Source organism: Odocoileus virginianus, unplaced genomic scaffold (genome assembly GCF_023699985.2).
Source record: "Odocoileus virginianus isolate 20LAN1187 ecotype Illinois unplaced genomic scaffold, Ovbor_1.2 Unplaced_Contig_54, whole genome shotgun sequence".
Taxonomy (NCBI): Eukaryota; Metazoa; Chordata; class Mammalia; order Artiodactyla; family Cervidae; genus Odocoileus; species Odocoileus virginianus.
Window position 1 is genome coordinate 50023 of NW_027224371.1, and position 144179 is coordinate 194201.

Sequence of the window (144179 nt, forward strand, 5' to 3'; positions counted from 1 at the left end):
TTTATACCTTTCTCTAACTTACATGTATGCATTTCCTTCTCTCTAAAAACATGATAAGCTTCATGAAGAAAGTGATAGAGCTCTCAAAAACCTTCATATCAATGTTCTATATGTTGATTGCAGTGGTTATATATGTGAATGCACATATCTAAATTTATTGAATTATATACCTAAAGTGGATGCATTTGGGAATTCCCTAGTGGCCAAGTGGTTAGGACTTGGTGATCTCACTGCCAGGAGCCTGTGTTTAATCCCTGGTTAGGGAGCTAAGATCCTGTTAGCCATGCAGCACAACAAAAAACAAATGGATGTATTATGCTAAACATAAATTATAGCTCAGTGAAGTTGATTTTTTAAATTTATTTCTTTTTAATTGGAGGATAATTGCTTTACAATATTGTGTTGGTTTCTGCCATATAGCAACATGAATCAGCCATGGTGATGTTGGTTTTTAATGTCTTTGTACCCCTTCCTGAATCTAGAGTTGTGTCATGCTCATATATGGAATCGATATATGTTTTCTGATTGAATTAGACTGTGAAGCTGTGCAGTTGGGTTTTGTGTGTGCTTGTTTATTTTGTTTTTTGCCATTGCCAAGAATATTCTCAGGGGCTTCCCAGATGGCTCAGTGGTAAAGAATCCACCTGCCAATGCAGGAGACACAGGAGATGCAGGTTCGATCCCTGGGTTGGGAAGGCCCAGTGAAGAAGGAAATGGCAAGCCACTCCAGTATTCTTACCTGGGAGATCCCATGGACAGAGGAGCCTGGTGGGCTCCAGGCCATGAAGTCACAAAGAGTCGGACATAACTGAGTGATGGAGTACGCACACATGCAAGAATATTCTCAGGATCTCCTGACTTATACATCCAACCACAAGCCACCCCCACCAGATTTTTCAGAGGCTTCACAAATAACATGTAATTCTAAGATATATCTCATTTCAAACCCCTTCTCATCCCTTCCATTGCTAAGACTCTGGTCTACAAGACTGTAACCTCTCACTCTGTCTGCAGTAGTCTCCTAAACTTGTCTCCTTGATCATACAGTTGCTCTATTTCAGTCTTTTCTCCAAAGAACATTTAGAGTAAGCTTTAATAAAGTAGGTTTTAATAATATTATCCCTTCCTTCTAAAAAGCAGCCGGTGACTCCATCATAATAAGAATAAACCCAAAGTCCTTACCATGGCCCACAAGACCTTCTGTTATTGAGCCCCTTCTATCATTCTAACCTCATTTTCTGACACTGTCATCCCAATACACACTGGCACACAAGCTGTTTCCTAGAAGTGCCAAGCTTGCCTACATCTAAGGACCTTTCTTCTTGCTGTTCCCTCTGCCTCAAGTGCTCAGCTCCTGTATATTCCCACTGCTGACTACATCTTGCTATTTGATTAGACCAAAGTCACATCTTCAGAAAATCCTTCCTTGCCTTCCCAACCTTAGTCATTCTCTGTCACATTTCCTCATATTATTTTCTTAATAACTCTTAATTCTTGAGTGTATCAACCCCTCTAGAACACAAACTCCATGGGAACCATGACCATGTCTCTCAAGCTCTCTGATGTATCTCCAGTACCTTTCACAGAGCCTCTCATATCATTGGTAACCAAAACATATTTATTGAATGAATGAATGAGTGAATGCATGACATAGATTAAACATGCTAAATTGTGATGACTCAGGCATAGTCTGGGGTATGGGATTTGGGAAGATGGGAGAGTAAGCTCAGGTGTCTTTGAAGCAGCACTTTTGCTTGAACCCATGAAAACTGGTTGGAAAATTGAGTAGAAAGGACATGATAATTAAGGCAGTGCTTCTACCTGATTTGGGCATAAAAGTGGTAGCATATAATCTATATCAATTCTCCTTTCTTAATAAAAGAATCCCTAATTTATTTTGTACAATAATGTTTCTAGCAAAAGACCACATTTATAGCTCCCTTGCAGCCAAATATGGCCATATGACCAACTTCAATCTAATAATATGATTGCAGAAGTGTGCAATAGTTCCAGGAAGGTAGCTAAAAGGGAGATGAATTTATCAGACCAAGGTATGTCTCATACCATCTGTTTTGGACTGAACTATGTCCTACCCAAATTCATATACTGAAGCTTTAAACTTTGGTACACAATCTGTGACTGTGTTTGAAGATAGGGCCTTTAAAGAGGTGATTAAGTTAAAATGAGGATGTCAGGGTGGACCCTAACCAAATATGATTTCTTTAAAAAAGAAGTTTAGGACACACAGAGAAATACCAGGGTGTGTATGTACAGTGGGACAACCATGTGAAGAAGGAGTAAGAAGACAGCCATTTGCAAGCCAAGGATTGAGGCCTCAGAAGAAACCAAACCTGTGGGCACATGGATCTTGGACTTCCAACCTTTAAAATTAAATTTCTGTTGTTTAAGCTACTCAGTCTGTGGTATCTTGTTGTGGCAGCCATAGCAAACTAATACATCATCTGTATTAGGTTTTCAGTTTTGACAACTCAATAAAATCAACTGAGGAAAACCTTAAAGCTACTGATGACTGGACTTACCCCTAGAGATTCTAATTCAGTTGGTTGATTCTGAACATTAGAAGGAATTCTAGTGGATATCCAGAGTTGAAAACCACAGGTCTAGGAAAATGGTTTTTGCATTCCATTGAGCAGGAATCATATAGAAGGCATCCCCCTGTATTTCCCTCCTTCCACTATTTTCCCCTTCCCCACATCTCCGTTCATTTTTTGCCCTATTCAGATCTCCATGGATGGACCCAGAGATTGCCCCACCTCTCAATCCTGTTCCATATCCAATTTCACTTCTAATTTGAGGCACATTTAACAGTTTCAGCCCCATTTCTGCTCTCCCTCTCAAGAAAAGTGAGTCTCAAGGGGCCTCACATTCTCTTATTTTGTCTGTTAGCCTGAGCCAGGGCAGCTCTCTAGAGGTAACTTCATGCCTCTTAATCCAACTGTAAAATGGATAAAAAGCATGAACAGAGGACAAATAGGCACAGGAAAAGATATTCAACATCTTTAGCAATCATGGAAATGCAAATTAAAATTTAAAAGCACAATGAAATATTAACTCCACCTATTAGAATGGCTGAAGGAAACAGTGACTAGACCATATGCAGCTACTTCCCATGTGGTCCGGTGGTTAAAAATCTGCCTTGCATTGGAGAGGATATGAGTTTGATCCCTGGTATGGGAACTAAGATCTCACATATCACAGAGCAACTAAGTCCATGCACTGCAACTACTAAGCCCACGTGCTCTGGAGCCTGCGTGCCACAAGTAGAAAGCCCACGTGTCACAACTGCTGAGTCCAAGTGCACAACTAGATAGTCCATGGGCTTCAACAAAAGAACCCACATGATGGAGTGAAGATTCCGTATGTCACAACTAAGACCCAGTGCAGCCAAATAAATGAAAAACCATGTACATTACCATATATAGAATAGATGGTCAGTGCAAGTTTGATGCATGGAGCAGGGCACCCAAAGCCAGTGCTCTGGGACCACCCAGAGGGATAGAAGAGGGAGGTGGCAGGGGTGGGGAGGGGACACATGTATGCCTATGGCCAATTCATATTGATGTGTGGCAAAAACCATCACAATATTGTAATTATCTTCCAACTAAAATAAATAAACTAATTAAAAAAACAAATTCAGGCAAGACTAGATAAACTGAGTCACTCATACCTTACCAATGGGAATGCAAAATTGTACAGGCAGTCTGGAAAACAATTTGGCAGTTTTTCAAAACTAAACATGCAATTAGGTAATACAGCAATTACACTCTGGGCAATTTACCCAGAGAAATGAAAATTTATGTTCACGCCAAAAGATTTACAGGAATGTTCATAACAGTTTTACTCATAACAGTTAAAAAGTGGAAATAAACCAGATATCCTTCAACAGGAAAACAGCTAAACAAACTGGTACTCCTTTCCCAGTTTTGAACCAGTCTGTTGTTCCATGTCCATTCTAACTGTTGCTTCTTGACCTGCATAACAGGTTTCTCAGGAGACAGGTAAGGTAGTCTGGTATTCCCATCTTTAAGAATTTTCTACAGTTTGTTGTAATCCACAGTCAAAGGCTTTAGCATAGTCAATGAAGCAGAAGTAGATGTTTTTCTGGAAGTCCCTTGCTTTCTCCATGATCCAATGAATGTTGGCAATTTGATCTCTGATTCCTCTGCCTTTTGAAATCCAGCTTGTACATCTGAAAGTTCTCAGTTCCCGTACTGCTGAAGTTTAGCTTGAAGGATTTTGAACATGAGCTTGCTAGCGTGTGAAATGAGTGCAATTGTGCAGTAGTTTTAGCATTTCTTGCCATTGCCTTTCTTTGGGACTGGAATCAAAACTGACCTTTTCCTGTCCTGTGGACACTGCTGAGTTTTCTAAATTTGCTAACATATTCAGTATAGCACTTTAAGAGCATCATCTTTTAGGACTTCAAATAGCTCAACTGGAATTCCATCACCTCCACTAGCTTTGTTTGTAGTAAATATTTCCTAAAGCCCACTTGATTTCACACTCCAGGATGTCTGGCTCTAGGTGAGTGGCTACACTATCGTGGTCATGCAGGCCATTAAGAACTTTTTTTTGTATAGTTCTTCTGTGTATTCTTGCCACCTCTTCTTAATCTCTTCTGCTTCTGTTAAGTCCTTACCATTTCTGTCCTTTATCATGCCCATCCTTGCATGAAATATTCCCTTGATATCTCCAATTTTCTTGAAGAGATCTCTAGTCTTCCCCATTCTATTGTTTTCCTCTATTTCTTTGCACTGTTCATTTAAGAAGGCTTTCTTATCTCTCCTTGCTCTTCTCTCAAACTCTGTATTCAGTTGGGTATATCTTTCCCTTTCTCCCTTGCCTTTCATTTCTCTTCTTTCCTCAGCTATTTGTAAACCTCCTTAGACAACCACTTTGTCTTCTTGCATTTTTTTTCCCTGTGGGATGGTTTTGGCCACCACCTCATGTACACTGTTATGAACTTCCATCCATAGTTCTTTAGGCACTCCGTCTACCAGATCTAATACTTTTAATTTATTCTTGAACTCTACTGCATAGTCATCAGGTATTTGACTTAGGTCATACCTGAATGGCCTAGTGTTTTTCCCTATTTTCTTCAATTTAAGCCTGAATTTTGCAATAAGGAGCTCATGATCTGAGCCACAGTCAGCTCCAGGTCTTATTTTTGCTGACTGTATAGAGCTTTTCCATCTTTGGCTGCAAAGAATATAATCAGTCTGATTTCAGTATTGACCATGTGGTGATGTCAATGTGTAGAGTCATCAAACTCTAGACAGTGTATTAAAAAGCAGAGACATCACTTGCCAACAAAGGTCCATATAGTCAAAGCTGATTTTTCCTGTAGTCAGGTATGAATGTAGTGAAAGCTGAGCACCAAAGAACTGATGCATTCACACTCTGGTGCTAGAGAAGACTTTTGAGAGTCCCTTGGACAGCAAGGAGATCAAACCACTCAACCCTAAAGGAAATCAACCTGAATATTCATTGGAAGGACTGATGCTGAAGCTCCAATACTTTGGCCACCTGATGTGAAGAGCTGACTCATTGGAAAAGACCCTGATGCTGGGAAAGATTGAAGGCAAAAGGAGAAGGGGATGGCAGAGGATGAGATGGTTAGATAGCATCACCAACTCAATGGACATAAATTTGAGCAAACTCTGGGAGATAGTGGAGGACAGAGGAGCCTGGCATGCTGCAGTCCATGGAGTCACAAAGAGTTGGACATGACTTAGCAGCTGAAAAACAACAACAGCAGTTGATACTTTTACCTTTGAATGTTATATTATTTTACTAGAACTTTCATAGCAAAATACCACAGAATGGGTGACTTATATAACAGGAATTAATTTTTTCACAGTTCTGGAAGCTAGAAGTCCAAAATCAAGGTGTCAGCATTGCTGACTGGAAATATTGGTTTCTTCTGAGGCCTGTCTTCTCGGCCTGCGGATAGTTCTCTCCTTACTCTGTCCTCACATAGCCTTTACTCTGTGTGCACATATCCTTGGTGTCTCTTTGTGTGTCCAAATATCATCTTTTTTTTTCATTTATTTTTATTAGTTGGAGGCTAATTACTTTACAATATTGTAGTGGGTTTTGTCATACATTGACATGAATCAGCCATAGATTTACATGTATTCCCCATCCCGATCCCCCCTCCCACCTCCCTCTCTACCCAATCCCTCTGAGTCTTCCCAGTGCACCAGGCCTGAGCACTTGTCTCATGCATCCAACCTGGGCTGGTGATCTGTTTCACTATAGATAATATACATGTTTCGATGCTGTTCTCTCGAAACATCCCACCCTCGCCTTCTCCCACAGAGTCCAAAAGTCTGTTCTGTACATCTGTGTCTCTTTTTCTGTTTTGCATATAGGGTTATCATTACTATCTTTCTAGATTTCATATATATGTGTTAGTATGCTGTAACGTTCTTTATCTTTCTGGCTTACTTCACTCTGTATAATGGGCTCCAGTTTCATCCATCTCATTAGAACTGATTCAAATGAATTCTTTTTAATGGCTGAGTAATATTCCATGGTGTATATGTACCACAGCTTCCTTATCCATTCATCTGCTGATGGACATCTAGGTTGCTTCCATGTCCTGGCTATTATAAACAGTGCTGCAATGAACATTGGGTGCACATGTCTCTTTCAGATCTGGTTTCCTCGGTGTGTATGCCCAGAAGTGGGATTGCTGGGTCATGTGGAAGTTCTATTTCCAGCTTTTTAAGAAATCTCCACACTGTTCTCCATAGTGGCTGTACCAGTTTGCATTCCCACCAACAGTGTAGGAGGGTTCCCTTTTCTCCACACCCTCTCCAGCATTTATTGCTTGTAGACTTTTGGATAGCAGTCATCCTGACTGGCATGTAATGGTACCTCATTGTGGTTTTGATTTGCATTTCTCTGATGATGAGTGATGTTGAGCATCTTTTCATGTGTTTTTTAGCCATCTGTATGTCTTCTTTGGAGAAATGTCTGTTTAGTTCTTTGGCCCATTTTTTGATTGGGTCATTTATTTTTCTGGAATTGAGCTGCAGGTGTTGCTTATATATTTTTGAGATTAGTCCTTTGTCTGTTGCTTCGTTTGCTATTATTTTCTCCCAATCTGAGGGCTGTCTTTACACCTTGCTTATAGTTTCCTTTGTTGTGCAAAAGCTTTTAAGTTTCATTAGGTCCCATTTGTTTATTTTTGCTTTTATTTCCAATATTCTGGGAGGTGGGTCACAGAGGATCCTGCTGTGATTTATGTCGGAGAGTGTTTTGCCTATGTTCTCCTCTAGGAGTTTTATAGTTTCTGGTCTTACATTTAGATCTTTAATCCATTTTGAGTTTATTTTTGTGTATGGTGTTAGAAGGTGTTCTAGTTTCATTCTTTTCCAAGTGGTTGACCAGTTTTCCCAGCACCACTTGTTAAAGAGGTTGTCTTTTTTCCATTGTATATCCTTGCCTCCTTTGTCAAAGATAAGGTGTCCATAGGTTCGTGGATTCATCTCTGGGCTTTCTATTCTGTTCCATTGGTCTATATTTCTGTCTTTGTGCCAGTACCATACTGTCTTGATGACTGTGGCTTTGTAGTAGAGTCTGAAGTCAGGCAGGTTGATTCCTCTGGTTCCATTCTTCTTTCTCAAGATTACTTTGGCTATTCGAGGTTTTTTGTATTTCCATACAAATTGAGAAATTATTTGTTCTAGTTCTGTGAAAAATACCGTTGGTAGCTTGATAGGGATTGCATTGAATCTATAGATTGCTTTGGGTAGTATAGCCATTTTGACAATATTGATTCTTCCAATCCATGAACACGGTATGTTTCTCCATCTGTTTGTGTCCTCTTTGATTTCTTTCATCAGTGTTTTATAGTTTTCTATGTATAGGTCTTTTGTTTCTTTAGGTAGATATACTCCTAAGTATTTCATTCTTTTTGTTACAATGGTGAATGGTATTGTTTCCTTAATTTCTCTTTCTGTTTTCTCGTTGTTAGTGTATAAGAATGCAAGGGATTTCTGTGTGTTAATTTTATATCCTGCAACTTTACTATATTCGTTGATTAGCTCTAGTAATTTTCTGGTAGAGTCTTTAGGGTTTTCTATGTAGAGGATCATGTCATCTGCAAACAGCGAGAGTTTCACTTCTTCTTTTCCTATCTGGATTCCTTTTACTTCTTTTTCTGCTCTGATTGCTGTGGCCAAAACTTCCAAAACTATGTTGAATAGTAGTGGTGAGAGTGGACACCCTTGTCTTGTTCCTGATTTCAGGGGAAATGCTTTCAATTTTTCACCATTGAGGGTAATGCTTGCTGTGGATTTGTCATATATAGCTTTTATTATGTTGAGGTATGTTCCTTCTATGCCTGCTTTCTGGAGAGTTTTTATCATAAATGGGTGTTGAATTTTGTCAAAGGCTTTCTCTGCATCTATTGAGATAATCATATGGTTTTTATCTTTCAATTTGTTAATGTGGTGTATCACATTGGATTGATTTGCGGATATTAAAGAATCCTTGCATTCCTGGGATAAAGCCCACTTGGTCATGGTGTGTGATTTTTTTTAATGTGTTGTTGGATTCTGTTTGCTAGAATTTTGTTAATGATTTTTGCATCTATGTTCATCAGTGATATTGGCCTGTAGTTTTCTTTTTTTGTGGCATTTTTTGTCTGGTTTTGGAATTAGGGTGATGGTGGCCTCATAGAATGAGTTTGGAAGTTTACCTTCTGCAATCTTCTGGAAGTGTTTGAGTAAGACAGGTGTTAGCTTCTTCTAAATTTTTGGTAGAATTCAGCTGTGAAGCCGTCTGGTCCTGGGCTTTTGTTTGCTGGAAGATTTCTGATTGCAGTTTCGATTTCCTTGCTTGTGATGGGTTTGTTAAGATCTTCTATTTCTTCCTGGTTCAGTTTTGGAAAGTTATACTTTTCTAAGAATTTGTCCATTTCTTCCAAGTTGTCCATTTTATTGGCATAGAGCTGCTGATAGTAGTCTCTTATGATCCTTTGTATTTCAGAGTTGTCTGTTGTGATCTCTCCATTTTCATTTCTAGTTTCGTTGGTTTGGTTCTTCTCCCTTTGTTTCTTAATGAGTTTTGCTGATGGTTTGTCAATTTTGTTTATTTTTTGAAAAAAACAGCTTTTAGCTTTGTTGATTTTTGCTATGGTCTCTTTTGTTTCTTTTGCATTTATTTCTGCCCTAATTTTTAAGATTTTTTTCCTTCTGCTAACCCTGGGGTTCTTCATTTCTTCCTTCTCTAGTTCCTTTAGGTGTAGAGTTAGGTTATTTATTTGACTTTTTTCTTGTTTCTTGAGGTAAGCCTGTAATGCTATCAACCTTCCCCTTAGCACTGCTTTTACAGTGTCCCATAGGTTTTGGGTGGCTGTGTTTTCATTTTCAATCATTTCTATGCATTTTTTTATTTCTTCTATGATTTGTTGGTTATTCAGAAGCGTGTTATTTAGCCTCCATATGTTGGAATTTGTAACACTTTTTTTCCTGTAATTGAGATCTAATTTTACTGCACTGTGGTCAGAAAAGATGACTGGAATGATTTCACAAATATCGTCTTATAATGATCCCAGTCAGATGGGTTTAGGACCCATCCTAAGTAACACATTTTAACTTAATCACCCCTTTAAAGACCATATATCCATGTACAGTCACATTCCGAAGCAGGGGATGTTAGGACTTCCACATCTGAATTTTGAGGTGCTGCAACTTGGTTCATAACACTCCACCCTTGAGATACCCAAATTTCATGTCCATCTCACATGCATATTACATTTACCTCTATCTCAACAGCCCAAAGTCTTAACCCACCACAGCTCAACTCTAAGTCCCATGTCTTATCTAAAGTCTAAAGAATATCTAAATCAAGTATAGGGGAGACTCAAGAGATGCTTGATCTTGAGGCAAAATTCCTTTCCAGTGGTGAAACTGTGAAACCATATAAGTTATCTGCTTACCAAATATAATAGTAAGACAGGCATAGCATAGACAGTCTTATTTCAGAAGGAAGAAATTGGAAAGAGGAAAGGTGCCAAGGGTCATTGTTGTTCAGTTGGTCAGTCATGTCCAACTCTTTGTGACCCTATGGACTGTAGCCTACAGGCTCCTCTGTCCATGGGATTCTCCAGGCAAAAATACTAGAGTGGGTTGCCATTTCCTACTCCAGAGGATCTTCCCAACCCAGGGATCGAACTGGTGTCTCCTGTGCATCTCCTGCATTGGCAGACAGATTCTTTACCACTGAGCTGTCAAGGGTCATAAGCAAGTCTAAAACCTAGACAAAAAATTCCATTAGATTTCAAGGATTAAGAATAATCCTGTTTGCTTCAATGCTCTGTCCTCCAGGCTCACAGGGATGGAAGCTCTACCTTCTGGATCCACTGGGGTAGCAGCCCCACTCCTGAGGTCCCAGGCCTGACTCATTGAAGCCAAGGAGGAGATAGCCCCAGCTTTGGGGTTATTGCTACCTTTTCTTGAAGGATAAAACATGTTCACAGTTGGATATGTCTATTGTCTTGTCCTGTAGAATCCCAGATGTCTGACAGTCTTCCTTCACTTTGTCTCATCCCTCTTCTCTTCAGTCGAAGCTGGCAATGTTTCTGATGATATAACCCCATCTCAATTCCTGGCTTCTGCTGAGATGGCTGATTAGACCATGAATCATATCCATAGTCTAATGGAGCAACTGTCTAATCATATACTTGGTGTTTTCTCCAGGGCTTGAACCCAGGTCTCCTGCATTGCAGGCAGATTGTTTACTGTCTGAGCCACCAGGGAATTCACTGCTCTCTCCAGAATATGTTTTCTCATTTTTTTGCAATATGGATAGACTGAGAATTCCTCAAATCTTAAAGTATGGTGCCTTTCTACTTAACAATTTCTTCTTCAGTTTTTCTCTCTCTCTTTCACCTTTTACTATAAGCAGCAAGGAGAAGCTGGGCAATACCATCAACATTTTGCTTAAAATCTCCTCTGCTAAATATCCAAATTTGTCACTTACAATGTCTACTTTCCACAAAACATTAGGACACAATTCAGCCAAGTTATCTGCCACTTTGTAACAAAAATCCTCTTTCCTTCAGGTTCCTACCACATGATCCTTTTTTCTTTCTGAGTTCTCATCAGAATCTCCTTTAGATTCATGTTTCTACCAACAGCCTCTTCCTGGCACACTACACTTTTTCTAACATGCACTTCAAAACTCTTTTAGCTTCTATCCATTCTCAGATACAAAGCTACTTCTATATTTTCAGACATTTGTTAAAGCAGTGCCCCATTTCTCAGTGCCAAAATCCATATTAGTCAGGATTCTTCAGAGAAGCAGAATGTTTATTTATACACATATATAAACATATATATATACACATATATAAACATCCAACAGGATGTTTATTTATTTTAAGAAATTGAGTCACATAATGGTTGAGGTTTGGTAAGTAAAAAATCTGGAAGGAATTCCCTGGAGGTCCTGGGAGCTTCCACTGCAGGGAGCATAGTTTTGGCCCCTGGTTGGGGAACTAAGATCCTACAAGCTTCACAGCATGGCCAAAAAATAAAAAGTAAGAGGTCAGTCAGTTCTTCAACTGATTGGATGAGGCCTATATTATGGAAGGTAATCTGCTTTACTCAAAGTTCACTGATTTAAATGTTAAATTCATATAAATGATGGAAGAAATGTTCACATCTTGAGGTATGGGAAGTCATTCTAGGTTATTCATGGTTTAACTTAAACTTTATGCTAACCAGAACATCCTGTTTTGTGGCCTATTAAACATACATTGTACATCTGCTTTAATCATTAAAGAAAAGCATGTGTTGTCCGGAAGTGTATCATTTGGAATATAGAGATAAATGCTTCCCTTTTTGAGACATCAATGCTACTATTCCTTCAATGATAAGGCTCCATTCCCAGGCACCAAGGTCATACTGACTCATTGTGTATGTGCTGATCTGTATTTTTTGTAATCTTAAACAAATGTACCTCTGTCATATTTGATGTTCTTTGTTCTGATAAGACATAAAACTGTGTTGAAAACTATGCTTTGCTGGAGCAGTTCCTCAGAACTTTCTGAAAGGTTGTCACCTGGGCAATAGTCCTAAGTTTGGCTCAAATAAAATTCTCCTCTATTCTTACTATAGATAGGTTTATTGATTATTTCTATCACACAAAAAACACCTTCATATAAACATCTAGAATAATGTTTGATCAAATGTCTTGGAACCATGGTCCAGTCAAGTTCATAAAATTAACCATCACAAATGCTGCCAGAGAAGTCTCTCCAGCCCTGGGAACTCTCCAAGTCAAAAAAAACAAAGGGAAGTCCCTGAGATGGTCTTTCAGAGAGCTGTCATACTAGTCAAAGCATACAACCGCTATCTTTGAGAATAAGATTTGTATTGTTTCCCGTGGCACTTAGCAACCTTCACTAGGAATCTTCATGGTTGCTGCTGGTCTGGGAAATGGGGATGGTAAGAGAGTTATTTTAAGTGCCATAGCCCTCTCTTACTAAAATGCCACAGCTTCTTTCTTCATTAAACTTTTTTTCTGGTTGTTGTGTGATTTTGAATAGATTCCAGAGTTCTGTGAAAGTTGAGTCTGAGTTTTTGCCAGTTTAGTTGCTTTTGTATCAATACATGAACAGGAGTTTGTTACACTACCATTTTGAATGACACCACTTCTCTAAATTAAACCACTTTCATGGACCCCCCGAAAGTACCATGGGACCTAGACATTGTGACTAGTGTGCTTAATTGATAAGATATCCCTATTCCTGCCAAGAATCTTGGTACCTAGAAGCCATCTTGAACCAGCCCTTCCCTAGGGATCGTGAACTTCCTGTCAGCTTAAGTAGTCACAAAAATGGGAAGTCAATTCCCAGCTCTGCCTTTAACTCTATGATCTTGACTAATGGACTTAACTACTTTGAGATTCCCTTTTCCTCTTTTTTCCATTCGGGTCTCAGAATGAATGCAATAAATTAAAAAGATAACAAATGTGTGCTAAGTCACTCTGTTGTGTCCAACTCTTTGTGACCCTATGGACTGTAGCTCTCCAGGCTCCTCTGTCCATGGGATTTCCCAGCAAAAATACTGGAGTGGGTAGCTGTTTCCTTCTCCAGGGAATCTTCCAGACCCAGGGATCAAACACACGTCTCTTCCATCTCCTGCATTGGCAGGATTCTTTACCCATTAGCGCCTCCTGGGAAGCCTGCCTAGCCCAATACTGATACTCAAATCTAGTTCCAGTTCCCTCTTCTCACATTCAAATCTTCCACGAGCTGTCTCTTTTCTCTCTTGCCACGTTTCCACAGGTGAAATTAGTGGCTGGTAATGGCTGGATAAGGTACTCTTTGAAGAGTATTTGCATTCTCATAAAGGACACTGTTTAGCCCACAGCATTTAAACTTTTCTGATGGAATTAAAAGTCAATTCTTTGGGGAGAAGCACAATTTAGGAAGAGAGACTAGTCCCCTTTACAGATACTTTGGGTGTTTGCATGTGTTTCTAATTAGGGAAGATCTTTGGTAGATAATGATGTTCTACTCTTGCAGAGGATATGAAGCTTGATAAATTAGACACACTATGATGGATATGCAGATATTATGTAATAACTGCCTGCAGATAGGGAGATGTGTGGTTTGGGGCACATCACAGGAAAACTTACTTTGCTCATCTATGAACTGAAGATAATGAAAGTGACATGAAAATGTTTTACAAACTCAAACTTAACCAATGTGAGGCAGTGTAATTATTCATTTATATAGTCACTGTTATAAAATCGTAGCTAATAGTAAATGTCTACCCATCCATGCACCACAACTAGAGAACCCATGCACTGCAACTAGAGAAGCCTGCATGCTACAACAAAGACCCAGAGTAGCCAAAAAAAAAGTTTAAAATGTGCCTACCCACAGAGCAACAGTCTGAAAACAGTGTCAATGTAAAGAGTTTGTGACTTATACTCATTTTTTTAGCCTTCTTAAAGGCAGATTTTTCCTATCAAATCTCTCCTAGTACAAAAAATGAAACCACAGAATTTTAAATTCCCAGATCTAATTCCACATACAATTTTTGTGAAATTTATTTGTTTTTATCAGGCTTCATTTCCAAAAAATGTCAAGGCAGCTTACAAACACAGGGGCTTGATGGTAAAAATTTTTTAAAGTGATGAAATGGTAGATAAAGGAAAGTAGAAAAAGTAAGAGTGAAGTTACTGAAATATAAGGAGAAGGTTGGTATTGAACCCCATATTTAATGCTTCAGAGAACCCTGTAAACCTAGCATAATAATCATCCTGCTGTTGAACACTGTCAGTATTCAGTACTTCTTGATATAACTCAGTTTCCTGTTGAACAACTATGACCACTAGAAAGGGCATTTTCTTAGCATCACCACCATGTAATTTAGCACTTAGTCATGGTCTCCCTAATACTCTCTACCTGATATTCTAATGTAATTAACATTCACTGAGAGTTCAATATGCATCAGAAACTATGTTGATACATTGTCTCATTTAATCTTTAAATAACCCTGTTTTTTAAATCTTCATTTTACAGATGAGGAAAAGTAAGGTTTCAGAGGTTGAATGACCTGCCCCTAGTTACATTAAAACAGTCAGCTTAAAATGTTCTTCCAAACATAGGTCTTCTGAATCTGAATCCAATGCCTGCACCACTCCATGTCATCTCCCCATGATGTATGTTTTTTTTTCTCCCCCTGTTGCATTATAAGCTACCTGGGCACTTGATAACAGTGCTGCTACCAATCATTGAATAACAAATATTACACTGAAGTGAATTCAGGGAAAGCCTCGGGAATCACCTCCTGAATTCACTGGCTATAAGATGCAGTGAGATAGGAATGAGCCCTGTTCCACTAGGGCTCTGTCAGCTTTGGAAAAGAAAAACATGATGTGGAGTATATATATATATGCCAAATTAATGATTACTTTCTTCGTTATATTATTCTTTATCTCCTTCCTTGTATACCTATTAGGTGAGGTAAGATTGAAATACAGCTAATCTTTTGAAAAGAAATACAACACAGATTTTTCTGACCCATTGTTCCACCCTCAGTGAGCCAATTAAAGAGTTTATGAACTCTTCCTCTGAAATCTTGCCACAATATACCTAAAAATTATACAAAAACAAAAGGAAGAAAACATAAATGGAGCCAACCTCTGAGACAGTAACAGGCAGGAAGGCCAGGGATCTCCAAAGGGAGGAAATAGGGTAGAAGTGTCAGACATTTTTTTATCTCTCTCTTAAGCAGCAGGAATTTCCTGGTGGCTCAGATGATAGAGTGTCTGCCTACAATGTGGGTAGACCTGGGTTCGATCCCTGGGACAGGAAGATCCCCTGGAGAAGGAAATGGCAACCCACTCCAGTATTCTTGCCTGGAAAATCCCATGGATGGAGGAGCCTGGTAGGCTACAATCCACGGGGTCACAAAGAGTTGGACACGACTGAACGACTTCGATTTCACTTGAAGCAGCAGGAGGAAAAACAAGTGTTAGATTTTTTTCCCCTTCTCTATACAAATTTAAAAAGAGGTTTCTCTTAAAATTCTGTGTTGCCATGATGACACCTGGCTCCACCTGAACTTAACTTTTCTCAAACCTTGAGCTAACCAATGTGTTTTTCTTATGGAAATGTTTGTCTTAAGCTATGTTAATGAACTATGTATTTACCCTAGACTCTGTCTTCAAGTTGGTTCTGCCTAAGACTCAGAACAGACTTGACAAACCAGTATGTTTTACTCATGCAAATGTTCTCTTAAGCTATGTTAATGAGACTGTATTTGCTTGGAAACCTGCCTTTCTTCAAGATTCATGTCAATCATTTTATGGCCCAGGACAACTCACCTTGTGCCAATGTTATCTCAAAATGCATGTTGTGGGTGAGGGGCCTGGTGCCAGTCTCTGAGTTTTGAGACATTTCCTTTCTCTAATTAGCAGACTGCTAGTAGCTATATAACATCTGGCTAAAGACTAGCAGGGGGGCACTCTTTCTGCCCCCTTCTGATGTCTATGTCAGAAGCTTTCTCTATCTCTTTTATACTTTAATAAAACTTTATTACACAAAAGCTCTGAGCAATCAAGCCGCATCTCTGGCCCGGATTGAATTCTTCTCCAGAGGCCAAGAATCCCGGCATCTTTCGTGGTTCAGCAACAACCTTTCAGCTCTAGTGAGGTTATGCTAATAATTTAACTTTGTTTATAGAATAGTAGATCTGTGGGGAATCGTCTTCTATCTTTCCAGAATATGATTTATCATTGCTACTCCCAAACATCTGTTTTCCAAGTGACTATCTTAAACTGAGGTGCAGAGTGAAACTTTGCTGACCTCAAGTCTCATGAGTCAATTGTTATGTTAGTACTTAAAGCTTTTTTAATATTTTAATTTTTTTTAAGCTATGGTGGGTCTCTGTTGTTGCACGTGGGCTTTCTCTAGTTGCAGAAAGTGGGGGCTACTCTTCATTGTAGTGTGCTGGCTTCTCCTTGCAGTGACTTTTCTTGTTGTGGAGCACAGGATCTAGGTGCATGGGCTTCAGTAGTTGCAGCTCATGGGCTCTAGAGCGTGGGCTCAGTAGTTTGGTTCACACTGGCTTAGTTGCTCCATGGCACGTGGGATCTTCCTGGATCAGGGATCAAACTCATGTCCCCTACATTGCAAGGCAGATTCTTAAACACTGGACCACCAGGGAAGTCCTAATACTTAGTTTTTAATTCTCTTTGGACTTGATTAAAAGGTCCCAAGAAACTTCAGTCTGTTATTAAATTAGTTAAGTTTTTTTTCAATCTTAAGGTTACCTCTTTCCTCTAATGACATCATGATGCTTCTTTCACTTTCTTGATATCACTGTGAAATTCGCCTGTCTGAAGCTGAGCTTTGCTTTCCCACTTTCTTGCCTCTGAGCTCATATATTTCTCAGAAATCTATGACCCAGCTCTGGCATTTCAGAGTCTTGCCAAGAGAACCTCACAGACTCTCTTCATCTGTCTCTTGCTCCCAGTTTCCTCTGATAGCACCCTAGTTTCTGATGTCACACATCCTGTGTCTGGTCTCTCCTGTTTACCTTTCCAGCTTCACACTAATTTTTTAATGAGAACATTATATTTTATATTCACTTAAGACCATCCAGTCCAACTCCCTCTCATTTCCTTTTTCTGCCTAGAAACTCTCAATGACCCCTTTTACCTAAACAGTTAATGACTATAACCCTCTCTGTCAGTCTTCCAGGTTTAACCCTACTCTTTCCTCAATCTTTCTCAGCATCAGGGTCTTTTCTAATGAGTCAGCTCTTCACATCAGGTGGCCAAAGTATTGGAGCTTCAGCTTCAGCATCAGTCCTTCCAATGAATATTCAGAACTGATTTCCTTTAGGATTGACTGGTTGGATCTCCTTGCAGTCCAAGGGACTCTCAAGAGTCTTCTCCAACACCACAGTTCAAAAGCATCAATTCTTCAGCACTCTAAGCCTTCTTTATGGTCCAACTCTCACATCCATACATGACTATGGGAAAAACCATAGCTTTGACTAGACAGACCTTTGTTGGCAAAGCTATGTCTCTGCTTTTTAATATGCTGTCTAGGTTTGTCAAAGCTTTTCTTCCAAGGAGCAAGGGTCTTTTAATTTGTGGCTGCAGTCACCATCTGCAGTGATTTTGGAGCCCAAGAAAATAAAGTCTCTTACTGTTTCCATTGTTTCCCCATCTATTTGCCATGAAGTGATGAGACCAGATGCCATGATCTTTGTTTTTTGAACGTTGAATTTTAAGCCACCTTTTTCACTGTCCTTTTTCACTACCAATGACAGAATCTCATAGCCTGCTCCAAAAGAGTCTGTTCCTTAACACTACTCCCAGTACCTCTTGTCTGGGGTAGATTTCTGGGGGAAATTGGTGAGAGAGATTAGTTTGTAGGTAATTTACAGGGGGCATGCTCAGAAGAACACTTCTGAGGGAAGCAGGATTAGCAGAGAAATTGAACTGTAATATAGTCTTAACAAAGGACTCAGTGGATCCAATAGCCTTTCAGAGGTGCCCAAAATTGAAACAGGAGGCCTGACATTTATATACCTACATTATCCCATCAATGTGGGCTATGCCCAGGAGAGGGCATGACCTAAGGAGAGGCAGTTCCCTTCAGACAAGGCCAATTCCCCAGAAGAGGAGATGAGTGTCTCCATCTTGAAAAGTGTGGCAATTCTGGGGAGCACAACACTGCACTTATTACAACAAATTTATTTGTATATCCATTGCTGTTATCTATTCTGTCAATCTATATAATTTGAAACTTTTATCTTTATTTTCTATTATTTCCTTTACTATCTTTACCACAGTCTCTTCTCTCTTGTATTCCTTCCAATTTAAGTTTATTTTGCTGTCATACTTCCTGGGATCTGCTTTCTCTAGACTCCTCCCCTTCTACTACTCTCTGAACTTTTCCTTTATCCATTGTATTTCTGCCTGTTATATTTGATTTCTGAAACTAGTTTTCATTTTACATGTGTGTTGATTTTTCTGGAGAAAACTATATGCTGGATAGTTCTGAAGTCCTCGGGGCTTAGTTCACCAGAGCAATCTATGATCTCTTGCTGATTCTGTATAATTTTTTTCCACTCACTTGCAATTCAGGGCCTGTAATGACTTCTTTCAATGTTTTAGTTACTCTCAAACCTATTTTCTCAGTTTGATAAAAAAAATAACCATGTCTTAGATGACAGTGGTAACTGAAGATGAAGATAATTGGACATTTGGAGAGATATCTTGGTGATATTATCAAGAGGAATTGCTTATGGTCTAATGTAAGAGTGAAGAGGTGCTCCAAAATGGTTTTTGGCTTGAGCAAATGGATGAAGGTTTTATAGCAATAGGGGACACTGGGAGATGAATGACTGATAATGGAACAAGCAGGCACTCTATTTAGCTATGTGAAATTTTAAGTACCTGTTAGATAGCCAAGTGGATATATCAAAGAAGTAGGTCTGAACTGAGAGGAAAAGGTTTGCTTAGATGTAACTTCCTTTGGGAAGCCTTTCTTGAATACCCACTTTCCATCCCATGAAGCATTACCCTTGCTACCCACAGCATCTTTCATCACTCCTATTGTAGCCTTTACCAAATTTATACTACAGTTTCTTCTTTATTAGTCCATTTTCTCTGTTAGAATGTGAGCTCTTTGTGGAGCAGAACTTATGTTCTCCCCTTTTTTCTCAAATTTCTTTCCTGGCTATGTGCTATGAGTCAGTTCTTATCATTTGTCCAATGAGTGCATATAACCAGGCAGCCAATTACATTTTTCTCCATAGCTACAATCATTGAAAATTATTTTCTAAATTCAGTCAAAATTTGCCTCCTTGGACTGCAAGGAGATCCAACCAGTCCATCCTAAAGGAGACCAGTCCTGGGTTTCATTGGAAGGACTGATGCTGAAGCTGAAACTCCAATACTTTGGCCACCTCATGAGAAGAGTTGACTCACTGGAAAAGACCCTGATGCTGGGAGGGATTGGGGGCAGGAGGAGAAGGGGACAACAGAGGATGAGATGGCTGGATGGCATCACTGACTCGATGGACATGAGTTTGAGTAAACTCCGGGAGTTGGTGATGGACAGAGAGGCCTGGCATGCTGCGATTCATGGGGTCGCAAAGAGTCGGACACAACTGAGTGACTGAACTGACTGACTTTCTATTCAGTTGAGGATATACCTATGAAGCTAAGTGTTATTAATTTACTTGTCTGAATACTGAGTTCAATAAGTTGCCTTAAATCATATATGATTATATATGTGTGTGTGTGTGTATGCATATTAGCCTTTCAAGCCAAGCATGTAATAAACATCCAAACATTGTTTTCACATGTAATATCTCCCCCCCACATGTAATATCTTAAAAACAATGTCTCCTTAAACATGTTTTTGCATTGTCTTCAATAGCCAAATGCAGATTTAATATTTATACCAATAACTTTTATCTTGCTATATTCAGCACTCAACTCCAGAAGTCGAGATCATTTTTGATCCTTGAATATATATTTAAATATCTCAAAATACTGTTACCTCCAAGTGTTCAGCTACAGAAGCTGGAAGCAAAGCAAATGTGCCAAAGTAGGTAACATAAAATTTATTTTATGGTGGGGTTAAGACAAAGTTCATATTCGACCAAAAAAGCTTTTTTTTTGTTTTTTGGCCAAAAAACACCCACCTAAAAAATTTCAAAACCATTTACTAAGGCAAGTCACTGATAACTTCTCCAAGAATGCAGTCAACATCACATCCTTGTCTCTCATCAAACAACAATTTAAATGATTTATCCAGTATTGACTAAAATTTTAATTTTTAATGTGTGCAGCTAATTTTAATGAATAATTACCTATTTTGGAAATATCAGAGTAATTTTGTACCTTTGTGAATATTCTTATGATATATAGTTTGAATTCCAACCCTGCAGCTTTAAACACAAAATGGACTTCTGAAAAAGAATTTACCAACTCTAAAATTGCTTACAATTCAGTTGAACTGATTTTGTACTTTCTGTGGAAAAATAATGCTACTTTTTTTGTCTGGAAAAGAGTATTTGCTGTTTTGTGACTAATTGACATTCTATTTGCACTACTGTGGTTGTTCTTTCCCCTCTCCTTTCACCCGTATATCAGATGTGTTTTTCAAAAAGAGAGGAAGTGATATTGTAACACCAATAATCTTTACCCACAGTCTTGTGGAAGAAGAGTTAGTTTGGGGACCATCTAACTCCCTTTTGGACTATTCATTCAATCAGGTATTAGCCCAACCAATCACATTATGCTTCAGTTAATATTTACCATTTTATCCAAATTTCAAGAAAAAAAAAAACCTATTAAATGCCTTGCCTATAAGGGCTTCCCTAGTGGCTCAGCAATAAAGAATCTGCCTGCAATGCAGGAGATGTGGGTTTGATCCTTGAGTCAGGAAGATCCCCATTCCAGTATTCTTGCCTAGAGAATCCAATGGACAGAAGATCCTGGCAAGCTATAGTCCATATGGTCACAAAGAGTCAGATGTAAATGAAGCGACTGAGCACACAGCACAAGTGCAGATAAATCACCATCTAAATTTAATTGTTTTTTTTTTGCTAGAATTAACATATCAAGGGAATACTATAGCCTATTTTTCCCATTCTTGATGACTCCATGTTGGATTTTGATGGTATTTCTACAAGGCCACATAGCAACTTGATGGTACTACTGAGACCAGAATCCTGGTATTTAGTTTCCCAAGCTATTACTCTTTCTACTATACCATGGTGATTTCAAATACTTACAGGTGGTGTTTATCATAAAACATAAATAAGGAACACCAGAGTAAAAAAAATCAAGATGAAAAAATTTAAAGTTTCATCATAATCCTCTCCCAATTATAAATTCTTCCTTCTTCAGTTTCAAGTATTTACTTGGTCATGGTTTTTTGACTTAAGACTGAGTTCAAGTTTGAATATCAGCTTCTTCTAAGCAAGATGTAGGCGAAATGAAATTATTAAAACTTTTACAGAGATTGGTTCAAGATGGTGGAGTAAGACATGAGCTCGTCTTCTCCTGCCAGAGCATGAAAATAACAACTAGCTGTTGAACAATCATTGACAGAAAGACACTGGAACCCACCAAAAAAAGATATTCCACATCCAAGTACAACGGAGAAGCCACAATGAAATAGAAGGAGGGGCACAATTACAATAAAATAAAATCCTATACCCATGAGGTGGGCAACTCACAAAGTGAATAATAATATCAAAGACATACTCACACTGTTGTGAAGGTTCTAGGTAACACATCAGGCTCCCCAGCCTGGGGATTTAGTCAAGGAACTGGAAATCCCCAGAGAATCTGACTTTGAAGGCCAGCGGGATTTGATTATAGAGCTTCCATATGGCTAGGGGAAACAGAGACCCTTGGAGGGCACAAAATCTTGTGTGCACCAGGACCCAGGGGAAAGTGCAGTGACCCTACAGGAGAGTGAGCCAGACCTACCTGTGACTGTTTGAGGGTCTCTTGGAAAGGTGTGGGTCAGCAGTGGCCTGCCACGGAGATGGGGGCATTGGCAGCAGCAGTCCTGGGAGATGCATCTCAGCATAAGTCCTCTTGGAGGTCATCAATAGCCCTACATGCTATTCATGTATGAATGTGAGAGCTGGACCATAAAGAAGGCTGAGCACCAAAGAATTGATGCTTTTGAACTGTGATGTTGGAGAAGACTCTTGAGAGTTCCTTGGACTGCAAGGAGATCCAACCAGTCCATCCTAAAGGAGATCAGTCCTGAATATTCATTGGAAGGACTGATGCTGAAGCTGAAGCTCCAATACTTCAGCCACCTGATATGAAGAGCTGACTCATTAGAAAAGACCCTGATGCTGGGAAAGATTGAAGGCAGGAGAAGGGGATGACAGAGGACAAGATGGTTGGATGGCATCACCGACTCAATGGACATGAGTTTGAGCAAGCTCTGGGAGATGGTGAAGGACAGGGAAGCCTGGCATGCTGCAGTCCATGGGGTCGCAAAGAGTCAGACATGACTGAGCGACTGAACAGTAACAACAGAAGCCTATAGACTCCAGCTGAACAACTAACAGGGAGGGAGCACAGCCCCACCCATCAGCAGACAATTGGATTAAAGTTTTACTGAGCCCTGCCCACCAGAGCAAGACCCAGTTTCCCCCACAGCCAGTCCCTCCCATCAGGAAGCTTGCACAAGCCTCTTATCCTCATTCACCAGAGGGCAGACAGAAGAAATAAGAACTACAATCCCACAGCCTCCAGAACTAATACCACAATCACAGAAAGATACAAAAAGAAATAAAATTATGTCCCAGATGGAGGAACAAGATAAATCCCAGAAAAACAACTAAATGAAGTGGAGATAGGCAACCTTCCAGAAAAAGAATTCAGAATAATGATAGTGAAGATGATTCAGGATCTTGGAAAAAGAATGGAGGCAAAGATTGAGAAGATGCAAGAAATGTTTACCAAAGACCTAGAAGAACTAAAGAACAAACAAACAGAGATGAACAATACACTAGAAGGAATCAATAGCAGAATAACTGAGGCAGAAGAATGGATAAGTGACCTGGAAGACAGAATGGTGGAAATCACTGCTGCAAAACAGAATATAGAAAAAAGAATGAAAAGAAATGAAGACAGCCTAAGAGACCTCTGGGACAACATTAAATGCACCAACATTCACATTATAGGGGTCCCAGAAGGAGAAGAGAGAAAGGACCCAAGAAAATATTTGAATAGATAATAGCTGAAAACTTCCCCAACATGGGAAAGGAAATAGTCAACCATGTCCAGGAAGCAAAGAGAGTCCCAGGCAAGATAAACCCAAGGAGGAACACACCAAGATACATAGTAATCAAATTGACAAAAATTAAAGACAAAGATAAATTATTAAAAGCAACAAGGGAAAAAGACAACATATAAGGGAAAACCCATAAGATTGTCAACCGATTTTTCAACAGAAACTCAACAAGTCAGAAGGGAATGGAACAATATATTCCAAGTTATGAAAGGGAAGAACCTACAACCAAAAATACTCTACCCAGCAAGACTGTCCTTCAGATTTGATGGAGAAATCAAAAGCTTTCCAGACAAGCAAAAGTTAAGAGAATTCAGCACCACCAAACCAGTTTTACAACAAATGCTAAAGGAACTTCTCTAGGCAAGAAACACAAGAGAAGGAAAAGATCTACAAAAAATAAACCCAAAACAATTAAGAAAATGGTAATAGGATCATACATGTCAATAATTACACATTGTTTTCAAGTGCACATGGGACATTCTCTAGGGCTGACCACACGCTGGGCCACAAGGCAAGCCTTGGTAAATTTGAGAAAGTCAAAATCTTATCAAGCAGCTTTTCTGATCACAGTACTATGAGATTAGAAATAAACTTCAAAGAAAACTCTAAGAAACACAAGGTGGTTAAACAATATGCTACTAAACAACCATTTGATTACTGAAGAAATCAAAGAAGAAATAAAAAAAAAATACCTAGACACAAATTAAATGAAAGTACAATGGTCCAAAACTTACTGGATGCAGCAAAAGCAGTTCTAAAAAAGAAGTTTATAGCTATACAATCTCACCTCCAAGAACAAGAAAAGTTTCAAATAAACAACATAACCTTATACCTAAAGCAACTAGAGAAAGAACAAACAAAACCTAAAGTTAGTAGAAGGAAGAAATCATAAAGATCAGAGCAGAAATAAATGAAATAGAGACAAAGAAAACAATGGCAAAGATCAATGAAACTAAAAGCTGGTTCTTTGAAAAGATAAACAAAATTGATAAACCTTTAGCCAGACTCATCAAGAAAAAAAGGGAGAGGACTCAAATCAGTAAAATTAGAAATGAAAAAGGAGTTACAACTGACTCCACAGAAATACCAAGGATCATAAGAGACTACTATGAACAACTATATGCCAATAAAATGGACAATCTGGAAGAAATGGAGTTTCTTAAAGGTACAGTCTCCCTAGACTGAACCAGGAAGAAACAGAAAATATGAACAGGGCTTATTTCTGGGTTTTCTATTCTGTTCCATTGATCTATATTTCCATTTTTGTGCCAGTACCATACTGTTTTGATGACTACAATGAGATATCACCTCACCAGTCAGAATGGCTATCATCAAAAAATCCACAAACAACAAATGCTGGAGAGGGTGTGGAGAGAAGGGAACCCTCCTGCACTGTTGGTGGGAATGTAAATTGGTACAGCCACTATGGAGAACAGTATGGAGGTTCCTTAAAAAACTAAAAATAGAGCTACCATATGAAAAACTAAAACAAAAAATAGAGCTACCATATGACCCTGCAATCCCACTCCTGGGCATATATCCAGAGAAAAACATGGCCTGAAAAGATACATGCACCCCAATGTTCATTGCAGCACTGTTTACAATAGCCAAGACATGGAAACAACCTAAATGTCCATCGACAGAGGAAAAAGGATAAAGAAGGATAAAGGATAAAGAAGATGTGGTACATATATACAATGGAATGTTACTCAGTCATTAAAAAGAATGAAATAAGGCCATTTGCAGCAGTATGGATGGACCTGCGGAGTGTCATATTGAATGAAGTATGTTAAAGAAGGAGAAATATCATATGACATCCCTTATATGTGGAATCTAAAAAGAAATGATACAAATGAACTTACAAAACAGAAAGAGACTCACAGACTTAGAAAATGAACTCATGGTTGCCAGGGGGAAGGGATAGTTAAGGACTTTGGGAAGGTCATGTACACACTGCTATATTTAAAATGGATAACCAACAAAAACCTATTGTATAGCACATGGAACTCTGCTCAATGTTATGTGCCAGCCTGGATGGGAGGGGGTTTGGGGGAGAATGGATACATGTATATGTACAGCTGAGTCCCTTCACTGTTCACCTGAAACTATCACAACATTGTTAATTGGCTATACCCCAATACAAAATGTTTTTGGTGTTAAAAAAATGAATCAAAAAATAAATAAAAAAATAGAAATACCAGTAAGGAAAACAAAACAAAAACAAAAAAACTTCACAGTGTGATCTCCTCAGAGGTGAAAACTGTTTATTTCCCCTCTCACTACCAAAGTAAAATAATATTCAGCTGGGAAATAATTATTTACATAAAACAATATATAGAAATTAAAACACTTTAATGTAATATAAACGTTTACAGAATATAGACTGATTTTTTTATCAGTACTCTTTGAGAACTCTTTAAAACTATATATCATCTACATTTATTATAGACTGTTTCATTTCCCACTTTCAGAACTAGAAAATACAAAAATACACTGCAAATTATATTTAACAAATGAACAAAAAATCAATCTAAATTGCTTCACATATTTTCCTTGAAGAAAACCAAGAAACAAACAAACATATAATAGCAATAAAAAATACCACCAACACTAACACAGCCCAAACAGAGGATGGATTCTATAATGCCTGATCTTCTAATTTAAAATTAATTTTCTCCCATAGGTAAATAATTCACTATCACAGCAACTGGATGAACAGGAGCAGAGACAGCCTCATTAAGAGAAATTACTTTATATGCAGGAAACATGTAATTTTTCTTTCACATTAACAAATGAGGAAAAATAACTTGAGGACAAGGCATATTGAATACTCTTACTTCACTTGGCTTTTGTTAATGGTTAAAGTAACTGTCCACTTAGGGAAATTCAAATAACATGAATTTCATGAAACCAAACTCTTCAACTTATTTCTTTAATTCAACCTTAAAGGAACACAACTGAAAAGTTCAAAATCCAAGAGAAGACTCGTCCTAAAGCACTGACACCTTTGTCTTTTAACTGGCTTCCTTTTCTCTTATGTTCTTACTGTGTTCTTTTGTTCTTTCTCAGAGGCGAGGTTTTGGCTTGTCTGTCTCTTCTTTCAAGTCAATTTCAATTTTTACACACAAAAAACCAAGCTTTCTTGAACTGACACTACACTCACCTCTCTTTTTCCTCATTAGATGTTTCTGTCTTTGTCTAAATTCCCCCATTCTATTTCTCCTAGGGTAAACAAAGCTAAAAGTTTAAAATCCAAGAATAGACTCATCCCAAAGCATTTCCTCTTCTGTCTTTTCTTCAACAGGTTTCTTTTTCTCTTTCTTGTGCTTACGTTTTTCCTTCTCAGAGGGCACGCCATGGCTTTTTTTCTTTCTTCGATGCTTAAGCTTTCCTGAACTGACACTAAGTTTATCTCTGTCTCTTTTCCCTTCCCCAATGCCCTTGTCCTTGTCTAGATCTGTATCCCCATAACTCTTTTTTCTTTTATGCTTGGACTGCTCCTTCTCTGGCCTTTCTTCACCTTCCTCCATGTGCCTTCTTCTCTTCTGATGTTTACGCTTATGACCTGCTTGATGCTCATTGGTATCGTTTTCTGAGGAGAGGTGCTTATAAACTTCAGATTCTACACTGTATGTGCCAGAGTTATTGTCCTGCTGACTAAGGCTCAGGGGTACTGGCTTTTCTGGGAAACAGTCTCTGGTGGGTTGACAGTAGGTCACAGAGTCTAATCTCTGTTTGCTGTCATGAGTTGGTAAAGGATGAGGTAACTGGTTTTCTTCTGCCTGTGAAATACTGTATGATCCTGGGTAAGTCTGGAAAGTCTCAAATGGGGGTATTTGCTCAAACATTCTAGATCTGGGTCTGGAATCAACCATTTTTCTGTGCTTATGGGTTTCCACAGAGCTATCACTTATCTTTCTGAAAGAAGTCTTTGGCTCTAGTCCTCTGGCTTTCTGCACTTGGATATAATCCTCAAGTTCATCTTGGAAAGAGTCATATGTCCTCTTTGAATGAGCTGGATATAATTGGCTTTCCACTGGTGAAGTAGTATATGGTCGTTGGTAGGTCTGAGAAGTCTCAAGTGAACATCTTCGTTCACACATTCTTGGTCTGGGTCCAGAATCAATTTCTCTGTACCCATGGGTTTCCACAGAGCTCTCTTTTACCTTTCTGAAACAAGTTTTTGGATGTAGTCCTCTGGCTTTCTGCACTTTGATATAATCTTCAAGTTCATCTTGAAAAGAGTCATAAGTCTTCTTTGATTGAGCTGGTAAGCAATGAGGTAATTGGTTTTCCACTACTTGTGAAATATTATATGGTCCTGGATATGTCCAAAAAGTCTCACATGGGGATCTTTGTTCAAACGTTCTATGTCTGGATCTGGAAGCAACTGCTTCTCTGTACCCATGGGCTTCCAAAGAACCTTTTTCCATCTTTCTAAAACAAGTCTTTGGTTCTGATCCTCTGGCTTTCTCTACTTTGATGTAATCTGTACATTCATCTTGGCAAGAGTCTGGTGGCTTCCATGACTTCTTCACTAGATTGATAGCAATGGATTCTCTGCAAATAAGACAGTAGAAAGTTCTTGTTACTAGATTATTTTATTTGGAATATTTGTTTTGCTTTCAAAAATACTAGTTTGAAAAAAACAAATACAACAGAGGCCCAAGCAAAATTTTAAAACCCACCTTAATTTAAAAGCTATAAATCATGACTTTGTATGCCAAAGAGAAGAAGCAGAGATAGTCACATATCTCCTAGGCACCTCACAATTTTTTTATACATAAAAAATTTTCAGACCTGGGATGAAAGGGAAGATAGGTACAAAGAAGCAGACATATCTGATATTGTTGTAGTACTTAAAAATGTAAGGCATGTTGGGATGTGTGGGAAAGGACCAATAATATTTAATGCCCTAAAGATGGTCTGATCTGCATGTCACATTGCTGTAAAAAGTTCTGATTTTCAGTTCCTTGTATAGATCTATAAATGTGACAGCTATTTATTCTGGAACTCTGAAATTTTACAAAGAGTCTAAATGAAGGTTAATTTGGTTAGTTATACAATTTAGCTACCTAGTATTCAGACTCAATAATACAAATATTTTCTACCAGAAAGTTATACTAAAAGCAACAAAATAAATATACAATACTTAAGTGCCCCTCTGTCCCACTACTTGACTTATCCAGTCCCCAACTGTCCAATCAATCTTCTCCTCCTTCAAATAACAGAAAAAATTGGAATAAATGTGAACTAAGCTCCCACAATGTGCCAGGCAAGGGACCTTGCCCATATTTTTATACTTCATTATAACCACTTTATGTCAGAGCTGTCCAAAGTTACTTGGTAGAAAGATCTGGTATTCCAGTTTGGTTCTGTTTAACAGCAAGACCTTTTTTCTTAACCACTATACCTCACTGGAAGGATGACAAATGGATAGCTGAATCTCTGGAACTAGCCAACCTTCCAAGAATTATAGGGATTATTTGCATTATCTGGCTAACCTGAGAATGATAGCATCTTTCCAAAGATGTCTGGTCAAGAGGGTTGCCCATGAGCCAGCTCTGTCAGCATACTATCATGGCTAGAGAACTTCCTGGGAGATGGAACTAGCATACAGTATGCTACAAATACTACAAACCATACCTAGGATCAACTCTTAGGGAAGTAAATGTCTCGGAAGTTTATAAAATACACGTAAAGATACTTGACAGAACCCCTGGTTTTTGGTATCATAGGAGCACTTTGGTAAGAAATTCTTACTTAAGTTGATGTTCACTTCTTTGCATATGAGACCGGAACATTTCTAAAGATGTAAAGGTGATATTACAAATACGACAATCGTAGGTTCTCATACTAAATGCTGGAAAAAACAGAGTTCAAGTTAAAAAGGTCAACAAGAATATACTTAGAATCACATAGCTGGACAGGAGTTTACTAGAAATCATTTACTTGAACTTTCCCAATTTAAAGATAAGGCCTAGAGAAGATAAATGATTTGGTTGAAGTCACAGAGTCAGTTAGTAACAGAGATAGCTTCTCAGATCCCACGTCTCTTAAAGTCCAAAATTCTTCACACTACACCACACTGCCACTCCAGCCTTGGTCTCTTTAAGAAACTGCTATCCACTTGTTTATTTTTGTTATGTGAAAGTACAACAGACACCTCAAATGTAGTATGCCTAATCTATCTTTGCCTCTTAATCCCTCAACCAACCTCTTTTTGTTTGCCCCAATTTTCTTTCTATCCAACTAAAACTTGAAACATCCCAAAATATTAAAGATGAATAAAGGCAAATGTTTACTCTCTTACCTGAAATCACTATAATGCATTAGTTTACCAAAAGTGATTTCCATAGACAGATTTTAGAGAGAGTTTCAGTCAGCCCCACTCTCAAGATAAATGCTGAAAGCAAAATTCTAAAATAAAACTATTAGTTACCACTTCATAAGAGTCAAGAACTACAGAATAGGTATACTAGTTACCTCTCTATTCTGACAGATAGAACTGGAAGCAGGTGATAGGTTAAGTTTTATTTTCTTAAACTTATCATCCCTCCACTTTCTCTTTGGTCATAAGATGCAAATTAATAAGTTTCATTAAGCTAAATATAAAAACAATCTCACTCTAAAGAAGAGGATAAATTGATGGCTTCAGAGATTTCAGGGTCCAGCAAGGCTATCTTCTTTTAAATCAAACAGCAAATTGATCATTTAAAGGACACTAAATTAATCATTACTAGGTGTATTGGCCATGTCCAAGCAAAGATTATTCATAGAAACAGGAAACTACTGTCAAAGGGAAAGAAAGAGTCTGACTTTGAAGCACATGAGGACTATGTTCACTATTGATGTATGCTCTGCGGTGGGCCCAGGAGAGCTCAGCCAGTTATGTCAAAGTCTGAATAAATGATTCTTCAAAACTATCATCTCCTTTGTTATTGTGGGAGGGGGATTCAGGATGGGGAACACATGTAAATCCATGGCTGATTCATGTCAATGTATGGCAAAAACCACTACAATATTGTAAAGTAATTAGCCTCTAACTAATAAAAATAAATGGAAAAAACAAAACAAAAAAACTATCGTCTCTTCCTGTGCTGATTTTTGCACTTGCCAAGTCACTTCTGATTATAATTTGGTTTCCTATATTGCTGATACCAAAAAGAGGATAATCTAAATGATATTTTTTTTTACAAACTTGGGAACTGAAATATCTATTTATGCTCTACCATAAATCAATAACAGAAGACAGTGAATTAGACTGCAATATTTCACAGACTTCTCTGATAAGAATCAATTGGAGTGTGAGTTTAAAAATATATTTTTTATTTTTTTTAATTTTTTTTCCATTTATTTTTATTAGTTGGAGGCTAATTACTTTACATCATTACAGTAGTTTTTGTCATACATTGAAATGAATTAGCCATGGATTTACATGTATTCCCCATCCCGGTCCCCCCTCCCACCTCCCTCTCCACCCGATCCCTCTGGGTCTTCCCAGTGCACCACCCAGACCCCTTCCTCTGGAGAATATGATACGTTGGGACAGGGAATTTGTATTTTAACAATATCCCAGCTAATTATTGTCAAAGAATGGGTGGAAAAAACCTTAAAGGAGTGTCTTTCCAGTTCCTTCGTTATTTATCACCATCTTGCAATTTTGTTTTTGGTTTGGGAAGTCCTTCATTTGAGGTTAATCACTTTTGAAGATTCTGGCCTTCTTGCAAAGCTGAGAACTGAATCCGGGACTCTGCATGCTTATAAAAACCCTTTTCAGAGATTATAGCTAATGTTATTTAACAGGTGGGAAAATTAAGGCTCAGATTCACTTGGACATGTATTCTAAGGGTGCCCAAGTTATACAAGATAAGCAGGACTCCTGGTTTCCCCTAGACTAGTGGTTCTTAATGTTAGTTACACATTAGAACCATGTGGAGAACTCTCAAAATATTCATGATACAGCTTAACATAAAACCAATTTAATCAGAATCTCTAGGGGTAGAACTAGGCTTTCTTACTTTTTGAAAGCATTCTAGTTGATTTTTCTGTGTAGGCACTGTTAAGCACCACTGCCTAAATGATCTCCAATGATTATAAACAGATTATTTTTCAGAGGTTTTACACATTTGTCTAGTGCTTATAGAGTATATATAATGTTCTTCTCAGTTCCTCCTTGGTTTCTTCACAAGTTATATCAGAAGATTATAATACAGGCAATATAGTAGTTTAGAGGAGCTGCAGGTCACATATGAAAGACCTAGAAGCAGTTCTGGAAAAGTATGGTCTGCTTCTATTACCTTAGCCCTTGTCTTTTTAACACATTGATATTCTTTTTCTAGGATACAGTCTTCTGAGAAAATAACATATGAAAATGGTGTAAACTCTTTCTGTGAAGACACAAAGCCTATGTATTTGTCTCAAGATCAAAATTCCTAGTCTAATCCTACTGAAACCTGCCTCTACAGTTTTTCATACTGTCCATTCTCCTATGTGAGTCTGTTCCTTGGGCCTGTCAAGTTTTGCTCCCCTCAGCCCTGCTAGGATCCCTTGTTTCTGACTTCACCCAGAAACTCAAGTTTCTTTGTATCTGGTAACTTTCAAAATCATCCATAACCTAACACATGTGGGGCGAACTTTTCTCTTAATCACAGTCCTATCTTATAACTCCCTGGACTAAGGTCTTTGATTTCAAAGGAGAGATTAGGGGAATGCATGTATTTACAATCTAACATTTTGGTTCTCATCACTTGGGGAGTTAAAAAAGAGAAAAAAAAACACTAATGTGAGTCCCAGGGATTCTAATTTAATTGATTTGAGAGATGGCCTGGGCATTGGGATTTCTAAAGGATACCTGCATGATTTTAGTATGTAGTCGAGAATGAGAACCACTGGTCTAATATCTTAAATGCTGAAAATCAATTGAAAGCTACATGTAAGCAAAAACACAACTTAACATAGGATTTAGCTTATGAAGAAAAATAGAAAATGTACAACTTTTATGTTTTAAAATTACGACAGGGAAACTATTTTAAAGAAAACTAACATTTGTTGAGGACCTATTCTGTCATGGGTATGGTATATACTGCTTCATTTCACCCTTTTTTCAATCATGTGAAGTAGCCTTATTTTCACTTTATACCTGAGGAATCTAAGGTGCAAGTGGGCAAGTGACTCAAACATCTCTCCAAATCTATGCTTATCCCACTACACAACTCTGCTTCTCAATAAACAATGATCAAATATTGAGGAAAATATATATATTCATTGGAGCATAAAGCACTGAGAAATAGATTTCAGAATAAAATAAAATCCCTATCTCAAGGGGCCAGTTAAGAGACTATAATGCAACTGTCAATGAATAGTAAAGCCTATGAGAAATCAGAGCGAGAGCAATGAGGGAAGTTGCAATGGACTTCAGAGGAAAAGGATTTGAATTATAAAGAAAGCAGGTAGGGCATTCCAGGGGATGAAAATAATATCAGGTATGGAAGAGACAGAAATGAGTATGGTGTGCTGAATTCAAATAATCTGTTCAACAAACACTAAACACCTCTGTGGCACCAAGTATCATGCTAGATGCTAAGAGTACAAGATGAACAAAATGTGCAGGTTGCTCACAAATTCAAATGAGAAACAGATACATGAACAGAGGATTTCAATCTCATTTCATAAAAGATAAGGCAAGTATGCTTAAGAGGTATGGGAATTCAAGGAAGCAGACACACTCAGTATAACATGGGAGTCTGAAGAGTGCTACTGAAGGAGATGAGGCCTTAGTTAAATTTGGAAAAATAGTTAATGGTGAAAGGAGTTGAAAAGAGCATAGAAGTATTTATAGGAACTTTTTGAAATTTGGAATTGTAGAATAAAATATAAGGGGACAGCATGGGAGAGACAAAAAGGTGTCAGATCAAAGAGACTTCTATATTATGCTAAGGAGTCTAGCAGGTGGTACAGTGGTAAAGAACCTGCTTGCCAATGCAGGAGATATAAGAGACATGGGTTTTGGTCCCTGGATTGGGAACATCCCCTGGAGTAGGAAATGGTAACCCATTCCAGTATTCTTGCCTGGAAAATTCCATGGACAGAGAAGCCTGGCGGGCTGTAGTTCATGGGGTCGCAAAGAGTTGGAAATGACTGAGCAAGAGCACACAGAGCACAAGGAGTCTAGACTTTTTATTCTGTGGGCTGGGAAACCATCAGGTGGTTTAAGCAGTATGTAACATGGTCAATTGTGTGTTTTAGAGAAATCTCTTCTCTAACTGCAATATGGAAGGTAATTTTGAGAGGAGCAAGCCTGGAAGTAAGGAGACCACAGTTACATAAATATACCAGACAGGGCAAGAGATAAGGAGGCATGGGCTAGAAAGGTCACAGTAGGGACTGACAGGAGCAGAGATATTGGTGAAATATTTATCATTAAATCTAACAAAATTTAATGACTGATTAAATATGGGAGATAAGGGAGGAGGAATCTAGAGAGTTCTAAAATAACTCAGCATAGTTTGATGACTGAGTGGGTGGTGATCCAAACTGAATTGGAATTTCATAAGGAATACTGTTTAAGGATATGAGAAAATAATCAATGGTGAGTTTGAATTTGGACACACAGAGTCTGCTATATCTCTGAGATTTCCATATAAAGGTGTCCAACAGGCAGTTAGATATGGGAATTTGAAAGGGAAAGGATAGCTTAGAGTAATTTTGGATACATTTGAGGATAAAGGGTAGTTAAGAGAGTGGATGAGATCTCTTGAGGACAATGTATGGGTGGGCACAGGAATAGCAACATAATGATAAAAACCCTGGATAGTGTCACTCTTTAAACTAGATGGTGGGGGGGGGGTCCATGAAAAGTCAAGAAGTAAAGGACAGAGTTGCAAGGATGAACAGGAGAAAGTGATGTCAAAGGAGCTAAGGAAATAGAGATTTTTAAAGAGGAATGTTTAGTGAATTAAGCAAAGATGTCTACTGAATTTAGACATTTAGAAGTCACAACATGCAAAGAACAGCTTTAGTGAAATAGTAGAGTGGTGGTGTGGAGGGCTGGGGGGATGTGTAACAAATGGCAGTGATTTGAGGAGTGAATATCAGTGAGGACAGTAAGAGCATATCTGAAAAATAAGAACACAACAACAAAAACCTTGGCTAAGAAAACAAGGGGAAAGTATCATAGTGAAAGGGAAACTCAAAGGATTATTTGGTTAGGGTAAGATGCTTGGTATCCACATGTGATGGTTACATTTTTCTTGATGGCATAAGGAATAAGCTTGTCTGAAGGATGTGAGGAGGGGGAGTGTTGAATAGTAGAAGAGAGTGTTGGAAGGTGGTGTAGGTTAAAAAATCACTGCTGAAAGGAAACTGAAGGAAAAGGAAAAGTACTAAATAAGACTAAAAGGTCATAGAGATTGGATACTAAGACTCTATAGAGGTACCCAATCTCTAGCCTTATATAATTTTCCATAGCATCATCATTAAGTATTCTGAATGTAAAAGTAGAACAGGTAGACTGTGGAATTGATCCTAGGTTGAAATCTTGCTACTAGGTAGTAAGAGAATAACAATGAGGTATAAGTAAAGCCTTCTAGAAGGTGGTTACAGCATTAAAGTGATGGTAGTGAAAATGCAATGAAAGGGTACAGGTAGGAGAAACAGTTCTAAGAAGACTTGATAAGACTGTGGATGGATAGGATATAGGGGAATTTAGTCAAAGATGCCTTCAAAGATTCAAGTGTAGGTGACTAAAAAATAGTGCTACTACTGGCAAAAACAAAAAACTTGATAAATTCAAGATGGTTTTAGGGAAGATTATTAATTCAATGTTAGGTACTTTGAGTTACAGGTGAAGGTGAGACAATAAGTACAATAATGGGGCTATAAATTAATAAAATAAAACAAATGCAATAAATAAAAAATACATACATACTTTAGCTCCATATCATTATGGTAGCCATTCCTGTGCTAATAAGATCTGGGCTGGATGAAGGACATGAAGAGAGCAGTAAGAATGATGAAGAAACAGAGAAAGATATTAGATAGAGTAGAAACATATATAAACAATAGCAGATAAAAAAGAAGGCAAAGACAGCAAGAAGGGAGAAAACAGGTGAAGAGTAAAAATAATTAAAGTGGCACATGTTAAATTGCTTTTGTCTTACTGCTTGCTCACTTATAATATATGGGTTTCTGCTGTTGCTGTTCTTTGAAATTCTCATCGGCTAATTTAAATTCTCCAGCTAGTTTTTTAAATTTTTTTAAAAAATTGGAATATAATTGCTCTACAGTATTGTGTTAGTTTCTGTTGTACAACAGCGCTCCAGCTATTTTTTTAATCTTCAATGTTTACTGTAATCAAAATTAAATAGTCAAGTCAGGGTTGAAAATCTTTTGAGCTTCCAGTTTCAGAGGCTAATGTAAAATGACTTCAATGACTGGATTAAATTATGCTGATGATCAGCAGCCCCCCTCCCTGGCCAGATGAAAATTTCACCAAAATCCTCTTTCTCTCATTCTAATAATCTTGCAACTTCAAAGTCTAAAATAACCCTCCTTTCAGAAGTGACCAGAGTACCACATATCTCTCAGAGCTGACATATATTTCAGTTCCAATTTACCCAATGCCACTTAACTAGAAGCCACTTATTTCAGAGAACCCTCTGCATAGCAACAGGAAAAATAACCTATCAAGTCTGTTGTATCTTCCATGACTTTCAGGAGCCCTACCACTTTTATTTCTACATTTGTCTAAATTGACATTCTTTAAAATTCTAGATAAAAACACAGACTTCTATGTAACTTTTGGTGAGATGTTGAATCACAATAAGCAGCAAACTTAATAATACAAACACATGGTTAGCATCCAATAAATAAAGGTTAATAGTTCATTGTTTCATATATTAAACTAATCTCTATTGAGGTAGGCCTACTCTGTGCCAGTGTCTATCTCTAGGAATGGAAATACAGATGAGTTACATGAAATCCCCTTCCTCAAAAATCTTACATTCTAGTGGGAGATAAAGACACAGGAAAAGATAATTAGATATGCAGGTTAAGGAAGCAGAGAAGACAAGCCTTGAAGGAAGTAAAAAGACTTACAAGGAAGTATCATGTTAAAGTATGAGTAAGAGTTGGTCAAGAGAAGAGGGACATGAAGATGTTCCAGGCAAAATGGCAGCATGAAGGGCACAGAGACAAGAAATAGGGTAATCGTTTCTGGAAACTAAAAGCATTTTGCAGGTTCTGACCCACATGGATCATAGCAGGAAGTAGCAGGGAATAAGCCTGGAGGAGGAAGAGAGGACAAGATGGTAAAGAACTATGAAGTTCTCTATTTTTATCCTTATATTTTTATCCTTAGAAAATAGAAAAATAAGGATTTTTAAGCAGGGAAGTGACATAGAAAGATATGCACTTTAGGTGAAACACTCCAGTGGTTAAATTGAGAGTGGATTTGGGGAGACAAAACTGATGGAAGGAGAATAGTTAGGAAGTTGTGTCAATATTCTTGAACAATGATTCTCAAACTTTATTGTGAGTACAAACCACCCAGGGATCTTGTTAAAATGCATAAAATGCAGATTCAGATTCAGTAGGTCTGCAGTGAAGCCTGAGATTCTTTTTTCTAAGAGGCTCTGAAGTGGTGCTGATGCTGCTGCCTACAAACCACACTTTGAATAGCAAAGCTCTAGAAAAGATATTGAGGGCTTAAACTAGTATCAGAAAAGCAGAGCAGAAGATAAAAATACTTTCTGTAAGTACCTATAATATAACATGAAACCATGCTAATTCCTATATTTGATCAATAAGAGTCATCTAAACCTTTCTGGGTCTCATTTTCCAGAAAACCACAGACAGACCTATATGGACTCAAAAGTCCTTACTTACTGAAAATTCTATGATCCCATGAGTATTATCAACCTCTTATTCAATAAGAGTAAAATGGTATATATATAAGCCAGTATGTTTTATAAATGATAAACTTCCTAAGAAAGAAATTTGGGATATTCTTACTGTTTACCATTTGCATCTGATTTTGCAGGAAGAGGTTTCTCTCTTATCTTGTCTACAAACTTCTTCCTAGCTTCATTTCTTTTGTGTTTTTTCCCAACATAATGTTGTTGGGCCATTAATGGACTATTAAAGGAAGCAGGACAGAGCTTGCAATACTTGTTTGGATTATTCAAATCCAAAGCACTGCTGGAAGAGGAAGGCATAATCTTGTCTTTAATTCCACCTGGAGGAGGCTTGAAAGCAAGGGGCTTCAGAAAAGTTGACTCTGCAGAAGTAGTAATAGGAACACGTGCTGAAACAGTCATTATGAAAAGTGATCTACATGTTTTCATTATAAGTATCAGAGAAAGTTAGAGTTCTTTAAAAACCTACTATCTCTGGACTTTTTCCACACAGCACTGTTGGATAAAGGTATTTAGGCTAAAAATAATTGAATATAATTGCTCTACGGTATTGTGTTAGTCATGGCTTGGTGCTTCATTAAATACAGAAAATGAAGTAGATGGTGTTGGGGGATTTAAAGTTAACTACAGGTTTCTACTTGGAATGACTGAGTGGATTTGAAATGGCTATGAGGTATCCAGGTGAAGAGGTAGCTGCTCTTTGGGTATATGAGTCTAAAGCTTTACAGAAAGGTCATAAGCATATAGATGAGATAAGAAATCAAGGGAATGGATTAGATTATTTTACAGATTAAGGTCAAGAATGGAATCACGGGAATGCCTACATTTAGGCAATAATTTTTTAAAATTAATTAATTTTAAAAATTTATTTATTTTAATTAGAGTCTAATTACTTTACAATATTGTACTGGTTTTTGCCATACATTGACATGTAGGCAATACATTTTAAAAAGAGCCCCCAAATAAAACAGAAAAGAAAGAGAGACACAAGAAAAGAACACAAGCATAGAGAGTTACATATAACAGAATAGAGCTTAAAAGAGGGAGTAATGAACATTTTCACATGAAGCAGAAAAGTCTAGTAAGGAAAGAACTGAAAAATAATAGTGAGCAGAGGAAAAGAAGTGGGTGGAAGAGAGAATATGAAAAGGGAATAAAATACACTAGTAGTGAGAAGGTGCCTGTGGGGGAAAAATGAAAAAAAAAAAATATGGTTAGATGAGCAAGTGGATCACTCCAGTCAGGATCAGAATCTTTATTGTGCTGAAATTCTTGCCACTCTTCCTAAGTTCCTTTGTTCATTCTCTCTCTTTCCCACTTCTAACAATGCAAATCATACATTTCCTTTAAAAAGATTTTTTGAGTCATTTTATTTCACTCCTCTGGTTATCAAAAATATGTACACAAAAATCCATGTCTGCAGCCTCTTGCAATGAAGTGCTATTAACCCAAGTAGTTTATACACTTGCCCTTATCAGGGAAAGTGGTATATCTTCATTTATATTCCCAGGAATGACTAGTCTAGCACCCGAGAGAAACTTAAGCCATACTTAGTGACTGAATGAAATAACTATATAATACTAATTTAAAATACTTTCTGTAAGTACCTATAATATAACATGAAACCATGCTAATTCCTATATTTGATCAATAAGAGTCATCTAAACCTTTCTGGGTCTCATTTTCCAGAAAACCACAGACAGACCTATATGGACTCAAAAGTCCTTACTTACTGAAAATTCTATGATCCCATGAGTATTATCAACCTCTTATTCAATAAGAGTAAAATGGTATATATATAAGCCAGTATGTTTTATAAATGATAAACTTCCTAAGAAAGAAATTTGGGATATTCTTACTGTTTACCATTTGCATCTGATTTTGCAGGAAGAGGTTTCTCTCTTATCTTGTCTACAAACTTCTTCCTAGCTTCATTTCTTTTGTGTTTTTTCCCAACATAATGTTGTTGGGCCATTAATGGACTATTAAAGGAAGCAGGACAGAGCTTGCAATACTTGTTTGGATTATTCAAATCCAAAGCACTGCTGGAAGAGGAAGGCATAATCTTGTCTTTAATTCCACCTGGAGGAGGCTTGAAAGCAAGGGGCTTCAGAAAAGTTGACTCTGCAGAAGTAGTAATAGGAACACGTGCTGAAACAGTCATAATGAAAAGTGATCTACATGTTTTCATTATAAGTATCAGAGAAAGTTAGAGTTCTTTAAAAACCTACTATCTCTGGACATTTTCCACACAGCACTGTTGGATAAAGGTATTTAGGCTAAAAATAATTGAATATAATTGCTCTACGGTATTGTGTTAGTCATGGCTTGGTGCTTCATTAAATACAGAAAATGAAGTAGATGGTGTTGGGGGATTTAAAGTTAACTACAGGTTTCTACTTGGAATGACTGAGTGGATTTGAAATGGCTATGAGGTATCCAGGTGAAGAGGTAGCTGCTCTTTGGGTATATGAGTCTAAAGCTTTACAGAAAGGTCATAAGCATATAGATGAGATAAGAAATCAAGGGAATGGATTAGATTATTTTACAGGTTAAGGTCAAGAATGGAATCACGGGAATGCCTACATTTAGGCAATAATTTTTTAAAATTAATTAATTTTAAAAATTTATTTATTTTAATTAGAGGCTAATTACTTTACAATATTGTACTGGTTTTTGCCATACATTGACATGTAGGCAATACATTTTAAAAAGAGCCCCCAAATAAAACAGAAAAGAAAGAGAGACACAAGAAAAGAACACAAGCATAAAGAGTTACATATAACAGAATAGAGCTTAAAAGAGGGAGTAATGAACATTTTCACATGAAGCAGAAAAGTCTAGTAAGGAAAGAACTGAAAAATAATAGTGAGCAGAGGAAAAGAAGTGGGTGGAAGAGAGAATATGAAAAGGGAATAAAATACACTAGTAGTGAGAAGGTGCCTGTGGGGGAAAAATGAAAAAAAAAAAATATGGTTAGATGAGCAAGTGGATCACTCCAGTCAGGATCAGAATCTTTATTGTGCTGAAATTCTTGCCACTCTTCCTAAGTTCCTTTGTTCATTCTCTCTCCTTCCCACTTCTAACAATGCAAATCACACATTTCCTTTAAAAAGATTTTTTGAGTCATTTTATTTCACTCCTCTGGTTATCAAAAATATGTACACAAAAATCCATGTCTGCAGCCTCTTGCAATGAAGTGCTATTAACCCAAGTAGTTTATACACTTGCCCTTATCAGGGAAAGTGGTATATCTTCATTTGTATTCCCAGGAATGACTAGTCTAGCACCCGAGAGAAACTTAAGCCATACTTAGTGACTGAATGAAATAACTATATAATACTAATTTAAAATACTTTCTGTAAGTACCTATAATATAACATGAAACCATGCTAATTCCTATATTTGATCAATAAGAGTCATCTAAACCTTTCTGGGTCTCATTTTCCAGAAAACCACAGACAGACTTATATGGACTCAAAAGTCCTTACTTACTGAAAATTCTATGATCCCATGAGTATTATCAACCTCTTATTCAATAAGAGTAAAATGGTATATATATAAGCCAGTATGTTTTATAAACGATAAACTTCCTAAGAAAGAAATTTGGGATATTCTTACTGTTTACCATTTGCATCTGATTTTGCAGGAAGAGGTTTCTCTCTTATCTTGTCTACAAACTTCTTCCTAGCTTCATTTCTTTTGTGTTTTTTCCCAACATAATGTTGTTGGGCCATTAATGGACTATTAAAGGAAGCAGGACAGAGCTTGCAATACTTGTTTGGATTATTCAAATCCAAAGCACTGCTGGAAGAGGAAGGCATAATCTTGTCTTTAATTCCACCTGGAGGAGGCTTGAAAGCAAGGGGCTTCAGAAAAGTTGACTCTGCAGAAGTAGTAATAGGAACACGTGCTGAAACAGTCATAATGAAAAGTGATCTACATGTTTTCATTATAAAGTATCAGAGAAAGTTAGAGTTCTTTAAAAACCTACTATCTCTGGACTTTTTCCACACAGCACTGTTGGAAAAAGGTATTTAGGCTAAAAATAATTGAATATAAGTCTGTCACCAAGTGTTTCCAACAAAGATACAGGAAGCAATATTCAGCAGTCAATGAAGGCATGAGAGCTGTATTAGGATGGCTGTTGAAATTAGTGAGGGTAAAAGAGACGGGTACCAACTTCTAAGTTGATGTCTTTCTTGAGTAGCATAGTAAGTAGATCATCTATTCAGTGGTGTCTGTATCAAAATACAGTTTATGCAGTTGTTCAAGGCTATAAAATGATATGTTCCCACAATTACAGTTATTTTAGAGCTCTTTCATGTAGTCTCCTTTCTGAGCCCAAATTTATGAATTTGGGGGACTAAAGATAAGGCTTTACAAGACACTTTCTTTTGTGTGGTACACTGATTCTGTCCCTCTTGACTGACAGGCAGAAAAACAAATATACAAAAATCAGAGAGACTAGGATAAATTTAAAAATAATTCATTTCATTTATAAGAAAACAATATGTTTTAATGCTGATGTGGCCTAGCTATGAGATGGAAATTAATGTAGGTAAAATTGTGATGCCAGGCATGCTTTATTCCTAAAATGTTGAAGCTAATGAGAATATAGTAAATTATTTACTCCAGGGGATTAATCATTATTTTTTGTTCTAGCACACAACATTTAAAAAATACAGGCTGGAGCATACTCTGCTACTTCAGGCTCAAAGTGAGACCTGTGGGTCAGTTCTCTCATGTGCTGGTGGCCCAAAATCACTGGAAGGAGGACAGAGCAATATGTTATATAGTTCTCTGGATCTCTGGATCTAACATAAAGTAAGTTTTCAATAACTGCTGATTGATATAGCTAATGGTACTTTTTCTTTATATTCATAGGAAGAAAGGAATGAGCTATCAGGGTAGAAGAAGATTCCATACCACTTTTTTTGTCTACAGTTAAAGTCAGAAAATGCTGCAACATAACTATATTATGGTGAAGACATTGGTCTGAACACACATTATGAGATAATGTTTTGTAAAGTACTAAAGCAAAAAAAAAAAAGAATGAGACAGATGTCAAGGGGAAGAAGTAAGAAGAAACTATGACTTAATAATTTGATTAGAAACTGGAGAGCTCAGGTTGCTTATTGTTGTTTCATTATAGCAAACATGTTTTTATTTGGATTTAATAAACTGAAAAGGAGAGGTCACAACATTTCTTAAAATTTAGCTAGCAATCATGATCTCTGTATTAAATGACAAGGGCACAGAAAGAGATTAACTGAGCACAAGAACCAAATTATTGTGGCAGAGTAAAATTCTCTCCAATAAAAAATGGATAGCAGAGATGGGAAAAAAATATAGAAAGACTCTGTACTGAAGCTAAAGAGGTGAATGTCATCTTACCCGTTGCTGGCTGAAAGCTTGATGGAGATACCTGATCACGCTCCTTCATTAATTGCTTCAGTTTTTTAGAATGGACTTTCCCCACATAGTGAGACTGAGCAACAACTGAGGAGCTAAAAACCATGTGGCAGAGACCACAAAATTTATTTCTGTCCACTACTTCACTTTTATGCTCCTGAAATAAGCACAATCTTGTTAGAAAGATTCAATAACTAAGTTTTGAATTACAATAACCAACATAGGCCACTCACCTGAAAATTCCTAACATCCATCTTCATTTTCTTACCAGGCACTTCACTTTGTTCCCCATGCATTTGAAAATAAAACCTAACATTTTGAGCATGTTTTTCACTCTGGAAAAAGATACAATATGACTTTGTTTATTCAACAACAGAGGCACCTCAAATTTACACCTCTTTGAATCTGAGGACAGCACTTGTGAGTTGGAATATATTTAGTGTGTACCCAGTTTATGAAAAGGTTCCGCATGCTTTCAAAGCTCTAAATCTCAGTTAAAATGAAAATAAAACTACAATAGTTTTATTTATAGTTAAGACCAATAACTTAGTTTTTGACAGAAACTCCTAGTTTTTGTTTAATATAAATTTTTTCTTCTTCCTTAGTTACACATCTTAGGCAATATACTCAGCTAAAAGATTGCATATTCCAGCCTCCATTTCAGCAAGATGTAAACACGTGACTATATTCTAGCCTATAAGATGTAATTTGAAATGTTGGGTAGAACTTCTGGAAGTCTCCTAACAGAATGGGGGATGAACTTGTCTCATCTTCTCTCCTGCTTATGGAATTAAGATGTAAAGTTAATCTGGGACAATGGGGGCTCTTGAGGACAAAGGCTAGTTCATCAGAGTAGAAAGACAGAAAATGCCTAGATCTCTGAAAGTGTTATGAAGCTGTTACATCAGCCCTGTATTGCTTACCTCTCAAATTCTTTTGTGTGAGGAAATTAACCTTTCTAGGTTAAGCATATTAAACAAAAGTCTCTGAATACATATATAACAAGATACATAATAACTAAAATGTTGATGTCAATAGAAGGGACAATAATATGACATAGCACATACTGTGAAGCAATTACTCTATCAACAGCATTTTAAATTGTGAAGTGTGTGCAGGAATATAGCTGAAGTATATATCCACTGCCCAGTTTTAATAGATTTTAACATTTTTCTCTATTTCTTTCAGATCTCCTTTTCAAAAGAGGTAAAATTTTACACAAGAAATCCTAGCTCCTCATTTCAACAATTGCTCCCTCCTTGGTCTCTCCCCAGTAGGTAACTACTATCTTAAAGTTGTTTTGTATCATTTCCTCTATTCTTTTACTAGATATGCATGTACCTATAAACAGTAATATGTACTATTGTCATTTAAATTTTTTATGAAAATGGAATCAGCCTGTTCCTATCCTTTAAACTTTTTATAACTCAATATTACATAAGATTTGCCCATATTGATACATATGGCTCTTGTTCATTCACATTACATGCTGCATAATATTCTATTCCCTATGCTACCCATCAAATCCCCTAATGAAGGCAGTTACGTTTCTGATTATTTTCTTATTACAAACATCTCACTGAACATATGTAAATGTATCTCCTAATATAATGGCCAAGAGTTTATTTTTTTTTTTAGTTTCTTTAAAGTAGATACATAGATATGGACTATCTGGCTTATATGAGGGTTTTCAGCTTTAATGGGTACTATAAAATTTATCTCCAAAGATGCTGAAGCAGTTTAAACTCCAAATGTAGCACGTATGAGTGTTTTTGAGTTCCTATATTTTCTTAAGTGTTAAGTGCAGATTTTAATTTTTGTGAGTATGATGGTTTTGATAAGATAGTTCATTATCATTTTAACCTGAATTTCCCATATGATCACCTCTGAAGTTAAGTATCTCTACTCTAGCCTGTTCATATCATTTTCCCATTTTTCTATTGGGTTGTTTCTTCTTCTGATATATAGTTCTTTATACAATCCAGATACTAATCCTTTGTTAGTTATTGGAATATAAATACCATTCAATCTATGGCTTGTCTTTTAACTTTATGATGAGTTTTCTGTCATATAAATTTCCCCTATCAAGTATCATGATATATTTTACAGCTACAGTAATAAGGTGAAATTATTTTAGACACAGGCAAACAAAGTAATAAAACATAATAAGAGAATGAAGTATATATGAAAAATAGCTTATGACAGAGATGCCACTACAAATCAGTGGGGCAAAAATGAACTGTTAAATAAATAGTGCTGGAACACCCACTATCTGTATGGAAAACAATGTTATCACCTTGCATATATGAAAATAAATACCAGATGAATCACACACATTAACCCAAGAAATAAAACTTTTAACAGTATTAGAAAAGAATAGAGGGAAATATTTATCTGGCAAAAGTACAGAGAATGGTTTCTTAAACATGTATAAACATAAATACAAAAGGAAATATTAGTAAGTGCAACCTCATTAAAATTCCAAATTTTTGCAGTAATGTCCTATATTACATGCATAATAAATAAAATGCTGAGATAGTCTGACAATATTAACCAAGCTGTCTATTAAAGAGAAAAAAATCACCTTTACAATTAAGATATTTGTAAGGGAGTGCTTTCAAATATAGTTTGAAAGTCATGTATAATTTGAGTTGGTTATTTAACAAGCTTAAGCACTAAACTTATACATGGCATTGGAATTTAAATAAAAAATATGCTACAACATTATAAAACATAATGCTTTATAGTCATTAAACTATTACAGAAAAGTAAAAAGATGTAATGATAGGACAAAGTGTTCAGAATATGTTCTTATATGAAAAAGCAAGGGCAAAACAACATATACAATTCTCTTTTGTAAAAATGTATGTGTGTTTAGAAAGCATACTGGACTCATATAAGCTAAAGAGAAGTTAATTAAATGATGCTTACCCACAAGTGACAGACTTATGATTGATTCACATTTTCTCATAATTTTGTACATTTTCTATACTGAATAGTAAGTACTTCATAAGTCTATAAAAGCAATTTTTCAAATTTAAATTCAAATGGTTCCAACCATGGTTATCATATAGCTCCTTGATTATGTGTTTCACTTTATTAACTCTTTGAGCTTTGGGGTGCCAGGATATGCTAGGCACACTCAAATGTTTGATTTCATTTAATTTTCACAAGAATAGTAAGAGAGATTTTAGCTTTCATTTTGCAGCCTGAAGAAACATGCTCAGAGAGGTAAAGTGACTTGGCCAGGGTTACACAACAATGGCTTGAACCTAGTTGAAGTGGTTTACTCACTAAGTCATGTCTGACTCTTGCGAACCCATGGACTGTAGCCCACCAGGCTCCTCTGTTCCATGGGATTCTCCAGGCAAGAATACTGGAGTGGGTTGCCATTTCTTTCTCCAGGGGGTTTTCCCAACCCAGGAATCGAACCCATGTCTCCTGAATTGCAGGCAGATTCTTTACCAACTGAGTGAACCTAGGTCCTCTCAATCCACAGCCAACACAATTTCATCATCTATAATTATAGTATTAATAGCTGAATCCAAATCAACATAAGGACCGAGATATAATTGCCAATAAGATTAGTAATGGGCAAAACAAAATCAGGTGTTTCTAGTTTTTAAAGTAGAACTGGCATAATATTTTAAGATATTATAAAAGTATCTAGTACTTTTTTAATAGATACCACATATGAAAAAAGTCCAATAGTTGATAACATGATGTAGAAATGGGAGACAACACTAAATGAAAGGACAACACATATCTAGTGTGTGAAATAGAAATGAAATCAGAGGTGATATGAAATGAATGAGGATGAAATCAGAGGAGATATGAAATCAGAGGAGATCATCTTTAAGCTTAGTAATGCCAAGATGGTTAATCACTATTCCTCTGGGTTTCAGCTTTCTAATCAATAAACTAAAGAACTAAGAAAATCAAATATTCCTTCTTTTAGCTCTAGAAGTCTACGGTACTGGGCTTAAAAATATGTAGTTAAATCAAGTGCAAGACTAGTTCATTTTGTTTTTATCCTTTATTTACTGTAAAGGAAAATTCTGGAGTTCAATGAGATCCCTTGATTCACACTAATAGTCTCCTATTCAAGTGTTATAAAACTTTCCTTATATTTACTACAAGGACATGAAGCATACAGCGACTTGATGGATAGAAAGGGAGGCAGAAAGATGTGAAGAAAAGAAAATATGCTTTGGAGTCAAAAGAGACTGAGGCTCCCAAATTTCCCAAACTTAAGCTGGTAAATTACTGTTCCTTACTAAGCCAGGCTCCTCATCTATCAGAGGGAAATAATACACAGGATTCTCATAAGTATCAAAACCAGATAACATATGAAGTTTATCCGCTATATTTAAAAATCTATTTTATACTCCATTTCCATTGTTTTTAACCTACCTCATAATGTGAAATCCTTTGTGATTCAAACTGAAGCACCACTCCACACACATTACAAAAATCATCTGCAAAAAGTTCAGTCTTTTCCTGTTCATTCCAAGTCATATCTATGAATAAAGGGAAGTGAGACATATATCACATCAATGAATAGTTAGAATACATATTGTTTCATACACCACTTCAAATCTGAGTGCTTGTGAGGTCACAGTAAAAGCATTTTGCTTATTGAGTATGCCTCTAATGTAGGATATAGCAAGAGCTATTTAATATAAGTCTTGTGTGATTTTTAGGTAACATTGGAGCCATAGCTCCAGATAAGTTTTATAACAAAGCCTTTTTAACGATTACATGGATGCTTGTGCATGCATGCTCAGTCAGTCAGTCATGTCTGACTCTTTGTGACCCCCATGGACTGTAGCCCCCACCAGGCTCCTCTGTCCATGGAATTTTCCAGGCAAGAATACTGGAGTGGGTTGCCATTTCCTACTTCAGGGGATCTTCCTGACCCAGAGATCGAACCCTGTCTTCTGCATCTCCTGCATTGGCAGGCAGATTTTTCTTTATCATTGTGCCACACGCAAAACACAAAATTCCAAGGGTTGGTTTCTTTTGGTGCCCCAAATCATTTTATGAAGCTCACGAAGTTACTGGTACCCCCATAACTTCCCTGGTGGCTCAGTGGTAAAGAATCCACTTGCCAATGCAGGAGACATGGGTTTGATCCCTGGGTTGGGAAGATCCCCTGGAAAGGAAATGGCAACCCACTCCAGTATTCTTGCCTGGAAAATTCCATGGACAGAGGAGCCTGGTGGGCTACAGTCCATGGGGTCGCAAAGACTTGAAAAAGTTGGACAAGACTGAGCAACTGAGCACTCACATACATAATCCTTAAAAAGGCATTGTTATAATACTGTCACTTATCTGGAGCTATGGCTCCAATATTATCATATTTCCCTGGTGGCTCAGACGGTAAAGAATCTGCCTGCAATGTAGGAGACCGGGTTTGATCCCTGGGTTGGGAAGATCCCCTGGAGAAGGGAACAGCAACCCATTCCAGTATTCTTGCCTGGAGAATTCCATGGACAGAGGAGCCTGGTGGGCTACAGTCCATGGGGTCGCAAAGAGTCAGACACAACTGAACAACTAACACAAAAATCACACGGAACCACAAAAAACTTTGTCTATAGTAGGCAAACATTTTCCACTGTTATACAAACACTGGCACACTCATCTGGCCATACAAGTCTCACACAAGCCCCCAAAGTATTATTAATAACATCCACAAATTATGCTACATTTTTCACTGTAACAACACAAGTCAAAAATTTCTGAATTTACACTTGAGGTCCGCATTTCAGTCTAAGCTGCCTAACAGCTGCAGTGTATTCTGCCAAAATTTATTAGTGTATCTACAAGGTATAAATCACAAAACATCAAAATTTTGCTTGCTATTTGGCTATTTAAGTGAATAAGCTAATACTACACATACTTTCATGGTGAAATGCCCATGACATATCAAATGAACAAAAAATTGAAGAACAATAAATATATCCATTTCCAACACTAACAAAAATTAAATATACATCACCTATAAATACGTGGAAAGATATAAATTAAATTTAAAAATGATTAGCTTTGGGAAGCAGGGCCAGAAAAGGATGAAAGGGAGAAAATTTAAAATTTTAATTTCTGTACAACTGTTTTAATTTTTGCAAGAAGTCTGTAGGACTTTCTATTTAAAAACCTTTAAAAGTATTTATTTTAAAAGTTATGTTGGATATCTTCAGCTGAGCTTTAGTTTTCAGTACCACTGTATGGACTAAAAAGGCTTTTTAAAATTGCATGTTCAAGATAATAATAATTGTAACAAGGAACATGTCAAAAACAGGTTGAACAGCTATAAATTTATGCCTATAATGTATAGCATCCCCTCTGAATTATTTTTAGGTTGTTCTAAAATATATCATTTCTCTAATTTTGACTGTAAAGTTAGCAAGGTAAACAGTTTAACTAAAATATATTTCAGGACTTCCCTTAACTACTATATGCAATGAGCACAGCATAAGATCTTGAACTTCCTATTAAAATTTGTAATAATAAGCAAATATTATCATTTGGTGGCAATATAACTTGCTACAGAGGGAAAGTTTCCATTATACTAACACATATATATGGAATTTAGAAAGATGGTAACAGAAAAAGAGACTCAGATCTATAGAACAGACTTGTGGATTCTGTGGGAGAAGGCGAGGGTGGGATGTTTCAAGAGAACAACATCGAAACATGTATATCTAGGGTGAAACAGATCACCAGCCCAGGTTGGATGCATGAGACAAGTGCTCGGGCCTGGTGCACTGGGAAGACCCAGAGGGATGGGGTGGAGAGGGAGGTGGGAGGGGGGACCGGGATGGGTAATACATGTAAATCCATGGCTAATTCATTTCAATGTATGACAAAAACCACTGCAATGTTGTAAAGTAATTAGCCTCCAACTAATAAAAATAAATGGAAAAAAACAAAAAACAAAACAAAACAAAACAAAAAACAAAACAAAGTTCTTATAAGTTTAAAAAAAAAAAAAAGAAGGCAAAAAGAAACTACTGATTTAGAGGTTCAAGAATTCCTAAGACTTAACATTCACTTTTTTCCTATATCAAACTTTAATTCCAGATTTCCCTACTTCTAATAGTCAAAGTTTGATACTGACAGTCAAGTTGGGAAATATGAAGGCTGAGTTTTTTAAACACAGTTTTTCATTATTGGTGACCCAGATCATTTCCACGAAGGCCATGAAATTATTGGTACCCCTACAACTTTTCCTTTAGAATGGTATTGCCTAAACTTACTGCCTTTGACTCATTTTCTCAAACAAGTTCTTGGTCCGTATTTCTTTATTAAATGGTATGATATTCCAGACTCAAAATCTCAGCCATTATTCACCACAGTAAACCACTGTTTCTTGTCCATTCTAGCTTATAATGTTATTTGATATCCATCTCTTCCTTTAAATTTCCCATAACACTACCCGAGTTCAGGCCCTCAATATCTTGCGCATCATTAAGATTTATTGTTATTTACTGAGGTTAGTTTCAAAATACTATGGTACACATTTTGGAAAGAGATAAGGAAAAAAAAAAAGAATAGTTATTGAAGGCTTTTGTGTCTGTGTAAACAAGATAATAGCTTACTCTTTTAGTCCTTAAAACAAATCTGCGAGGTAAGTGTCGTTTCCCAAATTCTGAAGGTTAGGAAATTAGGATTCACTGAAATCAAGAAAACTTATCACATGTGTTATTCCGTGAAGTTGGAACTTAAACTTTTTATCTTGACCTTTTCCATTATATATACATAACTGTTCTACATGTTGGAAATGATGCATCAAATGAGTATTAATTTCAAGAAATTTACAATTTATCAGGGAAGATGTGTATAGAAAGAACTATGATCCAAAGATCAAAATGTCATAAGTGATATAAGACATAAGGTACAATGTATTCCTGCTGAGAATTTTGGGGAAAGCTTTCTAGAGGAAAATAAGTTTTGAACTGAGCTTTAAACAATGTATAACATTCAGATAGAAGAGTGGAGGTATGGGGGGGGGGGTCAAGAATATGATTTCATATTTCAAGTATTTTGTTGTTCAGTTGCTCAGTCATGTCCAACTCTGTGACCCTGTGGACTTCAGCACACCAGGCTTCCCTGTCCTTCACTATCTCCCAGAGTTTGCTCAAAATCATGTCCATTGAGTCAGTGATGCCATCCAACAATCTTATCCTCTACTGCTCCCTTCTCCTGCCCTCAATCTTTCCCAACATCATCGCATCAGGTGGTCAAACTATTGGAGCTTCAGCATCAGTCCTGCCAATGAATATTCAGGGTTGATTTCCTTTAGGGTTGACTGGTTTGATCTCCTTGCTGTCCAAGGGACTCTCAAGTCTTCTCCAGCACCACAGTTCGAAAGCATCAATTCTTTGGCTTTCAGCCTTCTTTATGGTCCAACTCTCACATCCAAACATGACTATAGAGAAAACATAGCTTGGACTAGATGAACCTTTGTCGGCAGAGTGATGTCTCTGCCTTTTAATAAGCTGTCTAGGTTTGTCACAGCTTTTCTTCCAAGGAGAAGTCTTTTAATTTCATGGCTGCAGTTACCATCCACAGTGATTTTGAAGCTCAAGAAAATAAAATCTGTCACTGTTTCCATTTTTCCCCATCTATTTGCTATTAAGTGATAGGACTGGATGCCATGATCTTCATTTTGTTGAATGTTGAGTTTATGCCAGCTTTCTCAGTCTCCTCTTTGACCTTCATCAAGAGGCTCTTTAGTTCCTCTTAGCTTTCTGCCATTAAGGTGGTGTCATTAGCATATCTGAGGTTATCGATATTTCTTCTGCCAATCCTGATTCCACCTTGAGCTTCATCCAGCCCAGAGTTTCTCATGATGTACTCTGCATATAAGTTAAATAAGCAGGGTGACAAAATACAGCCTTGACATACTCCTTTCCCAATTTTGGAACCAGTCCTTGTTTCATGTCTGGTTCTAACTGTTGCTTCTTGACCTGCATACTGGTTTCTCAGGAGGCAGGTAAGGTGGTCTGGTATTCCCATCTCTTTAACAATTTTCCAGTTTGTTGTGATCCACACAGTCAAAGGCTTTCATGTAGTCAATAAAGCAGGTGTTTTTCTGGAATCCCTTTGCTATTTCTATTATCCAACAGATGTTAGCAATTTGATCTCTGGTCACTCTGCCTTTTCTAAATTCAGCTTGTATATCTGGAAGTTCCAGTTCATGTATTATTGAAGCCCACCTTGAAGGATTTTGAGCATTACCTTGCTAGCATGTGAAATGAGTGCAATTGAGTGGTAATTTGGACATTATTTGAAATATTTTAGATGTTTCAAATCCTAAAAGATGATGCTATTAAAGTGCAATACTCAATATGCCAGCAAATTTGGAAAACTCAGCAGTGGCCACAGGACTGGAAAAGGTCAGTTTTCATTCTAATCTCAAAGAAGGGCAATGCCAAAGAATGTTCAAACTACTGCACAATTGTGCTCATTTCACATGCTAGCAAGGTAATGCTCAAAATCCTTCAAGCTAGGCTTCAATAGTATGTGAATCAAGAAACTTGCAGATGTATAAGCTAGATTTAGAAAAAGGAGAGGAACCAGAGATCAAATTATAGCTCAAGCTGTAATCAAGATTGCCAGAAGAAATATCAATAACCTCAGATATGCAGATGATACCATCCTAATGGCAGAAAGCAAAGAGGAACTAAAGAGTCTTTTGATGAAAATGAAAGAGGAGACTGAAAAAGTGGCTTAAAACTCAATGCTCAAAAAACAAAGATCATGACATCCAGTCCCATGACTTCATGGCAGATAGATGGGAAAAAATGGAAACAATGACAGATTTTATTTTCTTTGAGCTCCAAAATCACTGTAGATGGTGACTGCAGCCATGAAATTAAAAGACACTTGCTCCTTGGAAGAAAAGCTATGACAAATCTAGACAGCATATTAAAAAGCAGAGACATCACTTTGCCGACAAAGGTCCATATAGTCAAAGCTATGGTTTTTCCAGTAGTCATGTATGGATGTGAGAGTTGGACCATAAAGAAACACTGAGTGCCAAAGAATCGATGCTTTTGAACTGTGTGCTGGAGAAGACACTTGAGAGTCCCTTGGACAGTAAGGAGATCAAACTACTCAATCCTAAAGGAAATCAACCCTGAATATTCATTGAAAGGACTGATGCTGAAGCTGAAGCTCCAATACTTTGGCCACCTGATGCGAACAGCTGATTCATTGGAAAAGACCCTGATTTTGGGAAAGATTGAAGGCAGGAGGAGAAGGGGGCAGCAGAGGATGAGATGGTTGGATGGCATCACCAACTCAATGGACATGAGTTTGAGCAAACTCTGGAGAGACAGTGAAGGACAGGAAAGCCTGGTGTGCTGCAGTCCATGGAGTCGCAAAGAGTCAAATACAACTGAGCAACTGAACAACAACAAGAATATGAAGGACAATAATTGAAAGCTTGGAATGAGGCTAACTCATAAATGGCTTCATTAAGGCATTTAGACTTAATTCTGCATTCAACAAGGGAAAAGAAGTGACTTAAAATAGGGCTATGAATTAGGAATCAGTCGCAGGCAAAAGGCCATGAAGTTAAACCAGAAGTGTGCAGTAGGCATAGAAAGGAAGAAGCAAATATAAGAGGTGCATGTAAGCTAAGTCACATATGACTCTTTGCGACCCCGTGGACTGTAGCCACAGCCTTGTCTAACTCAATGAAACCATGAGCCATGCCATGTAGGCCACCCAAGATGGACGGGTCATGGTGGAGAGTTCTGACAAAATGTGGTCCACTGGAGAAGGGAATGGCAAACCACTTCAGTATTCTTGACTTGAGAACCCCATGAAACAGTATGAAAAGGCAAAAAGATATGACACTGAAAGATAAACTCCCCAGGTCAGTAGGTGTCCAATATGTTACTGGAGAAGCGTGGAGAAATAACTCCAGAAATGATGAGTCAAAGCAAAAACAACACCCAGTTGTGGATGTGACTGGTGATGGAAGTAAAGTCTGATGCTGTAAAGAACAATATTGCATAGGAACCTGGAATGTTAGGTCCATGAATCAAGGCAAATTGGAAGTGGTCAAACAGGAGATGGCAAGAGTGAACATCGACATTTAGGAATCAGTGAACTAAAATGGACTGGAATGGGTGAATTTAACTCAGATGACCATTAAATCTACTACTGTGGGCAAGAATCCCTTAGAAGAAATGGAGTAGCCTCACAGTCAACAAAAGAGTCCAAAATGCAGTTCTTGGGTGCAGTCTCAAAAATGACAGAATGATCTCTGTTTGTTTCCAAGGCAAACCATTCAATATCACAGTAATCCAAGTCTATGCCCCAACTCAATAATGCTGAAGAAGCTGAAGTTGAACAGTTCTATGAAGACCTACAAGACCTTCTAGAACTAACACCCAAAAAAGATGTCCTTTTCATTATAGGGGACTGGAATGCAAAAGTAGGAAGTCAAGAGATACCTGGAGTAACAGGCAAATTTGGCCTTGGAGTACAAAATGAAGCAGGGCAAAGGCTAATAGAGTTTTGCCAAGAGAACACACTGGTCATAGCAAATGCCCTCTTCCAACAACACAAGAGAAGACTCTACACATGGACATCACCAGATGGTCAATACCAAAATCAGACTGATTATATTCTTTGCAGCCAAAGATGGAGAAGCTCTATACAGTCAGCAAAAACAAGACTGGGAATTGACTGTGGCTCAGATCATGAACTCTTTATTGCCAAATTCAGACTTAAATTGAAGAAAGTAGGGAAAACCACTAGACCATTCAAGTATGACCTAAATCAAATCCCTTACAATTATACAGTGGAAGTGACAGATTCAATGGGATTAGATCTGATAGAGTGCCTGAAGAACTATGGATGGAGGTTCATGACATTGTACAGGAGGCAGTGATCAAGACCATCCCCAAGAAAAAGAAATGCAAAAAGGCAAAATGGTTGTCTGAGGAGGCCTTACAAATAGCTGAGAAAAGAAGAGAAGCAAAAGGCAAAGGAGAAAAGGAAAGATACACCCATCTGAATGCAGAGTTCCAAAGAACAGCAAGGAGAGATAAGAAAGCCTTCCTCAGTGATCAATGCAAAGAAATAGAGGAAAACAATAGAATGGGAAAGACTAGAGATCTCTTCAAGAAAATTTGAGATACCAAGGGAAAATTTCATGCAAAGATGGGCACAATAAAGAACAGAAATGGTATGGACCTAACAGAAGCAGAAGATATTAAGAAGAGGTGGCAAGAATACACAGAAGAACTATACAAAAAAGATCTTCATGACCCAGATAACCATGATGGTGTGATCACTCACCTAGAGCCAGACATCCTGGAAATGTGAAGTCAAGTGGGCCTTAGGAAGCATCACTATGAACAAAGCTAGTGGAGGTGATGGAATTCCAGCTGATCTATTTCAAATCCTAAAAGATGATGCTGTGAAAGTGCTGCACTCAGTATGCCAGAAAATTTGGAAAACTCAGCAGTGGCCACAGGACCGGAAAAGGTCAGTTTTCATTCCAATCCCAAAGAAAGGCAATGCCAAAGAATGCTCAAACCACCACACAATTGCACTCATCTCACACGCTAGCAAAGTAATGCTCAAAATTCTCCAAGCCAGGCTTCAACAGTACATGAACTGTGAACTTCCAGATGTTCAAGCTGGATTTAGAAAAGGCAGAGGAACTAGAGATCAAATTGCCAACATCCATTGGATCATTGAAAAAGCAAGAGAGTTCCAGAAAAACATCTACTTCTGCTTTATTGACTTCGCCAAATCCTTTCACTGTGTGGATCACAACAAAATTGTGGAAAATTCTTCGAGATGGGAATCCCAGACCACCTAAGATGCCTCCTGAGAAATCTGTATGCAGGTCAAGAAGCAACAGTTGGAACCAGACATGGAACAACAGACTGGTTCCAAATTGGGAAAAGGAGTACATCAAGGCTGTATATTGTCACCCTGCTTATTTAACTTATATGCAGTGTACATCATGAGAAACGCTGGACTGGATGAAGAACAAGCTGGAATCAAGATTGCCAGGAGAAATATCAGTAACCTCAGATACTCAGATGACATCATCCTTATGGCAGAAAATGAAGAAGAACTAAAGAGCCTCTTGATGAAAGTGAAAGAGAGTGAAAAAGTTGGCTTAAAACTCAACATTCAGAAAACTAAGATCATGGCATCCAGTCTTGTCACTTCATGGCAAATAGATGGGGAAACAGCGGAAACAGTGACAGAATTTATTTTTGTGGGGCTCCAAAATCACTGCAGGTGGGGACTGCAGCCACGAAATTAAAAGACACTTGTTCCTTGGAAGAAAAGCTATGACTAAACTTGTACAGCATATTAAAAAACAGAGACATTACTTTGCCAGCAAAGGTCTGTCTAGTCAAAGCTATAGTTTTTCCAGCAGTCATGTATGGATGTGAGAGTTGGACTATAAAGAAAGTTGAGTGCTGAAGAATTGATGCTTTTGAAATGTGGTGTTGGAGAAGACTCTTGAGAGTCCCTTGGACTGCAAGAAGATCAAGCCAGTCAATCCTAAAGGAAATCAGCCCTGAATATTCATTGGAAGGACTGATGCTGAGGCTCCAATACTTTGGCCACCTGATGCAGACAACTGGCTCCTTGGAAAAGACCTTGATGCTGGGAAAGATTGAAGGCAGGAGTAGAAGGGGATGGCAGAGGATGAGATGGTTTGATGGCATCAACAACTCAATGGACATGAGTTTGAGCAAGCTCTGGGAGTTGGTGATGGAGAGGGAAGCCTGGTGTTCTGCAGTCCATGGGGTTGCAAAGAGGCAGACACAATTGAGCGACTGAACTGACCTGAATCTTATGTCTCCTGCATTGGCAGGCGTGTTCTTTACCACTAGCGCCACCCATATCTATGGAAGCTAAAGGGTATTATAGCCTGAGCTTAAAACTTGCCATGAATATGATAAGTCTTTAGATTTATTGCATGTAAGCTTAAGCAGTGCTGTTGCTGATGCAGGAGGTAGACCTCTGACCTTTTATCCAATTCACTCATCTACAATTACTTGTCAATAGCAAATTCTCATTGTGGGTATAATATAATGAATATGTTAACTTTAGTGAATCAAAAATTAAAACACACAAAAATCTAAAATTCAAAAAGAAGACATCAGAGTGATGTTGCATATTAGAGTGTACTTAAAAGGTCTACTTAAAAAAAAAAGGTCTACTTAAATAGCACACTTTACTAATTCAAAGATGATTAAATCTACATTCAAAATTTCAGAAACAAACCTTCAGGTAAGAATCATTCTGAATCAGGGTTTCACATCAAATTCATAGGCACAGCTTCAAAATCAAACATGCTGAATCAAAATAAAACTTTCTGTGGGTGGTCCCATCCACCCACAAGTCATTCTCATGATCAACCATGCTCGACAGGACAGGCTCAGATCCTTACACATAATGACTGTACAATATCTTTTTAGTAAATAAGATGATTGATACAAAGGTCTTGTCATCTAGAATGATACTTATCAAGCTAACAGAGTTTTAGTGTAACATGAAGAGATTGTTTTTAATGAAGGAATGAAGAAGGGATGGAGGAAATAAAAAGAAAATATTCTTTGGCACTACTTCAGATCTATTTAAATCTCCAGGATTGAGGACCAAGAATCTGTGTTTGTAAATAGGATCCCTAAGTAATATCTTTAAACAGCCAACCTAGTGATCCTTGTTGAGTCTTCCACCAAGGTAGTTCTCAATCCAGGCTGCACATTATAATCACCTTGGTTGTTTTCAGAACATACTAATGCCCAGGCTCCATCCCAGACCAATTAACTCAAATCTCTGGGAGTGGTTCCCAGCCATGCTTTATTGCTTGTTTTTTTTTTTCCCAAAGTTTTGTGTGGGACTCTGTTGCACAGTGAAGGTTGAGAATCACTGCTATCTTTTTTAGCAGCCAAATTTTTTGCTTCTTTTTGTTGAACTGAAATCTGTTTTCCTACAGTAGGGGTTCTCAAACTTTAGTATGCATCAGAATCACCTGGAAAGTTTGTTTAAAGAGATTGTTGGACCCCATTCCAGGATTTCTGATGCCGTAGTCCCAGGATAGGGGCCCCAAGAATGTACATTTTAAAAAAGTTCCCTAGTGATGCTGATGCTGCTGGTCTGGGGACCACACTTTGAGAATCACTATCTTAGAGCTGAGCTTCTACTAGTCTTAGTTCTATTCCTTTAAGTCATTGTAAGCATATGCTTTCTTCTTAAATATTTTTAGAGAACCATTACATCTTTATTCCTTCCCTTCCTCTTGAGCCTATCTGTGAACTGATCCCAGTTCTGTCATGCAGCATGATTTGTAGATCTTTAACTAGTTTGCCTAAATCCATGTCATTCACAAAGTGCAACACAAACACAATCACCCTAATGTGGGTCACAATCAGAACAAACTAATAAAATGAAATCACCTTAATCTTTTAAACTGTGGTAAAAAAAAAACCCATATAACATAAATTTTACCACCTTAACCATTATTCAGTGTACAGTTCACTAATATTAAGTATATTCTGCTCCTTATTTTGAATATTTCTTCTAGTAATTCAGCCTAAGATCGCTTTACCATCTTTGGGTGGTCACATCATACTGTTAACTCATGCTAATTTTTTACTAAAATACAAACTTCTTTTCCACCTGAAACTGAATAAACTCTGTATCTCCAGGACATAGTTATATAGATAGGAATTTTTCTGGACCCCCAAACAGATCCTGTATACATTCAGATTTATCTCAGGAGCATTGTGGAAGGTGGCTTTTTACTGTGGGCAATTACAAATGACGGGGTATTGTTTTCCAGAGGTCATGCCATACTACCAATTCTCAAGCTGCATTTCCCCTAAATTTAACATGAATGTAATGATATCTACTTTCTAAAGGTGCTATGTGAGGCTTGGAGAAGTCAAGCAATTATCACAAAGTCACACAGCTAGTTAAGTGTCAGAGTTAGGATTCAAACCTAAGCCTGCCCAAGATTTCCCTGAGAGCTGGCTCTTTTGTGTGTGTGTGTGTGTGTGTTTCTTGCCTTTGTTTTTAATATGATTTATAAAGTTGCGAACTTATATAATTTTTAATAATGGCTGTGTTTTTTTTTTCATTTATTTTTATTAGTTGGAGGCTAATTACTCTACAATATTGTAGTGGGTTTTGTCATACATTGACATGAATCAGCCATGAATTTACATGTATTCCCTATCCCGATCCCCACTCCCACCTCCCTCTCTACCCAATCCCTCTGGGTCTTCCCAGTGCACCAGGCCCGAGCACTTGTCTCATGGCATCCAACCTGGGCTGGTGATGTTTCACCCTTGATAGTATACTTGCTTCAATGCTGTTCTCTCTGAACATCCTACCCTCGTCTTCTCCTGAATCAGTTCTAATGAGATGGACGAAACTGGAGCCCATTATACAGAGTGAAGTAAGCCAGAAAGATAAAAAACATTACAGCATACTAACACATATATATGGAATTTAGAAAGATGGTAATGATAACCCTATATGCAAAACAGAAAAAGAGACACAGATGTACAGAGAGCTGACTCTTAAAAAGACCAAAGTCTTAAATGAGAAACTTCCTTTCTAGGTTTGGCAAATGTAAGAAACATATGTTTGATTCACACAGGATGCTAAATAAATATTCCTTTAGGCCCTACTTTACCCTGATCCCCACTCCTTGAGACATGATTTTGGGACATCCAGAAAAAAAATGGCCTATAGCCAGCTCTGAAAATAGATAAAACTGGTGATAGTACAGATATTTTTCATGGAGAAGGCCAACTTCAGGAAGCAGATGTTAAATTAGGGGTCAGATGAGTTAATGACAATGGCTGTGAGGAAGATGGCTGAGAGAGGCACTAATGTTTACTGAGCAATCACTACATGCCAGGAACTGAAGTGTTCTCTCAAAGAACTAGACTTCAAGAGCTGGTTCTGATAGGAAGCAGGACCAAGGTATAGCTGAAGAAACTTGGAGAGTTGTATTTTCCTCACTTTTCTTTTCTTCATTATACTCTCACCATGTCTTTTTTAAACTGGTTAGAATAGAAAACAAGTGTATTTTTATTGGTTGATTGCTAAAATATGGGCTTATATCAATTTTTAATTCCAAAAGCAGTAAGACTGTAAAAAGCACTAGAAAGAGGGAGACTGTATTAAGACTTTACCCTGCGACTAACTAGCCATATAACTAAGAACATACCACAGACATATCATGTATCAGGTTACCATTTCTGGAGTTTCTTTTGTACTTGACTATATCATGGGTTGATGGTCAAGGGAAAATATTGTATTTTAGAATACATACAGAAGCAAAATTTTGGTGGGGTACTTACAGAAGGACCCAAATATCTTAGCTCTTTCCAAATAGTAAGCCTACCAGGAAAGCACAAAAGATGATTTGAAGTATTAAGCAGCTATTCAGTTCATACACACTTTACGGGTCTAAAACTTCAAAAGTTCTCAGTATTTCTTCCCCTAATCCTCCATTATTAGCATCTCCTTGTCTATGTCCTAACTCCAAAACTGGTTCTTTCTCAAATATTTCTTGGCAATACACACATATTTCTGAATATAAGGTTCTAGTCATTATAGCTAGGGTCAGAAAGTAAACGTCTTCTTAGCAAACTGAAGTATTATTTTAGTTATAATTTAGGTATAAGCGGCTCAGTTTTCAATAACAAAGAATACACCAAATTCATGGCAGATGGCCCTGCATCTTTCAATCTAATTTGGTTGGAGACCAAGGGTTAAAACATATATAAATAGGTTACATATTAGAATATCAAATGAAAAATACTGAATGCTGTGAAATAGGATTTCATCTTTTGTATGCAGCAAATAAGCTGCTTTAAACATAGATGGTAAACATCTCCCAGTTAATCCTAGGTATACTGTTTTAATATTCCTAACGTAGCACTTCTGAGATGTTCTTCATTCCTTGACATATTTTGCCTGCTATCATAATTCTGGAAAAAATATGCATCAATTTAGTCGCTCAGTCACATCCGACTCTTTGTGACCCCATGGACTGCAGCACACCAGACTTCCCTGTCCATCACCAACTCCCGGAGCTTGCTCAAACTCATGTCCATCAAGTCGGTGATGCCATCCAACCATCTCATCCTCTATCGTCCCCTTCTCCTCCTGCCTTCAATCTTTCCTAGCATCAGGGTCTTTTCCAAGGAGTCAGCTTCTTCCCATCAGGTGGCCAAAGTATTGGAGTTTCAGCTTCAGCATCAGTCCTTCCAATGAATATTCAGGGTTGATTTCTTTTAGGATTGACCAATTTGCTCCCCTGGCTGTCCAAGAGACTCTCAAGAGTCTTCTCCAACACCACATTTCAAAAGCATCAATTCTTCGGCACTCAGCTTTCTTTATAGTCCAACTCTCACATCCATACATGACTACTGGAAAAATCATAGCTTTGCAAGATTTATACTCTGTATCAAAGCACACCTTAGGGCAGATTGGTAGTGAGATCTTAATGATACAGTGGTATATTCTCAAATATGGACTCGGATATAGTGTCTTTGAAGTATACAGGAATTTGATGCTGATACCATTTCTTTGTTTTAACATAAAACAAAAGCAATGGGGAATAAAGAAGTACTGTCAAAAACTTGGTTCAATATGGGAAGAGAACCTAAGTCTGATAATGGAGTGAGAGCTTAAACTCATAGGATATGGAAAAGATAACTTTTAAATATCTGTTATTTTCCAGAGTCAGCAAGTTCTATAGAGTGTAGAAATATAGTCACATAACAAAAGTTTCAGTTTGGGGCAATGAAAAAGTTCTGGACATGGATAGTGGTGCAGGTGGCATAACAACATGAATGTCACTGAATTGCACACCTGAAAACAATCAAAATGGAAACCTTTATATTATGCATATGACAATAAAAAATAAAATATTGAAAAAAATTCAAATCACCCTTCTTCTCCCTGAACTATGGCATGAAAGGCAGCTGACAACCTGCAGAGCCAACCTGTCACTCAAGAAACTGCATAAACAAGTAATAAACCTTTGTTTTGCTAGCAGTAGTGTGCCTGCATGCTAAGTCGCTTCAGTCATGTCCAACTCTTTGTGACCCTATGGCATGTAGCCTTCATGTAGCTCTGTCCATGGATTCTCCATGTAAGAAGAGTAGAGTGGATTGCCAGGCCCTCCTCCAGGGGAATCTTCCTGATCCAGGGATTGAACCCACATCTCTTATGTCTTCTGCATTGGCAGATGGGTTCTTTACCATTAATGCCACAAGTGTAGTGTAGTGTTAGTCACTCAGTTGTGTCAGACTCTTTGCGACCCATGGACTGAAGCCTGCCAGGTTCCTCTGTCCATGGGGCTCTCCAGGCAAGAATACTGGAGTGGGTTGCCATTCTCTTCTTCAGGGAATATTCCCAATCCAGGGACTAAACCCGGGTTTTCTGCATTGCAGGCAGATTCTTGACCTAAATGATCTTCTACTGAATAACATTTAAGAAGGCTATTTTAAATGAAAGAGTGATTTTATGACAAATTATAAATGGGATCTTATAAAAAAGAGTTCATGTATTTGATGCTCCTACAATTTGATTATATTTATGTATAGTTGTAGCCTTTGGTTACAGAATGAATCAACCAATTTTCTATTAATGAATGTGCTTAATCTCTTTACTTCCTTCCTACAAGGAATGTTTACATGACTTGAGAAAATAAAACTTTCATAATAACTTGGAATGGGAGAAAAAACTATGGCCTACAGTATTGCTGCTGCTGCTAAGTCGCTTCAGTCATGTCCGACTCTGTGAGACCCCATAGACGGCAGCCCACCAGGCTCCCCCATCCCTGGGATTCTCCTGGCAAGAACACTGGAGTGGGTTGCCATTTCCTTCTCCAATGCATGAAAGTGAAAAGTGAAAGTGAAGTTGCCCAGTCATATGACTCTGACTCTTCGTGACCCTGTGGACTGCAGCCTACCAGGCTCCTCTGTCCATGGGATTTTCCAGGCAAGAGTACTGGAGTGGGGTGCCACTGCCTTCTCCGATGACCAACCTAGATAGCATATTAAAAAGCAGAGACATTACTTTGCTGACCAAAGTCCATAGTAACAAAGGTCCTGACAAAGGTTTTTCCAGTAGTCATGTATGGATGTGAGAGCTGGACCATAAAGAAGGCTGAGCACTGAAGAATTGATGCTTTCAAACTGTGGTCGCTGGAGAAGACTCTTGAGAGTCCCTTGGACAGCAAGGAGATCAAATCAGTCAATCCTAAAGGAAATCAACCCTGAATATTCATTGGAAGGACTGATGCTGAAGCTGAAGCTCCAATACTTTGTCCACAAAATGTCAAGAGCTGACTCATTGGAAAAGAACCTAATTTGGGGAAAGATTGAGGGCAGGAGGAGAAGGGGGCAGCAGAGGATGAGATGGTTGGATGGCATCACTGACTCAATGGACATGAGTTTGAGCAAACTCTGGGAGACAGTGAAGGACAGGGAAGCCTGGTGTGCTGCAGTCCATGGGGTCACAGAGTCAGACATGACTTAGCAACTGAACACCACCATAATGTGATAATAAGTTTATGCTTATTCAAATTAGGTGACTCTAATTTATAATTGGCTATATTTACTTAAATGAATCTTACTTGCATTTGTTACATGACAATTAGATTTAGTTGTACAAAACATCAAATTTCCTCAAGATAATTCATCAAATGTTTATGGCAAGAACTAGCTACTAACTGTTTTAATGCTTTGCTGAAATAAGAATTTCATAGTCCAGTTTATCTTGATGCAAAAAAAAAAAAAAAAAACCAGCATTGTAAAGAATGCCTTGCATGTTCTATTTTAATAGGGACAAGAATGCAGCAAACCTCAAAAGGGTTGACTGCAATACTATGAACATATATCTCATTCTTAAGTCACAGATTTGAAATCAGGAGCCATCAAGAAAGCTAAGAAGTAAACATTTTAATTCTACTGGGAGTATATGCACTATATTCTCCATGACTGTACCTTTAGAAATAATCTATCTCAAACATTCTTGATTAAAACGTATTTTTAAGAAGTAGCTGACTTGATCTTTGCAATCTTTAAATACCATCATTATCTTAGGACAGAATGAGCAGAGCTCAACACTAAGCTGTAGGACTTGGTGCAACTGAAGTTAACCTTGCCGAGTTTTTTTTTTGGATTGCAGAGGAGTTTTAACTCTTTATTTCCCTAAAGGGCACATTCCATTTAAGGAGTTTTCAGATAGATTAATTGTGCCAGAAATGCAGATCTGTACCTGTCAGCATTATGAACAGTCATAGCTATATGCTATCTAGTACCTTTACTTTCTCAGATTATAAAATTAGTACCTGACCTATGAGTTTGGCAAGATTTATTTACACTGATTATCACAATAAAAAAATGAAGGCTTTCTCAGGGCATATTAACAATTATAAAATGTAATGGAATTTACAAATTGGGAGTACTTGGTATATGTTTAATATTTATTGAATATTAAAACTAAATTCTTGACCTTCAAAATCATAAGCACTCTGTGGCTAGCTAGCTCAGCAGTCATGCTTATGAAGTTAGAAACTGAATTCAAGTCCTGTCTAAATTCATTAACTTACTTGATCCATGAGAACTACTTTGCATCAGAAAGTCACCATGCCCCTCATTCCAAGAGGTTAGTAAATGTGAATGGATCTGCAAGACTGGTTTCAGGTAGAAAAGAATCAAAGTTAATATCGTAACAGATACATGTGATGAATATAACATTAATAGATGTTTATAAATCTAGATGCTTAGTCAATATTTTCACATATTGACACCTAATAAGGCAAAGGATTGGAAACTTAGAAATGGTCATTAACCTCTCTCCAGATATCCCCACTCTGCCAAAAGCAGAGAATTAAAAATTAATTCTAACAGTTGGCTAATTATTCTTCCTTAGTACCAACATTAGATGTATCATATGATTTGCTTTAGTGTGCCTATAATATTTGAGACAATGTGGGCAAAGTACAGATTTACAATGAATAATGGCACAGTCTTGACAGCTTTAGAAGTCTGACTAGTTGCACTTAAAACTGTCTTTCCCCCAATTATTTTATTTTTACTTTATAATTTTACGATCAAGCACTACTATTGAGTTCTATAATATAGCTACGTCTAGTTTGCCTGTATATTCTGGGCACTGAGCCAAACGTTCGGTGCAGGTGCACACACACATGCACAAACATGCACACACACGGCATACAATAAATTATTCCTGAATAAATGAAAGAAAGGCTATTAACTAGGTTTTCTCATGCTGGACTTGAAACTTTACTTAAGAACAATAAGACAAAGGAAAGCCTTGTTAGGTAATTGCTATGCAAACAGATCATTAAGTAAAATGCCAGGATGTCCTACTAACACATATATATGGAATTTTAAAAGATGGTAACGATAACCCTATATGCAGGACAGAAAAAGAGACACAGGTGTATAGAATAGACTTTTGGACTCTGTGAGAGAAGGCGAGGGTAGGGTGATCTGAGAGAATAGCATTGAAATATGTATATTATCAAGTGTGAAACAGATTGCCAGCCCAGGTTGGATGATCCAAGTGCTCAGGGCTGGTGCACTGGGAAGACCCAGAGGGATGGGATGGGGAGGGAGGTGGGAGGGGGGATCAGGATGGGGAACACATGTAAATCCATAGCTGATTCATGTCAATGTATGGCAAAAACCACTACAATATTGTAAAGTAATTAGCCTCCAACTAATAAAAATAATAAAAAAAAACAGAATCTATTTAATAATTTCTTTTTCTTAAAAGGAAGAGGGAAATAAACAAGAGGGTTTCTGTTTATTTTCGTTTAGATAATTTTACTATGATCACATGGTAACATCAATACTGGATGAAAACTCAGTTTTGAGCCATTATACAATTTTGAAAAAACTTTACTGAATGAAATATGAAAGGTCCTAGAAAACCTCATGACTTGCCCCTCTCTGTGAATTTGTTTCTTGTGTTTTTTCATACATGTTCACTTGGCATTTCTTTTATTTGCTGATTTGTTTTTAAGCTGATTGTCCAATTTCCCACTTGTAACCTTTCAAAGCTTCTAATCTTCCCTGCTTAGCAATTTCTAGTCTCCACTGACATTTGCTCATTACCAACCCCAAGACAGATGAAAGCCTCAGGAGTATTGACTATAGTTGAAAATGTATCAGCAAATGTTTCATCAAGTAACTTTTAATGGTCCTGTCTGTAGTGGATTTGTAATAATCTGAATCTTGACAATTATTTGCAACTTGTTAGTCATCTTCTAACTAGGACTTAAAAAACAAAACAAGCAAAAGATATTGGCACACCACCAAGAAACATTTTTCTCTCCTCTCCTTCATAACTGGTAACAATTAATGGCCTCTATAAATACCTAAACAAAAATAACTTCATACCTAAATAGCATTTTGGACAGTGTACTATATTAACTATGTATCATTTGTTAAGTGAAAAGTCAGGAGTTTTGGTTTGGACTGAACAGTTAATGAAGGATATTTACCCAAAATGAAATGGTAAGAGATAATTTTTAGGTAGCAATTATATTTGGTTTCTCATATCCTAGTAAACTGTATCAACACTAACAACACAGATTGTATTACTCACTGAATGTCAGGTCATAAATCGTGGTCAAGGTTTCTATAGTTTATGAACCACTGTTCTAGTGCACAGCCATGGAAATGCTATTGAAAGAATATCAATGCAGAACTGCAAAACCATGGTTCATACTTTCAGATCTGAAATTTAGCTAGAGTTTGGCTAGTTCAATACCTGTATTTCATAAATGTCAAGAGCCAAATCCAGGAAGCTTGAGATCTGTTCAGGGTCAGAAAAATCTAGCAGATAAACTAACACCAGAACCTAGATTCAGCAGACTCCTATTTTAGGGCTCTCCTCATTTTTACCAGCTAGCAGTAGTATAGACAGGGTATTGCCACTACTTTCTGAATTTGTAACTCTTAAAGCCATTAATACCTGCATATATTCAAAGATACTGCAACCAAGTCAGTCACAGAGCCAGGCAAAAAGCCATCTTTTCCTTAAGATGCTGGTCCTAAACCTTACTGTGAAAAGGCCATGTGAGTCAAACTGAAATGTGATCTTGACTCCTGAAAAACTGTTCTCTCCTTCATGTTGGTTATAGACAGAAAACTTTGGTATGAAAACAAAAATTCCAGGAGGCTTCATACCTTCATCGCTGAGCAACTGTGTTTAAGTCCAGGATGACTGAAGACACTAAATAAAAGTCTTTCAAAAGCTGTCTTCAGTAAAAGAGATCATAAATTAAAAAACCCCATCATATACAGTGTATTTCTAACTTCTATATTTAGTAAGTGCCATTTATGTAATGTGCCTATGACAAACATTGTAAGGGATTTTCTTCTGCTTTGCCATTCCTCCAAAATGAAAGATGTCATAGGTTACGGGATACATCATTTAAGAATGTGAAAATTATTTTTATGGAATACTTTTATTTTTACTTCTAGGAAAAAGTAACTTAGATTATTTTACTCTATTTGGGGGGCCACGATCTTTCACTTTAGAGGCAAATTAGCAGCATATGGCAACACAGAATACACTGGAAATTAATAACGAAATTTACGATGGCAAAATGCTTTACAGAGATCTGCGGTGGACTCGGTCTCACCCAGATAAGAAGCATTTCCAAAACTGCTTTAAAACACATTTCAATGGCAAATTTTACAGTTTGCTATTAGTAGGCTGTTCACAAATAGATAGTACTTTGTGTGAACTAAATACTACTTCGACAGAAATCGTCAAGAAATATCTTATATTAGGAGTAATGTGTGTTGGTATGTACATTATTTATTAAAGCTAAAACCACCTTAAAGATGGGCAAGAAAACCTTGCTTTGGAAGGTTACACCCTCAAATAGCCAAAGGAAATTCTGAAATTTGTGCCTCTGCCACTCTTCTTTCCTCGGTACAACCCCCTCCACCAGACCCTATGACTCTAAAATCCAACCGATCCTACCTTAAAGCTCAACATACACTCTAACCTCCCCAAATGTCTAATCTCGTCTCTCCTTAAATACACTACTCAAAGTTTCTACACTGAAGGATGCTGAATTTCCCCAAAGGGAAATTTCCTCCCTCTCGTTTCTTTGGCCGTTTCTCTCTCATCCCTGGTCCCTCTCGCCGTCAGTCCCCCTTCCCTTTCCCTGACCTTCTAGTTCCAGCGCACCTTTCTACCTTGCCCTCTCTCCTTTCACCAAATCACACCTCGGATTCCTAGAGAGAGCACACTAAAGCGCCCTGGCTGGGAGAGAAATTAAGTGTTGTTTTTTTTTTTTCTTCCCTTCGAACTCCTGGCTTGTGAGTACCTGCAGTTCCTTTTCCTGGGGGCCCCCATCCTTTTCGGGCAGGAGGTAGGGAAGCCCCTCTCTGCTTCGTCCCTCTCTGGCACACTCGGGGCTACTACGGTGGGGCGGGGCGGGGCGAGCTTGGCCTTTACTGCGCCACAGCAGGTGGGGGGTGGGGCGGTGGCGAACCGTGCCCAATCCGCTCTGGGACAGGCAGAAGAGAGGCAGCAAAGGAGATGGGGCCTCCCCCACACCCCGGGACGGGAACTCACCTTCTCTCAGGCAAGGGCGGGTGTCTACTTTAAAACTACTGCCCCCCCTCCCCGCCGCCGCCATAGTGGAACCGCCAAAGCCGCCGCCGCCAACGGTCACCAGCAGGCGGACAGGCAGGCGTGGAGGTGGCAGAGGAGGCAGGCACAATCGCTGCCGCCGCCCCCGCCGCCGCCGCCGCGCAGGCGGTGGCGGTGGAGGAGGAGGAGGAGGAGGAGGCGACAGAGACGGTAGCTTCCTGAGGGGAAGACTCCGCTGTCAGCTGTGCGACAGCGCTCGACGCCGCGGCCAACGCAGCGAGGCGCCAAAAATTGCTCTTGCGCCTCACTCCTGCTAAGGTCCTCTTGCCCCGCCTCCCGATAAGCCCCGCCCCTTAGCCCCTCTTTTCCTCGCTTCAGCTCAAGCCTCTTTCTCGCTCCTTCTCTCCACCAATAGGAACGCTTCAGACCCGCGGGCCACCCCCTCCCTTCCCCCAACGGCTTGGCGTCACCAACCTCCCTTTGGAGGGGAAGCGAAGGCGGCCAAGGGCAAAGGGCAAAAAGCGCGGGATGTAAAAGCACGTGGTCTTAACACAGTGATGTCTCTTCCGTTGGAGGAGCCAATCTAAAACCAATTTAAGGAAAAGAATGTCTGGAAACCAATTTATTCCATCACCAAAATCGCTCTGAAAGATATCTTCTCCCACCTTTCTTATAGCCCTCAGTGAACAGAAAAATAGCAGAAGCCTTGGTCATAATGCATTTTCTTCATGAGCCCTAAAGTCCTGCTTAACTATGGATCTACCCATCTAAATTACAATTAAAAAACTGGAACTCCAGGACCCAACAATAAAACTAGAATATTACTTATTTGAATCTCCTCACCATCTTTTCCCCAAATTCCAAAGAAACAATTATCTTGATTCATATTAGTTGTTATTCCCATATTCTTTTTACATATGTTCCAGTACATAGATATATGCCTAAACCATGTTTTTTAGTTTTGTTTTCAAATTTGACAAAAATTTAGGTATTTTTCTAGGTAGCATTTTGGGGCTTGTTACTTTCGCTAAAATTTTATTTCTGAAGTTCATCCATGTAGCTATAGTTCATGCACTGTCAATGCTGTAAAATATCCATCCATTTCTCTGTTGATGGGTATGTGTCATGGTGCATCTGTGCAAAAGTTTCTCTTGGGTATACTCTCCTTTGCATTTTCACTTCCACAGCCGTATTTCAAATCCTCATTGTCTCTTGTCAGAACTATAAGATTTGCCTCACTGGTCTCCTTTCCTCTTATCTCAAGTCCTCCAATCTATTTCCATATTCCTGCCATTTATTACTGACTCACCTTTGCTTGTTAGACAGTCAAAGGACACAGTTTTGCACTGTTAGTCTCCCCCCTCACTTCCTATTCTGATCCCCTTCCACTGTCCCTACCTCCCCACACTGCTTTTACTTTATTTAGCAGTATTAAAATCTTCTTACAGATTCCTATAAAAGCTGTTATTTCATGATGTAATACTATTGTATATATTGCATCTTCTTCCTGAAATGTCCCCTTCCCCTGTAATTAAGCATCTTCTTACTGAATTCCTATACACCCCTTGAAATCCAAATAATATATCACTTCTTCCAGGTAACATGTCCTGTTCCTACTTAGCCTTAATTCCACCCTCTTCTGTGCTATACCTATATCATATGCGTATTTTGATTGTGTGCCTCTCTTCTCCATAGACTGGGACCATTTTGAAACAAAAGACAGTTTATTTCTGATTTCTCATGATCCAGCTCAGTGAAGTCCTAGGCAAAGGTCAAAAATCAATTGTCCCTAAGCCTAGGCCCCTAAGTCCTTAGGTCTGGCCCACAGATGTGTTCTAACTGCACAGTTATTTATTTACTTCCCTGTCAACATTTGAAACATTTGGCATTTCATACAAAAGAAAAAAGATCTTAAAAACATTTGAAGATTTGGCAGTATTTGTTGTGCATTCCTAACTGCCAACAACTGGCGGGAGCTGAATAGTAAACTCAGAGACTTGGAGTGCTAGGCTCTTAAGGACATTTTTATGTTGTTTTTGTAGTTCAATAATTTAACCAAGATTACCTGAGTCATTGGGTTTCTCTAATGTTCTTTCTTGTCCCTCTCTAAGTTAGTGCAGCATTTACTCATTGAAGAAATTACTGGAAAGATCACACACAAGAAATATTCCACTGAAACAGCCAGTAGGACAAGACATGCATAAAAGAGTGTAGCTTATCCCTTCCAGTATGGGAGGGAGAATCCCTCAAAAACATTGTTTCTCAAAATATGAATCACAGTTCATATATAACTGTATAAGAACTATTCAATCAGAATCTAGGGAGTGTGCATCTCTCAGGATTCAGTCAGCAAAAGAGAAATTGCATTAGGTATTTCAAACAGAAATTATTTAACATAAGAGAATCAGATATTTTAAAAAATCAGGAAGGTTAGAGGAATAAAACTCAAAGGACTTTTCCAGATATTGTCAACTAGTATTGAACAGTCTTTCCATCCTCTTCTGTGTTCTCCTCTGTGTTGCAGAAGCTGGAAGCCTATGAATTACATTTCCCAGACTTTTTGGTCAGCAGGATTCTGAATATGGTTTAGGATTCTGAATATGGTTTAGGTCTCACCAGTGGTACACATTTTAGAATAGAATGGAGGCCATTCTTTACATTCACTCAAATAGATGTAAAACATGAGTTTTTGTAGTGGTCTCAAAATTCTTCTGCACAGCTTATACCCAACTTATACAGGCTTTGGAGGACCTGTAAGGTTAGCAGTGGTTTACTTGAACCTGCTGACCTCTGTGTGATAGTTACAATTTCCTGTCTTTGGACTATGCTGCTGCTGCTGCTAAGTCACTTCAGTCATGTCCGACTCTGTGCGACCCCATAGACAGAAGCCCATCAGGCTCCTCTGTCCCTGGGATTCTCCAGGCAAGAACACTGGAGTGGGTTGCCATTTCCTTCTCCAATGCAGTGAAGTGAAAGGGAAGTCGCTCAGTCATGTCCAACTCTTAGCGACCCCATGGACTGCAGCTTACCAGGCTCCTCCATCCATGGGATTTTCCAGGCAAGAGTACTGGATTGGGCTATAGCAGCCAACAAATACTAATTAAGATACAGTTACTTCTTCCTTCTTAGGCTCAATGGAAACATTTGTGTTTTGTCTTCTGTTCAATCAAACAGTAAAAAGAGGGGAGAAGCTATTGCATGACATTAAAGAAAGTAGTTAATTTTCTCCCCCTTCCCCAACTCCATTTGGTGACATGCCAAATACCACCGAATCTGAGTAATACACTAGGACAATAAGCACCTACTTTCCTGTCTTCCTCTACACTTCTCATTGTTCTCTATGACTGTAATGCTATTAAGTGAATGGCAAAATAGTTTCTTTCACAAGAGAAAGGAGGTGGAATGTAGCAAAGAGTAACAGTTAATGAAAGCCTCCTATGGGCTAGACTTCCATAATTTCCCAGTCATCTCACAACAGTGATGTTGAATTGGGTTCATTAACCTCATTTAAAGAATGCACTCAGATTCATGGATATAACTAACTTTTCCCTGGTTTTCAATTTAGTGATTGAAATGGTCTGCTTATATCACTGGACCACGGGGAGAGGGACAGTATTGGCTGAAATGAGTTTTAACTACTGACTCCTAAAATCACAGAAAGAAAATGGGGGAGGGGGTGTGTGGAAGTGGGTCTAAGATGTAGGTCAGAGTTGCCAAAAAGAAATAAAGGAGTGTATCTTTGAATATTTGAGAAATCAATAAGGAAAAGCATACCAATAGTTATTTCACTATTTCTATGGTGAAACGTAATATGCTTGGAATAATATGGGGAAATTAAAAATTGCATTGCCAAACACAATACACTTAAAGATATCAGAAAATGGAAGAAATAATTAGAATATAATTTAGTGGCATATAACTAATGTGATTTACATAAAAATGAACATGACTAAGTAGAACAGTAATATTCAAATTTATCAACAAATAAATCAAAGGTGAAAAACAATTGCAGTCAAATATCCAAAGTTGCTCAGTACCAGCAAATTAAAGAAAAGCAAATAGACACATTGATATTTACAAATAAGAAAGACATAAAATAGCATGTATAATGTAACAAAGCTTTAAATAAAAATATATGCATATGAATATACAGATATAACAATTGAATTATGTACAAACACACATTCAATGTATCTGCAGAATACTAGGAGTATTTTAGATTTCTCCATTGTTGAAGCAGTAATATAGATAAAATTATGACAGCACAAGATGTATCTCATTAAGAACTGATGTTATATGACCCAATCAAAAAATGGGCCAAAGAACTAAACAGACATTTCTCCAAAGAAGACATACAGATGGCTAACAAACACATGAAAAGATGCTCAACATCACTCATTATCAGAGAAATGCAAATCAAAACCACAATGAGGTACCATCTCATGCTGGTCAGAATGGCTGCTATCAAAAAGTCTACAAACAATAAATGCTGGAGAGGGTGTGGAGAAAAGGGAACCCTCTTACACTGTTGGTGGGAATGCAAACTAGTACAGCCACTGTATCTCCACAGTGTGGAGATTCCTTAAAAAATTGCCATATGACCCAGCAATCCCACTGCTGGGCATACACACTGAGAAAACCAGAATTGAAAGAGATATGTGTACCCCAATGTTCATTGCAGCACTGTTTACAATAGCTAGGACATGGAAGCAACCTAGATGTCCATCAGCAGATGAATGGATAAGAAAGCTGTGGTACATATACACAATGGAATATTACTCAGCTATTAAAAAGAACACATTTGAATCAGTTCTAATGAGGTGGATGAAACTGGAGCCTATTATACAGAGTGAAGTAAGTCAGAAAGAAAAACACCAATACAGTATATTAACGCATATATATGGAATTTAGAAAGATGGTAATGATGACCCTATATGTGAGACAGCAAAAGAGACACAGATGTAAAGAACAGACTTTTGGACTCTGTGGGAGAAGGCGAGGGTGGGATGATTTGAGAGAATAGCATTGAAACATGTATATTACCATATGAAATAGAGATGGACCAGTCCAAGTTCAATGCATGAAACAGGGCACTCAAAGCCGGTGCACTGGGACAACCCAGAGGGATGGGATGGGGAGGGAGGTGGGAGGGGGACTCGGGTTGGGGGAGCCACATATACCCCTGTGGCTGATTCATGTCAATGTATGGCAAAAACCACTACAATATTGTAAAGTAGACTCCAATTAAAATAAATTAATTTTAAAAAAAGAATTGATGTTATGGAATTGTATTTTTGTTAACATGAAAGTTGTCAAATACCCATACAGTTAAATGAAAAGGAAGTTATACAGAGACTTTACAGAAAATATATCTGTGTATGTCTAATGTCTTGGTCTCACAGTATACACTTTTGTGTATTCTCATTCTTATTCTCTGCTCCTTACCCCCATCACATAGATGCATAGACACACACACACACACACACACACACACAGAACATTCTTATCAGCCTAGAGAGGGTCTGAGAGGAACATCCTACCATGTGACTTAGTGTCCAGATATGTAGCAGAATCACACAATGCTCTTTATGTTACAAAAACATCTAGAAAATTCAGAAGATTCTCACTGTTTGAGACCTATAGGGAAGTGTTTTCCTAAACCTAAGTTTATCTTGTATGATTGGTTAAGGGAGAAGCAGCTTAAGTGTTGGTCGCAGAACCACTCAATGGAGTTTGGAATCAAGGACAAGTTTCAGCACCCCATCTCCACTTGTTTCCTGTGTTTTCCTGACTTCTGATTTTTACATTTTATGTTATCTATCCTCTTTACATTACCATGCAGCTCTTGCTTTAAGAGACATCAACTGCCCTCTTAGGTGCTATTTAGAGTTGTTCTTTCAGCTGTAGACTTCTCAGAATTAAAATGACAATGGAGTTTAATTGCATAAGTAATATTAATAGTGTATGCTAGCAAATTTTTAAATTTTAATACTAATCTTACCAGCCAGCCGATAGTTGTTTTCTGGATGTAAAGAATGTCAGAATAAATGTCAATGTTAGCCATTTTTTGTTATTATTAAAGGCTGTATTCCATGTGGGCACTTAAAAAATATTTAGTATTATTACAAAGAGATTTTATGCTGCAGGAAGTGTCTGAGAATTTAGCTTGATGATACCTGCTATGCGTGTGTGTGTGTGTGTGTCTCTGTGTGTACTGAATAGACCACATCCAGTCTTTGAATGTCTCTTAAACAGAGCCACTCACCAGAAGTCTTTTTTCAAGAAAGATTTTCTTTTAGAATAGCTGCATTGTATAAGTGTCTGGATGAGGTCTGAATATCTTTACAGGGTCTTGTAAAATTACTCAAAGCACCATAGGACATTTACTTCACTATAATATTGAGTTGACATTTATTGGGTGTTGAACATGACAGAGGATGTGACCTACCTCAGGTCCTCCAAAGACTGATGGGTTTGATTATGGGATGCACACCTGCTGATTCTCACTTTAACACTCAATTCAACAGACCTACTCCCCTGGGTATTTTGTCTTGTAAGCCTCCAGGGACAGCATAGATGTGAGGTCCCCAGAAGGAAGGATACTGCAGCTCTATAGCAAGTTTATATGGTAATAGTTCACAGAGTCCTTCCCCAAAGGGATCTATAGCCTTTTACTTAGCTAATTGTACATTGGGGAACAATTACCCAGGCATATTTAGCCTCTTGGACCCTGAGGTCTAGTTGACATTGATGCCTGAAAACCTAAAGTATACTCGTGGCTCTCTGAGAGGGAGCATATAAGTTATCCCAGATCTGACTTACTGTATTACTTATTAGGAATAAGTCTATCAGACAATCTGCTTGTCATCTCCCTGATCCACAATATATAACTAGAATAGATATACATGGCAGATGACAGAATCTCCATATTGGTCCCTTAGCCTGTAAGGAAAAAGCTATCATTCTGGGGTAATCCAACTGGAAGCCTCTGAAACCACTACCACTCTGGCCAAGACAGTAAATTTAAAAAGAGCATACAAAATCCTGTGGGGAGTGGCAGAAATTTGTCCCATCCTTAAAGACTTAGAGGATGTAGTGGTAATAAGGCCTATCATTTTCCCTCTTATCAGTCTGGATCATAAAAAATCCAAAGGGATTAAAGAGGAGGAGAATAAACCACCACAAACTCAAACAAGTATTAGATCCATTTGCAGCTGCCATGTTGGTTGTGGTATCTTTGCTAGAACAGATTTTAAGTACACAGGACATGGTCACTAATCTAACAAATGAATTCTTTCCAACCTTATCATGAAGAATGCTCAGGCACAGTTCACATTCACATGATTGGGACAACCAAATTAATGCGTGGCTTTGTCCCAGAGATATGTTAACTTTCCAATTGTGTTATAGTTTGAAGAGATATGAAACATGTGGACATTCTGCAGAATATTGCTTTGGGCCACTATATAGATGATATCATGTTAACTGGATCAGATGAGAAAGGTACATTTGAGTCCTTAGTAAAACACATAGTGGGAGATAAAACCATCACAGATTCACATAAGTGAAGTGTTTAGGGATCTGGTCATCTTGGGCATACACAGACAATCTTATGAACATACAGGATGCATTATAGCATTTTTGGCCATCCACCAATCAAGTAGGATGGATAAGACACCTGATAGGCCTCTTCAGGTGATGGAGACAGCAAATTCCAACTTAGAAATACTGTTCTGACCCATTTACCAAGAATGGTAAATGCAATGCAAGAATACCAACTTTGAGTGGGGTTTAAGAAAAGGCTCTGTAGTAGGTCCAAACTTGTGTGTATGCAGCCTTGCTGCTTGGCCCATATGACCCAATAGATCATATTGTATTAAAGGTAGGTACATGTAGAGGGAATAGATGACATGTGTAATTTATGGCGAGCCTTGGCAGGAGATTTACAACATATTCTCAATTTCCTGAAGCAAAGCCATGCCACCTGTAATGAAGAATTAGATACCATTCAAAAAGGACCCCAGGCATGTTATTGAGCCTTGATAGATACACAGCACCTGATCCTTTGACACCAAATGAATATACAGCTAGAATTTCCCATCATGAGCTGAATACTGTCAGGTCCACAAAATCATAAACTTGAGTGGGTGCAGCAATGATTCATTGTAGATTGGAAGTGGTATGGCTGGTATTGGGCATGGGCAGGTCACAAAAGCATAAACTACTGATGTGGGTGCCAAGGCTCTCAAGTTATGAAAACTGTTTCATCAGAGCCTCAAGTCTCAACTAGTTGTGGCCATGGAAGATTCCTTATGACCAGCTTGATGGAGAAACAAACTGATTCGTGGATGGGTTGGCCCAGTATGTGGGTAGAAGCTGAAAATAGAATGCTTCTGCACTATGCTTTGCTCTGAGGTAGCCTTGAAAGATGAACATTTTAAGGGTAAAGCTTCCCAATATGCAACACCATGGGGAGAGTATCTTGGTCATTCATCTTGGTTTAAAGAGAATTGGCCCAGGGTAAGCATATATATGAACTCAGAGGCAGTGGAAGATGACTTGTCAAGTTGGTCAGGGTCCTGGAAGGAGAAAGATAGAATATCCAGTACAAGAATTTCTGGAGAGGAGGCATATGGATGATGAATGAACTAATGAGAGTAGGCACAAAGTGGATATCTTTGTTGCACATTAACACCCACTAAAGAGAGATATGACAAACCTAGACAGCATATTAAAAAGCAGAGACATCACTTTGCCACAAAAGTCCGTATAGTCAAAGCTATGGTTTTTCCAGTAGTCATGTATGGATATGAGAGTTGGACCATAAAGAAGGCTGAGCACCAAAGAATTGATGCTTTTGAACTGTGGTGTTGGAGAAGACTTGAGAGTCCCTTGGACTGCAAAGAGATCAAACCAGTCAGTCCTAAAGGAAATCAATCCTGAATATTCACTGGAAGGACTGATGGTGAAGCTGAAGCTCCAATACTTTGGCCACCTGATGCAAAGAGCCAACTTATTGGAAAAGACCCTGATGCTGGGAAAGATTGAAGGCAGGAGGAGAAAGGAGATGACAGAGGATGAGATGGTTGGATGGCATCACTGACTCAATAGATATGAGTTTGAGCAAACTCTGGGAGATGGTGAAGGACAGGGAAGCCTGGCGTGCTGTAGTCCATGGGGTCACAGAGAGTTGGACATGACTGAGCAATCAAACAACAACAAAGACCAAGTGGCGCTAGTGGTAAAGAACCCGCCTGCCAATGCAGGAGACATAAGAGATGCAGGTTCGATCCCTGGGTGGGAAGATCCCTTGGAGGAGGGCATGGCAACCCACTTCAGTATTCTTGCCTGGAGAATCCCAAGGACCTCTGAGAAGCCTGGTAGCCTGCAGTCCATGTGGTCACACAGAGTCGGACATGACTGAAGCAACTGAGCATGCATGCACACAAACAAAAACAGCACCTACCACAGAAGAGATATTAAACAATCAAGTAGACAGAATAAACAAGCCAGTTGACCTTAGCCAGTTCCTGTTAGAAGCCTACTATAATGATAGCAAAATGGATACTTGAAGGGAGTATTAATATAATTAATGAATTATATTAATCAATTAATATAGTTAATGTTCATTAATAAAAATGATGTTGGTTATGCACGGGCCCAACAGTATTTGTCTCCTGAATCCATTTCTCAGTTTACCAGCCCCACTATGCTCTGTCCCTCTGTACCATCTTTTGCTTTTGGAGATCAATGGGAAATTTTCTCCTAAATCATACATAAAATCAGGGGTTAGGAAAAGACATGAAAGAAAAGAAAATGATAAAAATCATTCTTTTCTTTACCAACTCCATTAGGTAATTTATCCTATAACCACTGAATGTTGAAAATAATGTGAACTGGGATTGGAATGTATAATTGTCTGACTTAAAGTCTAAGGCTTTAACCACTGCACTAGGTTTTCTCTCTCTGTCTTTGCACACACACACACTCACTCACACACACACACACACACACACACACACACACACACACACACAACTTCCCTGAGAGATGAGATACCATTTAGCAAAGAACAAAGCCAGTAGAGAATAAAACCAGTACACTGGCTGCTGGAGAGGCCACTGGAATGAATTCAGGAGACCTCTCTAGCTCCTGGCACCAGCAACTCACCCTGTAACTCTTTAACAACCTTGAATAAATCCCATCACCTCTCTTCTTACTTTACCTATCAGTATGAATTCTGCTTGTCATGCTTCTCATATATCCAGGTTTGTGCAGGAGAAGAACACGAAAATTAGTTGAATTATTTTAATTAAATGCCTCTAGTTCATGACACTGAAGCATGGTGGCACCAAGAGGCTGATAGGGAACAATTACTACCAAGAGCAGAGGCATTGGGTTCAGTAGCTCTGGTAGGGGTTCCAGCTTTATGAGAAAAATGTGAAAGTGGTTTAAAGCACCTTGAATTAACATACTGGTTATCTTTTTGCTACAAAAATGAAATCCAGTTAGCATCATATCCAGTGAGTCCACCCAATTCCCCATCAAATGATGTGTGTCCATTGCCTTAAGAGCCACCAGCTTCCCTTCTGGATTATATGTGGTATCTTCCCTCTTTCAATTGGAAGCCCTTTCACTACACTCAGTAACAATGAAGTAAAATGAAATGTATTTCTGTCCTTCTTCACCAAACACCAGAATTTAACCTGCAAACCAAGATTGCTCTTCCAAGTAGGCTTCCATTCCCATGATCCCCATGATACCACACACCCATGCAATAAAATTGTCATTAATCAAGACATCGATCCCAGGACAACCAGTGTGTGACCCACACAGGAGCACCAGGATCACAAAAACATAGCTAATCCACTCAACCTTTTTTTCAACTGTTTTTCCAACACAAAACCAAACTGTATTTTCCATTTCCAGAACCCATATAATTTATAGAACACAATGCCTTTTCACAGTCCTTTCTCTATTAATATACCACCATATTAGACATTTATGTATATAGCACAGATGACTTATGAAGTTAATTCTCAAATGTTTATTGATCGTACCTTAGGAGTTCTTTTCAAAGACAGAGCCAAGCTGAAGGCAATAACATTGAATATAATATCATAAAGACCTAGATTATGATATCAAATTTTTCATACAGTGACTATGTTACCAAAGACCTCATCTAATGAACGGAAATGCTAATACTTCACATCACTATTATGCTGTAGGCAATAACTGGGGTGATTTATGTAAAGGAGCAAGCACAGTGCCTGGCATAGAGCAGTCATGCAAAGTGCCCTGGGTTTCCCAAAGTATAAGGACCATGTAAACTTTCTTCAATCCTTGCAAACACCAGTGGGCACTTATTTAAAGATCAACCACCACAACAAAAATAATTTAAAAATGCTACTACTTATTGGTATTTATTGTGAAAAGTCAGTAGGATACAAAGAAAAAGAAACATGGTGATTTTAAACCATGTCCACAAATTCTTTGAGGTGGGGTTTGTGGTCCTTCTCCCTGAACCGGGGCATACTTATAACCTACTTTTAATCATTAGAATGTGGTGGAAGTGACAGTGACAGTTTCTGGGCACAAATCTTGGGTTACTTGCACTTGGAACCTAGTCGCCATGCTACGAAGAAGCTCAGGTCAGTGCAGATACCACATACAGATGTTCTGATCAGCAATTTCTGCTCAGGCCCCGGCCCACAGCTAGTCTCAACTAGATGAGCTCAGATGACACCAGCCCCAGCCATCAAGTCACACTGAACCTCTGAATTTTTACAGTTGAGCCCTTAGATATTGTGGAAAAGAAAAGCTGTCCCTGCTCTGTCCAGTCCAGATTCCAGACCCACAGAGTTAGTGAGCAAAAGAAATATTTAATGCCACTAGATTCTATGACAGTTTGTTACACAGCAATAAATAACCTGAACAGTAGGTATTAAAGTGACTTTGTTATGTGAGGGAGAAAGCAGAGTGAAGACAGTTTCTGAATGTGCCCAATGTGACAAACCTTCTTAGGTTTTCTCATTTTCTCCTCCCAGTGGTCAAGGAAGGAAGGTTCTATTGCTCCCATTTTGAAGATGGGCAATGCCTGAGTTACAGGATTTAAATTACATTTCCTGGGATACTCACACACACACACACACACACACACACACACACACACACACACATTCTTCTTGTTAGCTGAGAGAGGATCCGAAGTATATGTTTTGTCAAGTGATTTAGTGTTTGGGTGCTCTGCCTGATTTCCTTTACCAAAACCCCTTCATGCCCCCTCAACTCTTGTTATGCGATGTCAAGAGGAGAGTGAAAAAGTTGACTTAAAGCTCAACATTCAGAAAACTAAGATCATGGCATCTGGTCTCATCACTTCATGGCAAATAGATGGGGAAACAGTGGCTGACTTTATTTTTGGGGGCTCCAAAATCACTGCAGATGGTGATTGCAGCCATGAAATTAAAAGACGCTTACTCCTTGGAAGGAAAGTTATGACCAACCTAGACAGCATATTAAAAAGCAGAGACATCACTTTGTCAACAAAGGTTCGTCTAGTGAAGGCTATGGTTTTTCCAGTAGTCATGTATGGATGTGAGTTGGACTATAAAGAAAGCTGAGTGCCGAAGAATTGATGCTTTTGAACTGTGGTGTTGGAGAAGACTCTTGAGAGTCCCTTGGACTGCAAGGAGATCCAACCAGTCCATCCTAAAGGAGATTGGTCCTGGATGTTCACTGGAAGGACTGATGTTGAAGCTGAAACTCCAACTTTGGCCACCTGATGCGAAGAGCTGACTCATTGGAAAAGACCCTGATGCTGGGAAAGATTGAGGGCAGGAGGAGAAGGGGACGACAGAGGATGAGATGGTTGGATGGCATCACCGACTCAATGGACATGGGTTTGGGTAGACTCCGGCAGTTGGTGATGGACAGGGAGGCCTGGCGTGCTGCGGTTCATGGGGTTGCAAAGAGTCGGACACAACTGAATGACTGAACTGAACTGAAAGCTATAATATTGGTAGCCTTTGCCAAATGGCACTGACCTGTGACTAAAAACAATATATAATGCATTCCATTTTAAATATATATGGTGAAAATCTATAGAAAAACACAATAACCACATTCAAGTGATAACCTTTTTCTTCACTCTTACATTATTATTATGAATGCAAATAATACAATTTCATATTTACATTATCACATGGTGCTCACAGGCTCATCAGATATAAAAGACAAAGTCTACAGTGTGCTGGGACTTAGGGACCTTAGTACAGCAGCGTGGATGCAGACTGAAGCAGCAGGTGCCAGCAGGTCAAACCAGAGCTGATCAGTTTCACTTCAGCCACCAAGAAACTTCTCAGACCACCCATTTCCCAGCAGAGAGTCTATGTGGGTCTGTTCATATAACTGTGCTAGAGGGAGGGTATTGGCTTGGACAAAATGCATTAAACTTTCCCAGTCTCCTAACCGCTAACCTTTATTCTTTTTCTGGTTGGCTGCGAGGTATATAAGTAATGATACATTCAGCAAGCACGGACTTCCAAAGTGGCATTAGTGGTAAAGAACCTGCCTGCCAATTCAGGAGATGTAAGAGACATGAGTTTGATCCCTGGGTTGGGAAGATCCCCTGGAGGAGGGCAAGGCAACCCACTCCAGTATTCTTGCCTGGAGAATCGCATGGACAGAAGAGCCTGGAGGGCTACAGTCCATGATATTGCAAAAAGTCAGACATGACTGAGCGATTTACCACATAAGCATATGCTGAGATTTTGTTAAATGCCAGGATTAATACTGCTTAAGTTATGTGCATTTTCTCTTTTACTCTTCACAACACTTCTATATGGTGTGTACTTCCATTTCTAATTCACAGATGAGAAAAAAATACATAACTGGTCAATTATTATGTAATCAGCAAGAAGTTTAAAGTTGGGATTTTGTTAAATATGTCTATATACTGGATCTCTTTTTGAATGTGCCATTTTATTCCTGAGCCATTTGTCATCTCCTTTCTAGCCATAAATGGGCTCTTCTCACTTATCAGTTCAGTTCAGTCACTCAGTCATATCTGACTCTTTGTGACCCCGTGGACTGCAGCACGCCAGGCTTCCCTGTCCATCACCAACTCCTGGAGTTTACTCAAACTCATGTCCATTGAGTTGGTGATGCCATCCAACCATCTCATCCTCTGTCGTCCCCTTCTCCTCCCGCCTTCAATCTTTCCCAGCATCAGGGTCTTTTCCAATGAGTCAGCTCTTCGCATCAGGTGGCCAAAGTATTGGAGCTTCAGCTTCAGCATCAGTCCTTCCAATGAATATTCAGGACTGATCTCCTTTAGGATAGACTGGTTGGATCTCCTTGCAGTCCAAGGGACTCTCAACACCACAGTTCAAAAGCATCGATTCTTTGGCACTCAGGTTTCTTTATAGTTCAACTGTCACATCCATACATGACTACTGGAAAAACCATAGCCTTGACTAGATGGACCTTTGTTGGCAAAATAATGACTCTGCTTTTTAATATGCTGTCTAGGTTGGTCATAACTTTCCTTCAAAGAGTAAGCATCTTTTAATTTCACTTGTAGGTCTAGGTATACAATATCCACTGTAACAGCACCTTCAAATTAATGACATGCCCCCATTCTATTATTCCTTTTCTATCCTGGCACAGGATTCATATCAGGAGCTCCTGGTCCCTCTGCCCCATTAGGGTCCTTAGAGGTATCACTCACAAGCAGGCAACAGATGAGAGCATAGTCTACAAACCATCATCTCAGAAGTGATGGCCTCAGCTCAGCAGCCTATCACTTTCAAGATGATGACCTCTGCCCAGTAGCTGAACACATTGCAAATGATGATCTCAGCACAATGTAACAGGCCAAGCCTTGATGCTGACACTGCCAGATGTCCTATCACCACAGTCCGATGCCAAAATCCACCAAAAAAATTCTGACCAGACTCACTTTCTCTGTTCCCAGACTCAACCCCTGACTCTTCCACCCCACCTGTTTATCCACCTGAATCTCCTATAATTTCCCCAACTTCCCTCTCTTCTCTTTCTCTCTCCTCTTACCTTATCCCTCAGTTTCAATCTATGCAGGACTCTGTTCCCTACACAGATGATGCCAGTGCCACCATGGTTACTGTCCACTACTTAAGTGAAGATCCTACCCATCCATTAACCTACATCTCTAAGATTTCATATCCTCTCTTATACCACATAATGACACCTTGCAAGGAACTAAAGCCTATTGGCAGGCCCCAGTATCTATCCTGCTGCATCAAGGAACTCACCATAGATTATTCAGATTTGTTCTTAACCCACTCTTTTCCATCTTTGTGCACTGCCTCTTGTAAACTAGCACTCTATATGCTTTCTGATGTATTCCTATTGGTGTCACATCATTTAGTTTCTCCTCTTGGGTATCTATTAGTAATGATGGCTCAGTGGTAATGAATCCACCTGCAGTGCTGGAGACACAGGAGATGTAGGTTCAATCCCTGGGTCGGGAAGATCTGTTGGAGAGGGCATGGCAACCCACTCCAGTATTCTTGCCTGGTAGAGAATCCCATGGACAGAGGAACCTGGAGGGCTACAGTCCAAAGGGTCACAAAGACTGAGGGTCACATGACTGAGTAAGCAAATGAGCGAATCTTGGGTACCTAAAACCTGAATTGGGATCCTCACCTCCACAATCTCTCCACAAAGGCCTAAAACTCTACCTACTACTATGCATTTCAATTGGTAGCTGGCTGTGATTACTGTCCCTGTAATTGTTTCCATATCATTTTCCATTGTAAACTCCACAACTGCAGTAGTTATGATTTTCCCTTGTCCAACAGCCCCACACTACATGCTCCGCTATTTTTCAGTCTCATCATACCCAAGTCCTCCTTTCTGTGATTTACTGGATAATATCTGTGTAACATGTTCCCCAAGAGCTGAACCTCTAACAATGTTGGGCATACTAACTGGTGCTCCAGCCTGAACAACCACTCCTGCAACTAATCCCTATCCCCTTGGAGGTGTTTGATGTCCATATTGACTACTCATCATTCTCTCCTTATCTGCCCCCTGCATTTCTTTCCAGCATTCTCTTAACCTCATTAAATTCCCATTCATGGACCCCATATCCCTCCTGTCTCCCATCATCAATCAATATTATAGACAGCCATGCCCCTCCATTAAGACTATTTGACCCTCACATGTCTGCACTGATTTAAACTTTCCCATCAGAAACTCCATCCTCCAAGTCCCTTGGGGCTGCTTGTTCTCCTGTGGTATCACACCTATTCAGCAGGGTAGCATATTCTATTCCTCCATTCCTCCCCCTTCCGTGCTTTGCAATTTGTCCTTTGTTTTATGCATATTTAGTCTCTGATCTCTCTACATCCAACTAGAAAATTAATTTCTCTCATCTAGCTTTCCCACAAAAAGAAGCAGCAAGTTACCTTTTTACCTATTGTATTGGGCCTCTTTGCAATCACTGGTATAACAGGCACAAATTTAGATATTTTCAATTTATTAACACAAACTTAATATATATAGGCCACCCAGACAATGATATCACTCCTGGAAGACTATGTCAAGCAGCTCAAGCTTTAGAAGCCCTTAATATGGCATAAATCTCTCTAGCTGCTATGGTAACTAATAAAAGTTAGCATTGAACTACCTATTGCCATGTCAAGGTAAAGTTTGGGCCTTAAATGTGGGCCAATAGTATAGGAAAGGTCTTCGGAATATTCCAACAGATAGAACAAACCAAAATAATAAATAATATTACAAAAGTACTCAGATTCCCTGGGCCCTGGTTGATTTCTCCTTCTGGATGTCTCCTTCTGTCTACAGTGACAATACTCTACTATCTTCCAGGGAGCTGTAATTATTGCTTGTTGTTGTTCAGTTGCTCAGTCATGTCCGACTCTTTGCAACCCCATGGACTGCAGCAAGCCAGGCTTCCCTGTCCTTCACTATCTCCCAGAGCTTGCTCAAACTCATGTCCATTGAGTTGGTGATGCCATCCAACCATCTTCATCCTCTGTTGTCCCCTTCTCCTCCTGCCTCTCAATCTTTCCCAGTATCAGGGTCTTTTTCAATGAGTCAGCTCTTCACATCAGGTGGCCAAAGTATTGGAGCTTCAGCTTCAGCATCAGTCCTTCCAATGAATATTCAGGGTTGATTTCCTTTAGGATTGACTGGTTTGATCTCCTTGCTGTCCAAGGGACTCTCAAGAGTCTTCTTCAGCACCACAGTTTGAAGGCATCAATTCTTTGGCACTCAGTCATTTTTTTAATTGTCCAGCTCTCACATCCATACATGACTACTGGAAAAATCGTAGCTTTGATTATATGGATCTTTGTAGGTAAAGCAATGTCTCTTCATTTTAATACACTATCTAGGTTTGTCGTTGTTTTTCTTCCAAGGAGCAAGCATCTTTTAATTTCATGGCTGCAGTCACCATCCATAGTGATTTATTTTGAACTGGTTTTACAAACTTAATCTCTCTCAAGAATAAGTTTATTTACAAGAAACATGGTAGGTTGCTGTGCCAACTCAGACATCAGGGATACATTTTTAAGATCCCTGGAAAAAACTTGTATCCTCACTGATATGTGATTTAGTATCAGCATCCTCTCTGCCACATTTCCTACTTGTGTCTTTTGCCTCCTTCAGCATCCTGATAAAGCTCATCCTTTCCACACCCATACTCCTGTCCTTCCTCCAACTGGTTTGAGTCTGTCTAGGCAAGCAGGAGCACTTGCCCTGCTGAATCTTACCAGGGGCCCCTGCTCCCACCCACTGTTACCAGGCTCCTTTCTATAGCACTCAGTGTTACAAATCTGGAAAGGGAAACCACCACCATTTCACATACACATCCCTTTAAGCCACAAGGGCAGAGGAGGAAGAAGAGGAGATGGGAACTCTGAGAAATAATAAAAATGTTATAATCTGAAAAATCTGTCTTTTTTGGAGAGGAAAACCAAATAAAGGAGGATTCTGTCCTTTTGGAGACAAAAGCCAAAAGCAAATTCATTCATTTAATTCAATATACACTTACTAAATGTGGTTCCAGGAGTGGTACTAGATGTTGGAGAAATAAAGGTGACTAAGAGAACATATTATTTGACCTCAGAGAGTTTGTAATCTGATGGAGTAATCAAGCTTCTGATACATGTAATGAGTGCTATGAGGATATCCCAGGATGAAAGAGGAGCAATCCTTGATGGGGGATTAACTGAATATAGGGGGATTCACTGAGGCTTCATAAATAAGTGACTTCTAAATTTGTGTTTAAGGATGTAAAGGAGAGGAGGAGTTTGAGGGTATTTTAGATATAATATTTCAGAATTCAAAAGAGAGGAGCATGTATGATGTCAGGGAGACACGGGAAAGAAAATATGACCCATTCAAAGGTCAGTGTGTGAGTAACTATAGGGAGTAAATAGCTTCCCAGGTAGCTCAGTGGTAAAGAATCTGCCTGCCAATGCAGGAGATACAAGAGATGCAGGTTTGATCCCTGGGTTGGGAAGATCCCCTGGAGGAGGAAAGGGCAACCCACTCCAGTGTTCTTGCCTGGGAAATCCCAGGACAGAGGAGCCTGGCAGGCTACAGTCCATGAGGTCGCAAGAGTCAGACACAACTTAGCAACTAAAACACCACCACCACCATAGGGAGTAAATAGAGAAGAAGCTAAAGAAAGAAATGTCATGAGTCAAATCATGAAGAGTCTTGGATGATATGTCAAGGGATCTGGATTTTATTCTTTGATTGGTGGGAGTCCCTAAAGAGTTTAAAGCAAGGAAGTAATAGAATCAAATTTGTTTTTGAGATATAGTACTTTGACAGCACTGTGGAGGTCAATTTAAGTAGGAGTGGCTGGTTAAAAGAATTTAGCAGTAATCCACAGTTTTATTGATGAAACAGTACTAAAATTAAAGCATTGACAGTAGAAATAAAGAGGGGAGAACAAAACCAAGTGATAATTAGGAGGTAGGACCTGGCAGCTAAGTGGATGAAGGAGAATGATAAGAAGTGACCAAAAATGACTCCAAAATTTCTGACTTGGACTATGTGGCTGATTGTTAAGATAGGTGATATGAGAGAGAGAGAGAGAGAGAGAGAGAGAGAGAGAAACATTTGGTGGAAGAGGAGGAAAGAAAAAACGGGAAGACTTTTATATTGTATATTCAGTTTGACAATCTCTGAAGAGTCTTAGAAGCAACTGAGTGTATGGGTCTACAGTTTAGGAACAAGATCAAGACACTGAGATGTTTGAATCGTCAGCCTGTAGATGGCCATTAATTAAGGCTAAGAACCTGGCTGGGCTCATGTAACAAGCTTGTATAAAATGAAATGAGAATGGGCTAAAAATAAATCCCACCACAGGAAAGGCTAATATATTAGGGGGTAGTTAAAAAAGAAAAAGAAAGAAAACCAGCAAGGAAGATTGAGACACACTAGCCACATTGCATGAGAATCACAAGAAAATGGTGTCGCACAATCAAAAGGTAGGAAGTATCAGTTGATGAAGAGTTCAAATGAGATAAAGACTAAAAAGTATCTGCTGGAGTTAGCTTTGGTAAGAGCTATTTTACTGGTGGGGAAGGGGGCTGTATTCTACAGTAGGTAAAAGAAGGAATGGGAAGTAAAAAAAGTGCAGATAATTATAAAAGACAATTTCTTTTAAAAATATTGATTGTGAAAACAATGACCAAAGAACTGCCATCTTTTTATTGACTGCAATGAAAAAGCCAGTAGATAGTGAAATGTCAAAGATCTGGGGAAGAGAAAGGACAATTTAAGGAGGAAGGTCCTAATATCACAGGAAGGGAGGGGAGTTTCGGAACACAGATGTAGGATTTAGTTTTGAAAAAGGAAGTTTCCCATTATGCTAAATTTCTACAGATGATGTTAAGGATTAATACAGATATAGATACTATCATGAGGGATGGAGGAGGAACTTTAGGGAATCCCATGTTCTGGACTCTGTTTTCTCTTCCAAGTAGATGAGGTCATTTGATGAAAACAGAAGACTGAAGGACAGTGATGTATGTCTGTAATAACTACTGAGTGAAAGCAAAGAGAGAGCCAGTGAGGGACACATAGAAGCATTTCTTTTTTCTTTTTCTTTTAAAAAATCAATCCATTGAAGCTTTGGCTAGCACTGAAGGCCAAGTTGAGACTGTAGAATTAGAGCTTATAGAGGCACATATGCTTGGAGATATGCTACTAAGGAAAATAACAAAGGAAAGCTATGATTAGAGCCCTTAGGTGAAGTGGGGAAAACAAACAAACAAACAGACAGTGAAATAAAATTGAGTTTCAATGCATCCAAGCAAGGGGGTAGGATGGTCAAGGACAGAAGGCTGAGTGTATTGGCAAGAAAGTGGTTGAAGTTATGAATTGGCAAGATAGAGAAAATAGAATGTCAAATACTTGAGATCTTTATGAGATCGTACACTAATTTTAGTGGGAAAAAAAGGAAAGACACGTGAAAATGTAGGAGGTGGTAATTAGAAAGTAGCACTAGAGTTTAAAATGTTGGAAGTATAGACATTATGAATTATAACTGTGTCCAGGATGTGACCATGAGAGGGTATTCCTGGTATGGAAGAAAGGGGGAAACAACTGAAATTAAGTAACCCAAGAATCCATGATACTAGGGAGTTAGTTGACTTGTGTAAGAAGATATTGAAGGCAGGGAAGATGAGATAGATAGGATAGATGGTAAGGACATGAATATAAGGAAAATGATCAGGGGGTTGGTAGAGAGTAATAATCAAGAAAGGTAGTTGATTATGTACAATCAGATGGCATGAGAGGAAGTTTTTATATGAAGGTATAAAAATAATGCTTTAGAAGTGGCCACTGGGTCTCAGAGACATCTCTAGGACTGTGGTATGGGGGCTTGAAAGAACTACCAATTTTTCCATGAAGTGCTAGTGCTAGGTTGTTTTAGTTTTGTCCAACTCTTTGTGACCCTATGGACTATAGCCCGCCAGGCTCCTCTGTCCATGGGATTTCCCAGGCAAGAATACTGGAGTGGACTGCCATTTCCTTCTCCGAAGGGGATCTTCCCAACCCAGGGATCAAACTTGTGTCTCTTACATCTCCTGCATTGACAGGCAGGTTCTTTATCACTAGTGCCACCTGGGAATCCCAAATCAAAACAGAGACTGGCAAAGGATAATGGGTGAAAGACAGGAAAGACCAGCAGTCCATTAAATACACACAAGATATGGATGAGAATGACTCTGGACTCATCATTACCCTGTCACTTTTAGCTTATGAATTATTGCTATTTAATATCTGTCCCTGGTGGCTCAGATGGTAAAGAATCTACCTGCAATGCAGGAGACCCAGGTTTGATCCCTGGGTCAGGAAGATCCCTGGAGAAGGAAATGGCTATCCACTCCAGTATTCTTGCCTGGAGAATTCCATGGACAGAGAATACCATCCATGGGGTTGCAAAGATTCAGACATGACTCGGTGACTACACTTTCACTTTTTTACCTCCACCCAACACACACATTAGTATACATCTTTTTTTCACACTACCTCTCTCTGACGGTTGTTTCTACTTTTCTCAAGAATTCTTATAACGGACCAAGATAGTGGAATTTCTATAGGGTTTTATAACAGTAGTAGCTAGCATTTGTTACATATTTCCCATGCATTATATCATACAACAATTTAATTAAAAAGTACTAATGTTATCCCCCTTTTTTAAGGTGTGGAAACTGAGAGTTCAATCTGTCCAAAGCCACACAGCTAAGTAACACTATTAAGTGATGGATCCAAGATCCTCATGCAGATACCCAGATAGTAGCTCCTAAGTTACCATATCACAGTATCTTTTTTTACCTGCTTTTAATGGGAATTGCAAAAAGACATCATAGTATATCATTTATAATGCCCTTTCTACTTCTAACATTTTGTGAAGACCATTACTAATAAAATCACACAATTTTAGTGTTAAAATAGACAGTAACAATTTTTTTGTCACTCTTTTTATAGACAAAGAAAATGAGACTATTAGAGGAAAAATGACTAGTCCAATAACATAGAGCTCATTAGTGACAGAAATGAGAATCTAACCCATGTCTTCTTTACTGCAAAATCTCACAAACATTCACAAGTTGTTTCCTCCAATGGCCTACTGCAGTGAGTGGAAGTGCATCGATAGTAACTTCCTTTGCTATAGGGTTTTGTGTTAAACAATATCTTTTTTTTATTTTACTGAAGTATAGTTGATTTACAATGTTGTGCTAATTTCAGGTGTTTATGTCATCTGTCTCCATCATTCATTTGTAGAAAGAGAAATCCTGCTATAAAATGCATGAGCTAAGCAATTAGCTGATGAGACACAGGAAAGTTATTTTTAATGAGGAAGAAGAAGAAAGAAAAGGTCTACAACTGGAGAAAGACAGACCAGTGCAGATACCAGAGTTCTTGCCTCGAAAGTAAGGGAACAGAAGAGGGACGTTGAACAACTAGAGAAATGAAGTCTAAAGAGGTACTGAAGAGAGTACTGGGGTGCTGATAAAGGAAAGTGCTTGTGGATGGTAAAAATAAATCTCACCTGCCTTTTAATATTATGAATAAAATTTGAAAAAGGCTTTGCTATTTACAAAGTGCTTTATATAAAGCAGTGCCAGCAGAGTCTGCCTATAGTAGGCGTTTAATAAATGTTAGCTTTATTTTTCTTTTCCTTCTGTCTTTGCATTCTTGAAGATATTTTCAAGATATCTTGAAGATACCAGGTTGGACAGTGTTGGGTCTGTTTTAACAGCAGGCTGTGTCTTATAGTGGGGCAAAAATGGACTTCAGAGCCTGCCTGACAGGACTTGAATCCTGTTTCAATCACTTCTTAGTTGGTGGTAAGCAGGTGAAAGCACAATTCCATCCTGAGAAAGATATTCAGGTTATTTTACTCTGAATTTCAATTGTTTTCCCTGAAAATATTCCAGAGAGAGGGCTAAGAGGCTTCTGAGAGCTGTTTCCAAATTCAGATGAAATCTTGATGGGAAAAGAGGCCCCAGACTTTTGGAGGGACAGATTTGTATTTTTACCTTCTCAGTGCTACCTTGGTAGTGCTTTCTTGTAGCTCTTTATCTAATAACCTCTCAAAGAAATGAACCTCCTCATATCAACTACTAATGACACATTTGGCTGGAATGCAAATTCACAGGCTGCTGTGAGTATAGGAATGCAACAGAGGAAAATGGAAGACAGAAGACATGAGTGCTGTACTTTACAATTATAACTGTTGCTGACTGACAGCTCATACTTTTTAAGCAAAAGAAGGTACTATTGTTTTACGTGGCCTTTAGAAAATGAAAGAGCTTTCTATGTGATTGTTAAGGGAAGAAGAAAACTTTTACCACCCTTTAACATCAAGCTGGATCTCACTATAAAGAAATCAAAGCAGAAGATGTTACCAAAATGATGGATGAGCTGCAGGTATTGAAAAGATAAAGGAAAAAAAAGCCATATTTTCTGGTACCATAATCACTTGATCTAGCTGCTCAGAGGGCTCTGGTAAAAAGGCTCAGTGGTAAAGAGAACCACTTTCAACTATTGATGCTACTATGGGTGTAAGAAGAAGTGGCTATACAGATGTCATACAGTTGCTGTCTCTAGGATAGACACTTATAAGTGACTGTCTAGGACCTATGATAATCACCTATATGTAGCTATCTGATAAAAGAAAATTTTACATACCAAGACATAGGGAAGTCTTTCTGGCTTATATATGAGTTAGCTTGAGTTTTATGCCAACTAAAATAGTCTGTCAAACATACATTGTACATCTGCTTTAATTATTAAGAAAAGGCCACACTGACCAGAAGTAAAGAATGTCCATGTGAAAAATAAAGATTAAATGTCCTTCTTTCTGAGATGCTAATACTGGTACTCCTGTGATGATAAGACTCCCTTCCTAGCTGCCAAGGCCATACCATATGTGGTGTCTGGGTATGTGCCGGTCTGTCTTTTAGAGACATTGAAGAAATGTATACCTGATTTGTTTAGTGTTCTTTCTTCTGACAAGATATAAAACTGCTGAAAACCCTGCTTTTCTGGAGCAGGCTTCCGGGCAAGCGCTATTTGGCTCAAATAAAATTTCTTTTTATTCTTATTATTGACTTTTTACTGATTATTTTCATAGACGCATCTATAATCTTCTTGGTATAGTCTGAGACCTTCTCAATGCCTGGAGATAGGAGAAGCCCTCAGGAACAATGCTCAGGATAGGTAGCATATAGATGTTTGGGTGGGAAAATACTGGCTCCGGTGTCAGCAGGAACTTCTAACACAATTTCACAACCCAGATGAGTCATCAGTCTGATCTGCTATTGTTTTGGGGCAGGTGCCTATTTGAGCATATTTGAGCATCATGATGACATGGAGCACTCATTTTGTTTTACATGTGGCAATGTTCTGAAAGGGTCTATAAATCCCTACTCTTATTTAACTGAGATGTATTGCTGTTGTTTAGTCACTAAGTCATGTCTGACTCTTTTGTGACCCCATGGATTGTAGCCTGCCAGGCTCCTCCGTCCATGGGATTTCCCAGGCAAAGGCAGTGGAGTGGGTTGCCATTTCCTTCTGTTAGGTAGTTAGAAAAGGAAAAGGAGTCCAGAATGGCGGTGGCTAAAAGACCTGGAAGGGAAAAGCCCGCGAAAATAGAACAAAGGAAGGTCTGAGGACCGGAGTGAGAACCTCAGGTAAAACAAACAGCACTCCTGGCTGGCCCAATTTACATAGGACAGGCCCAGGGAGAGAGAAACATATAAAAAGAGGAGCCAAAGCTCTCTTCTCTCTCTCTCTCCCGCGCGATGGGGCGCTCTTCTCTTCGCGTCTTTGGATCGACGTGCCCTCACGCCTCGAAGATGGATTTTCCTGCTATTATCTAAATAAAATAGAGCTGTAACACTGATTTATTTAAGAGCTATAACACGGTCCGTTCGAGACCTGAGAGCTGTAACACGCCGAGGGGGCTTTAATGTCCATCACTCCAAATCTTTGTTGTGACGAGACAAAAACCGAGGAGCATACACTCGCCTGACACTTCTGTAGAGTATCTTCCCTGATCAGGGATCAAACCTGCTTCTCCTGAATGGGCAGGCGATTCTTTACTACTGAGCCACCAGGGAAGCCCCAACTAAGATATAGTATATGTGAAATAAAAGGAAAGATGAAGCTAAAATGTCAGGGTAAGGAGTTTTCATGCAGTCCAGGATGCAGTGGGGAAATATGGAATGGTTTCTGAGAGATATGATAAGTGTCATGTTTTAAAAAATGAATTGGCATAATAATATTAACAAACTCTATAAAGCATACTTTGTACTACTTTATAAAAAAAAGTGTTTGTTTGTGTGTGTGTGGTAATCCTACAACAACCTTAAGAATTAGATGCTACCAAAATTCTTATTTTTTTTTACAGGTGAATAAAACTAATTCACAAAGAGGTTAATTCTTTTGCCCACTATCACAGGAAGAGTAAATGACAGAGCCAGGATTTTGTCCTTTAAATTTTTATTAGAATTGAACTCAACAGTTTTTTTTAGATTTGCTACACATATTGCCTTTAAAGTTCACTCTCTCCAAACTACCAAAAAGTAACAAAATAACAGGCATTAGTTCCAATAGAATAGAAAGAATATTATTGTGTTTGCCGCCAGCCTCTACTTATAAACAGTCAGCTAAGGAATGTGGAATTGTAAATTGTTCTCCACCTGTCTGATTACAATCAACTACAAATGCCTATAAGTATTGATTTGGTTTTCCCATCTCAAGACAGTTGTCCTGAAACATTTTAATATGTATTATATTTAAATCAAGCATCATTCTAAGAAAGCATATTACATACACATTTGTACATAAGCATTACATTTTTTAATAAAAAAAATGTACAGGTAAAAAAAAAAAGAATATTACTTTGTAGAGGAAATAAAAATCTCTCGCATTTTTTTTTCTAGCTGCTGTAGACCAGCCTTACAATTGGCATTCATCGAGCAGAAAATATGTGAATCTTTTGATCAAGACAGCTTGCCTTGGGGCCAGGTCTCTGAACGTAAGGGCAATATATTTGCTCTTCAGCTCATCCCACCCATTTTGGCTTCTGTAAACTTCCTCACTGTCCTTGAAATTCTAACTACCCTCTTTACCTTGTCTTTCTGTATTATGAGCCTCCGTAAATTTCTTCAGCATGACTGTACCTGTCCTCAGGATTACCCCATCATACACATCTACCAATCCTATGTTTTTGCTTGCTAGCTTCTGATTTGATCTTTGCCTTGCTCTTTGATTTGGGGGTGATTTCAGTTTTCTAGCTACTTTCCTGCCTGGATCACCATAGCCTGTACCCTTGACTTCAAGCCCATTCTTTACCTGTGGATGTCTGTAGTATTGTGGAAATAAAAATCCTAATAACGCAGAGAATTCACCACAAAGTGTAGAAAGGCAAGAACGATGTTTGATTTTTAAATAAGCACATGCTACTCATGTTATGTGAGCATAGGCAGTTTGTATAAAACTTAAAAAAAGTCAGACCATTTTCACACATACTTATATAGACAGTTTGCAGCCATACAAAACACACATCCTTCAACTTTTATGGTATTCTTGTATTCCCTACAAGAGGACATGACATAACAATTTGTGTATATATATATATATATATTTTTTTTTTTCTGTATAGTTCATCCCAAGTTCACTTGAGAATTGAGATAGCTATTTGGTCTAGCTAATTGCCATCACCCATGGGAATAGTAAATCTTCTCTTATCTCTTCTATAAGTAAATGATTACAGCCTAAGACAGACAGCTAGTTAAACTATCTAGGGGCCAGGAAGACTCCTATATGTTTACATTTCAAAGGTGATGAAATCCAGACCCCTGAAGAGAGTTATTTACATTCCAAATGTTAGATTAAGGAGTCTTGTTGAATTGGGTCTCCCAAAGAAAGAGTCTGAAGGAGAGGGCAAATGATCTATTTGTCCATTAAAAACAGACACAATTATTTTTATTTACTCTTAAATTTAGCTCTGTCATTGACAACACTGGGATTTCAGACCCAAAGAGTAGTGATGAGAGCTGTCTAAAAGGCAGCATTGTACTGAAAAGACTCAGGAAATCTCATTATTTTAATAAATCACTGAGCACTAAGAGTGCTCCTAAGTTCTCCAACAGCATCCTGGGGGGCACACAAGTCTAGGAGCTACCTACTTTCCACCAGTATTAGAGAATTTGTTCATGCTCCTAAGGCAACCAACTACTGGAAACTAGCTAATGTCTGCAGGGAAAAAGAAAAACAAAACAAAACAAAACAGTAAATTCACTCAACAGAGTATTGATTTAGTCTTCTGTTAACTTGGATCATTTCTTTTTTTCCCCCAAAGTTTAAACTTTTTACTTTGTTTTGGAATATAACGGATTAACAATGTTACAGTAGTTTCAGGTGAAAAGCTAAAGGATTCAGCCTTTTTTGTTTCAGACAGTGAATGTTTTTGCTTTCCTAAATTTATTTGTATCAAGGCCCTTTGTTAAAAGAGGTCATGCAGAGTGTTTTGGTTGGTATTCCAGAAATGCTCTTCACATCTGACAGTCTAAATATTTACTTTATTTTATTTTTTAAATGAATTTATTTTAATTGGAGGTTAATTACTTTACAATATCATAGTGGTTTTTGCCATACATTGACATGAATCAGTCATGGGTGTACATGTGTTCCCCATCCTGAGCCCCCTCCCACCTCTCACCCCATCCCATCCCTCAGGGTCATCCCAGTGCACCAGCCCTGAGCACCCTGTTTCATCATTGAACCTGGACTGGTGATCTATTTCACATATGATAATATACATGTTTCAATGCTATTCTCTCAAATCATCCCACCCTCGCCTTCTCCCACAGAGTCCAAAAGTCTGTTCTTTACATCTGTGTCTCTTTTGCTGTCTTGCATATAGGGTCATTGTTACCATCTTTCTAAATTCCATATATATGCGTTAGTATACTGTATTGGTGTTTTTCTTTCTGACTTGACTTCACTCTGTATAATAGGCTCCAGTTTCATCCACCTCATTAGAACTGATTCAAATGCATTCCTTTTAATGGCTGAGTAATATTCCACTGTGTATATGTACCACAGCTTTCTTATCCATTCGTCTGCCGATGGACATCTATGTTGCTTCCATGTCCTGGCTATTATAAACAGTGCTGCAATGAACGTTGGCATACATGTGTCTCTTTCAATTCTGGTTTCCTAGGTGTGTATGCCCACCATTGGGATTGCTGAGTCATATGGCAGTTCTATTTCCAGTTTTTTAAGGAATCTCCACACTGTTCTCCATAGTGGCTGTACTAGTTTGCATTCCCATCAACAGTGTAAGAGGGTTCCCTTTTCTCCACACCCTCTCCAGCATTTATTGTTTGTAGACTTTTTGATAGTAGCCTGAATGTTTACTTTAATACAACATCTCCTTGTAACCCAAATACTAGATCTCAGAAATGACTCATATTTATGATTACTGATAGTGAATCTTCAGATCTCAAAATTCTTAATGAGGCCATACATTTAGGACACTAATACAGATCTTGCTCAAATTTGTTGTAAGAGAACATATCACTTCGAACTCTGGAAGTGAATCACAATTTTAAAAGAAGTCAATTGCCGCCTTCTATCACTATGTAATGAAATTCATTGTTTTTGACTATTTTATACTAGCTTTGATTTAAAAAAATGAAACAAGTTAATTGCTGATGTTTTCAAACAACCTAGCTGAGTGGTTGTTATTAACAGATAAATAAGCATACTTTACATAGATTATACAAAACAGGCTCCTTCTCTGAGATGAGAGGACTCCTCTAGTTTGCTCCAGGTTTGAACTAGAGTAAGGGCTAACATTTCTTCTGATGCATGGACATGATTTAAAGGGTTCAGGCAGTGACAACTGGACTCTGACCAGGAGCCTCAAAACTAATAGAAGGAAAACATGGAGGTGGGGAACTGGAATCAAAAAGGAGTGGGGAAGAAGCCAAAGAAGGAGGAAGAAGGTTGATTTTTCAACTTGGAAGAGGTTGCAAATGTGGAATGCATAGGTGGAAGCTTGACACAAATAGAAAAAAAAAACACAAATGGCCTTAACACACAGAGGACAAACTAAAATTATTTACCACATCTATATTTACATGCACATATATAAATGAGTTTAGGGGAAAAATTGATGCCAATTTAAGATTTTGAATGAGTCAAAATATTTTCATTTTCAGGGTGGGATAAATCTTAAGAATGAGAAAGGCATTGAGTGACATCATAGATTGTCATTGCCTGAAGGAACCAATAATAAATTAGTCTAACTCTCCTTTTATGAATGAGAACTGAGGCCCAAAATGAAGAGATTTGTGGACAAAAATGTTGCCTGTCATTTCTGTAAGGAACTGCCATCAAGTCATCAGCCACTACACTGAAATATAGTATAAACATATCTTTAATATGCACCAGGAAACCAAAAAATTCCTGTGATTTGCTTTCTTGTGATATTCACTTTATTGAGGTGGTATGGAACAGAACCTACAGTATCTCCAGGGTATGCCTGGGATTCATGAAGAGTATACAGGAACATAGATTTACCCTCTCTCCTATTTCTTTGCTCATTCTCTGTAGTTTGAAGCTCAACCATTCTTGTCCCCTCCTTACTCCTACGTTTTCCTAGAGTACAAGTCAGAGTACTGAAATAACTTAGTCATACTATACTTCAGGTCAGAAAACTCAGCTTTATGGCAGTCTGATAAGACTTCTATGTCTGCGATTCTACCATCTTTCCTAGGACTACTTGCTTTGTGATTTTATTATATTAAAAAAAATTGATCGAGAGCAGGAGTGAAGAAGTGAAAGACTAAATATGATATGGTAAATTGCTACCTTGTGAAAGAGGGACAGGGCACTTGAAATAAGGAGGTAGTTACGGAAATTAGTAGTCCCCTCTGGTTATTATCTATGACCCACTGTAGTGTCCAATCCATGACCCTTCCCTTTATCTGATATCTGACCCTCACCTCTCAGAGTAATGGGCCCCTGAGAAATGTTATGCACAGTATATAACTCTGCTTACCTAGTCAAGGCTGACTTGATCTGACTCAAGCTGGGCAATCAAGTATTGGTGGAGGAGCCTTCTTTCCCTCAAAAAAGAGGAAGATGTTGTTATTAATGATTTGTAGTGTTAAAACATCCAGGATCTTTCTTTTGTGTGTCTGAGTAATGGAGATGAGAGAAAGTGGGGAAAAGGGAAGAAGATGGAGCTTAAGGTAGGGGGCACCTGGGCCAGCAAAGCTTGTGCACTGCTTAGGAAATGCCAGATAAGCTGAGAAGCAGCATGGATGTTATATTTCAGCTAAGCATACCTGCCTAAGCCAAGAAACATACAATGGTTATCAAGTATGACCACTCCTTGTAGGAGATTCTAGCCACAAGTACAGGATGTACAGTCAGTATGACTCCCTAGCATTTTTAGCTAATCATGCACTTCAAGGATGTGGAAAAACCAAGATAAAAAGGCTTGCAATGAGTGCTGGTAAGGAGAGTTTTCAGTGTTCTGGACATCCAGTCCTCCTCACAGGGCAGCTTTCAAAAAATCCCCACATGAAAAATCTTAACCCAGATCTGTGGAGCTTCAAGGACTCGATATTTGAGTCCTGCCTGTAGAAGATGGAAGGGAAGAAGTTGTGCCTAAGTTGGCCTCATCCTGGTGCCAAAATGATACTATAGCTGTGTTGGGAACAAACTGCACATTCAATGAAAGCAAGACAAAGAAGACTCTCCTGTGGTCATCTTACAATGGACTCCATCCAAGAAAACTGCCCAGAGAGCACCAAGAGTTCAGCAGAAAAGAAGACCATGAGAAGCTCAGGGTCTGAGAGAGAACTCAAAAATAACAGCTGAAGGGGGCATGGCCCATAGCCAGACATTTCCACTAGGGATCGCCAAAAAGTGAAAGTCACTCAGTTGTGTTTGACTCTTTGCAACCCCATGGACTATAGCCTGCCGAGGCTCCTCTGTCCATGGAATTCTCCAGGCCAGAATACTGGAGTGGGTAGCCATTCCTTTCTCCAGGAGATCTTTGCAACTCAGAGATCGAACCCATAGATTGCCAAGGAACTTGTTAAAATGTCCTATGAGAGGATTCACCAAATTCTTACCCACTCTGTTGAAGGTCCTGATGTTGGATGGCAACCATACCAACAAACAAATTCTGTTCTTAATTCTCCTTCCTCTTTCCTATCCGTTACTGTAGGTGCTCAAAGGAGTACTTAGTGAATAGGTAACAAAGTCTGGAAAGGGAAGAGTGAAGAGGCCAATGTTATCCCTCCCCCCATCAATCATGGGTTTGGGCCAGAGGTAAGAGAGTGAAGTTTCAAACTAAAAATTTGAGTTTTCACATTACATTTGATGTATTAACTTTTGTGTGACAGAAATCAACTGTTATTACATGTGAAAAGAACACCCACATCTGTGAGATATCCCCAAGAATTTTTAAGGACGAGAAAATAATTCCCTTAAGGAAATTTAAAGGTTCAAAGGGAGAAAGAAAAAGTTGCTTTCTGTTTGCTCCCTACTGAATCAAATCCATGCAATAAGCTCAAGTACCAGCAATAGTGGGCTTCCCTGGTGGCTCAGATGGTAAAGAATCTGTCTGCAATGCAGGAGACCTGGGTTCAATCCCTGGGTTGGGAAGATCCCCTGGAGAAGGGAATGGCTACCCACTCCAGTATTTTTGCCTGGAGAATTCCATGGACAGAGGAGGTAGGAGATGGACTGGCTCCAGATTGGACTTTTACAATCAGCCAGCTTCCTCTTTGCATTTCCTGAGGCAAGACATAGGTGGGCTCCAGCTGAGGAATTTACAACCAGCCCCCCATTTAATCTTGGAAATGGAAATAACAACAGAAACAGGGTAAACAGAGAGTCTTTGTCTCTTGTCAACATCTCAATGAATAATCATGGCCAGGACAAAAAGAGGCAAAAACAGTGTCTGAGTAAATGATAAGGGAGATACTACACACGTGCAGAAAGGCTCCTTGGAGTCAAAACTCAGAGAATAACTCCAGGACATAATGAGTCTTGCTCCTCCTGGAAGCCTTCACTTTTAGATCCATCTTGGCTAAGGTGTGCCTGCGCCCCCAGGGGGAGGATCCTGAGACAAATTAACCAGGGGGAGGATCCTGAGACAAATTAACCAAGGGGGGAACAAAGCAAGATGATTGACCTAAGGGAAGACAAAGAACCAGAAAACTGCCTTTTTATAAAGGATTTAAATTCCCCAAAGGTACAACTCTCTGAATTCTCCTGTACACCTTTCCACAAATACTTTTCTATAAACTTCTTACTTTACCACCTGAATTCACTCTTAACTAGGCAGGCAAAGACTAGAGACCATAGCCACAACTGCTGGCTCTTGGGGTCCAGTTGTTAGGACTCCTGGTCTGGGAAACTAAGACCCTGATTCCAGCTACTGTTCGTTGCTGCTTGCTGCAAGCTGCTGCTTACTGCTGCATGCGTCCAAAATTAAGAGGAGCCTGGTGGGCTACAGTCCATGGGGTTGCAAAGAGTCAGACATGACTGAGGGACTAATACACACACACACATGCACACACACACACACACACACACCAGCAATAGTATCAGATGGATCAGAATTCCTGCCACCTACTTTCTAGTTTTCACATGACTGGAGACCTCACATGGTCTGCAACATGGGTCCTGCCTGTCTTCACAGGAATGCACCATATATGCATCCAGTACCTTGTCCAGCCAATGCCTTTGCCTCTGTCCATCTGGTTGTCACAAAAAGGGGTTTCCTCAGGGACTTCCGGACAAGTCTCAGATCAAAGGGGACACTGGCAAAGTGGTAAGACTGACCTCTAGCTCTGAATCTTGGAAGTTGGATTACAGAGAGCTGAGCCTCTCAAAACTGGGTCAGCAGAGAGAATATATCTTGACTATACCAACTCAAGTTGGTTTCTGTCTCTTGAAATGAACTCTCTTAATTAACACATCCAACTAGTCTATATGTTAGTCCCTGATAGCAATACTAGAGAAGATTCATAAGTTCACTGGTTTCATTCAGGATAAAGAGTATACATCATTTATTCATTGTTACAGGCAAGATTTGTGTTAACATACTTGCTGTGAAATGCAGACATTATAATTTTATTACATCTTTCATCACTTATTCAAAATTATAACAACTTGCTCTGTGTCAAGGTCATCTCTAAACATGAGGATACAGCAGTGAATAAAACAAAGTCATTGTCCTCATGGAATCCTTGTTACTGTAGATGGAGATGGAGAATAGATAACAGAGAACTAAGCAAATAATTTGGTAATTTTTATAGATAATAGAGAGAAGCAAATAAAGAATAGAAATAAGCTAATAAGTGTACAGAAATTATACAATGTGAAATAGTGGAACATGTTGTGGTAAAACAACAACAGAAAAATACCAGAGCTCACCACATTCAGAGCTCAACAACAGAGTGTTAACAGTTTCCTTATCTCTGGGTAACATCCCTTTCTCCTTTTTCTACAATAGCCCTGGCTCAATCGCTAAAGAATCTGCCTGCAATGCAGGTGACCCTGGTTGATCCCTGGGTTGGGAATGGAAATCCCCTGGAGAAGGAAATGGCAACACACTCCAGTATTCTTGCCTGGGAAATCCCATGGACAGAGGAGCCTGGAGGGCTACAGTCCATGGGGTCGCAAAGAGTCAGACATGACTGAGAAACTGAACATAACCCTTTATAACATCTCTGTAACCACTTCTTTGTATTAAACCTCTCTCTACCTAAAATACTTTGAGTGACTTTCTTAACCAGACAACTCAGATGATATTCTGGAAGAGCAAACATCCTGCTAGCTCTTATAAGAGGTGGAGTCAGGTTTCCCTTTATCTGTCTCTTACATCTGCCACCTCTGTGGGTAGGCCTCACATTTTTATCTCTAAAGAAACATGTCTTCCATGAAAAGCTCCTGATATTGAGTAATTTAGGAAATAGTGTATAGTGGTTTAAGAGCATGAACTCTAGAGTCAAACTGCCTGGATTCAAATCCAGCATATGAAGACTATGGCTTAGATGAATGGTTCTCAAATATTGAAAGTCTTGCCACATCAGAATCATCTGGGATCCTTGGCAAAATCTTCAAATAATCTGAAAGGGTCTGTGATGGGGCCCAGGAATATGACTTTAAATAAACTCTACAGGATTGAAAACCCCTTCAATTATTCCATGAAGATTCTGTTAAAAACAATGCAGCAGGAAGGTTTTCATCATGAATATAGGTATTTCTCAAACATGCCTCATAGAGACCAAAGACAGAGGGTTTTCTGACTTAAATCAACAGAACAGAGTGGTTATTAGGCATGCCTGCAACTCACATCTATACTGTTTTTTTTTTTAATTTTTTTTAAGAGCAGTTTTAGTTTACAATAAAATTGAGAGAGAAGTATACCCCCACCCCAGCACATGCATAGGCACCCCATTATTAACACTACTCACTAGAATGCTTTTTTTAAAACAGTGGATGAACTTACTTTATTTTTTTTTATTTTTTCCATTTATTTTTATTAGTTGGAGGCTAATTACTTTACATCATTGCAGTGGTTTTTGTCATACATTGAAATGAATTAGCCATGGATTTACATGTATTCCCCATCCCGGTCCCCCCTCCCACCTCCCTCTCCACCCGATCCCTCTGGGTCTTCCCAGTGCACCAGGCCTGAGCACTTGTCTCATGCACCCAACCTGGGCTGGTTATCTGTTTCACCCTAGATAATATACATGTTTCGATGCTGTTCTCTTGAAACATCCCACCCTCGCCTTCTCCCAGAGTCCACAAGTCTGTTCTATACATCTGAGTCTCTTCTTCTGTTTTGCATATAGGGTTATCGTTACCATCTTTCTAAAGTCCATATATATGTGTTAGTATACTGTAATGGTCTTTATCTTTCTGGCTTACTTCGCTCTGTATAATGGGCTCCAGTTTCATCCATCTCATTAGAACTGATTCAAATGAATTCTTTTTAATGACTGAGTAATATTCCATGGTGTATATGTACCACAGCTTCCTCATCCATTCGTCTGCTGATGGGCATCTGGGTTGCTTCCATGTCCTGGCTATTATAAACAGTGCTGCGATGAACATTGGGGTGCACGTGTCTCTTTCAGATCTGGTTTCCTCGGTGTGTATGCCCAGAAGTGGGATTGCTGGGTCATATGGCAGTTCTATTTCCAGCTTTTTAAGAAATCTCCACACTGTTTTCCATAGTGGCTGTACTAATTTGCATTCCCACCAACAGTGTAAGAGGGTTCCCTTTTCTTCACACCCTCTCCAGCATTTATTGCTTGTAGACTTTTGGATAGCAGCCATCCTGACTGGCGTATAATGGTACCTCACTGTGGTTTTGATTTGCATTTCTCTGATAATGAGTGATGTTGAGCATCTTTTAATGTGTTTGTTAGCCATCTGTATGTCTTCCTTGGAGAAATGTCTGTTGAGTTCTTTGGCCCATTTTTTGATTGGGTCATTTATTTTTCTGGAGTTGAGCTGGAGGAGTTGCTTGAATATTTTTGAGATTAATCCTTTGTCTGTTGCTTCGTTTGCTATTATTTTCTCCCAATCTGAGGGCTGTCTTTTCACCTTGCTTATAGTTTCCTTTGTTGTGCAAAAGCTTTTAAGTTTCATTAGGTCCCATTTGTTTATTTTTGCTTTTGTTTCTAATATTCTGGGATGTGGGTCATAGAGGATCCTGCTGTGATTTATGTTGGAGAGTGTTTTGCCTATGTTCTCCTCTAGGAGTTTGATAGTTTCTGGTCTTACATTTAGATCTTTAATCCATTTTGAGTTTATTTTTGTGTATGGTGTTAAAAAGTGTTCTAGTTTCATTCATTCATTCATTGCCTGACTTCAGACTATCCTACAAAGCCATGCCTGACTTCAGACTATACTGCAAAGCCACAGTCATCAAGACAGTATGGTACTGGCACAAAGACAGAAATATAGATCAATGGAACAGAATAGAAAGCCCAGAGATAAATCCACGAACCTATGGTCACCTTATCTTCGACAAAGGAGGCAAGGATATACAATGGGAAAAAGACAACCTCTTTAACAAGTGGTGCTGGAAAACTGGTCAACCACCTGTAAAAGAATGAAACTAGAACACTTTCTACATTAACTTATAATCACCCAAAGTCCATAGTTTACATTAGGGTTCACTCTTGGTGTTGTACATTCTGTGGGTTTGGACAAATGTATAATGACATATATCCATCATTATAATATCATACAGAGTATTTTCACTGCCCTAAAAATCCTCTGTGCTCTGTCTTTGTGTGTGTGTGTGTGTGTGTGTGTGTGTGTGTGTGCTCTGTCTTTTCATCTCTTCCCCTGACACACACCCCTGGAAGACATTGATCTTTGTGGCAAATCTCCACAGTTTCACCTTTTTTCAGAACATCATATAGTTGCGAAAGAAGATTGGCTTCTTTCACTTAGTAATATGCATTTAAGTTTCCTCTGTGGCTTTTTGTGCCTTGATAGATCATTTATTTTTAGCACTAAACAATATTTCATTGTCTGAACTGCACACCTACTGAGGGACATTTTGGTTGCTTCCAAGTTTGGGCAATTATGAATAAAGCTGCTATAAAAATTCTTGTGCAGAGTTTTCTTTTTTGTAGATAAAAGTTTTCAACTCTTTGAGGTAAACATCAAGGAACATGATTGCTGGATCATATGGTAAGAGTATGTTTAGTTTTGTAAGAAACTGCCAAACTGTCTTCCAAAGTGGGCTGCACCATTTTGTATTGCTACCAGCAATGAATGAGAGTTCCTGTTGCCATCAATACTTTTCTATACCCTTCCAAAGCCATTTTAGACCTATGCTTTTCACAGATGAGAAAAGTGATGCAAGTGTTGCAGGAAGGGGGACCCCTTCCAGGGCCCGAAACTGGGCTCTTGTCTAACACTCGGAAATGAATTGTCCAAGGAGACACATGCTGACAAAGCAAGAGATTTTATTGGGAAAGGGCACCCGGGTGGAGAGCAGTAGGTAAGGGAACCCAGGAGAACTGCTCTGCCGTGTGGCTCACAGTCTTGGGTTTTATGGTGATGGGATTAGTTTCCGGGTGGTCTTTGGCCAATCATTCTAACTCAGAGTCTTTCCTGGTGGCGCAGGCATCGCTCAGCCAAGATGGATGCTAGCAAGAGGGATTCTGGGAAGTGGACGGACAGGCAGTGTCTCCTCTCAACCTTTCCCGAACTCTTCTGGCTGGTGGTGGCTTATTAGTTCTGTATTCCTTATCAGGATCTCCTGTCATAAAACAACTCATGCAAATGGTTACTATGGTGCCTGGCCAGGGTGGGTGGTTTCAATCAGTGTGCTTCCCCTAACACAAGTATTACATAGCAAGTCAGGTACCTAAGAAAGACTTGAACCCATCACTTGACTCCTTATCTAGGGATGAGCCACCACATCCATTGCTTAATTTAAGTGATGCATTAGGAAGAACTTACAGCAACCAAGAGTAATTGAGTCTTCCTTTCAGGCAAAATGTAAGTCCTGGAAAGAGTACCTGTCTGCCTGGATGGTGTCCTCATTGCCACAATCTCGACTATCAGTGTCATGCCTTGAGAAGGCTGAATTCCACATTCTCAAGGCCTTTGAAATGAAAGCTAGTGACTGTAGACACAGAAACTATTATTATGTGTTGTTTTCCTTTCAGTATTGAAAACATCATCTCTAAGAGCATTTAAAAATATTTTTATAAAAGTAAAATTGGAAGAGGTTCATACTTCCACCATATTAACACCTGAAAAAAAGAGAATGAAAAGCAAGGGACTATGGACATAAACATGAATACTTTCTCTGCACTTATTTCCACCTTTTCATGAAGATAAATTATTAAAAGTTGAATTTTTCAGGCAAAGTATATGCACTTATTTATGTTTCAAGATTTTTTGCCAGTAGAAAGCATTAAAATCAAACCAGTCAATCCCAAAGGATATCAACCCTGAATATTCGTTGGGAGGACTGATGCTGAAACTGAAGCTCCAAGACTTTGACCATTTGATGTCGAGAGCTGATTCACTGGATAAGGCCTTGATGCTGGAAAGACCGAGGGTGAGTGGAGAAGGGGGCGACAGAAGATAAGATGGTTGGATGGCATCACTGACTCAATGGACATGAGTTTGAGCAAACTCTGGGAGATAGTGAAGGACAGAGAAACCTGGCATGCTGCAGTTTATGGGGTTGCAAAGAGTTGGACATGACTTGGTGACTGAACAACATTAAAATATTTATATTTAAATTTCACTAACAGCATGGGAGAGACTATACTTCCCTTACATAATTCCTAACATTTAAATACAGTTCATAACACAATTAACATCATAATAAATGGTGAAAGAATACAAGCTTTCCCTCGAAGATCAGGACAAGATAAGTACACCCATTTTCATCACTGCTATTGGATATTGCAGTAGAAGTTCTAGCCAGAGCAATTAAGCAAGAAAAATAAATAAAAGTCATCCAAATTGGAAAGAAAAAAAGTAAAATTACCTATACTCACAGGGCTTCCCTGGTAGCTCAGTTGGTAAAGAATCTGCCTGCAATGCAGGAGATCCCAGTTTGATTCCTGGGTTGGGAAGATCCCCTGGAGAAGGGAAGGCTACCCACTCCAGTATTCTGGCCTAGAGAATTCCATGGACTATATAGTCCATGGGGTTACAAAGAGTCAGACATGACTGAAATTATCTATACTCACAGATAACATGAACCTATATGCAGAAAACTGCAAAACATCCAAAAAAAATCTACTAGAGCTAATAAACAAATTCAGTAAATTTTCAAGGTACACTCAAAAATCCATCATGTTTCTATACACCTGCAATGAACAATCCTAAAAGGAAGTTAAGAAAACATTTTCATTTATAATATTATAGCATCCAAAAAAATAAACCATGGAAATAAATTTAACCAAGGAGAGGAAAGACTTGCACAGTGAAAACTGTAAAACATTTGTGAATGAAATTAAAGAAGATCTAAATAGATGGGAAGACATTGTGTTTTCGTGGATTAGAAACAATACTGCTATGGTGAAAATACTACCAAAGTGATCTAAAGGTTCAATGCAATCTTTATCAAATCCCAATAATATGTTTTGCAGAAATGGGAGGGCCTATTCTCAAATTCATATGGTATTGCAAAGGGCCCTGAACAGTGAGGACAGTCTTGAAAAAGTATAAAGTTGAAGGACACATACTTTACAATTTCAAAATTTACTACACAGCTACAGTAATCAAAAAAGTGTGATTTTGATTACATGAGAGACAGATAGACCAATGGAATTGAATTAAGATTTCAGAAAAAAATCCACACATCTACGTCCAACTGACTTTTTTATAAGTGCAGGAGCATTCAAAGAGGAAAGAACATTTTTTTGAACAAATGGCACTGGAACAACTGGATATCCACATGCAAAATAACAAAGTTGGACCTTTACCCTGAACCATATACAAAAATTAATTCAAAATGGATCAACAACCTAAGTATAAGAGCTAAAACTAAAAAACTATTAGAAAAAAGTAGAGGCAAATTATGATTTTGGATTTGGCAAACTGGAAAAAAATGGCTCTGAATTGATACTATTATTGTTTAAAGGTTTTGACCAATTAAACATTAACTGAAACTTGAGTTAAATAATCATCATAATCAATATTATTTTTGCAGCTATTTTTACCAAAGTCTACTGATGCAAACCTCCAAAACAGGGGTCATTTATCAGGTATCTGCCTTGTCAGGAACCTTGCAATTCTAAGCACGTGCCTGATGTGGGTTTCCATAGATACTTTGCCATGGTCTTCTGGGATAAGGAAATATCTCCATTCTGTGAGAGTCAGAGCTATGAAGCTCTTTTCTAAAATCCTACAGCCTTTTCTAAGATTCATCAGTGGGAAACCTGGGGCTGGCACCAAGGCTTTCTTCCCAAACCCTATCCTAGTTTCCACCCCTTAGACCCATAGCTATCCATTGCAGGTCTAGGATAAAGAGATGTTCTCCTACTGTTCTATGGCATGGTATCACCAGAGTACTCATTTTAAGTTTGAGACACCTGGGTCTGTGTTCCTTGTTTTCCACTAACGAGCTTTGTTTTTCTCATATGTAAAAATTAGGGAGATGGCCTGAGTCATCAGATTTTTTAACTCATTCGCATTTTATGATCCAGGATCTGATACTCAACTCCTTGTTAGGGGTTGATTTTGTCCCCTCCCCTCAAATATGTTGCAGTCCTTACCTTCAATACCTTAGAATGTGACATTACTTGGAGATAAGGACTTTATAGAAGCAATCAAGTTAAAATGAGGACATAGACATAGCTCATTGAAAGGCTCTCTCCTTTTATTAGGACAAAATTGGCCTTGCCTCAGTATATTTTGATGCGCTCAAGAAAAGAGTTATCACTCAAGTCGTGTCTGACTCTTTGCAACCTGGAATTCTCTAGGCAAGAATACTGGAGTGGGAAGCCATTCCCTTCTCCAGGGGATCTTCCTGACCCAGGGATTGAACCCAGGTCTCTCACATTGCGGGAGAATGAATATTCAGGACTGATTTCCTTTAGGATTGACTGGTTGGATCTCCTTGCAGTCCAAGGGACTCTTAAGAGTCTTCTCCAACACCACAATTCAAAAGCATCAATTCTTTGGCGCTCAGCTTTCTTTATAGTCCAACTCTCACATCCATACATGACTACTGAAAAAACCGAGGAGCTAATGTCCTGAATATTCATTGGAAGGACTGATGCTGAAGCTGAAACTCCAATACTTTGGCCACCTGATGTGAAGAGCTGACTCATTGGAAAAGATCCTGATGTTGGCTTAGTGGTATCACCCAGTATTTTCTGGAATTTTGCACTCCTACTATAAGCAGTCTCTCCGTGCCCATCATTTTCTGTGATGTCTGAACCTGCGATTGGATGTCCAGCCCTGCCCTGAAGAGAAAGTTGCACTCGTGAGTTCATGAGTGTTCAGCAGGGAGCCAGGGAATGTGGCAGGATTTCACCTCCTCCGTCAGTTTCATCATCCAGAGTGGTTGGTGAATGAGTATTTCCTCCAGTATGAACTTTAGCATCTCTGTTTTCACATTTGCTCTTCTATGTACCTTTCTTCACCCAAAACTCCACAACTAGAAGAAGAGGTGATATATTAAGAAGAAACTCCATGCCATTTCAAGGGTGGCAGTTCAGATATAGAGTATAACAGGAAGCCTAAACTGGAGGAGTCACTCCTCTAGAGTTGATAGACAAAATCATTCCAGAAATCTCCCACTTTGACCCAGCAAAGCTCCAAACAACAGTGTATTTGAAACTTCTTGTTCCTGCCTTTGAAGATCAGTGAGAATCAAAGCACTCCAAAAGTTGCCTTATCCTTCATTCTACATCCATCTCTGTCTGAGAGTGATATCCCATCAGAGAAATTAACATGTAAGCACTTGTTCAAAAAGAATTGGGAACTCTACTGTAAGTACTATTTGAAATTTTGGGTTCAGAGTTATTTTTCTTTCTAAATGTGCCTTTTCATTGGGGGAAAAACATGCAGAAAATGAAGGAGGAAACATGTAGAAAATTGAGCCCATATACCAGTCAGCCCTGAAAGTCTGGGCTGACTAGCTCTGAAAGTCTCAGACCAGGAGTCCAGCAAGGGGTGTGGGAGTGAGAGAACCATCTTGCTTCATTACATCAACAGAGTTTTTTGGAATTTTCCACTCATTGGTGACAATCCCTCTAAATCCATAACTTTCTAAGATGTTTGATGTTTAAACTCCAGACATGAAATACAGCACTGATGAGAAAGCTCCATTATATAAGCATGTCAATATTTGAGGTGAAAGAGTTTAAGACACAGAAACATAAACACACAAATGTGCACACACGCACACACACACAGATTCACAGATAAATCTCCACCATAGAAACAGACACAAATAAATAATCACACATAAACACCTGTTTTCAAATGAATTTGTTAATTTGATCCTTTTCCCATAAAATTTACTTCCAAAATATTTCCAAAGCAATAACATCATGAGTACATTTCTTTAAAGTATTTTCTTGCTTTGAATTTTTATCTCTATTTTCTTAATTACAATGTATCAAGCAATGTAGAAATGTATATTTATAAAATTATCCTGTATCCTCCATTTGCCTAATTTCCATCCTTGACCTAAACTTGTCCATTGTCAGTAGGATGGTGCATGTTCTCCAGATGAATTTGTGGTTCTCTGAAAATGATATATTAATTTGTATTTACATATACACAAATATGTATTCACATTCACATATTCTTTTTCTATACTGCAATCTCATCCATATTCTCAGGATTTTAATTTGCATTTCACTAGCTAATGTGTTTTGGAATACTTTCAGATATTGATTGGGTATGAATATTCTTTAAGTGGATACCCTGTTCATATCATCTGCCCATCTCTCCCTGTTTAATGGTAAGCATGCTTTATAAACTATTGATTTGAACCCTACATTGTTTGCAGATATTTTAGATTTTCAGTCAATTGTTACTTATTTTTCCAAACAGAAGGTATTAAAAATTTTTTGTTAATTTGTTTATTTTAAAGCGATATAGATCTTTTTAGTAGAAACTGAGCAATATCCTGCTACTACTGCTAAGTCACTTCAGTCGTGTCTGACTCTGTGTGACCCCATAGACGGCAGCCCACCAGGCTCCCCCATCCCTGGGATTCTCCAGGCAAGAACACTGGAGTGGGTTGCCATTTCCTTCTCCAGTGAGCAATATCCTAGCCATCATCAATTACCCAGATTACAACAGTCAGAGCCCTGGAGGCTTCAGAACACAATGGAAAAGCATTAGAGTAATTCCAGTTTTAAATATTGCACAAGCATTTACAAGGCTGTTTCCCTGACTTATTTCACCATCTCCTAACCGCTGTATTGGGCTTCCCAGGTGGCTCAGTGGTGAAGAATCCACCTGCCAATGCAGGAGATATGGATTCAACTCTGGGTTGGGAAGATCCCTTAGAGAAGGAAATGGCAGCCTACTCCAGTATTCTTGCCTGGAGAATCCCATGGACAGAGGAGCCTGGTGGGCTATAGTCCATGGGGTTGCAAGAGTTGGACACAACTTAGTGACTAAAACAACAACAGCAACAAACTGCTATACTGCTATTATCTGACCTGAATAACAGGAATAATCATTGATAGTGTGAAAAGCTGTTAAGGCAGATAAAATATAAAGTATATCTTAACTTTTTTTTCTCTCCTGGTTTTCTTTCAGGAAAGAACAACACCTCTGTTTGCATCTGAGCCTCACACAGTCTCTCAGGAACTAGTCAATCCCTCAGCCCCATATCTTGACCTCTTGGCCCAAAGAGCAAGCTTCCATCTCCACTGCCACCTTCATCTTGTGTGTGTGTCAGTCACTCAGTCATGTCTGACTCTTTGTGTTGCCTTCATCACTCGGGTGGTATTTAAAATTAAGCCAGAAATCTCAGTGTCTAAAACTGTGGATCCTGAGTGTCCAGTGGAGTGGGCAAGAGATGGATACCCAATCCAGTCACTCATAGATGGTTGACTCTGGAGAGTATGGCCCTTTCAGGCTTGAGCTTCACCGTCCGTACATTGGAAATGAGGCTACCTTCTCATTTGTGAAGAAAAAATGTTAAAACTGAGGAAGTATGGGTGCTATATAATAGGATTTCAACAAAGGCTTGTTCTCTCCCCAACCTGCTTCCTCTCTCTGCTAAAAGAAATGACTTTGACCCAAAACAGAGGGCTTAGCTATCATCAGGAAGTCAAACACATACACACACACTTGTATATAAAATATGAGCTTTGGTTCCATTTCTGTGTTTTAGGATATATTCTCCAATTGAGTTGAGATAATGGATGAAAATCATTATGCCTTTAAAAAAATCCCATGTGCATTCTTTTCCTTGTCTCTTTAAACACATCTTTTAGATGAATTTAGAGCATAAATCTCATGTTAAGTGTCCTTTCCTTGTCTCTGTACCTTGTAGGATGAATGTGAGCAAAGCAGATTCCCTTTGAATTCTAGATAGAAGAGACATTTAAGGGGAACAACACCTAATAAGGGGTCTGCTGGGCAGAATATTGGAGCCAGGATACTTGGGGCCTGAGAGCCCCAAGCAGACCCATCACTGACTGCAGGACCTTGGATGACTCACTTCTGTTGTGCTGGCTTCAGTCCTAACACAAAGTCATACTCACTATCAACTAGTGGTCAGGGCCATGGACTTTGAAATCTGATAAACTAGAGTTTGAGCCAAGGTACCATTAGTTGATGGTTGCCCTTTCTTGTATAGGCTTCCTTAGACATAATTGTCAGGGATTCTGTGTATATATTTGTGGGGCCACTTGAGGTATCATCAGACAGGTTCAATGTGCTTCATGTGTGCCAAGTCACTTCAGTCGTGTCTGACTCTTTGCAACCCTATGGACCATAGCCTGCCAGGCTCCTCTGTCTATGGAATTTTCCAGGCAAGAATAATACTGGAGTGGGTTGCCATGCCCTTCTCCAGGGGATCTTCCTGATTCAGGGACTGAACACACGTCTCCTGTGTCTCCTGCATCGGCAGATGAATTTTTTACCACTAGTTGCTAGACATGACCAAATTGCTCTGCAGAGCCGAGGTACAGGTCACAATCCAACCACTTGTCTGTGAGTTCCCATTGCTCTACATTGTCAAATCTGAAGAGGAGGTTGAGTACCTGAGTAGAAATACAGGCCTTTGAGTCAAATACAGGGGATTATGAAAGCAGCTCTTTCTCATAGAAGCTGTGTGACCCGGGAACATGGGCTTAATCTCTCTGAGCTTCACTCTTATAGTATGAAAACAATATTCTGTCCAGTTCAGTTCAGTAGCTCAGTTGTGTCCAACTCTTTGCACCCCCATGGACAGGGAGGCACGCCAGGCCTCCCTGTCCATCACCAAACTCCCAGAGTTTACTCAAACTCATGTCCATTGAGTCGGTGATGCCATCCAACCATCTCATCCTCTGTCGTCCCCTTCTCCTCCCGCCTTCAATCTTTCCCAGCATCAGGGTCTTTTCCAATGAGTCAGCTCTTTGCATCAGGTGGCCAAAGTACTGGAGTTTCAGCTTCAGCATCAGTCCTTCCAATGAATATTCAGGACTGATTTCCTTTAGGATGGACTGGTTGGATCTCCTTGCAGTTCAAGGGACTCTCAAAAGTCTTCTCCAACACCAAAGTTCAAAAGCATCAATTCTTTGGTGCTCAGCTTTCTTTATAGTCAACACAAACATCCATAATTGCATGACTAGTGGAGAAACCATAGCCTGGACCAGATAGACTTTGTTGGCAAAGTAATGTCTCTGCTTTTTAATACACTGTCTAGGTTGGTCATAACTTTTCTTCCAAGGAGCAAGTGTCTTTTAATTTCATGGCTGCAGTCACCATCTGCAGTGATTTTGGAGCCCCCCAAAAATAAAGTCTGTCACTGTTTCCATTGTTTCCCCATCTATTTGCCATGAAATGATAGGACCAGAAGCCATGATCTTAGTTTTCTGAATGTTGAGTTTTAAGCCAACTTTTTCACTCTCCCCTTCCACTTTCATCAAGAGGCTCTTTAGTTCTTCAGTTTCTGCCATAAAGGTGGTGTCATCTGCATATCTGAGGTTATTGATACTTCTCCCGGTGGTCTTGATTCCAGCTTGTGTCTCATCTGGCCCAGCATTTCTCATGATGTACTCTGCATATAAGTTAAATAAACAGGGTGACAGTATACAGCCTTGACATACTCCTTTCCCGATTTGGAACCAGTCTGTTGTCCCATGCCCAGTTCTAACTGTTGCTTCTTGACCTGCACGCAGATTTCTCAGGAGGCGGGTCAGGTGGTCTGGTATTCCCATCTCTTTTAAGAATTTTCCATAGTTTGTTGTGATCCACACAGTCAAATGCTTTGGCATAGTCAATAAAGCAGAAGTAGATGTTTTTCTGGAACTCTCTTACTTTTTCTATGATCCAACAGATGTTGGCAATTTGATCTCTGGTTCCTCTGCCTTTTCTAAATCCAGCTTGAACATCTGGAAGTTCATGGTTCATGTACTGTTGAAGCCTGGCTTGGAGAATTTTGAGCATTACTTTGCTAGCGTGTGAGATGAGTGCAATTGTGTGATAGTTTGAACATTCTTTGGCATTGCCTTTCTTTGGGATTGGAATGAAAACTGACCTTTTCCAGTCCTGTGGCCACTGCTGAGTTTTCCAAATTTGCTGCCATATTGAGTGCAGCACTTTCACAGCATCATCTTTTAGGATTTGAAATAGCTCAACTGGAATTCCATCACCTCCACTAGCTTTGTTCTTTGTTCTAGCTCTTGTTCTGAAATGACTTCACATTTCAGGATCTCTGGCTCTAGGTGAGTGATCATACCATCGTGGTTATCTGGATCGTGAAGATCTTTTTTGTATAGTTCTTCTGTGTATTCTTGCCACCTCTTCTTAATATCTTCTGCTTCTGTTAGGTCCATACCATTTCTGTCCTTTATTGTGCCCATCTTTGCATGAAATATTCCCTTGGTATCTCTAATTTTCTTGAAGAGATCTCTAGTCTTTCCCACTCTGTTGTTTTCCTCTATTTCTTTGCATTGATCACCGAGGAAGGCTTTCTTATCTCTCCTTGCTGTTCTTTGGAACTCTGCATTCTGCTGGGTGTATCTTGCCTTTTCTCCTTTGCCTTTCACTTCTCTTCCTTTCAGAGCTGTTTGCAAGACCTCCATAGACAACCATTTTGCCTTTTTGCATTTCTTTTCTTGGGGATGGTCTTGATCACTGCCTCCTGTACAATGTCATGAACCTCCGTCCATAGTTCTTCAGGCACTCTATCAGATCTAATCCCTTGAATCTATTTGTCACTTCCACTGTATAATTGTAAGGGATTTGATTTAGGTCATACCTGAATGGTCTAGTGGTTTTCCCTACTTTCTTCAATTTACATCTGAATTTGGCAAAAAGGAGTTCATGATCTGAGCCACAGTCAGCTACTGGTCTTGTTTTTGCTGACTCTGTACCAGAGTATCTGGAACATATAGACTGGCAGCAAATATGTGTTTCCTTCCCATTTCATCCTTCCTCTAAGAGAGATACTATTTTAATCTCAATATTATTACTGGCTTAGAAAACATTTATGAATGTTATAAGACAAAATAAAACAAACGTATTTGTGTATATTATGTAAACAGATTTGGGAGCATCTCTGTTATAAGGAATGTTGCAGAATTAGTTATCTGATCAAGTTGGGTTTGGGAAAAGTGCTTACTTTTTTCCTATCGAATTGTGGCTTTTTTGGATCTAGTGGGTTCACTTATGGGCTTCCCTGGTGGTTTAGTGGTAAAGAATCTGCCTGCAATGCAGGAGATGGGTTTGATCCCTGGGTCTGGAAGATCCCTGGGAGAAAGATATAGCAACCTACTCCAGTATTCTTGCCTGGAGAATCCCATGGACAGAGGAGCCTGGAGGGTTACAGTCCATGGGGTCACAAAAGAGTCAGACATGACTTAGTGATTAAACCACCACCAGGTTCATTTGTATGTATTTTTAGATATTCAGCTTATTGTCTTTAAGACCTCCACTTCCTTGTTGATTTATTTATTTATTTATTTTGTCTTCACTGTGAGGCATGTGGGATCCTAGTTCCTGACCAGAAATTGAACTCATTCTCCCTGCCTTGGAAGCACGAAGTCTCATCCACTGGACCCCCAGGGAAGTCCCCCTTGATCCCCCTTGATCTTATGCCTAGCTTTTCTATTCATTATGGAAAGTGTGGGATTGAAATCTCCAATAATTATTTTAGAATTATCTGTTTGTCCCCTAATTCTGGCCAATTTTTGTTTCATGTATGTTTTAGTTTCCTGCTACTGCTGTAGCAAATTACCACAATTTTAGTGGCTTACAGAAACACATAGGGTTTCCCAGGTGGTTCAGTGGGTAAAGAATCTGCCTGCAATGCAGGAGATGCAAGAGACATGGGTTTGATCCCTGGATCAGGAAGATCCCTGGAGGAGGGCCCAGCAACCCATGCCAGTATTCTTGCTGGGAAATCCCATGGACAAAGGAGCCTGGCAGGCTACAGTCCATAGCGTTGCAAAGAGTTGGACACGACTGAGCGACTAAGTACCCATGCACAACAACACATGTATTATATTATAATTTTGGAGGTCAGAAAATTGAAATCAGTTCCACTGGGATAAAATTAAGGTTTGGTAGGGTTTTCTCCTTCAGAAAACTGTAAGAGAGGATCTGTTTCTTGCCTTTTCCAGCTTCTAGGGGCTGTCCCTATTCCTTGGCTTGTGGCCACATCACTCTGACTCTGATCACTTTGATTTGATTGTCACATTCCTTTCTTTGACTCTCCTCCTTTCTTTTATAAGGATCTTGTGATTTCATTGCATCTGGATATCTGTATAATCCAGAATAATACTCACATCTCAGAATCCTTGACTGATTCACCTCTAAAAAGTTCCTTTTCTCATGTAAAGTAACATATCCACAGATTTTAATTATTGGAATGAGGGCATCTTTGGAGAGACAATTATTTTGAGATTCTTACTATGTGTGCATATGTTCAGAATTGTTATATCTTGGATTGACCCTTATATAAGAGTATAAAAGGTACCTTTTATCTCTAGTAACATTTTTGTGTATTTTGAGTCTATTTTATCTGATATTTGTATAGCTAACCCCAGCTTTTTATGGTTGCTGTTTGTATTGTGTATCATTTTTTACCCATTCACACATATCTGCATGCATTTTAAAATATGAATTGTGTCTCCTGCAGGTAGCATATTATTGGATTGACTTTTGATCCAATCAATGAGAGGCACCAATTCACAATCCTTCTGTAGCCTCAGAAAGGGAGTATAAGTTCAGTTTCCCTCTAGGCAAGGCTGACCCCAGAGAAGGGGGAAGGGAATGGCAGACTGAATAATTTGTGAAGAAAATAGTCAGGACTATATTAATGGAGGCAGAAGTAGTATTTGACAAAACCCAACAGTCATTCATAATAAAATCTCTCTCAACACACTGGGAATAGGGGATAATTAACCCCAACTTAACAGACTCAAGGGTAGGTGCAGAGATCAGCAATGTTTGTAAGAGTCAATGATGAATGTAGGCACTCACCAGAGGTAACAACTTGGAGAAACAATCCCAGATGGCACAGTCCAAAACCTAAAATAGAAAGAAGTGATTGAAAGCTCAGGGTTGTGAAGCCTCTTGCCCTCAGTCTCTCCATCTTCCCTCTCCTTTCTCCACGGGTAGCTCCCTCCCAGACTGTCCAAACTCCCTTCTCCTGTGCCACAAGGAACAGCACTTCAAATCCAATCTGCAGGCCTTCCTCCCCTCCATGCTGTTGTTCCTCCAGTGCCCAGTGAAGGTTGTGGAGAGAAGAGGGAGTGGGGGGATGGAAGGCCAGGGCTTTGCTACCTCACTGGGCCTCCAGCACTCTGTCAAGTCAAGACACACGGCAGGGATGGCCCAGGAGGCTGTGGCAGGGAGGTGAGTGTGGGGGGGCTGAAAAAGAGGGAGGAAGATGAAGACAGGAAGAGAGTGGAGAGAGGAGAGGAGAGATGAGACATAGGGGTGTAGAGACAAGGGAGAGAGAGAAAGGGAGGGGAAGGGAAGGGAAGGAAGCTCTACCATGGCAGGGGTCAGAGGAGAAGAGAGAAGAAAGGGGAAGCGGTGTCCCTGCTGAAGCCCTTTCCTTCCCCTGCCCTGGAACAGCCCAGGCACTGTTCCTCCAACTATGCACATGTTGGACTGGGGGTCACTGGATGCTGGTTGAAGCTTTGTCACCTGTGTGAGCTCAGTCAGACTTGGCCATGGGAAACAGAGCAGCCATGGGGGTAGATCGTCCCCAGAAGGAGTAAAGGGACAGGTCCTGGCTCACTGTGGGGCTGAGGGTCTTTGGCCTGCCCTTATGATCACCACTTTCTCTCCTGATGGCTCCTGTGCCTGTCTGAGTTGAATATTTCTCTGAGGAATCACACCTGTCTCAGGCTACCTGGGGTTCCTCTGGAGGACAGGCAGGATGATGAGATGAGTGCAGGGAGAGATGGGCATTATCCCCCAAGAGGCCTGTCTTGCAATCTCCTCTAACACCTGTTCTATGCCAAGTTGGAGAAAGGAAAAGAATGAAAGTGTTAAATGTCTGGCCATCTATTCTGCTTGCTAACATGTTTCAGTCATACTGACGGGCTCAGGTGGACATCACTCGTTGCTGTGTGTCTATCTCACTCCTGGTAAGATGAAAGATGTATATTAAAACTGTTCCAAACAATTCCCATACTTCTCTGAGTAGACATGCTGGGGTTTGCTCTACTTGGAAACAAAATACCTTGATCATTGTAATCTGATTCGGGAACAATATATAAATGCTCCAAAGGCCAGAACAAAGTCCTAGGAAAATATCATGCCTAATGAAACAGAATCACTGACTTTTATTTTTTTTCTTTTTTATTTATTTTAATTGGAGGCTAATTACAATATTTGCGGTGGTTTTGCCATACATTTACATGAATCAGCCACGGGTGTACATGTGTTCCCCATCCTGACCCTCCCTCCCACCTCCCTCCCCATCTCATTCCTCAGGGTCATCCCAGTGCACCAGCCCTGAGCACCCTGTCTCATGCATCAAACCTGGACTGGTGATCTATTTCACATATGATAATATACATGTTTCAATGCTATTCTCTCAGATCATCCCACCCTCGCCTTCTCCCACAGAGTCCAAAAGTCTGTTCTTTACATCTGTGTCTCTTTTGCTGTCTTTTAAAAGCTAAAATGAAGTATTGCACAGTTCTAAAAATCTTGGAAGACCTCACTATAGTTTATTTTCTGGGATATGAGAGATTAGGAGGATCCATAGCCCAGGAGAAAGCAAGTACAGTGGGAAGGACTTGGGCTGAGGGTCTGATCTATGCTAGTTTGAGCTTTCCCTTTGTCATGCTGGGTCACCTGAGAATATTCACTTAACATCTCTAACACTTACCTCCCTTTAATACTCTAAAGGCATAATAAAATATACCCTGAATATTTGGTGCTGTAGTTCAAAGCCCAAAGATAATTTTCCTACTAGAAAGTAGAATTAGAAAAATGAAATATAGGTCGAAATAAAGTGTACAAAATGTAACCTGAAGAGACAGATGATGAGTTCAGTTCAGTTCAGTCACTCAGTCGTGTCTGACTCTTTGCGACCCCATGAATCACAGCACGCCAGGCCTCCCTGTCCATCACCAACTCCCAGAGTTTACTCAAACTCATGCCCATCGAGTCAGTGATGCCATCCAGCCATCTCATCCTCTGTCGTCCCCTTCTCCTCCCGCCCTCAATCCTTCCCAGCATCAGGGACTTTTCCAATGAGTCAACTCTTCGCATCAGGTGGCCAAAGTATTGGAGTTTCAGCTTCAACATCAGTCCTTCCAATGAACACCCAGGACTGATCTCCTTTAGGATGGACTGACTGGATCTTCTTGCAGTCCAAGGGACTCTCAAGAGTCTTCTCCAACACCACAGTTCAAAAGCATCAATTCTTTGGCGCTCAGCTTTCTTCACAGTCTAACTCTCACATCCATACATGACTAGACGGACCTTTGTTGGCAAAGTAATGTCTCTGCTTTTTAATATGCTATCTAGGTTGGTCATAACTTTCCTTCCAAGAAGTAAGCATCTTTTAATTTCATGGCTGCAATCACCATCTGCAGTGATTTTGGAGCCCCCCAAAATAAAGTCTGACACTGTTTCCACTGTCTTCCCATCTATTTCCCATGAAGTGATGGGAGCAGATGCCATGATAGTTTTCTGAATGTTGAGCTTTAAGCCAACTTTTTCACTCTTCTTTTTCACTTTCATCAAGAGGCTTTTTAGTTCTTCTTCAATTTCTGCCATAAGGGTGGTGTCATATGCATATCTGAGGGTTATTGATATTTCTCCCAGCAATCTTGATTCCAGCTTGTGCTTAATCCAGCCCAGCGTTTCTCATGATATACTCTGCATATAAGTTAAATAAGCAGGGTGACAATATACAGCCTTGATGTACTCCTTTTCCTATTTGGAACCAGTCTGTTGTTCTATGTCCAGTTCTAACTGTTGCTTCCTGACCTGCATATAGGTTTCTCAAGAGGCAGGTCAGGTGGTCTGGTATGCCCATCTCTTTCAGAATTTTCCACAATTTATTGTGATCCACACAGTCAAAGGCTTTGACATAGTCAATAAAGCAGAAATAGATGTTTTTCTGGAACTCTCTTGCTTTTTCAATGATCCAGCGGATATTGGCAATTTGATCTCTGGTTCCTCTGCCTTTTCTAAATCCAGCTTGAACATCTGGAAGTTCACGGTTCACATATTGCTGACTGTGACTTAGAGAATTTTGAGCATTACTTTACTAGCGTGTGAGATGAGTGCAATTGTGCAGCAGTTTGAGCATTCTTTGGCATTGCCTTTCTTTGGAATTGGAATGAACACTGACCTTTTCCAGTCCTGTGGCCACTGCTGAGTTTTCCAGAGTTTCTGGCACATTGAGTGCAGCACTTTCACAGCATCATCTTTCAGGATTTGAAATAGCTCAACTGGAATTCCATCACCTCCACTAGCTTTGTTCATAGTGATGCTTTCTAAGGCCCACCTGACTTCACATTCCAGGATGTCTGGATCTAGGTGAGTGATCACACCATCGTGATTATCTGGGTCGTGAAGATCTTTTTTGTACAGTTCTTCTGTGTATTCTTGTCACCTCTTCTTAATATCTTCTGCTTCTGTTAGGTCTATACCATTTTTGTCCTTTATCGAGACCATCTTTGCATGAAAATTTCCCTTGGTATCACTAATTTTCTTGAAGAGATCTCTAGTCTTTCCCACTCTGTTGTTTTCCTCTATTTCTTTGCAATGATCACTGAGGAAGGCTTTCTTATCTCTCCTGGCTATTCTTTGGAACTCTGTATTTAAATGGGAATATCTTTCCTTTCCTCTTTTGCTTTTTGCTTCTCTTCTTTTCGCAGCTATTTGTAAGGCCTCCTCAGACAACCATTTCACTTTTTTGGATTTCTTTTCCGTGACATGGTCTTGATCCCTGTCTCCTGTACAATGTCATGAACCTCCATCCATAGTTCATCAGGCACTCTGTCTATCAGATCTAGTCTCTTAAATCTATTTCTCACTTCCACTGTATAGTCATAAGGGATTTGATTTAGGTCATACCTGAATGGTCTAGTGGTTTTCCCTACTTTCTTCAATTTAAGTCTGAATTTGGCAATAATGAGTTCATGATCTGAGCCACAGTCAGCTCCCAGTCTTGTTTTTGCTGACTGTATAGAGCTTCTCCATCTTTGGCTGCAAAGAATATAGTCAATCTGATTTCAGTGTTGACCATCAGTGTGATGTCCATGTGTAGAGTCTTCTCTTGTGTTGTTGGAAGAGGGTTGTTTGCTATGACCAGTGTGTTCTCTTGGCAAAACTCTATTAGCCTTTGCCCTGCTTCATTCTGTACTCCAAGGCCAAATTTGCCTGTTACTCCAGGTGTTTCTTGACTTCCTACTTTTGCATTCCAGTCCCCTATGATGAAAAGGACATCTTTTTTGGGTGTTAGTTCTAAAAGGTCTTGTAGGTCTTCATAGAACCATTCAACTTCAGCTTCTTCAGCATTACTGGTTGGGGCATAGGCTTGGATTACCGTGATATTGAATGGTTTGCCTTGGAAATGAACAGAGATCATTCTGTCATTTTTGAGATTGCATCCAAGTACTGCATTTTGGACTCTTTTGTTGACCATGATGGCTACTCCATTTCTTCTAAGGGATTCCTGCCCACAGTCATAGATATAATGGTCACTGAGTTAAATTCACCCATTCCAGTCCATCTTAGTTCGCTGATTCCTAGAATGTCAACGTTCACTCTTGCCATCTATGACCACTTCCATCTATGCCAAGTATGACCACTTCCAATTTGCCTTGATTCATAGACCTAACATTCCAGGTTCCTATGCGATATTGTTCTTTACAGCATCGGACCTTGCTTCTATCACCAGTCACATCCACAACTGGGTATTGTTTTTGCTTTGGCTCCATCCCCTCATTCTTTCTGGAGTTATTTCTCCACTGATCTCCAGTAGCATATTGGGCACCTACCGATCTGGGGAGTTCCTCTTTCAGTATCCTACCATTTTGCCTTTTCATACTGTTCATGGGGTTCTCAAGGCAAGAATACTGAAGTGGTTTGCCATTCCCTTCTCCAGTGGACCACATTCTGTCAGACCTCTCCACCATGACCTGTCTGTCTTGGGTGGCCCCACATGGCATGGCTTAGTTTCATTGAGTTAGACAAGGCTGTGGTCCTGTGATCAGATTGGCTAGTTTTCTGTGATTATGGTTTCAGTGTGTCTGCCCTCTGATGCCCTCTCGCAACACCTACCATCTTACTTGGGCTTTCTCTTACCTTGGACATGGGGTATCTCTTCATGGCTGCTCCAGCAAAGTGCAGCCGCTGCTCCTTACCTTGGACGAGGGGTATCTCCTCACGGCCGCCCCTCCTGACCTTGAACGTGGAGTAGCTCCTCTCGGCCCTCCTGCGCCTGTGCAGCTGCTGCTCCTTGGACGTGGGGTAGCTCCTCTGGGCTGCTGCCCCTGACCTCAGGACATGGGGTAGCTCCTCTCAGCCGCCGCCCGTGACCTGAGGCGTGGGGTAGCTTTATAGAAAGTACCAAAGGAGAGTAGATGAGAGTTAAAGGAGAGGTGAATATATCTAATACAGGTTTCATTGGAGTTCAAGAAAGAGAATAGAGAAGTATTTGAAGAGATCATGATTGAGAAATATACAAAGTAATGAAAGATATCAAATTGTTATAACCAGATCAATGAGAGAAATTCTTTAAAGAAACTATATAGTAGAAAAGAAACATTTCATAATTATAAAAGATTTGATTTGATAAGAATATATTAACAACACAATTCAAATTTATGCACTTCTTATCACAGGAGTCAAAATACATGCAGCAAAAATTGACAGAAGTAAATGGTGAAATAAACAAATACACAGTCACAGTGAGGTATTTTAACAGCTCACTGAATTACAAGTAAAACAGACCAAAAGAAAAATCAGTTAGATAGAGAAGTTTTGAACAACATGAGTGACAAAATTAATTCAGAGTAGAACATTGCCTATAACAACTGGGGCTGGAACATTCCAGAATATGCTTGGCCATAAATCAAGCACCAAGAAACTTCAGTGAGAGTAATACAGTCGACCCTGAATGGTTCATGTGAGGATTCAAAGGTAAGGGTGATTTCTCTGCCCTTCTGTCATCCAATTATGAATCCCAAGATTTCCAACACTCTCCACCCCAGGGATGCTCCCGTCTCTCCAAATATTTATCCTGAGAGGTATCAAAGATGAACAAGGCCAAGCACTAGTTGCAAAGAGTTGGACACAAAGGAGCAACTGAACAACAACATATAGGAAGAAAGTCCACTGTGAACTGAACTTGTAAACTCTCCAGTGTGAACTGAACTTGAATCCCTGAAAAGAAGGTTGGAGACATTTTTACTGATGGGTGAATGCTAAGGGAAAGTCACTGAGGGGTGTTTGAATGGGGGTGGAGTAGGGAGTTAGTTCCTATGATGCAGCTACTTGGATTTGCTAATTAGCACTTATGTGGGGCTTCCCTAGTGGCTCAGATGGTAAAGAATCTGCTTGCAATGCAGAGAGACCTGAGTTCAATCCCTGGGTCGGGAAGATCCCCTGGAGAACAGAATGACTACCCACTCCAGTATTCTTGCCTGGAGAGAACCACAGACGGAGGAATCTGGTGGGCTACAGTCCATGGAGTTGCAAAGAGTTGTACCTGACTGTAAGAGTAACACTTTCACTCTTTCACTTATCTGGAAGAGAAACAGTCTTCTCTTGTATTCATGGCAGGAAGCAGTGGTGTAAATGGAAACAAAGTGCTCACTGAAGTTAGGGCCTTATCCTTCCATAGGGACTGGGAACAACAGGGAGGGTTGTCTCCCTGAATGTTTGCACTTCACAGAGATGACTCTCAGATCCTTGAGGCAAAGTTTTTATCTCAAATTGAAGAGAAAGGATTATAACTGTAAGATATCTAATTACTCTAAGAGTGAGTACTGGGGAATATCTCTCTACTACCAAGTTTTAGATGGAACAAACAGCAAATTCTATTGTTAGCATTGAGCTTTTTCAAGGATACAATTAAAGGTGAGGGGGCATGGCTGGGGTTATCTCTAGGACATAGCCTTAAGCTGCTAGAAGCCATGCTCGAGTTTAGTCAAGTCATTTAGTGCAGAGATTTTGAAGGAGTAGTTAGGAACCTAGAGTTCTGCAAGACTCAAGGAATCACATGATTAGAGCCTTTCCCCTTCAGCAGAGGGAGGATTCTACAACCATGACCTTAGCCACAAGAGGAGAGGTTCATCACATGTAATCATGGCATATGTGTTAGCGTTCACTCAACCCACATCCTTAGAAGAGTGGAAAACAATCAACCTGAGCCGTTGTACTACAATTGTCTGTGTAAAGGGGAGTCCACTGGGTGTCCTGTGGGTTGGGGTGTGGAGGATCCCTCAATCCCACCTACAATATAGGGTCCTAAGGTCAAGACCTCATGGTGACTGACTCACCCAGTTTGGCTTGTGGGCAGTGACCACGTCTTCAGAGTGTTTGTGAGGAGAGTCTATAGGATAAAGTCATGGGGTTTTGGAAAAATAAGGCAAACGGTCAAGGAAACCAAGAGTAGTCCCCAAACCACCTTGTCAGGGCCACATAAGCAAGATGAGTCCTCAAAAGAAGTTCCTTTTCCAAGGAGAGAGAAGAGAGCCCTAGGGGCCAGAGGAGACTGAGCTCCCCATTCTTACTGCCCTCCCCCCACCCCCACTTTGCTACAAGTGTAACACTGAGAGAACCCTTAGAAACTGAGCCACCCATGCAAAAGCAGTTAGCTAGAATCAGGAGGCCTGGGGCCCAGTTACTTGTATGTACAAATCCAGGGAACTCAGTGCCTGCTGCATGCCAGGCCCTGTGCCTCCTGCTTCATATTCTCCTCCTTCTCGTGTTCTGATCAGGACTCTGATATGCAGTATCGCCAGGTCCTGGCCTTCTCTGAGGCTGCTGAAGCTTAATGAAATATAAGAGCTTGTCAAGAGTCATTCAGATGTTACATGGAGATGCAGACACTGGGACTGAGCTCTACTGAATGAACATGATACCACCACAGATAGTTTTAATAAAATCCCTCTGCCATATTATGGGATTTTTCTGAAGGATGATCAAAGTTGCAAAAAGAACTGAAAGTAGCTGCATGACACTTCAGCCCATTCCAGGGAGGGCATACCAGGGACAGAAATGGAAAGCATAAAGGACATAGGAAGCAGAGCTTAGTGGGCACTGAAATAATAGTAGGGGTAAAAGTCATGCTGCTTCCTTTTGAAAAATGTGGACAATGTGGATCATAATGTTCCCTGTTTGTGAGAGATAGAATCAGAACTCTGTAAGTCTCAGACCAGCTTACTTAGCAAGGGAGAGGGAGTGAAGACAGGGCATCAGGCAGAATTTTCTGGGGTTTTCTTTCTCCTAACAGCAAGTTCTTCTTGAGTCTCTGTGACCTAAGAGAAGAAATCCATCTCCTGCATGAGCTGAAGAGAAATCTGCACAAGAGTTGTGAACATTTTGGATGATGGAAATGTAAGACAAAAAATACACACACACTAAAATAAACCTTCAAGAAAACCTAAAAATACATGTGAATGTTTGGTCAATTTATTATTATATATTTTCTAGTGTTTCACTCAACAAATTTTGCTACTTACAAAATATTAAACACTCTAAATGTGTATTTAGAAGATAAAGTCATTCTGCATCTTCCATCTATATGAGTCCATCACCGTGACTCTTAGATATCCAGTATTTACTAGGTTGGTGCAAACTTTCCAAATGCATTTGTCCTTAGGTAATGGGCTTACCTACCTAAAATATTTTAAAGTATTTAGGATGTTTGTATACTATTTTTAAAAGTTACTATTACAGAAAATTTTCTTCAAACTGGCTTTCTCACTTATTATATCTCCTAATTTTCATTTTTAAGCTAATGTCATTTGGCATCTGTCTAGAGGTTTATTGAAGAAGTATTTTCCTTTTTAGGTGTATTATTTGTTGATCTCTTGTCTACTTTGTCACATTTATATTGTTGCATATTTAATCACTCAGCTAAGTGACTGACTCTTTTGGACCCCATGGGCAGTAGCCCTGCCAGGCTCTGTTGTCCATGGGATTTCCCAGGCAGTACTGGAGTGGGTTGTCATTTCCTTCTCCGGGGCCTCTTCCCAATGGAAGGATTGAAGGATCTAACCTGGCTCTTTTGCATTGCAGGCTGATTCTTTACCACTTAGTCATCAGGGTCCCTAAGAGGGAAGCCTCTGCCCCGATACCAGGGAAGCATCCCCCCCCACCCACCCCCCCCCCCCCCCCCCCCCCCGCGCTGTCCAACCTGGGAAGCCCCCAGTTAGTAGATAAAAAAACTGTGGGGAGGGAGCTGCAGAGGAGGTGGGGAAAACATGACTAGGCCAATTGCAGGGTGGGGACCACCTTCAGATTGGCGCCACATGCACCTCAGGGAGTGCAAGATTTTCCCCATGCTGGACATCCCAGAGGGGCACGCCCAAAAGACTGCTTGAAGCACGGGGAAGCTGCCGAGGGGGGCGGATCACGGAGGCCACAGCCAGGGCCTGTATGTAAGCTGTCTTCCTATCTTCCCTCTTGTGGGCAGCGTTCCCAGGCATCTGCCACAAAGGCAGGGGCCACCATGTCTGCACTTAGGGGGATGGAGGGCCTGGAGGCCCTGAGAGGACAAACCCAGCAGAGCAACACTGGGGTAGCAGGGTGTGCAGGCCTTTGATCAGCAAGCTACACTCAAATAGGCCTAGCAGCTGGAGGAACCCCAGGGCCACAACCCCAGGGCAAAGGAAGTATGAATGATCACTGCATCCTGCAATTCACATTAATTCTCACAGCATTCTTCACAGATGCTGGAGCAGAGTCATCCACTGCTAAGAGTCCTACCAGTTTGGTTTTTATTTCAGCCCCTCTCCCATCCCAAGAGAGACCCGCCCCTGGCGAGGCACATTCACCCAGGAGGATGCCCAGGAGGGAAACAGCAGATCTGATGGTCTGGAAAGTTCCAGATGGGGCACCAGGCAGGAACCAGCAGGGGCAGCCTCTGATACCGCATAGGCGCTGGGGGTGGGTGGGTGGGGGGTGTCGGGAGCGGGGGGGGAGGGTTCCCTCCTCCCTCCAGGACGAGGGTCGCAAGCAGGGGAACAAGTGGCTGCGGCCAAGCCAACAGCCGCCGGTAGCCCCCTCCCGACTGCCTCAGCCGGGGCGGCGGAATCTGGGGAAGAAGAGACCAGTCTCCTGACTACCCGCGGCGGACCCCAAGGTGGACGGGCGACCTCCCCAGGAGTCTTTAAACCTCCGCCCCAGGACAGGCTAGGTAACTGAAAAAGGCGAGGCAGACAAAGCAGGGGCGGAGTGCCGCACAGCCGCCACCCCGACTTGGACCACCACGCCCCATCTACAGACCGCCCGGGGCACGCAGGCTTCGGCGCTATGGGCCGGTGACTAGGGATCGCTGGGCGCTAGTCGACCGCCGCCCGACGACAGACAACCCCGGTCCCCTGGAAAGCAGGCAGAATCCCCTGGCTCCCCGATCACCCCTTCTCTTTCCCAAACCCCGGGACCCTCCCCGCACCCACGTCTCTGGCACCCTCCCAGCCACAAGGGCGGAAGCGGAGGCTTCAATGAGAAGCCGAGCACGAGCGAGCAGGGCCACACGCGGGGAGAGAGAGAAATTGCCTAGCTGATGGAGGAGAGGCCGGAGGCGCAGAGGGCGGGGAGAGGCGCTGGGCTACAGGCAGGCAAGCCACCCCCGCAGGGGAGCAGCCTCAGCCCTGCCGCGTAGCCCTGAGGCTCTGTGCCAGATGCGCAGGAGGCTACGCGCTGGTGGGTCACAAGCGGCGGGGGGGCGTCGGGGAGAAGGTGTCGTAACTGGCCACGGAGACGAAGGACCGTGGGGGTGCTCGGCCCCACGGAACCCTCGGACCTAACCTCGAAGGATGTGGCAGTGAGGTCGGGCGGGAGAGACACGCCAGAGACTACGTCGCGGGACGCGGGGCGGGAGTCGCCTGGAACGGCCAGATGGGGTTCAAGGTGTCCAGGGAGTAGGCGCGCGAGGGAGACGCGCGTGGGGAAGGCGAGGAGCTGCCTTCCCACCCGATTGCTTCACGACACCCCTTCTCACTGTCGTCCCTTTCAGAAGGCCACCAACCGTACTGTTGGCAGCCCAGGCGCGGGGTCTCCGCAAGCGCGCCGACCGGCCTACAGACGCCTCCTTCCCTCCTTCCCGTCTTGCCTGGGGGCAGGCATCTACCTCAAAGGCGTGGGCCACTATGTCTATGCTTAGGGGGGAAGGAGGGCCTGGAGGTCCTGCGAGGACATCCCCATTAGCGCAAACCTGGCAGGGGCGGGGGAATGGGGCGCAGGCATGCAGTGGAAGGTGGCGTGGGACTTGGATCAGCATGCCACACTCAGATAGGCCTAGCAGCTGGAGGAGGCCCAGGACCACAAGTGCAACAGAAGTATGAATGATCACTGCATCCTGCAACTCACATTAATTCTCACAGCATTCTTCATGGATGCTGGAGCAGAGTGATCCACTTCTTTTTTTTTTTCCATTTATTTTTATTAGTTGGAGGCTAATTACTTTACATCATTACAGTAGTTTTTGTCATACATTGAAATGAATTAGCCATGGATTTACATGTATTCCCCATCCCAGTCCCCCCTCCCACCTCCCTCTCCACCCGATCCCTCTGGGTCTTCCCAGTGCACCAGGCCCGAGCACTTGTCTCATGCACCCAACCTGTGCTGGTGATCTGTTTCACCCTAGATAATATACATGTTTCAATGCTGTTCTCTTGAAACATCCCACCCTCGCCTTCTCCCAGAGTCCACAAGTCTGTTCTATACATCTGAGTCTCTTTTTCTGTTTTGCATATAGGGGTATCGTTACCATCTTTCTAAAGTCCATATATATGTGTTAGTATACTGTAATGGTCTTTATCTTTCTGGCTTACTTTGCTCTGTATAATGATCCACTTCTAAGAGTCCTACCAGTTTGGTTTTTATTTCAGGCCCCCTCCCACTCCAAGGAGAGACCCTCCGCTGGTAAGGCACATTGGCCCAGGAGGGTACGTCTGGCAGGCTAAGTCAGAGGGAAACAGCAGACCTGATGATCTGGAAAGTTTCCAGATGGTACATTAGGCACCAACCAGCAGGGGTTGCTTAGGACACTCCATACGCGCTGGGGGGAGGGGGGAGGGCGGAGTGCGGAGGCGGCTTCCCACCTCTGTCCAGGGAGGCGGGTCGCACCAGCGAAACAAGCAGCCACAGCCAAGCGAACTGCCGCCGGGTAGCCCCCACCCGACTGCCTCAGCCAGAGTGACCGTGGCGCCCAGCGGCGCCATAGCCACTTGGGGGTGGGGGTGGAATCTGTGGAAGAAGAGACCAGTCTCCTGACTACGTGCGGCCCGACCCCAAGGCGGACGGGCGACCTCCTCAGGAGTTTTTAAACCTCCACCCTAGGACAGGCTAGGTACCTTCGAAAAGCGAGGCAGCAAAGGGGAGGCTGAGCGCCCCTCGGCTGCCGCCGGACTTGGACCACCATGCTCCATCCGCGACCGCCGGGGGCACGCAGGCTTCAGGCTTAGGTGCTATGGGCCCGTGACTCGGGATCGCTGGGTGCTGGTCGACCGCCGCCTGACGACAACCAGGGTCCCCTGGAAAGCAGGCAGAACACCCTGGCTCTCTGATCGCCCCTTCTCTTTCCTAAACCCCGGGGCCCTCCCCGCACCCAGGTCTCAGGCACCGTCCCAGCCACCGAGGGCAAAAGGGAAACTCCAATGAGCAGCGGGTCACAAGCGAGAAGGGCCACATGCCGGGAAGGCAAGAAAGAGCTGGACCGACGGAAAGGAGGCCCAAGGCGCAGTGGGCAAGGAGAGGCGCTGGGCGACATTCTTCCTGACAGAAGGATGATTCTGAGTACAGGACCTGCGGTGTGAAGTATAGACCCTTAGGCACAAAGGCCAGAATCTCCAGAAACAGAAGATGATTTCCAGGCCTTGTAGCCTGGTGGAGTTTACCTAGTTGGATTTCAAGATTGCTTGGAGTCAATAACTCTTTTCTTCATTTTCTCCCACTTGGAGTGGGAATGTCTGTAACTATTATCCTATACCTATCCCACTACTGTAATTTGGGAGGAGGTAACTTTTTTACTAGTTCACAGACCCACTGATGGAGAAAATTTTTGTCACAGGGAGAATCATACCCAGTTTCTCACATATCTGGTTAAATGATTTACAGGTGAGATTCTGGACTTGATATGTAATATGTTGAGACTTTGGGGGATATTGGGATGAGATGAATGCATTTCGCATGATGGGTAGATTTGGATCTTTGCAGGGGTAAGAAGACAAACTGTTGTCTGCTGAACAATGACCTCTAAGGATATCCATGCCCTAGTGCCTGAAATCTGTGAATGTTATCTGATTTGGCAAAAGGGACTTTGCAGATGTGATTAAGTTAAGGATCTTGAGATGGGGAGACTATCTTGAAAGCAAAAAGTGAAAGTGTTAGTCATTCAGTTGTGTCCAACTCTTTGTGACCCTATGGACTATAGCCCACCAGGCTCCTCTATCCATGGAATTCTCTAGGCAGGAATACTGCACTAGAACTAGAAATATGGACTGGAAATAAACAATGCAGGAATAAATAAAACCATATACATAGAAAGTTTAAAAGTGCCTGGCCTGTATGTGATCATAACACTATAATGTATACTTGCATTTGCAGAGAATATCTCTGGAAGGATATACAATATTGTAAAAATGGGGATTTCTTCTAGGTTGAATGAAACACAAGCATGCTACAGAAACTTGCTTTTTACTACATTTAATCGTGTACACATACTGCCAATCCAGGTGGATCACTGGTAAAGTATCCTCCTGTGAATACAGGTCCCATCCTACAGCTGAACCAATCTTTTTGTCACGTTTTGAGGCTGAGAACACTTAATTTTTCTTGAGAGAAATGATGTGAGTATTCAAGGGTCAGAAAGACACCATGTTTCTGTTTTTTATCTTCTCTGGTTAAGTGAGTTACGGGAACATCTTTGCACATTTCTGGGCTTTTTATTTAGCTTGAGTTGAAGAAGAGCTGACACACATACACACATACTCACCTTTGGACTTGTTTGAAATGGACAGGAGAAAATAAAACTTCACTTGTGGGATATTATAACTGGATGGGTGAAAATGTCCTCACCATTTCAGGGTGTGTATATACGTATTTATTTTCCCCTTAAATGGTGAGCAGGATTGAATGGAGCCATCTTTCCCTGTTTAAGATTAAGATTTCTCTCTTCTCCATGTGGAGATATAAAACTAACTCAGAATCTCAAAGAAATCAATTATACCAAATCTCAATTGTAAACTATAAGGCAAAATTTCATTTCAGTCTAATGTCTATATCCACTAACACTCCTGCCACCAACAGTCATTTCCACAGGGATCCCCTCAGAGTACATTTTTATATAAAACAATCAGGACTCCAAAGTGATTTTTTTAAAATGTATTTAATAGTGGCAAATCAGATTAGAAAATCCAGCTAGACAAAATTCACAGCCTGCTTATTAAATGCACATTAACCAGCCATTGTCTCTTTCCTAAAACTAAGTCACAAGACTAGAACCCTTGAATGATCCATTCCTCAGCTTCCCTCTGTGCCTTGCTCAGTCACTCAATCATGCCTGACTCTTTGCGACCCCATGGACTATAACCTGCCAGGCTCCTTCCTCTGTGTGCCTTATATTCAGTCAATAAAGTTATCACTCTATTCACCTAGCTATAGCAACCACCTGGAGTCCATCTTCTAGAAAAATAACCCTGGGACTAATGGAACTCAGATCCCATCTGTTATTATTCTTGGATTAAGTAAATTATACTCAGCTCTTCCCATCCCCTGAAATGGTGAGGACATTTCCCCCCATCCAGTCATAATATACCCCAAGTGAATTTTTATTTTCTCCTGTCCATTTCAAACAAGTCCAAAGGTGAGCTAATTTTTCCCCTACTTTCCTAGATTGCTGGTGGTCTGTTGTAGCTGGCCTGTAAATGAAAGGGTCACTTCAGTTCAGTTCAGTCATTCAGTCGTGTCCAACTCTTTGCGACCCCACGGACTGCAGCATGCCAGGCCTCCCTGTCCATCACCAACTCCCGGAGCTTACTCAAACTCATGTCCATGAGTCGGTGATGCCATCCAACCATCTCATCCTCTGTCATCCCCTTCTCCTTCTGCCTTCAATCTTTCCCCAGCATCAGGGTCTTTTCAAATGAGTCAGTTCTTCGCATCAGGTGACCAAAGTATTGGAGTTTCAGCTTCAGCATCAGTCTTTCCAATGAATATTCAGGACTGATTTCCTTTAGGATTGACTGGTTGGATCTCCTTGCAGTCCAAGGGACTCTCAAGAGTCTTCTCCAACACCACAGTTCAAAAGCATCAATTCTTCAGCACTCAGCTTTCTTTATAATCCAGCTCTCACATCCATACATGACTACTGGAAAAACCATAGCTTTGACTAGATGGACCTTTGTTGGCAAAGTAATATCTCTGCTTTTTAATATGCTGCCTAGATTGGTCATAACTTTTCTTCCAAGGAGCAAGCATCTTTTAATTTCATGGCTACAGTCACCATCTGCAGTGATTTTGGAGCCCCCAAAAATAAAGTCTGTCACTGTTTCCACTGTTTCCCCATCTATTTGCTATGAAGTGATGGGACTGGATGCCATGATCTTAGTTTTCTGAATGTTGAGTTTTAACCAACTTTTTTCACTCTCTTCTTTCACTTTCATCAAGAGGCTCTTTAGTTCTTCACTTTCTGCCATAAGTGAGGTATCAACTGCATATCTGAGGTGATTGATATTTCTCCCGGCAATCTTGATTCCAGCTTGTGCTTCATCCATTCCAGCATTTCTCATGATGTACTCTGCATATAAGTTAAATAAGCAGGGTGACAGACAACATAAAGCCTTGACATACTCCTTTACCGATTTGGAACCAGTCAGTTGTTTCATGTCTCGTTCTAACTCTTGCTTCTTGACCTGCATACAGATTTCTCAGGAGGTAGGTCAGGTGGTCTGTTATTCTCATCTCTTTTAAGAATTTTTCACAGTTTGTTGTGATCCACACAGGCAAAGTTCAGATGACAGGGTGAATCTCTACAGTTGAAGAAAACAAGCCCAGATCTTTGTGAATCTAGGGCATCTGTCGTTTGTGATGCCAAATGAGTTGACAATCACAATCTGGGAGTTAGAGGCTTAGACTGCAAGTGGGAAGAAACATGGTGGCTGTCCCACTCTTGAATACCCAGGTCATTTATCTCAAGAAGAAAGAAATGTTCTAAGCCTAGAAATGTGACAGTAGAAGATTTAGCTACAGAATGGAACCAGAGATGAACTTGAAACAAGTGTCTGTGACCTAAGTGCTTGCATTTGGAACTGGTTTGAGATAGTCTAAAACTTACCCCCAGGATCACTAAAGAGAGAGAGCGCACACCCATTGAGGCTGAGAACTATCCTTAAATGAATGCTTGTTGGCAGACAATATTGACTTTCATCCAGTCCTCAATTTTGCATACTGCTTCATGCCTCCCACACCAGAACAGGATGTGGGGGCTCTTACTATTACTGCAGTTTTAAAATTATAGGGAAAATGTGATACTGGAAATAGGGTTCTATGACTTCCCCTGATCTGTAACTCAGTGTATTCCCAATTTCTAGAAGCCCTTATACTTCCAGAACTCACACTTTGAAAAAATTCCACAGAAAGTTTTCACAGCCCTCAAGGAAATGATTTTTCATTGGTGAAAACAATGCTAGCAGCCGATGCCCTGATGCCTGCTTAAGACAGCATCCTGAAGAATGATCAGCCAGTGAAGGAGAACTGAGAGATCACTGGTTCTCAGACAGTAGCAGATAAGGGCACAAAACCTGGGTTCAGTCACAACACAGAAGGAACTGAGGTTTTCTTGCAGCACAGAAGTTTATTATGAAGGGGGCTGGGCCAGTTTGTATTTACATGCTGGAATCCTGCAGCCCTGAGTCCAGGTTGAAGTGAGGAAGAGGCTACTCTGCTGCGCACAGGTGATGTCATCCCAGGAACATACTTAGCCCTCTCTCCTGGGTCTCTATTGCCAGACTGGGGTCTGGCACTATCAGATAGATTCCACTTCTGTTTCTTGTGCCTGAGCTGAAGGGATGATATCTTTAAGGATTTCATCATAATAGGGGCTAAATACCTGCTGATTGTGATGCATCAGATTGAAAAACTTCCAACCCAGTTTTGTCAACTCCCGTTTGATGAGAATAAGGCCAACAGGGAAGTCTAGCAGAGACTCCTGCATCCCGCGAACCAAACAGCCTTTGAGAAACAAGTGGATCCGCTGATCTGTGTGCAAGAAAAAAGTTAAAAGGGAAAGATCAAAGAAGTTTCAGAAGAAATTCACAATGCCCTTGCACTCTCTGTTCACCAATGTTTAAATTAACACATTTTCACTGACCTACCTACTCATTCAGATAAACCATGTTAATGAGATTTTTTCTTTCTTTTTTTTTGGAAGAAGGAATGCTATAAAGCTCCTAAAAGCAATGCATTATTGAAAGATGTCGAGCCAGTAAGTTTCTGGCTGTTTATAATGTTATGGGGTGCTAAGTGAGCTCCCCATGTGTGTGACCTAACAAAAGGATCCTAGACATTGTACGTGAAATTCTAAGGACACACATTGCAGACAGTGTACCGACTCTGGGCCCATACAACCATATCAAATTATGTCAAGATGCAAAAATTAGAAGCAGGGTGGTTGAGTTCACTGCTGCCATTCTTGAAGGGAATATATCCTTCTGCCTAAATTAGCATCAGTTCCTTAGAGGGAAGTAGGGACCATCATGGTAACTTAAAGCATGGGATAGAGAAAGGGTTTCCCATCACAGGTCTTGGGTTATAGTTAGAGAATGGCCAGGAATCACTCAGCACTAGCACCTGTAAGTTACACATCCTAGCTGACCTTAAAACCATGTGTTCACTCTTCAAGCTGAAAGAGATCTATTTCAATTCTGTACATTATACATAAGGAAACTAAAGCCAAAAGACTTTCCCAATGATCATTCCATCTTTGAATGGCTTCACAACTGACTTCCAGGCTTGAGTCCACCTTCTTACCTTCCACATTCTTACTACCCCTTCCCAGCCCCAACAGCATAGGAGGACTCTTACCAATGATGCTACGAACACAGTTCTCTTTCTTGGCAATGTTCTGAAGTTGGCCTCTAAGAGAGGCTTTCTTTTCACTAGTCAGGGCAGTTAGGCCCATGTCTTTGAGGCGTTCATGGATTTTCTGAGACACTTGTTCACTCACACTCACCATAGCCTCTTCAGGCCTAGATAATGAAGGACAGAAAGCAGAGTGGCCTTGGCATAGGGGCAAAGCCCAGAGAGTCCAACACCAGCAGCCAGGCCCACTTACAAAAGAATTCCAGCTCTCCACCACTAACAGAAGACCCAGCATTTCAAATCATTTCATTGTTACCTCAAGATGTCAACTATTTCACACATATTAATTCACACATATTAACTAATTCATACTATTCTCCACTTCAAATGAAACAAATTGGACAAGGGTTCAGTTCAATTCTTGGATCTACTCAGTATTCTTTAGTCCCATAAACTTTATTCAAATTCTGTTTTAAGACTTCTTAAGCATTTTCCAGAGTTGTCTTCCCTACTTCACCAATTAACTTGTAAATATACTGAGATCTGAACTTCCAGTTCTTTTTTTTACTTCGGCTGAGGTGCCCTGCATGAAGCAAATTATGGATACATATTGACCAAGAGATCAACTTCTGGATATACATACACAAATCCAGTGTCACTTATTTAAGTATATAATGACTCATTTTTAGCAAACATGGTACTGAATCATTCATAGCAAACTAGTTTCCACACTCACCTCATTGGTAATAGGTTTTGTTTCAATCACAAGCCTTAATACAATTTATCAAAATACACCAATGACCTTTGCAGATGATGCCCAAGGTCTTTTGTGTAGTTTATGATAAAGAATAAGGCAGTGATACATTAACTGCCTAAGTTCCAAAACCAACATATTATTTTCAACTCTCAGAAAGATCTAGGAAATTTGTTGTTGCTCATGTTGTTTAGTCTCTAAGTCATGTCTGACTCTTTTGCAACCCCATGGACTGTAGCCTGCCAGGCTCCTCTGTCCATGGAATTTCCAAGGCAAGAACACTGGAGTGGGTTGCCATTTCTACTCCAGGGGATCTTCCTGACCCAGGGATCAAACCTGGGTCTCCTGCATTGGCAGGCAGATTCTTTACTGAGTCACCAGGAAAGCCTCTATGAAGTTTACCTGGAGTTAAATTCCTCCATCAGGGCCTTGGTTATGTGTTTCAGTTTATTCACAAATTCAGTCAAACTGAATAAAGCACTACCAGAGAAACTTCTGGCCACTAGCAAGACTGAGGCCAGAATGGCCAACTGCTTCAACTGGGATTCCATGTCCCGCAGCCGGATTCTATCCATTAGCAGAGTCTGGTGAGGCAGAGAAAAGCAAGCTGTCAGAAGAGTGTTTTAGTAAAGGTTTCAAATACAAAACAAAAAGGCAATATTCTAACATATGTTCCTACCTCGGGAAACTCTTTACTGTCAAGATCCCAGAGAAGAAGGTTCAGGTAACCCTGGTATAGCACCATTGTGGAACTGGGAAGTTGTGGGTTGTCCACTGCCCAATTTGGAGATGAACGGGCCACGATGGAGGAGCTGGGAGAGTCAGGAGAACTTGAAGGTGGTGTAGTGAGGTCTAGAGCTGTTTTGGTTAGCCATTTTGTGGTGCAATCAAGGAGATCTATGACATAGAAGGGAATATGTAAATATCTTCAAACACCAAGGCTTGAGGATATATTCTTCCTCAATAAAGAAATGATTTTGTACATCTTTTCTCTTAGAGAAATGTTCCTTCTTCCTACCCCACGCCCTCACCCCCTGTCCAATAGGGAGAAGCTATCTGTTTAAAAAAAATACAAAGTACTCTATCACTGTAAGAAATCAAACCCAAAGTCAAATCTCCCCCTCTCCTGTCCTTAAATTTTGAACATACTGGGTTGCTTGTTGAGGAGTTCCTGGAATTTAGCTCGTTCATACTGGACAGAATGTTCCTGCAGTTGGGGTTGGAGGCTCTGGATAGTGTAGTTCACCATGTCCATTTTCATCAGGCCCAGAACTTGGAAGATGCCCCTGTCAATGGAGGAAAAATCAAATGCTTACACTCTGAAAGGTAATCTAGTTGAGTGAGGTGGAACTCAAGCTAAGAGTCCTAAAATCACAGTATCTTAGAGTTAAAATGGCCTTAAAAACCAGCCAATCCATGGCTAATTCATTTCAATGTATGACAAAAACCACTGCAATGATGTAAAGTAATTAGCCTCCAACTAATAAAAATAAATGGAAAAAAAAAACCAGTCTTCAATTTATTTCAGTCTACATTTGTACTTCAATTTACAAATACAGACACTGCAGCCAGGGACCCAAGGCCACAAAGTGAGTTGTTATCAGAGCTAGGAACAGATACATCTTCTGACCTTTCAGTTACCAGTCTAGAGTTCTTTCTATTGTAGGTACTCCATCTCAGAAAAACGACTAAAATTCTAACTCTCTGTGGGTAGTTGGGATGATGGTGGTTGAATTTCTAACTCATTCGGCTTATTACTTTACCTTTGGGTCTTGGTTCTTCTATCTGTGAAACACGGATCATCCTCATTCTTGTTCCCTCACAGGGTTTGAGTTAGGATACATAAGAAATTGTCTGCGAAAGTGCTGTTTGAAAAATCTCCCAAAGAAACAGTTACTATACTCTAATGTCTAGACAAGAATATTGGAGTGGGCTGCCATTTCCTTCTCCACAGGATCATCCCAACCCAGGCATCGAACCCTCTTCTCTTGCATCTCCTACACTGGCAGGTGGATTCTTTACCACTAGTATCACCTGGGAAGCCAGTATCTTAACAGCATCATTTCTTAGAAAGTGTCCAAATGATCTGAAGATCATTAAAAGGGTTCTGAGAATCCATCCTTTGAAAATAAAAGCCAATAAACCAGAGAGGAACAACAGAGGTATTAGTCTGTTCTTCAGTATAGAAGAGTTAGGCAAGCCAGGGGCTATAACCCAGTATCTGGTCCAGAGTTTTCTGGTACAGTGTCTAAGACAGGATACTACATCTCGTGTTCAGGAACAGTACATCTAGTTTCTCACCTCAGTAACTGCACAGGATCTGTTATGCTCTCTAATTTTCGCACTGCTTCATCTCGGACTGGTGCACACAGCAGGGTCATCAAATTAAGAATGTAGTTGGAGAGATGAGGGACATCCAGGGCCCCATGCTCTGCTTTCTGCTTGAGGAGATCTATGTCCAGAGCTTCTTCTATCTCATCTCTTAGGCTGTTCTGGCGTGGTAATAGCAGTGATAACAATATCTGCCCAGAAAAGAAAATCGATTAGAGCCAAATTATTTAGAATCCCAAACACTCTTTGATGAACAATCTCCTTAAGTCAAAGGCATGTCAGCCTATGTCTATTGAGGCTCCAGAAACTAGGTTTCCCAATTGCATATACAGAATATTATTTCTCTCTGTTTAGGAGTCAGTTATAATTTAAGGCTTCATCGGGATTAATAGTAACAGTAGTGCTGTACTATTTTCTAGGCAGAATGAGATAAAGATAGGAAGAAAAATAACTGTGACAAAAACAAATGCAAGATATAAAAAGTATAAAATATGTACCATCACAAGGTAATGGGATATTCTTTTTATAAAACTTTTTAGTTTGTATTCGGGTAGCTGATTAACAATGTGATAGTTTCAGGAGAACAGCCATACATATACATGCATCCATTCTTCCCCTAACTCCCCTCACATTCAGGCAGCCACATGATATTGAGCAGAGTTCCATGTGCTATACAGTAGGTCCTTGGTTATCCATTTTAAGTATAACCTTGCGGTGGTGAGATATATTTAATAAGGGATAAGGACATTATTAGATTGTTTGACTGCAAAGAGAAAAGATGAAATAGGCAGAGAAACCTTTAAGTGTCACTCGAAATAATCTTTTCACTCTAAAGTATAAGTTTCTTATTGGCAAACGCTCTCTTATGTATCTATGTGCTTCTGAAACACAGAAAACATAATGGGGGTTAAGTGAAAATCTGTTTAATTGAATGACATACTGTGTTGTTACAGCAAGATCTCAAATTTCAAGCTTCATCTCATACAAATAAAATGGAAGTTTCTCCATATTATCTGTTCAAGTAGTGGAACATATGTAGAAAGGAAGCTTGTGCGTGCATGCATGCTAAGTCATGTCTGACTCTTGCTACCCTATGAACTACAGCCCACCAGTCTCCTCTGTCCATGGGATTCTCCAGGCAAGAATACTGGAGTGGGTTGCCACGCCCTCCTCAAGGGATCTTCCCCACCCAGGGATCAAACTCGAGTCTCTTACTTCTCCTTCATAGGCAGGTGGACTCTTTACCACTGGCATCACTTGGGAAGCCCCCAAATAATTCCTAGTTGTCAACAATTAAAAGGTCTGGGGTTAAAAAAAAAAAAAAAGGACTTCCCTGTGGTCCAGTATTTAAGAATTTGCCTTGCAATACAGGGGACATGGGTTTGATCCCTGGTCAGAGAATTAAGATCCCACATGCTGCAGGGCAACTAAGCCCACAAGCTGCAAGTGCTGAGCCTATGCACCACAACTAAAGAGAAGTCCATGCACCACAATGAAAGATACCCTATGCCACAACTAAGATTTAATATCCAAAAATGGGAAGTTGGTTACTCACCTCCTTAACTTCTTTTAGGAGTTCAAGTGCAGAAGTGAAGTCAGCTGGAGTACTTGATAGCTGGACTTTCAGATGATCCCAAAAAGCCTTGTACATTGTCTCCATAATCCTGCCTTCCAGACTATAAGACGGTTAAATGAGCAACTTATTCTTTACCCAGAGAGTTGATATAGGATCCTAATCTCCTAAATCCCAAACATCATTTAAGATCATGAAAGACCATTATGTTGATAGGGCAGGAGCTATGTTTAGACTTTAGCAGAGTTAAATAAACTGAGTTTAGTCTCAGATGCAAAGGCACTGGTCAATTTCTCTCAGAAGGATTCCTCATGGTTCCAGAAAAGCTCTCCTTCTAGTAAAAGAACCAAGAACTTGCATTTGAGGCCCTGAGTTCTAGCCTTGGTTCTTTATCTGACCTAAATGTATGTCTTGGTTTTAATACCCATAGACTTATACCTTTGAACTAGATGATCTTTTCCCTTCAGCCTTAAAATCCAAGAAAGGATTTTCCTTCTTGATAACACTTGAAAATCTTATGTGCACATCCAACTCATTATCTTCCCTTCTCAAACCTGTGTCTTTTCAAACAAATCATAAAGTTTACATTTTCCCACTAAAAATGAAATAGTAATGGATGCTTTTGTTGAAAATTTTACAAGCAATATAGAGGTAGATGAAAAAAGTCAAAGTTCCTTCCCCAACACACCAATCCCATTTGTGAGATGTCACCAACTGTTATTTATCAAACACATAATAATTACTTCTCTTCATCCTTTTCTTGCACTTGGTCCCCAAATTAGAGATTTTGATTCCTAAATATGTCTGGAATCCATCTCCTCCTGCCATCATTTTCTACCTGGACTACTGCAATAGTCTAGTAAAGGTATTCCAGCCCCCAGTCAAAATCTTACTCTCACAATGCCACATATTCTTGCTAAGACCAATGATATTTCTAAGAAAAAAATCTGATCATAATGACATGATCATTTAAAGTTCTATAGAACCTCCCTATCACCAGGAAGATTTTCTTGTTGTCATTGTTGTTTAGTAGTTAAGTTGTGTCCGAGTTCTTTGTGACCCCATGAACTATAGCCCTCCAGGCCCTCCTATCCATGGGATTTCCAGGCAAGAATATTGGAGTGGATTGCCATTTCCTCCTCCAGGGGATCTTCTTGACCCAGGGATTGAACCTGGGTCTCCTGCATTGGCAGGCAGATTCTTTACTGTTGAGCCACCAGAGGAACCCCAAAGTTGTTTAGCTGCTAAGTCGTGTCCTCATCTTTTATTGTGACCCCATAGACTGTAGCATGAAAGGCTCCTCTGACATCCTCTATCTCCTAGAGTTTGTTTATTGAGTCAGTGATACTATCTAAACATCTCATCCTCTGCTGCTCCCTTCTCTTTTTGCCTTCAATCTTTCCCAGCATCAGGGTCTTCTCCAATGAGTAGGCTCTTTGTATCAGGTGGCCAAGGTACTGGAGCATCAGTCCTTTCAATGAATATTCAGGGCCGATTTCCATTGGGATTGACAGATTTGATTTCCTGCCAGTCCAAGGGACTCTCAAGAGTATTCTCCAGAACCACAATTCCAAAGCATCAATTCCTTGGCACTTAGCCTTCTCTGTGTTCCACTTCTCACATCTGTACATGACTACTGGAAAAACTGTGATTTTGACTGTATGGACCTTTGTTGGCAGAGTGATGTCTCTGCTTTTTAATATGCTGTCTAGGTTTGTCATAACTTTCCTTCCAAGGAGCAAGCATCTTTTACTTTCATGGCTTCAGTCATAGTCTGCAGTGATTTTGGAACCCAAGAAAATAAAATCTGTCACTGCTTCCACTTTTTCCCCTTCTATTTACCATGAAGTGATGGGACTGGATGCCATGATCTTAGTTTTTTAAATGTTGAGTTTCAAGTCAGCTTTTTCACTCTCCTCTTTCACCTTCATCAAGAGGTTCTTTAGTTCCTCTTCACTTTCTGCCATTAGAGTGGTATCATCTGCATATCTGAAGTTGTTGATATTTCTCCCAGCAATCTTGATTCCAGGTTGTGATTCATCCAGCCCAGCATTTCTCATGATGTGCTCTACATAGAAGTTAAATAAACAAGGTGAAAATATGCAGCCTTGACCTACTCCTTTCCCAATTTGGAACTAGTCAGTTTTGTATTCAGTTCTAACTTTGACTCACAAATGTCCAGTTCTAACCTTCTGATCATGTGAAATGAGTGCAGCTGTTTGGTAGCTGGAACATTCTTTGCATTGCCCTTCTTTGGGACTGGAATGAAAACTGACTTTTCCTGACCTGTAGCCACTGCTGAATTTTCCAAATTTGCTGGCATATTGAGTGCAGCACTTTAACAGCATCATATTTTAGGATCTGAAATAGCTCAGCTGGAATTCCATCACCTCCACCAGCTTTGTTCATAGTAATGCTTCCTAAGGCACACTTGAGTTCACACTCCAGGATGTCTGGATCTAAGTGAGTGACCACATGATTGTGGTTTTCCAGGTAAATAAGACTTTTTTTTTGCATAGTTTTTCTGTGCATTCTTGCCACCTCTTCTTAATGTCTTTTGCTTCTGTTAGATCACTATTGTTTCTGTCCTTTATTGTGTCCATCCTTACATGAAATGTTCCCTTGATACCTTCAATTTTCTTTTTTTCCCATTTATTTTTATTAGTTGAAGGCTAATTACAATAAAAAAACCTTCAATTTCCTTGAAGAGATCTCTAGTCTTTCCCATTCTATTGTTTTCCTCTATTTCTTTGCATTGTTCACTTAAGAAGACCTTCTTGTCTCTCTTGCTATTCTCTGGAACTCTGCATTCAGTTGGGTATATCTTTCCCTTTCTCCCTTGCCTTTCTCTTCTCTTCTTTCTTCAGCTATTTGTAAAGCCTCCTCAGACAACCATTTTGCCATCTTTCATTTTTTTTCTTTGGGGTGGTTTTGGTCCTTGTGTCCTATACAATTTTATGAACCCTAGATCACCTGAAAAGCACCTATTCATATATAAAAATTCAACTCAACATTACCTCATCAGGAAGGTTTCCCAGACTCTCCGTGGCAGCTAAGCAGGAATAAGGAACTCCATATACTAGATGTGAGAGAACTTATCACTGCACAGGAACTATATACTATTTGACTATCTCACCTACAGAAGCTTCTTAATGGCAAAGCCAGCTATATGTCTCCAACATTTAGCATTCAGCCTTCCACCTAGTACATACTCAATAAATGTTTGTAGAATAAATATCTGACAATGAGATTTCTCTTAGGAATCCATAACTCTAATTAGTATCATTTTATAAGTCCAAAGATAAAAGCAGTCATTGATTACCTATAGATAATAGATAACCCTCAATTGTATTTCAGTATCTTTCCTGGTATACTTCTTGCATTACTACACTAGAATAACGCTGCTAATAACAAAACAATGAAGATTGAGTTTCAAACACTGAGTTGGCCAAAAAGTTCCTTTGGTTTTTAAGTAAAAATAAAAGACACATTTTTCATTTTCACCAAGAACTTTATTGAACAACGTATTCACCATTTTGTTCCACTACCTTCTGCCATTTTTCAGGCAACTTCATAATTCCATCTTCCCAAAACTTTTTATCTTTTTGAGCAAAGAACTGTTCCAGGTGCCTTTTACAGTCTTCTGGGGAATTGAAATTTTTTCCATTA

At 39.7% G+C, this 144179-nt stretch overlaps 2 protein-coding genes across 4 annotated transcripts in view; both read right to left on the reverse strand.

The window, feature by feature from the left end:
* Positions 1-25586: 25586 nt before the first annotated feature.
* ZMAT1 (zinc finger matrin-type 1) lies at positions 25587-68523 on the reverse strand. Of its 3 annotated transcripts, XM_070464668.1 has the most exons (9): positions 68335-68523; positions 47092-47198; positions 42912-43013; positions 42661-42835; positions 40892-41149; positions 39130-39387; positions 37368-37625; positions 29111-29210; positions 25587-27907 (listed from the first exon to the last, which is right to left on the reverse strand). In XM_070464668.1, exons 1-9 carry the CDS (start codon positions 68396-68398, stop codon positions 26593-26595), a joined length of 2637 nt encoding a protein of 878 aa, XP_070320769.1. In that variant the 5' UTR covers positions 68399-68523; the 3' UTR covers positions 25587-26592. The 3 variants fall into 3 exon arrangements, with proteins under 3 accessions (XP_070320769.1, XP_020732227.1, XP_070320770.1); XM_020876568.2 differs by lacking the exons at positions 37368-37625; positions 39130-39387; positions 40892-41149; ... (1 more) ...; positions 47092-47198; positions 68335-68523 and having other exon boundaries at positions 42912-42997; XM_070464669.1 differs by lacking the exons at positions 29111-29210; positions 37368-37625; positions 39130-39387; ... (2 more) ...; positions 42912-43013; positions 68335-68523 and having other exon boundaries at positions 47092-47173.
* Positions 68524-134606: 66083 nt separating this feature from the next.
* LOC110126717 (T-complex protein 11-like X-linked protein 2) overlaps positions 134607-144179 on the reverse strand; it is a 19246-nt gene continuing 9673 nt past the window's right edge. The window contains exons 2-8 of the mRNA XM_070464667.1: positions 140493-140613; positions 138908-139128; positions 137756-137892; positions 137286-137503; positions 137009-137190; positions 135856-136019; positions 134607-135030 (exon numbers count right to left, since the gene is read on the reverse strand). Coding sequence (XP_070320768.1) covers positions 134798-135030; positions 135856-136019; positions 137009-137190; positions 137286-137503; positions 137756-137892; positions 138908-139128; positions 140493-140613 — 1276 coding nt within the window. The 3' untranslated portion in view covers positions 134607-134797. The remainder of the gene's footprint in view (positions 135031-135855; positions 136020-137008; positions 137191-137285; positions 137504-137755; positions 137893-138907; positions 139129-140492; positions 140614-144179) is intronic.

Coding starts and splice junctions, on each gene's coding strand:
- ZMAT1 (XM_070464668.1), bottom strand. CDS start 68,398: ATGGCGGCGGCGGGGAGGGGGGGCAGTAGTTTTAAAGTAGACACCCGC. Junction 47,199..68,334: donor CCGCCCTTGCCTGAGAGAAG/GTGAGTTCCCGT, acceptor CTTTATTCATAG/ATATGACTTGGAATGAACAG. Junction 37,626..39,129: donor TGCAAAATCAGATGCAAATG/GTAAACAGTAAG, acceptor CTACTTCTGCAG/AGTCAACTTTTCTGAAGCCC.